Below are 144,179 nucleotides of genomic sequence, written 5' to 3'. Positions count from 1 at the left end.
AAAAATCCGGGCAACTTTGACTTTGTCACTTGCGGTAGCAATGCAGTCGGCAGTAATGTCGCGCTGCAATACAGCAGCAGTAATGCTGGCGTATTCTTAATACGAACAATACTAAAATATTATCTATTCCATGCTGCTAAAACGGCTCCATATTTGAGGAACTCTTATAAAGTACGCGAACGGTAAACTTGAGCAATGTTGGCACAGTATCTGCATACTTTTACCAACTTTCTATTGTTATTCGCAAATTCCTACTTCTATATTGACCTACTTATATGTTCTTATATAATTGCGCCTTTGATTTAGGTACCTACCTACATATTCATTGAGATATCTAATCATAAAGAACCGATGATATATGTAAGTATAATATATATTATTATAACGGCAAACTTAATCTAGAAATGCTATAAAACGATTCTGAAAGATTTTGTTGAATTTAGTCTTAACTATCAGAGCATACTTAGTTAATTTTTGAAATTTTTTCGAACGGCAATATTTCGTACGCCGTGACCACTTATGACAGACTGAGGTTTTGTCAGTAAATGTGACGTTTTGATTTAAAACAACTATAGTGACACATTCATAGACATAGTATATTTTATTATGTATACAAGTAGTTATAGACGCGCCACCGAGCGACCGGGGGTAAGAGAAGAATATTCATATAAAATTTGGGCAGCATAGGATTTTTTCTCTTTCACTTATAAATTTCGGTATTTCGCCATCGCCTATGATGCCACCCGGTCGGTGATAAGGACAAAGCATGGCACTATTTTCTCTTTCCTCTTATAGGAATCGCAATAAGACTATCTTTCTCTATCAAAGAGTGTCAGGCCCTTGGACACATTGTTTTTCTGGATTATTTTATAAAGAAAAACAGAAGTCGTAGATTTATAATAAAACCTATGGAAGTGTGTAAGGGCCTACCCTTAGATTATGCGGTCGTATTAAAAATACACGCTATATTATGTAAGTACCTTACTAAAACAAAACATTGCAACTTTTACTCTACCCTACTAATTCGCCCAACTCCCAATCGTCCCATAGAAAGCCCTAAAAACAAAATGTCGTACATTAGTCGACCAAGGGGCTGCGTCGAACGTACATTTTGATATCTAAATGATGTCATTTAGTTATTCGTGCGTGCATTTCGCTCGTACTTGCTCGTATTAAGGCGAGCGAGAGGCACGGGCGATTGATAATAAAATGACATCATTTTGATGTAATAATTAAGTTTGAATTGATCTCCAAGAAGGTACACCACATGATTTATGTGGTCAAGTGCTTGTACGGACAATTCTGTTGGCACCAATTCTTTGCGCGAAATGGATGGCGGTGTTTTTACACGCTTTTATTTGGCTTGTTTGCCTGTTTATTTATTTGTTTGTCTTTGACAAAGGAATAATGAGGTTAAGTATAGCCATCTATGAACGGACATTATACGGTTCATTGGCTTCATTCTAGTAATGATTAGTGTCTATCGAAAGCTGATTTTTTGCCGACACCATACCGAAAGTTTGGCTTTGACTCAGTTCCGGTCAAACCTAAAACCAAAACTTTTATAATAGTTTTGGTTTGCTGAAATTGTTGAAAAATAAATTCGGTGGTGTTTTTTTTGGCATAATTATGTTGTATAAAAAACCAGTTAAGTTCATGTGGGAACACGTTTATTTAAATTAAGAGAATTTCATAAGAAATTACTTATCTATAATTATTGGTGCAATAAAGAATTTACTTACTTACTTATCTTAAATATTGTGGCCAAGAAAGGGTTAAACTAAGCTTAATATGCTAGAAAGGTATGTGTGAAAAATGTTTTAAATAATAATCAAATTAATATACAAATGAGTGCATGTAACTATTTTAATATATTCCAATTTCCTAACGCGTTATCAAATAGTAACTTAAGCAAATGTATGCAGAAAGTTTGAGCAGGATGGCACAAGTTCCATCAAGTTACCTGCACATTTAATTACTTGATGAAACGCTGTTTGATTATATACGAGCTTGTGTCAGAAGAAGATTACACAATTGTGACGTTTTCAACCAAAAGGTACATTGTCGCTTGTCGATAAGATTGATTTCTAATTGAAGCTATATGGAAATAGCGCCTTACTGGCAAGCGATAATAAGAACCCTTTTGGTTGAAAGTGGCACAATTATTCGCTAAGCTCCATATAATTCAAAAATACTGAACCGTTTTACCCCACCACTAATAGAACCTCTGGTGTAGAAAAAATGAAAATGAAAAAAATGAAAATGAAAAATGATTTATTTGTGTATACAATATATATACAGTGGTACTACGTAAACGAAATTAATAACTAGCTTAAATCTAAAATAGGCCCTTGAGGCATTGTACCAAGGATGCTGGCGGCATTTCCCCGCTGTATCGCAATGCTGATACGTTGTGCGAGAAAGCCGCCAGCTCTTCGGTCACCAGTTACGTCAACCAGACGCTTCGCGATTTCTGCAAACAACCTTCGCGATTTCTGCAAACAACCTTCGCGATTTCTGCAAACAACCTTCGCGATTTCTGCAAATAAATCTATCTATCAACGTTGCCTTTTGTGTATCAAAAATGCAGCTTTTTACATAGTAGAATTACATTTTTAGGAGTATTCTATTGTTAGACAGCCTAGGAATAGTGTCCTGAGCCCTAAACTAGGTAAACCTGTCTTATAGGGATTTCAATCGATAGCGTGATGAACGTACATACGCGTACGTCCTACGCGTTGCGTTAAGTATCATTTTGTATGGGATTCTGAACAGCGCGCCAAGCGGGACGTTTTGGAAACTCAAAATCCCATCGCTATCGAATGAAATTTATACTACAGCTGATAAAGTAAGGATGAATACAAGTTGATTTTACTAATCACTTGACACCTGCACTTCTCACCTGCACTTGCTTTCGCAAAATGTAAACAAACCTTTTTAAGCAATAAGTTTTCCCGCTTGTAAACATGTGTTGGGTGTAAATACCTCTGTTTCTGCGTTGGAGGTTAACACATTCACTGCCTAAAACGATTGGAAATGAAGCGCTTCGCACTGAAAGTGTTATCAAATAAGCTTCATGCACCCAAGTTTTTATCTAGTCAATAGCAGACCATAATAACATCTTACCCAGTTTAACGATAAAACTATGTCATATTGTTAACTTATTTTATAGCTTCCACGTCTTTAAGACCACCACCACGGCAAGCTCGGCCGAATTTCACTTTTCCATACAAACGGAGTTTCGTTCTCATTTTAAAACTACTTGTTGAATTGTAATGAAACTTGGCACATACAATGACATGAGGTATATCTATGCCTGTAATTAGTTTATATAGCAAATAATCGCGATATAATCCGTTTTCATAGTTTTATTTCATGAGTAACTATAATATATAGCTCCAGTTTATAAAACAAACGAAATAGAGCAAAAACAAGTTTTGTATGAAAAACTTAAGTTCACTGTATTTTTTGAACTATGGTATCTGAAGCTACATAAATTAATTACAGGTATAGATATACCTTATCCTATTTTTCAGAGCAATCTAGTTAGTCGTTTTAAAATGAGAGCGAAACTATGTTTGTATGGAGAACCGAGCTTACTGGGGACTCTTATCTTCCCCCTCTTGCTTACCCCTCGGTTAGAGCCAGCCTGAAACTTCCTTTCTTAAAAACAGAACACTGCTAAAACATTTAAAACAAAGGAACGTCTAAGCCCCACCCTAATAAATGGTTCATTAAAAATATAAATGCGGATTAGGACACAAACCCCGACTTATCGCGCAATAAATCTATCCAAAATCTCAAGACAATTTGCTGGGAGCAATATTTGGTCGAGATTTTGGGCTATTTTTAGGATATTGTGGCTGTCTCGTTCTGAAAGATATCGTGTTAATTAAAATTAAAATATCCCATAAATTATTTCGTAAACGGCTGTTTGAGAGAGCCCGAGGCGGGGTTAGTCCTGCAGCTATGAGGACTGCTGGATTACGTTGTTTTAAGAGTTATGAATATGTGGGTTCTTATCTATGTGATCGTTAAATCAAACGCGAACTCCACAACGTGGGGTGCGCATGCAGTCTGAGTGATGCGCCACAATATTATAATATGAATTACATAAGGTTATGCGACATTCATGTGGCCATCATAAAATAAAATGACAGCTCAAGCTTAATTTTAATACCTTATCCTGAAATGTTAAAACCTCTACTACTTTCAACTTGTATGATAAGTCCTCGAATAAAATATCTAAATCGTTAACTTCTGTAATGTCCACAGTAAAGACGGCGGTTTTCCCAAAAGTTTTTGACTCTTTTTAATAAATTTTAACCATAAAATAATTCTGCTGGGCGAGAAACGGAAGAGAGATTAATTATTTGATGTTTTATCGCTGTGAAGTTTTCCTTAAATTTAAAATCTTACGAAAGATAGAAAGAAATGACATTGATTATGATTAATTATTTAAGTAAATAAAGTTAGTAAATATTATTTATTCGCCCAAAATAAATGTCCGGGTGCAATTTGTATTGTTTGTAATAAGGCGCCAGGCATTTGATGACGCCATTACTCGGAAAAGAAAAGTTATCTCTACCGTTTTAAAGGCTTAGTACTATGCCTAATAAAACATTAATAGTCGGCTCTGGTTACCAGGTCTGAACCATGTTTAATCCAGTACTGACATTGAAAAACAGATATCAAGTAACTTTGGGCACTTTTATATCAAGACTTATGGTCTATGTTGACCAAAATGGACTCATTTTAATACATATTTAGTCTGCTTAAAACGTTTCTTAGTAACATAAAAAAAAGATCCAAAAATTTCATTACCATATATAAAAAAACAGTTTCCGTTATTTTTTGCAACTCAATTGCAAGGCACCGCTTATTTGGATCGCTGTGCATTTGCAAATGAGTGCGTTCTCCAAAGTACATGCGAGTATTTCATTCTGTTGTCTTCTCTCCTACAGCGCTGCGCCCCCATCCCTAACCGTCTTCAGAATTAATTTTCTGTGTCGCCGCCTACCTTAATTGCTTGCTTTGCACTCGCGTCTCGTGGTTCTGAGTTACATTTGACGCCATCAGTTTACGTACTTTACGTACACAGTTACACACGTCGCACGTACAATGGGTGTAATCAGGCCATGACGTTTCAGCTGACACACATATCTGTGACCACAGTTGTTGCAACCCAGCTGCAATGTAGGATTTAAGGTAAAAATTATGAAATTGTATCCATTCATATCCTATTTTGTTTTTCCAAAATTAATAGTTTACCTTTCTTCCGCCAGTTTGGTGCATACTCAATTGCTCAGTCGTTACAAAAAGCATTGAGGTCGTCCCACCATCTTTTTTTTTGGTCTGCCTTGTCCCGTCTAACTTATACGGTGTCCATTCAGTAGGTAGCCAATTTGGTCTGTGTGTTTGGAGTTTTATTAACCTTGTACCAATTATCAATTTGCACTGAAAGTCAAAACTAAAACAACATACACGCCACGTATTATGCACCAAACGTCCTCGCAGGGAAAGATTTGGGTGCCCCACGAAAACCAGCGAATGTGTCAGTATAACCGGACCGTACATAATTTCATGAAAACAGGATTTATAGGTATAGTAAGCGATTTGTCACTATAAGCGGAGTCATTTTATCCGACTTTGTCACAAATAATTTTATATGAAAACCAAACTTCATACAGTAATTACGTCAAATAGTAAAGCGGTTGGTCAGAGTTGGTAATAGCCAAAATTACTTATACTAGATACAGAAATTTTTATATAAGCATTTTACGAAAAACCAAGGATGATCATGACCGAAAACAACTTTTGGATAACAAAAAAAACCCGAGGAAACTTTGGAAAACTATTAGAGACATAGCTCACCTCAATCAGGAGAGGCATACTCCCCATGAACTAGCCACCATCAAGCCTAACTTTTCTGACTCCCTTAATCACACCAATGAATTTTTCTCATCAGTGGGCAAAAACCTAGCAAATGTTATACTCTCTGATAAAAACACGAGTGAGATGACACTTGCGACTAAAGTAGCTTTAACCAAATCCCCTCTTAGATCTATTTTTTTAAATCCTACCGACGATACTGAAGTAGAGAAATTAATCATGTCCTTAAACCCAGATTGCGCGTCTGGCATTGATAAAATAAACACTCGTATCTTAAAAAATCTAAAAAACTATATCGTCAAACCACTCGTTCATATTTTTAACCTCAGCATTTCATCGGGTTCTTTTCCGGAGTGTTGGAAAGTAGCTGCAGTGGTTCCCGTTCATAAAGGAGGTGACAAGAGCTGCCCCGGGAATTATCGCCCTATTTCTCTTCTCAGCAGTCTATCTAAAATGCTGGAAAAGATTATTAATAATCAACTAATCAATTTCCTTGAATCAGAACACCTGCTCTCCCAAAGACAATATGGTTTTCGAAAAAACAGATCTTCTGAACAAGCCGCCACCTTACTAGTTAACCTTGTTTCTTCCTATCTTGACAGAGGAGAAACCTGCGTGGGAATTTTCCTAGATCTGGCTAAGGCATTTGATACTGTCTCAATACCGATATTGCTAAGGAAGCTTGAACTGTTAGGCATTCGCGGTATCGCATGGAACTGGTTCAAAAGCTACCTTACAAACCGGCAGCAGTGTGTAAGACTTGGCACTTTAGTCAGTGACTCAGCTCCGATAACCTTCGGTGTCCCGCAGGGAAGCATCCTCGGTCCCACTCTTTTTCTGATCTACCTCAATGACTTAATTTCTCTGCCCGTCAGTCAGGCAGAAATTATCTGCTACGCAGACGATACTGCTCTGCTGTTTCACGATGTGTCCTGGGAACGATGTTTTGCGGTAGCTGAGACAGGTTTGTCTGTGATTACCAAATGGCTCGCTAACAACCTGCTCTCACTTAATATTTCAAAAACAAAATACTTATGCTTTCATAAAACGGCTTCTTCTGCCCCCAGCTCCCGGCCAGATCTCAAGTTTTCTCGTGCCAATGCAGACGTCGATTCAGCCAGTCACTCGAGTAGAGTTTTCGGTGTTGTTAGTAATTGTACCACCATAAAGTATCTGGGCGTTACGCTTGATGAAAATCTTAATTTCAAAAAACACATCGAAATAATGTCTACTAGAGTCAGAAAGGTGATATTTATTATGAAGCTGCTACGAAATTCTGCTACGAGGGAATTGCTTAAGATTGTATACACTTCGATATGCGAATCCATCCTGTCTTACTGCATTGGCGTGTGGGGTGGCTCCACTAGCTCTGCACTACTGCCTCTCGAAAGGGCCCAAAGGTTTGTGCTCAAGGTCATGCTTGGGAAGCCTCGGTGGTTTTCAACGGTCACCCTTTATAAAGACGCGGATGTTCTTAGTGTGAGACAATTATTGATCCTACGAGTTGCAACTCACGTGCATCGAAAAACTATAAATTCCGAAGAATATCTTACCCTAATCCGTAATCGAATCTTCAAAGTTCCTACTCCCATCACAAAATCCGCATTCGCGAGGCGTTTGCCTAACTCCCTGCATCCTTATATTTACAATACAGTAGTAAAGGCCTGCAACATATCTAAAAAGTCTCCTCTTGTAGCAAAATTCGTAATTAAGAACTGGTTGAAAGGTCTTAACTATAGTCAAACTGAAATGCTGCTGAAGGTCGTCACCTAATCACTTACGTATGCTAACAATCTCTGTAGCCTTAATACATGCGCAACCCAACACACACTCACACACATACACACACACACACACACACACACACACACACACTTACACACACACACACACACACACAGAGAGACAAAGTTTTTCTTTAATTTTCTTTCTTTAAATTACTTAATTTCTTTAATTATTACTTCTATTAATGTCACCTAGTTTTTTACTTAACCTTTGGTTGTTTAATGCGAACCCGGCTACCACGTGACAGGCATTGCCTAGTGTGGGGCCACTGGATATTGTCGAATATTATTAAGGTTTTTTCTTTTAAATAAATATATTCTTATTCTTATTCTTATTCTTAGAGGTAAAATGCTTAAACATGGCAACAATTTAGTATGGATTTTTTTTAGTTCCGTTTTATTTAATTTTTACTATTTCATGTCGCACTATAACTTATTTATATAGGTAGTTATACTTTATATCATTAGTTTCCGTATGAGTTTTTCTTGGAATTTGCCTTTGTAAAAAAATGTGTATCAATTCAATATTAAAACTAAAATTTTTCGTTTGCCCTCTTAAATTGATTATCAAATTCTTAGTACCGGCTATATCCATTGCAAAATATTCATAGCTTTAATAGGACTAGTTTTTCGATCCAATTAGACAGGTAGGTATGCGGTTTTCCAGCCGTTGAGTTAGTTATACCAGTTGGAAAACTAAGGGCCAATTATCAGAGGTGCGGTTTTACTCCCTCGAGGTTTTGGCCCAAACAATTTTAAAACATTAGGGTCCTTAAGAGGACAGTTTTGTTATTATTCCCTTGCCCAGGTCTAGTAACATGCGACAGTGCTATATCATTTACTCCGATAAAAATAGACAGTGTGCGCATTTTAGGTATTGACAGCCTCTTAAAGCAATAATAATGACGATATTAAAAAACCTAAAACCCGAAGTCGGCAAATCCGCAGATTAGAGATTAATCTCAGCTAGCCTACCTTTTTCCGCTCCCGCGGGTGGAAAGTAATGAAACAGCACAATTCTAATCTCCCACACTTCCCAGGATAACGGAAATAAAGGATGGAATAAGATGTATGTTGCTGGTGAAACTGGAAATTTGGGATTTTGTAGATTTGACTAGTATGGTATGACAAAATGTACATAATGGACAAAAATAATCGCACATATATTTTTACCATGTTGGTGGCAAATGAGACCTCCTTATTACATATAAGCTACGGCCTGTGGATACCTACAACCCTAGTTATAATTATGCACCGTTTCCGAACTTCAAACCTTCAAGAAAGGAGCGTACTCCTATCTTAAAGGCCGGCAATGCACTTACAACCTGCCTGGTGTCCATGGGCGACGGTAATCGCTTACTATCAGGTGATTTGTCTGCGCATTTGCCTCCTATAAAAAATGCACTTAACCGATCCCTTAAAAGCATATAATTCAGGAATAAATATTAAATGCCCTAACAAGGATTCGAACCCGGGACCTTCTGCTTTGTAGGCTGTCACTACCAACTAGTACGTAGGTAGCCGTCAAGAAATACATAATTAATATGTTTTAAGCAATCCTAAATAAGTTTTTGGCAAAAATTTAATTTTTGGTACAAGCTTTTATCGCTGACTGTACTTTTATTTCCACAGGTAACTAATACTCATCGAGATTATTCTTAAAACCCCAAACACAGGTTTCATTATTTTATCACAGTTCCTATGGCCACCTCCTGTCTCCATCATCAGATCAGCTCGATGGTATCATTGCATTGTCACCCGACTTACATAATGTATGCACATTTTCAGCTTCATTGGAAGTCGTGTAGTGGGTCAAATTTAACTTACAAGATTTGACTCGTACATACATAGGTACATTGCAAGTTAATAATAGTAATAATAAATGGTTTCGATGCTCGCACGCACGGTTGGCAACGCAGTTCCAACAAGCCCTAGAGCTCGGTTCCCTCCCACCTTCCCTAACAACTGGTGTAACCTTCCTGCTCCACAAGTCCGGTAGTACCACGGAAGCGAAGAACTACAGACCCATCACGTGCTTGCCTACACTTTACAAGCTCCTTACATCCATTTTGAGAGCAAAAATTAACGCGCACATTGTCGCTAACAACATTTTGGCCTCCGCTCAAAATGGATGTAGGGTTGGGTCCCGTGGTACTAAAGAGCTCCTCCTCATAGACATGACCATATGCCAGCAAGTTCGGCGGAACAGGGGGGCCCTCTCGGCCGCCTGGATTGACTATAAGAAGGCCTATGATTCGGTGCCTCACTCATGGCTGAGAAGGATATTGGAGCTGTATAAACTTGATGCAGCTTTAATATCCTTCCTAAGTGCGTGTATGAGGCAGTGGATTACAGTCCTTCGTCAACCAGGAGGTGGAGATGACCGCCCTGGCCCGCAGGACTCTATAAGGATCGAGCGAGGAATATTTCAGGGTGACAGTCTGAGTCCCCTGTGGTTCTGCCTAGCTCTGAATCCCCTCAGCACCCTGCTGAAGGATTCAGGGTTAGGTTGCCAGCTTCGGAGAGAGGGTGAAGTCATTTCTCACCTACTGTACATGGATGACCTCAAGCTATTTGCGCCAAATAACCAAGACTTGATGGTGCTATTGAAAACCACAGAAGTTTTCAGTACCGCCATCAGAATGGAGTTTGGTGTCGATAAGTGTGCGGTTATGCATGTACAGCTGGGGGAGGTTGTAAATTCAACAAATTTACAACTTTCTGAGACAATGTCTTTCAGATCTATCTCTGAATCAGAAACCTATAAATACCTTGGTATGTCACAGTCGTTAGGTATTGAGGGCGAGGGTATTAGACGGTCGGTGAAGGAGCGCTTTTTCAGTCGGCTCACAAAAGTCCTTAACAGTCTTTTGTCAGGAGGCAACAAAGTGCGCGCCTTCAACGCCTGGGTAATGCCCTTACTCATATACTCCTTTGGCATACTAAGGTGGACTCAGACCGAGCTGGACGCCCTGGATCGGAGGGTCCGTCTAATGCTCACCACACACCGTATGCTACACCCACGCTCGTCAGTTATGAGATTGTACATCTCACGGAAGTGTGGAGGTCGAGGCTTCCTTAACGCCAAAGATCTCCACAACCGCGAGGTGTGCAATCTCAGGAATTATTTCCTTAACAACGAGTGTGGTGTGCATCGTGATGTGGTGGCAGTGGACAGGAACTTCACGCCGCTCTCCTTGGCAAACGAGAACTGGCACAAACCTGTGGTACAAAGTGCTGCGGGCCGCAGGGCGATATGGGAGAGTAAGGTGCTACACGGACGGTTCTACAAGGCCCTCATGGGACCTGATGTAGACCTGCTCGCGTCGGTGAACTGGTTACGATTCGGGGACCTCTTCGGAGAAACCGAGGGTTTTGCCTGTGCAATTGCGGACGAAGTTATGATGACGAACAACTATCGGAAATATATCCTGAAGGACGGTACGGTCGATATTTGTCGGGCATGCCGCCGTCCCGGAGAGTCACTCAGGCATATAATTTCCGGTTGTTCTCATCTTGCTAACGGCGAGTACTTGCACAGACATAATCTCGTAGCCAGGATTATTCACCAGCAGCTTGCTCTTCTATACGGCCTTGTGGACCGCGAAGTACCGTACTACAAGTATTTACCTGTGCCAGTTCTCGAGAATGGTCGTGCCACGCTCTATTGGGATCGATCTATCATCACTGACAGGACTATTGTAGCCAATAAGCCTGACATTGTGATAATGGATCGATCGCAGCGCCGGGCCGTGCTCGTCGACATCACCATCCCCCATGATGAGAATCTCGTGAAAGCCGAGAAGGACAAGTCCAGTAAGTACCTAGACTTGGCTCACGAGATAACCGCCATATGGGATGTTGATTCGACGATCATTGTCCCGATAGTCGTTTCAGCGAACGGTCTCATAGCGAAGAGTCTCGACCAACACCTTGAGAGACTCTCGCTAGGTGGTTGGATCAAGGGTCAGATGCAGAAGGCGGTGATCTTGGACACGGCGCGGATAGTCCGCCGGTTCCTCTCTCTGCGGCCCTGACCACGCTGCTGGCGGCACCCTAGGTTAGGTTTTTTATAATTTGTTTATATGTATTTTGTATTGTTTTGTAAGTGTTTTTATATTTTACTTTTATATGCATATTATAAAAAACCTAACATAAGAAAAATAATAAATAAAGAGAATAATAATAATAAATTTTATTAAGCCCGCAGGGCAGCTTGTGGCGAGCTGTTGGGGAGTAACGACCCCACGGACCCGAGTGCTCCCGAGAGTCGGTCAGGGTCTCCGTCTCCGGCGTGTCTTCGTTGGTCGGAGTGGACCCCAAGGGGACCCACAGGACTCTCAGCTCTGGCTTGCCTTCATTGGCTGTCCAGAGAGGAGTCGCTAGAGCTATATGCTCCAGGGGTGGAAGTGAAAGATGCATAAGACGCGAGTGGGCACAGTGGCTGTTAACACTCTTTTCCACTGTGTTTATAATAGCCCCTACGCCTGTTGGGACCGATTTACGGGTATCTATTTGTACCCGTGAATGGGTTCTAGCAGGTGTATTACATAACAGCAAACTTCTCCAAAGGGCCTCTACGTGTTGGATCTGTATCCCCACGCACGCCTATCAAAAGACCGGGATTTATAGGCCCGTGACATCCAAGGAGATACAAATAATAATTTAAAAAAATACAGCTTGTGAAATAGCAACTTTCCATGTTTATCAGTGACATTCTTCTTACACATACGCCTACAGTCTATTCAAGCCATCACATACTTACCAATACTGCCACTAAAACTTTACACCCTAGATAACAAAGTCGAATTTTGCCCACACTGCATACTTTCTTTTGATATCGGTTTATAAAATCGTTGGAAAAATGCCAATGTATGTCAATCATTCATCATTCGGATTTGTTAATACAAGGGGCGGTATACGCTCATAAACATGTGTACGCTTTACCACCTTATGTCAATGCAATAAGGCACAAATTTGTATATAATCTAATGATTGCAAAGTTCAGTAGATAATTATGGGTGATTCCATTTTTGGCTCTTAATCTTTTATTTTTACTTTTATTTTGGCATGAGGAAATTGTCGAACATTAATGATGTCTTTAGATTCTGGTTTCATTTATTTTATTTCTGTGAAATAGGAACAGAGCTGAATTTTAATAAAAGTAATTTTTGAAAATTAGAAAAAGGGTTTATTTATTTATTTATCAGTTACTTTATTAATTTTACTGAATAGGTAACACGTGTTTTAGGCAATTTTTTGGTAAGATAAGATATATTTATTTGCAAAAATGTAGTGGTAAACCTAGTTGGACAGTGGGTTAAGTGCGTACATTTTACTTAAAGAAGCATGCAAACTTTCCAGATTAACTAGGTACTATAACTAAGTATATATACAAAAAGTTATAGAACAATTAAGTATTGTTCTAATGCATGGTCTATTATAAACCATGCATTATTTATAATCATATAGTATCAGTTAACTTTACATCAGTTAGGACACATATATACTAATAATTAATTTCTATCTAAGATATACAATATATTATAATCATTCATCATCATCATATTCATCATATTTATTCAGTATAACAATAAACAACTGTGTTTGAATTTCTATTATAATTAACTTAACCTAATTAAAAATTTACATTAAATAGTTAAAATTAAATATTATACAATAATCCATGTTCATTATTTTATTATTCATCATCATTCATTATTTTCATTATTAATTGTTTATGATTCATATCCATTATTTACGAAATAAATAAAATCAATATTTCTAGTGTTTTGTTAGCCTAAACTAAATGGTAGCACATTCATTATATAGTCATCATCATATCAGCCGGAAGACGTCCACTGTTGGACATAGGCCTCCCCCAGGGATCTCCACAACGACCGGTATTGCGCTGCTCTCATCCATCGGCTTCCCCAGATCGTCGGACCATCTTGTCGTGGGTCTTTTCCTGCTGCGTTTTCCGGTTCATCATATTCATCATATTTATTCAGTATAACAATAAACAACTGTGTTTGAATTTCTATTATAATTAACTTAACCTAATTAAAAATTTACATTAAATAGTTAAAATTAAATATTATATAATAATCCATGTTCATTATTTTATTATTCATCATCATTCATTATTTTCATTATTAATTGTTTATGATTCATATCCATTATTTACGAAATAAATAAAATCAATATTTCTAGTGTTTTGTTAGCCTAAACTAAATGGTAGCACATTCATTATATAGTCATCATCATATCAGCCGGAAGACGTCCACTGTTGGACATAGGCCTCCCCCAGGGATCTCCACAACGACCGGTATTGCGCTGCTCTCATCCATCGGCTTCCCCAGATCGTCGGACCATCTTGTCGTGGGTCTTTTCCTGCTGCGTTTTCCGGTTCGCGGTCGCCACTCAAGAACCTTTCTGCCCCATCGGCCATCGGTTCTGCGAGCAATGTAACCAGCCCACTGCCACTTAAGTCTGGCAATTCTCTGAGATAAATGTCGACAACTTTGGTTCTCCTGCGGATCTCCTCATTTCTGATCTAATTTTATATAGTATTAACATGTAATACATTGAAATATAAAATTTAGCTGAAATGAAACACCAATTTTTCATTTCTAATTCTCTCAGAAAGAAAATTAACAATTCTCTGAATTAGACTATACTAGAATAGAAACAGGCTCCAACCAAGCTCTCGTTTAAGCGCATGTTACGCAAGCATTTTTTCGACAAGCTCACTGGTTAGTTGTCCATCGTAGGCATAGTATTATTTGCACTGGGTACATAAAATAAAGTAATATATATGTAAGTTTATTTAATTATAGTATGTATAGTATGTATATGTAAGTTTATTCTCGGTAGTGTGTATTATTTATCGCTATATTTTTTGTTTTAAGTTACCTATTCTGCTTTTTTTTGTTCAATGCCTGCACCTATCACTGTTTCTGTTTAGCCTGGTGGTTGACTGGTAGAGAATGCCTTTAGGCATTAAGTCCGCCATTTGTACTTTATTTGTTATATTGTGCAATAAAGTTTAAAATAAATAAAATAAAAAAACTATTTAATTTGTACTTTGTTGTGTTTTAATGTGCATAATCGCTTGGCGGTACCGAATCCAGTCTCTTATTTTAAAAGTACTTTGAATAAAATGCAAATATAACATGCAAGTAAAGTCGCAGATTACTCTATAAATAGTAGAAACACCAGTGCACTATTTATCAAAAGCTTGTAACTTGTAATACAAGCGGAACTCACTTTTTGACAGCTTTTGTTAGAAAGGGACTTCCACTTGTATTACAAGCTACAAGCTTTTGATAAACAGGGCACTGCAGTCGTATTATGGATGGTTTTATCCACGCGATAAAATAACTTTTAATTTTTAACAACGTAGGATTAAAAGTGACGTAGGATTTATCACGGTTTCACGTAGATAAGAACGACCACAGGGGGCCTAGCTAAGACAACCGGTTGATAGAATATGTCAATCGAAACAAACAATGTATGGAAATAGTCACGTGTCTAACATCTGACATTTTTAGGGTTCCGTACCCAAAGGGTAAAAACGGGACCCTATTACTAAGATGGAGAAAGGAGGTGGCCATAGGAACTCTCTGCATGATAAACCTACGAAACCTAATTGTGTTTGGGGTTTTAACAATTAGCCTCATGCATGAAGTTTATATTTGAACTAAATATGTTTTATTCGGATGTTTGTTACCGTTATATCATGTTACAAATGCATTTCCGTTTTTAAATTACCATTTAATTACTTAAAATTATAAATAAAAAGTACAAAAATTTGCCCGCGAAAAGCTAGTGAGCGAAACGCTCGAAACGACACGTGACGTCACGCGTTCGACAGATTGGTGTCATTAGTACCAAACGTCAGTTGGGCCGCCCAACGTGTGACGTCATCACGCTCTGTCGAATTCGCGCCAAAAATTATGAGCGTTTCAACCGCTCAAAAATTTTCAACATTTTAAATATTTTTTAATAAAATAATGTTAACGTTTACAAAAGTATTTTTATCATTTCCGGTGTTCCAACGATATAAATTATGAATCCAAAAATAAAAATAAATTCATGCATGGAGCTAATTGTCTCGATGACCTCGATGTAGACGATGACCTGTGGAAAGAAAAGTACAGTCAGCGATTAAAACTTATTCTAGTTCATGTGTAATCTGTGATAAATTTAAAATATTACATCAGCTCAGCGGCACTTGACATAAAGACAAGGCACCGCAATCAGATATGCAAATGGTTATTTTGAATAATTGCTGACAGTTTCTTTAAAAAAAGGTGTCAATTTTCATCTCAACGCTTTGTGATTAGAGGGTTACTTTTTAGGGTTCCGTACCCAAAGCGTAAAATCGGGACCCTATTACTAAGACTCCGCTGTCTGTCTGTCTGTCACCAGGCTGTATCTCACGAACACGTGATAAATTTTCACAGATGATGAATTTCTGTTGCCGCTATAACAAATACTAAAAACAGAATAAATTAAATATTTAAGTGGGGCTCCCATACAACAAACGTGATTTTTTTGCCGTTTTTTTGCATAATGGTACGGAACCCTTCGTGCGCGAGTTCAACTCGCACTTGGCCGGTTTTTAAAGAATGTTTCTAGGGGTTTAATCACAGAATAACTAATAGTACTACCGTACAGAAAATTAACTCTTTCACAAAAGTCAGATTTAGGTATAAAATTATACCTTTACTCGCCGCCTGCAAGCAAAACTGAAACTTATAACCGCGCACGAACCGTGAATCTTCTTTGCGCGCCGCAGTTTTATGACCGAGCTGTGAGTGTCGGCACGGGGTTGTCACTTGACAAGTTTTTGTACCTATACCTACTGATTTATTATGTTTAAGATAAATATGTAGGAATTACAAACGTTGATTCTGTAAACATAATTTTTTTATCCGGAGATAGTATGTCTGGTTCTCACGGAAGTAGGTATGCCACAGAAGTACTTATTCCTTTGAAAATATATCGGTCAATATAGTCCGGAATTAAAAAAAAAATTCTGCTTCCTCGTTCTTCCGCTTATTCAGACATTCGTAAACATAACAATATCTATAGATTTAGGTTTCGAAAGCATTATGTATTTTCAATTTTGCGCGAGTCGAGCGGCAGCCCATTGCCATACGCCTGCCCGGGAGGCGCGCCGGTCAAATGTGCCTAAACTGCGAAGTGACACCCCCCTGGTTTAATGTTCATTATTTTTCATATAAAACATCCTGCTTTCTTAGGCGGTAATTTCATGGTCATAATCATAATATCATATGCTTAACTTTAGTTTTAATTTTAAAATATGTATTACACGTTCTTGTACTATCTATGTACCAAAAACAGTATAACACTTAAGTGAATGTGAATGTATTGCTCAGTTGGTAGGACGATGGACTGGTATCCCAAATCAGCAAGTTTGAATCCCATCCGAGGCAGCACCAATTTTTTTTCAAATTTTTCCTAAACAAAGAAAGAACCTATTTGTGCCATTTTCAATCAAAAGGGTACTTATTGTCGGTTGTCATTAAGGCGCTATTTCCATACAGCTTCAATTTGAAATCAACCTTATTGACAAGCGACAATGTGGTACCTTTTGGTTGAAAATGTCACATTTTCATAATCTGATTCTAATTTGAACCACGTTCGCAAGCGTGTAGTTAGTTACATCAAAGGTTAATTTAACGCAAATACACTTACAGGTAAATAAAGTTACCTTCAACGACATTACAGACAACTAACTTGGGGCACAAACAATCGTGAGTTTGCGGATTAAGGCTGCTCGAGAATGAACGACTTTTAGTCGGACGCGGTAATTGTAGCTGTTTCGCCCTTAGAATACAGAAATAAGTGAGCGTATGTATGTCACTTTATTGCAGATAAACAAGTTTACACAAAATAGACATAACAGAGTAAAAGATGTATATGTTTAAGTACATCTCTTCCAGCAAACCTTTGAGAAAATGAGAAAGAAACAAATACTAAAAGGTGAAAGTCAACTAAAAATCAACATATAACAATATTAGAATTTCTTACATTTTTTTAGATGTATGGGTAAAAAGTTTTACTAATAAATTTTAAACTGGCTTAAAACTTAATAGGTAGGTACTTAAGTTACTTAGTAAGTTTCAAATTGCCCATTAACACCCGTAACACCAGAAAGGTTGTAAGCGCATTGTCGGCCTTTAAGATAGGAGTAAGCTCTTTTCTTTAAAGTTTGGAAGGTCATATCGGTCCGGAAATACTGCAGGCGACAGTTCATTCACTCATTGCAGCATCACTCATGGCAGTTCATTGGTTACTCCAGTTTGGCGCATTTAAAGTATATGTGTAACTGTGTAACTGTTTTATATGAATAAATGAATTAATAATAATAATAATTCCACAGTTTAGCTCTGCTGTGCGAGGCAGGAAATTTCTGGAGAAACGCACAGTTGAGGACTGCCAACCATCTAAGTGGTGAAGATGGAAATGTCGCGTAGTGCTATGGCGGAAAGAAGCGGCAGGTAATTATCCGAACAATTCCTCGCAGGACTCCCTGGTACATGCGATAAAAACAAAGCAGAGTGAGGCTATATCTCGAAAAAACTTTTGAATTTGGCATTTTTTTAATTTTTGAGCAGGTATTAAGTAGCTAAGATCAGGTATGGTCTATTAAACACACCTGGTTTTACCGTCAACGATTCCTTCGCAAAATCGTTCGTCTTCGCCCGCCCTAACCAAAGTTGCTTAGCAAGCTCATTAAGTTAACTCGATCAAATAAGTTCGTTACGTTTACACTGGTTGATTGCAATTTGTTGCGGGATTAAAGACCCGTTTACACTTACTTTTAATGACTTACAGGCAGGGACCGGCCTGCTATCCCTTACGGAGGTTTTGTAAGGGTTTTGCATGGCTTAACTCACCATACCCTTTGCCAGACGAAACCCTTTCATTTTGCTTTTAAAACCCTTATATAAAGCTAATCCATTTGAGTAATCGGTAGCCCAAATACCCTTACAAAACCCTTATCATCCGCTCACCAACACCTTGCATATCACTTATAAGGGTTAGTCTTATAAATGGCTTCCTTTTAGCATATAAGCGTGCTAATTTAAATCGTCTACCTTGTTCATAATGCACACATTACTTCGAATCCGAGCGATCGTCGGCGGCGGCGGTGGCGTTCTTTGATATAGATATATTATATACTAATCCTGTCTCCTTCACGCAAGGTTGAACTACGACATTATTAAAGGGAAAGCTTTATAAAAAGCGCTTAATGATAATGATGACCCTTATTTAAGGGCTAGCCTTATTTTTGGCTAAGCTTTTCGGCTTTATGAATGGGCTTGCAGTACAAACTGGAAAGTCTTTCAATGTGTTAGCCGTGTTTGAAGGACACCCATTGAAAGGCTTTTATCGCGGAAAGGGTTGTCCGGTCCCTGCTTACAGGTATTAATTTTAAGCAAATAAATTATATTTAGCGTGAATTAAGTTGTATTTATTTTACTAAGCCAAATTTACGCGGTAAACGCAGCGGTCAGTGCATTGTCATATTCAATACATTCCGTGAACGCATGCGTTCATCGCTTATCGCATAAAACAACCGCGCGCGTTAGCCCGACTGATTAGTATAGGTAGTTGACGTCAAAGTTTATATTTTTCACCTTATTACAAAGGAATAATGCGCAAAAGTGTAAACCTGTCTTTGGCGTTGACTGTACCTCCACCTTACAGAATACCACACAATCAAATACGCGAGAGAATTTCCATCTTCACGTGCCAACTAGTGCGTTTCTAAAAAACCGGCTCGAAGGGTTCCGTACCATACGCAAAAAAAGGCAAAAAAATTAGGTTTGTTGTCTATACAACCATACACCATGAAATTTTCACAAATGATGTATTTATGTTGCCGCTATTACAATAAATACCAAAACCAGATTAAAATAAATATTTGTGTGGCTCCCATACAACAAACGTGATTTTTTTTGCCGTTTTTTGGGTAATGGTACGGAACCCTTCGTGTGCGAATCCGACTCACACTTGGCCGTTTTTTTTTTCATCACCAGGCAAAATAATTGACCAGACACACAAAACCAGACAAAATAAAATAAGAAGTAAGAAGTAACTCCAAGTTTCGAATGACTTTTTATCTTTTCAATTACACCAGCCGGGCTAGCACATGATTGGCGCGAGAGTATCTCGCCGCGACATAGACTACCCGTCCCTCTTTAATTCATACAGGTAGTAAAAGACGGGTAGTCTATCTCGCGGCGAGATACTGTCGCGCCAATCATGTGCTCGGCCTACTGGCTGTGTAGCCAACATGCCATTCACGTCAATCGTTTACGCTCCGTAGCGAACGAAACGCAACTGTCTCTGTCACGGAAGAGTGATAGAAAGAGATGACTACGCTACGCTACGGAGCGTTAATGATTGGCACGTTGGCTAGGCACCTTGCTGTCGAAACTCTGATACCTTGGGAAATTTATTTCAACTTTTATAACTGTTCCTGATACTAAGCAGTGACGGTGACTTGGGGCCACGAGAATAGCGTAAAATAATATATTTATTGTCACTCCTTCATATCTAAAGATTGTGGGCATCTGTAGGCCGAGCACATGATTGACGCGACAGTATCTCCCCGCGAGATATACTACCCGTCTTTTACTAACTGTATGAATTAAAGGGGGACGGGTAGTCTATGTCGCGGCGAGATACTCTCGCGCCAATCATGTGCTAGCCCGGCTGGAGGCTTAGACAAGATGACAGTTGAACACTGACAAACGCAAAAGTAAAAGAGAACAATGCATAAAAATGTGTCGGGATGACGGATGTTACAAAAAGTCACTACATGACTACTTCCATACATTTATTTGAGGTTGCTTGTCGACCGCCATCTTGGTGATATCGTCGTGTTTTTTTTATTGTTTTTGCACATTAATGTTGTTTAAAGTGTAACAATGAGGAAGTGTGCGGATAATGAAGAGTTAATCTAGATACGAGTTTATCCACCGTTCTGGCGTCACCGCCAAGTAGCTCCACGTGGCCCTATAGTCCTGCTATCGCTTTACAAGAGCTCATAATATAACTACCGAACAACATTGCGCTCTATGAGCATTTGCACAATTCCTATTACCAAATCAAAATACGTCGTCATTGGCAAAATCCTTCCTGAACCTACAAGAGGGGAAAGCCACATTTTAATATAAAAAAAAACATTTATTTATATCACGTCTCTCTCAGGCTCATCGGGCGACGCGGAACTCGGCCTCCAGCCTTTGCAATACACACTACGCTTCACGTAAGCCATTGGACTAAAAACCCGGTTTCTCCCTACCAAAACCCTTTTCCGCTTTCCGCTCCTCTACTGGCCCCAAATATTCAATAGGCTCGTCTCCATCTCCGCAGGTTCTATCTCGCGATTTGCATTTTTATGAGTTCAGTACCTATCCGCGGCGGAGGCGATACTTGTCACCGATACGAATATCAAGTAAGTACGAAGCTGTCGAATTACCGGCAGATTCCACATTTTTAGGGTTCCGTACCCAAAGGGTAAAAACGGGACCCTATTACTAAGACTCCGCTGTCCGTCTATCCGTCTGTCTGTCATGCACCAGGCTGTATCTCATGAACCGTGATAGCTAGACAGTTGAAATTTTCACAGATGATGTATTTCTGTTGCAGCTATAACAACAAATACTAAAAAGTACGGAACCCTTGGTGGGCGAGTCCGACTCGCATTTGGCCGGTTTTTTTAAATAAGCTGTAAAAGTAGATACCCACTTTATGAATTAATTACACTCATGTAGTAAAACGAGTAAATGTAGGCATGTGTATATGTACCTATAATATACTAACACTCATGTAGTTAACTTAAGGTAAAGTATTTTTCAGAAATAAATTATCTTACCTTATCTTATCTCGCCTCTTGTGACACGGCAGCCATAACGCCTTCTCTTAATTAACACGCCCTCGGCTACTCTTAAACCTGCAACATGAGTTTTGAGACTTTTCAGACGCTTTCTTGTTCCTTAAGGATACTTGGAGACTTAATTGCTACCTGAGGTATAAAGATATAATATGATTTATTTATCTCACGATATAGAGTTGCACTTAAAATAACACATATGGTAAATTCTTAGGAATTTATATTGTAATTGTCTTTTTTTTTTACATTGTGAATACCTAATTGAATATGAAAAATAACTAATCAAAATTACATTCAAAATTATTAAATTACAATCGTATGTCAGCAGTCTAATGTTGCCATAGCCAGTAGGGTGAATATAATATACCTATATGGCATAAATATTACTAACTTGCTATAGTAAAACCGCGGTGCAGTAAGTTCAGCTAGCAGTTTTTGAAAAAACGTAGCGCTTTTTCGGCAAACAATACGGTTTCCAAAAAAATTATTAGCTATTTGGAGGCCTTTCTTTAGTAACTTCATCGATTCGAATCGAATCGAAAATTTGTAACAATTTTTACACAAAAGCTAAAAATATGAAAAATTGTCGTGCCCATGTGGTTATGATGTACTTAATATTATACGTATATGTAGTATCAAAAAGGATATAATATTATAGAGCAGTACTGTCATAGTAAATTTTGTAACCACAGTAAATTCACTGCTATCGACACTCTTTAAAACTAAAAATGAAGATTATAAAAATACGATAAAATGTATTTAAATATGGATAAATGATTTTTTTATTTGCATTAATTATTTTTATTATTTTGACCCATGTTCTTTCACTGATATTGATATACGTTAAAATTATTAAATAACAAACGAAACCGTCAACGCCCTCTATACGAGAGTAGGTCAAAGGTAAATAGCGCCATCTGATCGAGAATCAAATTTTCGTGATTTTCTAGGCACGTTTTTTCCTTAGACTGTATCCATCTATTACGGAGTTATATCTATCTATCTTTGGTAGTACGCAGTACGCACGGGCGAATTCAAAATATAATTTCTAAAACCATACCTATTGGTTTTGTCATAGATATGAGAGTATTTATTTTGGCATCTCATTTAATTTACATGGATAGCCATTATACCTAGTAATGTTTTCATTCTGCAGCTTAATTGAGTAACTTACGCTGGAACGGTCCGGGTCTGGGCCAAGGCGTCAGACACTTCGTGTTCTATAGAAAGTATCACGTGATCACCAATCATCCATCATAGAAAATGAAGTGTCACCCTATACTCACCCTTTTGTATGAGTAACAAAGAAGCTTTTGCTGGATTGGATGGCAAGCATCTATACCAGGATCACACAAGACCCAACGTGTCTGGTGTCTGTTGAACCGCTTCCGAACTGACGTGGGTAACTCCGCATACCACAGGAATAAATGGGGATGGTGTGAATCGGCGGCATGCGGATGTGGAGAACCGGAACAAACTATCCGTCACATGGTGCTGGAATGTCCTAACACCAAATTCGGTGGCAACTTGGAAGAGCTCAAGACCTTGAATGGGAAAGCCGTGGATTATTTTAAGGATTCTAGTTTTAAATTTTAATTTTATAATGCAGTGACATGTAGAGATATGCCATACGATAAATAAAATAAACAAGACCCAAAAAAGCCGGGCCGCAGGTGGAGTATCGCTGATACTTCCTAATATCGGATAAAGCTCAAGCATTAAATCTAGGGCCCCTAAAATTCTCCCTTAAGCCAGCTCGACAAAGTTACACGCACTTACCGAAACGGTTACGGTACGCGATAATTCCCAAACGAGTTTTCCCGTGACACTGGCCGACTTTAGTTTGGTGATTTATTTAATTACCGAGCGCTATAGGAGACCCTAGTGTGTCGCTTGATTGTGACGGTCTTAATGAGAAGCAGCGCCTTTCGACTCTCGTAAAGACTCGCATGCTCAGTTTTTTCGGTCACGTCTCAAGGAGGAACAATGACTCCGTCGAGCGTCTAGTGGTGCAGGGTATAGCAAACGGAACAAGACCGCGTAAAATACCACCTATGCGATGGACTGACCAATTCAAATCTGCCCTGAACTCATTTGCCAGAATGACCTCCAACCGCGGAAAATGACGAGAAATCGTACGGCAAGCAACAACATCTGTGCCTGATGTCAGCAGTTGACCACGACACTGCAAAGAGTACAACGACAAAGAAGAAGAATGAGAAGTTAGCACTACATACATCATCATCATCATTGGCCACATCATTATGACAGATGATTGTTGCAGCGACAGTTTATTAAGAAGAAGAGATCTGCGCCGTCGGAGATTGGAGGTGCGGCACATTTTTCCTGTGGCTGTAAAGTCCAATTGCAGCACGGCACTTCGTGCCACAAAGATCGCAGGTGAAACGCAAATTTGTTGCTGGTTCCTGTGAAGCCCGAAGTCTTTTCTGCTTTAAATCATCATCATGCTTCGCTATGCCGTCACGTAGAAGGTTCCGCTATCCCGCTCTTTTAACGGCTTTCGTTTCCCAGGTGTTTTGAGTCGATGCCAAAGGACAACATGTCCCGCTTGCAGGAATCCTTCAATCGCATCGGGCATCCGATTGGTCGTAGCACTTCAAAATAGGCTATTATTTAACGTTATTTAAATGCTTATCAAAATAACTAAAAAAAGGTAAGGTAAGGTCCTTTTTTGAATTAGCACGGCAGCATGTTCTTATTTAAAACTAGCGACCCGCCCCGGCTTCGCAAGGGTATAAACTTAAAAATTATACACCTAAACCTTCCTCAAGAATCACTCTTGATAGGTGAAAACCGCATGACAATAAGTTTAGTAGTTTTTGAGTTTATCGCGAATATACAGACCGACAGACGCGGCGGGCGAGTTTTGTTTTATAAGGTGTAGTAACCAGTAATGGTATCGTTTTAGTAATTTTATTTATTTCAACAGAAGTAAGAGCTTTCCCTTAAATCTTCATCCGTAGACCGTTAGCCGTAGCGAACGTAGAATTAAATAACGCTTGCTCTGATAATAATTTAAAACCTTAAACCTAATTCTAAAGAAGGTTATTTATTATATTATAAAGGTTTTTATACCCGGGGCATTTGCGGCAGAACGGCTCCTGGGAGCCTGGGGTCCGCTTGACAACTTATCTCGAGAATTGGCGTCGGCACTAGTTTTCACGAAAGCGACTGCCATCTGACCTTCCAACCCAAAGGGCATACTAGGCCTTATCGCGATTAGTCCGGTTTCCTCACGATGTTTTCTCATTGATACGAAATGATGATTGATGGGGTTTGAACCCGCTTCGTATTGAAAGTCGCACGCTCTTACCGCTAGGCCACCAGCGCTCTTGATGAGAGGTAGAGAAAATCGACAAAATTAATTATACATTATAAAACCACTAACAAGGATATCTTTTATCTGGGGAAATTCAAATAAAAGGTTGCTTAAAGCGCTATTGTAAATAACGTGAAAAACTTCTTTATCAGCTCCAAACAATTGGTTTAAATCTAAAACAAGGGCATTTGATGATATCTGTATCCTGACAAACGACTTTAAAACCTTCGGATAGATATATCACCGCCTAAGGCCTATCTGTAGATTTACGCCTCAACTTTAAAACGAGCAAAGTTCTTGACTTCAGTAAATTTTCAAAAAGCCAGGCGTCGTAAGCAATTTGGCACTTGGTAAATTTTACACTATGGAAGGTAGAGGTAAGGAAATGAATCTTCATGTATCGAAAAGTGACCGTAAAAAACAGTAAGTAGGCGGCGCCACCATACACTGAAGTACCAAGACCATACACCTAGTATTTTATATAGATGTGTACCCGTGCGACCGTGAGGGACAGAACATACGCAATGCGACAAAATTAAAAACACGTTTTAACATTCCTGACAACATACCAGAAACAACCTACGTAATTTGGTCGGGTTATTTGCTGCCTCTCCCCCATTTCATCTCTACATTATTATACCTCTATGGTTCATGTCATAGAGTCTCCTATATATTACAATACTCTGTGGTCTCAGAGCTCTCAGAGATTAGGAACTATTATTTAAAGCTGAAAGCGGTCACTTTTGCAACAATTCTGCCATAAGAGATTGGTATCCTTACTATACCATCCATATTTTATACAAAGACTTGCTTTCAAAAGCGAAATTTTGGTTTTATTTAAAGGTAAATTAGTAATTAGATGTTCAATAGGTTTTTACGTCAATAGGATATACATTTTAAGGGGCTTTGTACAATAGATAATACAATTTCAGACAAGTAATGCTAAGTAAATCTTATTTATGGGACCAGAAAAAATTAGGAGAGCAGAATCTTTGGGATATATTGTAGCCGGCTAACTACAGCGGTAGAAAATGAAAACTAGATTCTTAAGCGAGGCTTAGACTAGCAAGAACTTGCATGCAATTTTCATTACATTGCGGTATCTGATAAACATTTTGAATCCAGTTTACCTAAGTCAGCAATGTAACGTAAATTGCATGCAAGTCCTTTAAACCTCGCTTTAAAATAAAACAATATAATAGTAAAAATATGTACAATAAACTAAACTAATTTCTATCAGTACGCGAGTCATAACCAATAAAATATCGTCACTGGCCTTAACGTTTTCGAATTCCAATCTTCGTCGAGCCGAACGATGAATTCCGGCAGCGGGTGCTACTGCGGGCTACGCGGGCTCACCAGGCGCAAACAGATAAAAACTTCAGGAGCGAATATCCAGAAAATAAAAAGCTTCAATCATGCGTCTTCAGTTTTAAACCAAAAGAAAGGGCTACATTAGACGCAGCCCTCGTTAATACTGTTAACACAAATCATAAGCATTGAGTCACATTAAATAAATAAAATCAAACTTGTGCTATTTGCAACAAAATTCCAGCAGAAAATTGATAAGAAAAAACAAAAGACGGGCGAATGGCTTAGTTTTTTTTACAACCGGCCTGCACTATGCAGGTTTGCCATGTTACAATATAAAGAACGAAACAAGATCAAGATCTAAAAAAAATATCTTTCGAACAAAGGTTAGTCGCGGAATCATTCTGTCGGCCTACAGAAAATGAAAATGTTTTAATACTAATATATTAATACAATTGCAGGTATTATAAACATAACCATTATATCTAGTTTGCGTAGGTAACAACCACGTCGATAATTAGTACACGAAACTACACAAATTTATGATATAAGCACTTCAGGAATTTCATGAAGTAGTACTTCAAACCAACGGCGTGATTCGGGAAATTAATTAGAGATTCACTAGATATGAAATAGTAAATATATGTGACGTCGCACGGGTAAAGGTACCTTACGGCGGTTGGCGCTTACGCTATTATTAACGCCGCTCCAATTAATATTGGATGGCACATACGTCGCATAGCGCCGCAATAACATGCGGCGCTATGCGACGTAAGCGCCAGCCGCCATAGTTTAGTTTAGTTTATTTCTTTCATAATGATAAATTACAATATAAATTATTCTTACACTAATGTATATGAATTTATATTATGATCGTCAATTATTCAGCATGCAAACATGTAATTATAAAATGTCAACAATGATAAATCAAAAACAATACAAATTATGAAAAACTAACTAACAATTATAAAACGTATTGGAAAATTACGGTACCTAATAAAGGTACCTTTTGCCGTGGAACGTCATATATCTTTACTATTTCATATCTAGTGAATCTCAAATTAATTTCCCGAATCGCGCCGCAAGTTACATAATTAATATCGTAAGTCCTGGGCATAATTTAACAGATTACCTATAATAACAGATTACATGTATATGCCAGCATAAACCAATTAGGAAGGAATTAATTACTATTGATGTCTGCGCCGGTCAAAACAGTAAACGTAATTCCATTTACCACCGTAGATTATGACATGTTATCTTCATTATATTTATGTATTTACGTAATATCTTCAAACCTAATAATAATATTTAGTCGCACAATAATGACCAAATTAGGGGGCTTATTTAGGTGGATTTATTTTAACCACGTTTGATTAAATATTACAGACAGATGTATGTATTAAAAAATATATGATAAAACCACCAATCTATAACATTAAAAACACCGGCCGAGTGCGAGTCGGTCTTGCACACCGAGGGTTCCGTACTTTTTAGTTTTTGTTGTTATAGCGGCAACAGAAATACTCGGTGAAAATTTCAACTGTCTAGCTATCACGGTTCATGAGATACAGCCTGGTGACATAGACAGTCGGACAGCGGAGTCTTAGTAATAGGGACCCGTTTTTACCCTTTGGGTACGGAACCCTGAAAAAACTAAAAATAATATTCCAAATCGGTGTTGAGTCATAACGGAGTTCTGAGGTAACAAACATTTAAAAAAACTTACAAAAGAATTGAGAACCTTTATATGACCAAAGTTAGATTATAGAACAGTAATGACGCCGTTTGGCGTAAAGCGGAAATAAAAATAGGTCGAGTATCGGAGAGATTGCTAGTATTATATAATCTGTGGCCGTGGTATAACAGCCAGGCATCAGCATATACAGTGATTACAGTGTGTAAATCCAATACGGGCGAATATTTAAACGGTGGTTAGCATAGGACCTAAGAAGTATTTATATCGAGATAGATTTTGCTTAGAAATATAATGAAAATATTGACCATATAAAGTATTTCGGCCCGCAATGTAGAGCAACACACAAGTTACGAGATACGAGATTTTTAACTTTTTAACTTTTTTTTTTTAATTTTTTTAACGCATGTTGGCAGATACTATAAAAAGTTCGTATCTTGTGATGTCATGTCATGTTATGTCAGTACATTTGCAAAAAAATATTACGCGGTCATAATTAATTAAAAATGTAAATTATTTTTTCCCCGACCATGACATTAGATTTGAATTTAGTTTATTTGAAATTTTCATACTTTAATTAAGAATTCATTTTGAAATTACTGCAGTTTCCTAAAATACATGTACATTACTGAAATTGAAATTTGAAATTTTATATTTATCACATTTTATTTATTACTTATTTTTTTTTTATTTTAGACATGTTTCCTGTTAGTTAGTTAATATTAGTTATACATATTTAAATTTTTAAGTTTGTATTTTAATTTTATTTGTTTTATGTTTCAAAGCTTTTATGTGCCATGTTGCTTGAATTAAATTAATACAATACAACAATTAAGGTTGGTCCCATAGTAAAAGTTGCTCAGTATAATCCCAAAACCGGGAACGGGAATGCACTTATTTTTTAGCCATCCTGTATCACACAAAATGTATGTATCAATGTGTTGTGGTCTATAACTTACAGAGCCACTAGTTCTATCAGATCGGTATCCCATATGATACAATCTTAATTTTTCGAATTACTGATGACTGATGCGTGACTGGATATATCAATCCATTTCCTGATTAAAACGCGCTAAGTAATTATTCGGTCTAAAATATTGGTTACATTTACATCCACTGAGTCGTTTTTTGTGAGAATAATATATTCAACGCTTTGATTTAGTTTCAAGATAATTTTAATTAATATAGTCTGGCAACCCAATTTTGTCACTAGAAAAAGGCTCAAAAAATTGCCTACATTTTTCAAATTTGCTGCCTTTTCTATTAACGGGAATGGCTTGTCAAACAATATTAATTTAATCTAAATTTAATTTTAAGTATTTAGTTATTTCTGTATCAACTTTAATGCTTTACTTGCCTAATTATTTACTTTATTTATCTAATTGTTATTTTTGTTACTTGCCCAATAATGTTTACCAGTAGACCAGCGGTAAACCAAAAATTGGTTTTTATTAAATTAAAGTTTTTTCTTCTTTGATGTCATTGTACTTACCCGGCCTATCTGCAAATATGTCAGCATCCGGGACCTGTGTGGCTACCAGTTTGGCAGTGACATAAACGCTATAGATAACGTAACTTACTTTCTATGTATCTCGCTCGCACTCGCATATTTTTGCGAGCGAGGTGATTCGATATACGCGATATAATCCGTTTTCATAGTTTTATTTCATAAATATTTAAAAAAAAAACAATACAAAAGGTAATCACGGTCTATATCCCGGTCAATGTAAGTCTTGTCCCCTGAAAGTTCATATTTTCACCACGTCGCGCGCTGACGTCGCTAGTTTTTCCCCTACCGCCAACTAATACTTCCAAATGTGGGACTATTGTAGTAGTAATATTAGGTCAAGGGTCGTAAATAAATACGAGCATTTATTACTGCTGTAACACATAACCCTCTTGATAATAAATGTGGCTAATGGATTCTAATGGAGTTGGACAAACGCCAATCTGTTCAGATTAGCTTCGCTTCATAAACAAAAACAATAAAAATGGGTCATTTTCAATGCGAGTCCCATATAAAGTAACCTGTTCTGATTGTTACTGAGTCTATGAAAACATTGATGAGTAAGATATATAAATATTCAGTTGACGAGTTTATTAAGTCCTTTATTTAGACATTAAACGTTAGGAGAGTGAGTATTGCTGTGTTTTTAGAGGCGTAAATAATATTGACCAATTTTAGAAAGAACTTTTAAGTCACGCGAACTTATATAAGCCAAAGCTTAGCTTATGTTTATCACCTTACTAGCTTTTTCCCGCGACTTCGTCTGCGTGGACTTAGTAACAGCAGCTAAAGTAAGTATAGCGCCTGGATAAATTCTCATAGCAATTCAATTTGAGCATATCATGCACACAAATTAGCAGGCACTTCATTAATTATCTCAATTTCACCCCGCTTTTTACTTTCTTAAGGGATGATTTTCGGGATAAAAACTATCCTATGTCATTCTCAGGGATTCAACCTATCTCTATGTCAAATTTAATCTAAATCGATTCAGCGGTTTAAGCGTGAAGGGGGAACACACAGACAGACAGACAGACTTTCGGATTTATAATATTAGTATGGATAGTATGGATGGATAGTATGGATGTAATTCAACTATGTTCTTGCAATAAATTATAAAAAAAACATACAACTGAAGTTAGGCTCTCACTGCTCTCAGTTTAAAACAACATTCTGTAACAGCATGAAATTTGAGAGTATTCTATATTAATTGCTTTTAAACGCTTCTCACTGCGAGGTCAGGGTACCTTGACATTTGTCTGTTTGGCCCTATGGTTAACTGGTAGAGAATGCCATGAGGCATTAAGTTCGCCTTTTGTACTTTTTTTTGATGTGCAATAAAGTTTAAAATAAATAAATTTGACACGAACATTCAACTTGGACATTTACAAACGTTTTCTTGTTAGCAAATTGGCGAAGGCAGATTCTTAGTGCGCTCAGTGTCAGCGTAAACGTGATGGGTGTCTGAGGACGACCATGGTTTAATATTTTATAAATTTATATTAACTTTTATACGTTCTTTTTTCTTTTCTTTAGATGTGGGAGACGTGACCAAGCTTAAATGGAGTTGGGCGGGATATGTTGCCAGGCAGTGATGGCAGGTGGACCAAAATGTTGACAGATTGGTGGCCGCTTTCGGATGAAGCGCCTGGCGTCCGTTGGCTCGTTGGGTGGACGTTCGAAAAATCGCGGGGCACTTTTGGATGTGACCTAGCCCAGGACCGGAACACGCGTACACGAAGAGAGGCCTATGCTCAGCAGTGAGCGACTGAAGGCTAGAATGATGGTGGATGATGATGATTGACTTTTATACCACACCACCATTCTCACGGCAACCAAAATCTAAGTCACCCAAAAGCACCCCACTATCCACGTGGTCTTGTCTGTCCTACCCCTAGAGAGCAATTGCGAAATCGGTGGCGCGGAGGGAGAGCAGCCCTCGCCCGCTGTGACGGAGCGCGGGAACGACCGAGGCGAACCAAAATGCCACGGAAAATTACTACCGGCGCTGTTAATGACATAAGGTCTCTGTTAAAAATCGGCCAAGTGCGAGTCGGACTCGCGCACCGAGGGTTCCGTACTTTTTAGTATTTGTTGTTATAGCGGCAACAGAAATACATCATCTGTGAAAATTTCAACTGTCTAGCTATCACGGTTCATGAGATACAGCCTGGTGACAGACAGACAGACGGACAGACGGATAGACGGACAGACGGACAGACAGATAGCGGAGTATTAGTAATAGGGTCCCGCTTTTACCCTTTGGGTACGGAACCCTAAAAAGCACTTCTAATCAGCCAGGTAAAATTGAACCTTATGCAGTAGGTATACAGTAGAAATATTTTCAGGTCATTTCGAGTTTTATTTATTCGATCTATTTCCGATATGATACTGATCTGTGAGTGATCGGAAATTCATCGAATAACTAAAACTCGAATTGGCCTATTTGTCACACCCAGTCCACAATTTTTAATTTGACAGTCCCGTAAAATAAAATGTGACCTGCTAACCCTACCTGCCCTTTCGAGGCTTCAGTGAAGATTAAAGGTACAGTTCGCATGTAAATCTCCTGATGTATGGCCCTCGTCTGTTACATAAAGAACCTATCCGGGTTGACACGTGATAAATGGTCTATATACCAATTTGGGCAGGCGGAGGGTGATACGTATAACTGAGCGTTTTCAGAAAAAAAATATGAATACTTATAAACTTTTCACTCTTGGAGGCCTCGCGGCACTCGCGCGTTCATTTCGCTCGGACTTGTCTGCGCTAGTGAGACGCACGCGCTAATTCAGATATCGTTTTGATGTCAAGTGTATGTTCGAATTAGCCTGTTAGCGTTCCTTTTATTTCAGGAATAACTATCCCGGTAACCGCAGACAATATGGTGCGTGAAACGTAAAAAACATTAGGAACATCATCCTTTTCAAAAGGTCGACAACGCGATGCATAGATAGGCTTACCATCGGTGGGATGTGTGCTTGTTTGCCACCAACGTGGCATTGTTTTTTTTTTAGTTTTACCTTTTTTAGGGTTCCGTACCCACAGGGTAAAAACGGAACCCTATTACTAAGACTCCGCTGTCCGTCTGTCCGTATGTCCGTCCGTCTGTCCGTCTGTCTGTCACCAGGTTGTATCTCATGAACCGTGATAGCTAGACAGTTGAAATTTTCACAGATGATATATTTCTGTTGCCGCTATAACAACAAATACTAAAAACAGAATAATATAAATATTTAAATGGGGCTCCCATACAACAAACGTGATTTTTTTGCTGTTTTTTTCCGAAAGGGTACGGAACCCTTCGTGCGCGAGTCCGACTTGGCCGCTCCGCACTTGGCCGGTTTTTGTTTAAATACATTTAATTTTATTTTATTTTATTTTTCTTTATTGGGGAAAAAAACAGACATAGGAAGATAATATAAAACGAAGAGAATGGTTTTTACATTAATAGGTGCAACCTACATCCTGAGACAATTCCCACTAAGATTTATAAATCAAGAGTGTATAAGTGGCATTGTCATCGGATTGAGGTACTTATAACATGTGTGGTAGGTATAGTAGATAGGTACTAAACTAATAATGATACACTGACGATTATAGTAGTAATTACAGTGCTGACAAGATTCAATCACATAACATTTGAGAACTACACATTTATTATGATGAATGTAAGGCTAAGTTTGTATTGGGCCAAAATTATTTCGTTAATATGATGAAACAAAGTTTAAGGAAGTAGGTACATAATGCTTCATAACAGTAAGTTTACTTTACGTTTGAAATTTGCACGATTTTCGTTAAAAATGTCAACCGAGACCAGGTCGTTATTGTACATTTGACATATTCTGCGAAGCGGAGCACGGACTCCAGCGTTGTTCGATGCAGCAGGCAACGCGAACAGGGCTTTCGTTCGTGTTCTATAGGTAGGAGCACGGAAACCAATACAATCTAGCAGTTCTGGACAGTTATAATGACCCCTACATATGTTGAACAAGGCAACAGCGTCCTGGGCGTTACGTCTGCTAGTCAGAGTTTTGAGTTTGTAACGTTCGAGGAGCTTGTCGTATGACAATGGAGCATGGGTCATTCTATAATGAAGAGCTCTCAGGAATCGTTTTTGAACGGCTTCAATCGCGTTTTTGTAAATTTTGTAATGGGGGTTCCAAACTTGCGAGGCATATTCAAGGTAGGGGCGGACTAAGGAGTTATATAACAACAAGTAGGATGAGGATTTTTTTAGTGGTTTGGCTGCCCTAAGAACGAAACCTAACATTTGATATGCTTTGGTTGTAATTTTATGAACGTGTTGATCGAGAGTAAGTTTTTCATCTAACGTAACCCCTAGATCCTTAACATGATTAACTCCCTGGACAGGTTCTCCTCCTATGTTGTAATTTGTTAGTATTTTACATTTGTTTTTTGTAAAAGTTATATGTACGCACTTATCATAGGCTAGATACAGTTTGTTGGTTAGACAGTAGGCATGGAAGCGGTCCAGATCATCCTGGATAAGTTTGCAGTCGCTTTGGTCTTTCACAGCTTTGTAAATTTTCAAATCGTCTGCAAACAAAGCAAAGTTACAGTTCAAAAAGCACTCATTAATGTCGTTAATAAACAAGGAATACAGCAACGGCCCCAGTATAGATCCTTGGATTACCCCAGATGGCATCAGGGATGCTCGAGATTCGAAGCCGTTTATGGTTATTTTTTGTGTGCGATTATCCAGGTACGAAGCGAACCATCTTAGTAGGTTACCTTTGATGCCATTATACGCTAGCTTACGCAGTAGCAAGACATGGTCGACCTTGTCAAAAGCTTTACGAAAGTCTGTGTAGACCACGTCAACCTGAGTCCGCTTGTCCATAGAGGTAAAAAGAAAGTTCGTATATACAAGGAGGTTCGTTAATGTCGATTTTTGTTTCATAAAACCATGTTGTTGAGGTATAATGTTATTTTGTACCAGTGGATAGATTACATCGTGGATTAGGGATTCTAGCAGTTTGGGAATACATGATTGTATAGAAATAGGCCTGTAGTTGTTTATTTGAGATTTAGACCCGGATTTGTGAATAGGAGTAACATAGGATATTTTCCAGCATTCAGGAAATATTCCCTCTATTAGGCATTTATTGAACAAAATTACAAGTGGGAGTATTATTGCTGGGGATGTATGTTTGAGAAAATAGGGGCTAATTTTATCAGGACCTGGGCCTTTGTTGGCGTCCATTTGACGGAGCTTGCGCTTGATATCTGCGCCGCGTATGAGTATGCCGGGGATAATATTAGCATACGATGAACATGGAAGGTCGTCGAAATCGGATATATTATATTTACTTTTATTTTCGAATACTGAGCTAAAAAACGTCGAAAATAGTTCGCATACATCATTCGGGGTGCTGGCAGAGATATTGTTCAAAGACATGGTATGAGGGTAGTTTGATTTAGATTTTTTTAAGGATGAAATATATGCCCAAAAAGATTTAATGTTAGTCTTCATCGCGTTTTCAGTGTTATCGGTATAATTACGGAGGCACGTTATCATCATATTTTTGCAGCGTGTCCTTAACAGAGAGAATTCTCTATAATCCCTAAGGGACTGGTACGTCTTCCACTTTAGCCAAACCTTTTCCTTACGTTTGAGTGTTTTAATAAGTGCTTTTGAGAACCATTTGGGGTAAGCAAGATTTTTATTTTTACAGAGAGGGACATAACTATCAATTATTTTATTAATTATGTTATAAAATTTGGTAACAGCATCATTTGTTTGTAATGCATTTAATTCAGCCGACCAGTTTGTGTTATTTATTTCGTTAATGATTTTCGGGTAGTCAGCTTTGTAAAAATTATATTTTGGTACGTTCGTTAAGGACAGTGTGGGAGCAAGTGCCAGACTAATATTAAATTGAAAGGGTGGATGGTGCATATCCATATTGCTCAAAACTACATCTGGAGGGGAGAGGTTACAGTCCATATTTGAAAATAGCAGGTCTAGTGTTCTATTATTCTGGTTGGTCAGATAATTGTATTGTAGCAGGCCGAGGAGATTACTTGTATCAAGCAGATGTTTAGAGGCTTCACTAGGGGTAGACTGTAACTGGGCCCTAACCGAACCCTGGGCCGCAACCCATTTTAAATCAGGTAAATTATAGTCCCCTACTATGCAAATTTTACTGTTAGGCTCTAAGTCGCATATTCTTTCGAGATTTTTGAAGTGTTCAAAGTATATATCTTTATGTGACGCGGGAGGGATATAAACAACACATAAAATCAATCTAAAGTTAGCGGTAGGTATGACTAAAAAGAGATCCTCGGCGCCTTTTGATTCATAGTTCGCGTATCGGGTCGCCTGCATGGATTTCCGCACTCCAATAAGAACCCCACCACCGTCCTTTTTACGGTGGGTACAAAGGTCGCGGTCCCGCCGGTGAACAACGTAGTCACTACCTAGTACCTCGGCATCTAGTATGCCAGATTTTAACCATGTCTCAGTTAACAAAATTACATCATATGAAGAGTTTAATACGTTGAGTCGTAGGTCCACCAGCTTAGAACGCAATCCACCGCAATTTTGGTAGTAGAATGATATTGCATTTTTACCGTTTATTATATCTATATGTATATAATTTATAAATCAAAGCAATTTCTAATAATAAATGCGCGGTGGTTTTTGCGTAGCTGGGACCCTCGTAGTGACACAACAACATAAATGTGGTACGATAGGTATAATATGTTATTTGTGCTTGGTAAACATCAAAAGTATATTTGTACATATTTAAATAGCAATAAGCAATATTTAATTTTTTAAGTAACAGTTTTGTTATATACGAGTATAGTGCATTATTACAATATTTAGTGGTGGCCAGTGTGGTTATATTTATTATAAACTTAAATCTATCATAACTAACATTCATTCGGAGGCTTTTGGGCCAAACAACAAACACAGGTGAATGTAAATAGACGCGTCACAAACGATCTAGGTCTGATTCGGTTTTAATTGCAAGTATACGAGAATCATCGGTCTTACGCATAAGTATTGTTGCATTTTTAACCCAAATCCACCTGTAGTTTTTGTTTTTCCTTATTTCACGGGCCTTAGCGTATAGAATTTTGTTTTTTAAGGTTAAATGTTCGTTAATGTATATGGGAGATGCAGCCGCCACCGTCTCAGCTGCTGACGATGCATCGCTGCTGCAGCCGGCGGCCTCGAACAGTTGCCCGGCCGTCAGTCCACGGCGTACCCTTGCAGCGGCCACAAGGTCGTCACGCAGGCGGCGTGTGGTTAATTGAATTATAATATTCTTAGGCCGGTCCATATCTTTGTTGTGGGGGACACGGTGGACATCTTTGATGTGATTATGTGTTAGTGTTGTGCCCAAAACATTACCTAGGGCGACGGCGATGTGCATAAGGTTTTCGCTTTTTTTCTCCGGTACGTTTTGTAGTTCGATATTGCATAGCCTTGATTTTTGCTCCGTATCGTCGCAGTGTTTTTGTAGTGTGGAGACCTCATTGTGGAGTTGTTCGTTAGCGGCCCGCAGTCCTTGTAACTCGTTGGAGAAGGAGTCAACCTTGGACTCGACAGTCTTGATACGGCCATCCCACGAGTTAACTGTTAAGGTAAGTTCCGACAGTTTGCTATCAAAATCCGCCCGCAGTGCCGTCAGGTTAGCGTTTAGGGTGGCAAACTTACCGTCGAAATATTTCATGAGAGCGTCGGTGTCAATATTGACTATAGATGTAGGCGGCAGGTTTAGCTCGGGGTTTGTATCAGCCAGTGGCTTGTTGGTAACGACGGGACTAGCTGTTTTTTTTGCCGGTTGTTTACATGATCCGCACCTCCATTTCGGCTTATTCATAGGTAGTATTTTCTTGAAGTCTGTGTCGGATATGTTCACGCAATAGTAATGAAAGCAATATTGGCATGCTGAACATTTTAATAGCTCCTCTGTTTTTATAAGTAAGCTGCACTTTGAGCATTCCATCGTCATATTGGGGCGAAGGAAGGTAACGAAGCAAATATGGCGAGGTTATGTTTCGCCGGTCGGTTGGTTAGTCTTTAGCACTGTTTGCACTGTTTTTTTCTTATTAGATAACGAAAATGCCAATAATATGAATTTAATAAGGTTTTTTTTTATACGTTGCATCTTGTTGAAATTGATACGTCACGTTTGATTATAAACGTATTTTAGTTGTCATGTCATCATCATCATATATTTAAGAGTAAGTCTTGTCGGTGGAGCAATTTCCATGTTTGGCGGTCCTCTGCCTTCTCGTTGACAGCCTGATGACGACTGTGACGACACGACGGCACGACGTTGAGTTTTTCCTTTATTTTAGATTAGATTAGATTAAATTAATTTATTTATTTATTTTCGGTGGATGCGAGCGGCACAGGATCGGTCGGAGTGGCGAGCCTTGGGGAGGCCTATGTCCAGCAGTGGACGTCTATCGGCTGACATGATGATGATGATGATGAATTTATTTCTTATTGGGAATTACATGATATTTAACAAAGTCACAATGTATCTAAATAACATGAACTCACAAAAAGATCGTCAAATTGTAAAAAATAATAATTCAGTAAAATAATTACAAAAAATAAAAACAAACAAATCATAACAAAATAAAAAAATTAAAAGTCAAATAAAGTGAGATAAAATGTCAGAAAGTAATGATAGTTATACTAAACACAATGTCAAAAATTATCTCTTCATAGTATAAATAAGCGGTCAAAATATATATATTGCTAGGGAACCCTAGATAATATAATGTCAGAATTAATAATAGTATTGCAAAGTCAAATTAAAATAAAATTCTAATTAACAACTAAAACAATAAGAAATAAAAAAAAAACAACAATAGAACATAAAAATAACAATGTCAGATTAAATTATTATAGAAAAAATATTATACATTTTAATCGCGTTTCAAGTTTGTGTATTCTTTAACAGAATACAGCGATTTTGTTAGTAACATTTCTTTGAGTCGGCGTCCAAAAATATCATCAGAGGTTTCGTTTCTGAGACGATTCATTTGATGCATGTACGCTCTCCTTGGTCTTCCCTTCTTCCTCTTTGCTTCGACTTTCCTTTCTATGATGTTTTTGATAAATGTTTCGTTGACTCATGTGATCTAGTGGAAACCAAAATTATACACAAAATTGTTTCAAATAAATAGACATCTTGAGTTAAGGGGCCCACTGACTATCAGTCCGCCGGACGATATCGGCCTATCAGTTAGAACAAAAATTTGACAGTTCCGAACAACTGACAGGCCGATATCGTCCGGCGGACTGATAGTCAGTGGGCCCCTTTAGCTAAGTGAAAGGACAAAAAATGGGTTCTGGGTAAAACACAACTAAAAGAACAAAGAATATTCCTGAAAATGTACGGTTTCACATTTCACACCACAATTTGAATTTAATGTTTCAACATTTTGTGAAACAACTGACTTACGTATTTTTACCTGAGAGCACCCATAATATACTTTTGTGATAAACGCTCATTCTATTTTGAACCATATTTCAATAAAGCTAAGGTTTAATGCATTTAGATTAGCCTGATGCGTAGTTTGAATTTTTCTTTAAGGTGACAGGAGCTGCAGATGAATGTCACGGATTAAACGTGATAATCGCGACAGTAATGCGGTGGACATGTAGGTACATGGTCTGACGTAATAAATAACACAAATATGTGTAATTTAATAAAAAAACACAAAAGTATACATGATTTTTAATGCGTAGGTAATTCAGTTGCTTACATTGAAAATTTCTAGAAACGAAAACAAAACATAAATACTTATAAATTATTATTGTTAAATATTTATGTTTGCATATATTCCTTTTATTCTTACTAGCGACAACAATATTAAGGTCAATGTAAATATTACTTTTAAAATTAATTTATATCTTAAATTAGTGTAAAATAAATAATAGAACTTTACTGTAAATAAAAGTGACAACCATTCGGCAAAAAACACAACAGGAAAATAATGATGTAATCTGTATTGATGTGATATGATGATGTAATACTGATTATTTATTAAGTTAATTATTACAAAAAAATACTTAACTAATATTTAATTAACATTTGCTCGACTTTTAGTATATAATTATCCAGAAGCTACATTTTATTATGTAAATGTAACCATAAAAAAATAAAAATAAAAGTAGGTTATTAAAATGGCGACTTTTTATCCTACCTTACCTTTACCGTTCTTTCTACCTTTCTTCTATTCTAATAACTTTGTTTCTATTCTAATAACTTTCTTTCGTTTTACCTTTCTTCTATTCTAATAATATACCTTTATACAAATATTTAAATCCCGCACTCAATAAAATGTTTGATCTCCATACAAACTTTCAACCCCCTTTTCACCACCTTGGGGTTTTATTCTATACATTTTAATAGTGTGTAAAAAGCCATATTTTTGCATTTCCTAATCTAAAGCGTCATTTGTCCCCTTTTTAAAATAAAATTAAGTATATTTTAATTATACCCTACAATTTGAAGAATATTACATTATATATAATTATGCACTTAAAAACTTTTGTTATGTTTATAATGACCGTTATTTTCGACAAAACTTCGACACAATTAAGAGCACGGAAAACATACATTATGAACTACGCTTTCAGAAAGCAATCAAATATTGAAATACACATTCAAATTGAACACGCATTAAAATATTGTAAAATTTGTTAAAAATGATGAATTTTAAAATAAATACGTTACAATATTTACACTAGTGTGAGGGAGCAGAGGATAGAGCCTCACACTGGCGCAAACGTGCTCGAACCCGGTGGTAGTGTAACGATGCGTGTTACGCGTCTCAAAAATTGGGTTTCTATTGTTTCCCATTTAGTTTTAAGTCATGATGTAGTTATGTCCACATTTTCGTTAGTCATAATTTGGTTTTTCTCAGAAACGCGTAACTTTTCAGGATTGCCATAAAACAAACCTAACCTAACCTAAGCTATAGGATAACCTGAGGAAAATCCTGAAAAGTTAACGGTGCCAGAATTATGACTAATGATAATATGACAATTATTACATTATGACTTTCAATAATTATGTCAAACAAAGGGACCCCTCAAAAATTATATACCTACGAGCTTTAATTTTTTAGTCAATATTTTTATATTTAAAACTGAAGATACCTACACGAAGCAATAATTAAGTTAAATAATTATATAGTCGTTCGATTTGTAGCTGGCCCCGAACGGCTAATCCTTTGTCTATTGTTAAGTAAAACCGCGCGTGCCACTACCTACAAAAAAGGGTCGTATAATTCTAATTGGCACCTGAGCGCGGGCTAGTCCAACGCTCAAAATAACCAGTGTAGGTGCGCTCTGCGATAACGCGCCTTTGTTACGCATCTCGATGACACATTTTAGACTGGTTCTGTTGCGTTCGACTCGCCGGCACTCAGTAACCTTAGAGGGACCACACAAGCAATCGCAAAATATTATACTTACCTATCTACCTTACATGTCCCTAGCTACCTTATAATAATTATAAAGCGTGTGTTTAGAAATTAAAAATTAACATTCTTATTAAGTTAAAATAGTTTATTTCGTACGTACTACGGCATTTCAATCCTCTGGTCTTTATTTTAAAATAGTATTTAAATAATCGAACTTAAACTATCGTGAGACATATTTCAAAATATTTAGATCTGTACGGTTTCACTCACTACATGTCGCCAAAAGCGACTAAAAATAATAGTGAGTGAAACCGTACTGAAATAAGTATTTAAATTATAATACCAATGACTCTTATTATGTACCCACGTTTTCCTTTAAATCGTTTCTTATATATTTATTTATTTTACAATATGCACGATTATACATGTCATTCTTACATAGATTTCGGTAATTATGGTATTTACCCATTGTGTTATTTAATTATATATGTACATTCGAATTTATTCGTATATTACCGAAATCAGAATCTGGTTAAATTTACTTATCTTCTGAGAATTTAAACTACGTTAGAAGCTCATGTACCAGATTCTGATTTAACAATTTGTAACGGTTTTGACCTTATTTTGGTACGACATTGAAGATCTCTCAGGCTCATGTGCATGCGAAATGAACTGAAAGTCGTGTTTGAGATGCGCATCAATCACCAAGATGATCTTCAAGGTAGTATCAGCCAGTTCCAAAATAACAACGACCTTATGTCGTTGAATGAAATATAAGTTTTATGAATTTAATTTATGTGAAGCTGTTACTTAAACCGTTTAAATAATTATCTACTGTAAACTCTACGGCCTCACTGATTTTATTTTGATGAAAAAACAATACTTTTTTCAGTGCTTCTTAAGATTTTACTACATTTCATTTTTAATTTCAAACGTCTGAATTAATTCTTCGTACAGGGCTTGACATCCTCGTATGATTAGAGCCTTGTCTATCCAAACGCTCTTGAGCATCCAAATCCAACGCATCCTTCTTACAATAACTACAAAAAGCACACGCCAAAGTATTCTTAAAAGCACTCCTAAACTCCTTATTAAAATACGCATAAATAATAGGATTAAGCACCGAATTGAAATATCCAGTCCAGAACATTATAGGATTGATAACCTCCGGATATTTACAAGTGTCACATAAAGATGTTGAAACGTAGAATAGAAAGAATGGCAGCCAGCATATAATGAACGCTCCCATGATGATTCCTAAAGTCCTTGCTGCTTTATATTCCCTCTTCATATTCAAGATATTTTTGTCTTTAATGTCTCTTGAATGTCTTTGCATTAGTCTCGTATGTCCAGCAATAGCTTTCTCCTGTCTGTTGGCTTCTCTAAAGATAGCCACGTAAGTAAAGATCATGATCGTACAAGGGATCCAGAAGGAGACTGAGCTGGAGATGACAGCATAGGGCTTGTTGACGACCCAGTCGCAGGTCTTGGTGTTGTTTTCTCTGTATTGGGCGTGTTCGGCGGTGGTGTAGTAGCCAGTGAAGATAGGGGCGTAGGAGATGGTGACCGGGCTGAGCCAGGTCGCTGCTAACATGATGAAAGCCATCTGGAAGTAATGATTTTACTAAATGTAAACTAATGATAAAACTAAAAAGTACCATAAAACCACCCCACTATAGTTCAAAAGCTTTCAACTATGGTCCAAAATGATTTCGAATTTCTTCGTTCAGGTGTGGTTTTTAACATTTAAAACTTTCGCGTTTTGAACACATATTAAATCATACTTATAACCGGATCTATCGCGAATTTATTTTGTCACCTTTATTGCCGACGTTTCGACATAGGTTTCACTGGTCGTGGCCGCGGCTAATTGATGTCCCAGCAAAATGTCAAAATAGAGATTTGTGTATCGTATCGTATCCCCATCCTACTGATATCTATCCTAGTCTATATTATATAATCTACTAATCTTGGCCTGCAACCCCTCGTTTCCCGGCCTCTATTAGTAATGTACTATTAAATTGTTTACCTACATACATGTAAGCAATTATAATTAAAAAAAAAAAAAGCGCCTATGTGTGGTAACTGGTAACCGTAACTCTACGTAGACGCTTCAGGATGTTAACATCATATAAATCAAACAACAACATATTATATACGAAAGAAATCGTCATTTATTTTGCAAAAAGCATTTGATTACACGCACATTATTAGGTAACATACCTAATGGCTATACCCACCTTCATCAGTTTCTTAAACAAGTGAAATACTTAACATTGTTTTATTTCCCTCCAGCAATTACAAATACAATACTTAAAATCAATAATTTAATATCTGCATCTGCAACTAAGGGATTATGTACAACTAATAAATATTTAAATTCACCTTTGGATGATTAATATTATAAATATTCATTAGAGAGTCAATACCTCAATACATAATTATATTTTAAATATAAAGACAGTACACGATGACACCCAGCCATGCATGATCTAGTATATTATATTTTTACCGAGTGCACATATTCAAGCAGTTCTTTTATTTTAATAGTCTGTAATTATTGTAATTTATAATGAAATTACAATTATATTAATGTATGGGCTTCTGTGAGTTTTCGCCAAATATATTCCATCATACCTTAAAAAAAAATTCCAGCGTTTTTTGATAAACATCACTCGCTTCGTACTACAATGCCACAATTTTATTTATATTTTCATAAGCTGTTTTATGCTCATTTGAATGTCATCTTACCAAAAACATACTTTTTGAAACTCTTTTCTACTTGAGGTAGTCAAGAAAAGTTTCTACTCCAAGCACTGAAAGTTGTTTTTATATGGGAGGCATTTCTTGTCAAATTCACTAAAGTTAAAACACCTCAGAATTATCTCAATCTGAACACAATTAGAAAAAAAAATGTTAGGTATTGTGAAAAGAGAATGTAATAAGGTATAATTTGGTTTATATAATTAAAAATAATAAAATATTTTTAACTGGAAAATTTGGTAAAGACTGTGGAATATAGAATGCTCAAAGTCACAAACAACCTAACTTTATATTATGTTTCTAATTTTATTATGTAGTTTGATAACCACAGGGAAAAGTGCTGCTTGAAATAGTACATTTATTAAAAAGATTTACCACATCATGCGTGACCGGGTTTCATCGTGCACAGTCTTCATGATAAATATTACTTTATATGTGTTTGCTCCTAAGTAATAATACTACATATTACAAAACTGATAAACTATTTATCGAATTTTTAACATTCTAAGCTATCACAGTCCAAAATAGGATGTAACAGAAATACTTAATGAATATATGAATAACCATTATAACTAAATAAATAAAGCATCACGCTGCAGTCATAACTTAAACACACATTTATATTAAATTGGTTAGAAAAGTGACAGTTTAAATAAAATAAAAACCCGCCGCCGCGATAGCTAAAGACGCCGGTTCGAATCCGGCCTTCACCACTGGAGGGCTTCGTCACTTTTTCTTTAATATATGACATCTATTACAGTTTTTAATTTATATATAGTAGTGTGACTACTTTAAAAAACACAAATCAAAATATTTAATAAAATAATTTGATTTGTTCCCAAACTTGTTTAAAATAAAAAGGTTTAAAAAAGTCGCTTACTTCTCACGTATACATGCAGTCTACGCACGAGTTCCAAGGCTTTTCGGGCTGAGGGCGCCTCGGGACGGGGCGTGCACTGAGTGCGGGGCCAAGGAGGCTAATCCGAGAATTCCTCGAATTTCGTACGCGGACTACTTGTATGAAATAGAAAGACTACTTGTATGCAATACACAATAATTAATTGAATAATATATTTTTGTATCAAGTATCGATGTGAAACATTAATGTTTATATTTTATTTTTTAATGTTGATATCCATATAATATACGTATATGCTATTATTGTATTTAAAGTTATAATATTGCTGTCTTGTTAACATTTACCTATATCGTTAACCAGGCTAAAGGATTCAACTTATTTGTAGGAGAATTGTCTAATATTAAAAATGATAAGTAATGGTAATGGCATTTGACAGATATTTACACATTTAATTTCACATTTATGCATTGACTACAAAATACTTCAAGCTAACACATATTATATATTGTTTGAGTACATCAAGCTAGAAGATAAAGATAGAAATTATCAAGAAACATTGGACGGATATCAACCAAATTTTAATGTCAAACTAAAAATTTTTTTTTTACAATATGTTTAAAACATTACTCATATAGTTATGAATATTATCAAAAACTTTAGTCATAAATGTCATAACACAGCTTTAATAATAAAGCAACACGTCATTTAAAGTTACATAAAATATGAGAATGTTAAAATTTGTTAGTAATTTTGTAGAAAATAAAAAGTTCTTTAACAAAAATACGATTTCAGAGATATGATTATTTTGTTAGAACATAGTACATCTAAAGAAGTCACAACCATTTATTATTACTTTTTTTACATTTACAGCCATATGCGACATTTTTAATTTACTGTATGCGAGAACCAGTGACGCTTGGAAATTCTTAAAATGACATACCAAAAAGTTACAAGGTTTACTACTAAATAGTTCCTAACTACTATTATTTTGGGAATTTTCCTATAAATGTTTCCAATGCAATGATACTTCATTTTCTAAAATATACATTACGTTTGGGCGCAGCTCTACAATTGATGCTAAAATTTTGGCTAATAATTAATTTATTAAAAATTCGTTATGTACCTAATTTTAATTTCAGAATTCAATAATATAAGTTATTTGATTATATAAGTTTTGAGCCTTAATTACTTATTCAAAAGGAAGACACATTGAATTTACATTAGCGTTTTTAAGAGGGCAAATAAATGCATTAAGGTCGAATCAAACCAATGTCTGTTAATGTTTATTTTGCAGACAAAAGTCTTTCTTAAGTGTATTATTTAAAAAAACATTTTAGAAGAAAAGGCATTATTTGGAAAAAAACAAGATAAAATAACTTGTTTTTACAGACTGGTTATTTTTAATATTACAATAGGTAGATGTTTTACTAAAACTTTATTTTAAGAATTAGGTACTAACCCAAACTTTTGTTTTTCTGCCTTTGACATTTTGTTTTGTAAATTATCTAAATATTCAAAAACAAAACTGATATTTTGTAACACGGAAAAACAAATAAATCCTATTTAATGAAAATGAAGTTTAAAGGGAAGCCAAGATACAGAATATTTGCTATTAGTAAGTTAGTCATTTTATTATTTTAAAACCTACTAACTTTAAAACAGATTTATTTTGACACAACACTGACACACCAAATCTAACGGATTTGTTAAAAAGTTAATTATTGTAGCACATCGATAATTATTTTAAAAATCGTTTTTTTTTCTATTGAAGCGTTATTTGTCCCCATATCATTACCGTATCTTCCTATTAAAGTTAAAATAAAATAATTTTTATAACTAACGACTGTGTATATACTAATATCTACATCATTATTCCTATATCCTAAAATCTTACTTCTATTATTCACATTTCTGTTTTTACTATTTAAAATATTTATTAGCAACTTCAGGTTTAAGGAGAACATTTCACGAAAAAAGTAGATGCAAGCAATAAAATTAAACAAAAAAATTCGACACAATGGTTATTACCAAATCCAAACCAAAACCTGTGGTAAAAGATGATAAGTACAAAAACAGAACCATTCAACGACTCACTGAATTATTCAGTATTTTTAATTACTACTATAATAATTATAGTCTATCTAATATTCTACATAATTAACACAAATCAAAACTGACTAGTTTGGTTTCTTAACTCAAAATTTGGTTGTGTCTAAATTTTTATTACAGTAATAATTTATAATTTTAATTTTTTAAATATAATTTTAATTTGCTATTTTCCTAAGTATCGTATTTATATGAAACTTTATATTCCTATAATTAAATTGGTTCTAAATCTAACATTTAATTAAAATATTTCTATTGGTTTAATCTTAATTTATATTTACATTTTTACTTTGGCTTTCAATCAAATGAATTAGGCCTCTAAAATATCTATCAGCCTATTTCAACATCCACACTAAATTAATTTGTTTACATAAATATTAAAGTTAAAAATAAGTTAAATTAGCTGTACAGAGCTGGTCACACAGAGTCAGGTCTGTTTTTATTGTTTATTACACAACTCGTTAATTAAGGTGTCCACTTCTGAATGAACAATGAACGTCAATTAATTAAATTTAAATTCCAGTCAGTAATTACACGATCTGAAATTCCACTTCCGATATTGTTAGCCCTGATTAATTTAAATCATTGTTAGTTACAAATTAAATTAAACAATCTAAGGACAAGTAGAACCATAACAGACATACAGTTTACAAATTATGTACAATTACTTTGACTATTTCCCTACTTATCGTTAGTAAAATACTTTAAAGTTCTATACACATTTTCACTGAACTATCAGTCACGACTAATCTAAGTACTCTGGCCATTCGTTGACTACTAGGGTTACACACTTGACTCGTTAGAGTTTCTGGGTTTTCAAAGTGATGCCAGGTCGGATGCCCGTCTTGAAGCCGCAGGAACCCTCAGGTTTCCAGAACCACGCCGGTCTAACCTCTCCATGGCATCCAGATCCGATGCGTTCCTTTTACAAAAACTGCAGAACGCACACGCTAAAGTATTCTTAAAAGCATTTCTAAAGTCTCTGTTGAAATACGCGTAAATGATTGGATTTAACGCTGAATTAAAATAACCAGTCCAGAACATGATAACTGTCAGCACTTCTGGATATGTGCAGGTTGTACATAGTGCTGTAGTTATGTAGAATAAAAAGAATGGAAGCCAGCAGAGAATGAATGCTCCCATGATGATCCCTAACGTTCTTGCTGCTTTATGCTCTCTTTTCATCTTTAGTATATTCCTATCTTTGGTTGGTGTGTTTGCATTTATGTGCAAAGCACCATTTTTATCTCCGACTTCTCTTGAATGTCTGTGCATAAGCATAGCGTTGCCAGCTCTTGCATGCAGCATTTTCTCCTGTCTGTTCGCTTCCTTGAATATTGCTAGATACGTGAAGATCATGATCGTGCAAGGTATCCAGAAGGATATCGAGCTGGATATCACGGCGTATGGCTTATTGACTACCCAGTCACATTTATGGGCGTTCTGTGGAAGCTCTCGCTCGTCTAAGTGTTTTTTCGTTGTGTACCACCCCATAAATATTGGGGCGTAGGATATTGTGACTGGACTTAGCCATGTAGCTGCTAACATGACGAATGCCATCTGAAAGCAAAAAGTGTTTTGAACTTTCTTGTTCTTTTTTCTATACCCTTTACAGCATCCAGCTTTATTTTCCTTACTCCGCATGCATTACTTGATGATACCACAAATAATAAATTTCATGCACTATTTTTACCGCAAAGCAAACAAGTCAATGTTTTTTTTTTACCATGCACCATTAATAACACCCCGCATGCCTTCAAAAAGCAACTAACCGCAACCAAATCAAAGAAATAAAGTAATAATATTAACGCGTATGAACATGTTCAATAACGATTTCAATATAATAACATAATATTTTAGTTCCGACACCACTCATTTTACTTTGTTTCGTTAAATTTTAATACGAAGATAAACTCAACCCAGAGGGATAGAGTCGAGTATATAATTTTCAGCTAGCAAGATTCTAGCCCAGTAAATCATAACTAAGATACAATCTGTGGCCAGAAAGCGGCGGAGCAAAGCACAAATCATTATTGCTGTCTAGGTAATGGCATTGGAATTAGACCAGTGAATTTTGTACAAATTGGGTCAACGGCGTACTTGTCCTTTTGCCAAGTGCATTCGCTTTCAAATTACTTTGGTAAAGGATAGTACTTACAGTGTGAAAAATCTCATTACTATTTTGAAACCTACAACTACAATTATATCTCAACTTTAGCTCTAATCTCCCAACTGTTGTTTTCATGTTCTCGAATATTACACATTTAGTCTAGAATTAACTTCTCTTTAAGGCAAAATAATTTCTAATATTCTAAAACTTGTTTAGAACTAAATTTAAAAGATTTTATCATGCAAATTCTATAGACAGATAAAATAATGATAATGAGCGTTACAGCAAACCAAAACATCACCACCAATAATACTAATAATCAATCAAATACCTTTTTAGTCATCTTGATTGGATATTTCAAAGGCTTCACAATGGCGTAGTATCTATCAACTGATATGCAGCAGAGGTGCAATATCGAGGTGGATGTGAAGTAGACGTCCGAAGAGTTCCATAGATCGCAGATGACGGAACCGAACCGCCATTCATCGTAGAACTGTACGCTGAAGTTGAATGGCATTACCACCATGGCTACTAGGATGTCAGCGAAGGCCAGCGATACTACGAAGTAGTTTGTGATGACGCGTAGTTTTCTGTAAAGAAAATAGTTTTTAAACTTAAAAATGAGACGATTAATATGATTAATGGACACAAAATGCCTTGGTCATTTTATCTTTCGTATATGACATCTATTTGAGTTTATAATTGATAAAGGTGTTTCTGTTTGAAAAAATACACATTAAAATATTTTCATACAATAATTAAATTTGTTTCCTAATATAGTAATAGTAAAGAAGTCTCATGCTAGCAACGTAATATATTGATAGTATCAATGACAGTGCTGGTAATGAAGGTGACAAACAAATATAAATTATTAGTGATACCGATTGAAACGATAATGATATTGTTAAAGACTCACCTATGTCTCATAACAGAGACGATGACAAGCAGGTTGCCAAGCACCGCCATGATGACGATGAGCAACAGCACGCTGACGCGGAGCTTGAAGAACACGCCGGAATCGCCGCCGGCGTCGGTGACATTGTTGGCGCTAGCATTGGCGCTAACGTTTTGGAAGATTTCATTTGCCATCAGTCGTCTGAAAATTTTACTGTAGTTAGGAAGAGTATTCGAAATTAAATACCCAGTAATTGACTTGTTATTATTACTAGCGGCGATTTTGCTCCCACTAAAAATAAGGTAAATCAGAATGTACTGGCAAATGCTGACTTTTAAACCATTTAAACTTAGGCTACTTGTTATTTAATTTATTATAACTAATGGACTATTAAGTTCCACTATGAATAAATGCATTAGGTAATTCTTCAAAATTAAATAGTGTTCGAGTAAAGTTTCATTTGATTGAAACAAAGTATAAGTACTTACACAAAAAAATTAATATTCATTTATTAAAAAAATGTTTTGGAATATTAATTGTTATTTGAATATTTTTTTGCATACGGTTTTTACTTAATTTTACTTGAATTGCAAATTTTTTTGTAAAATACTCGATACCAGTTTATACCAAATCCATTTGTAGCATAAGTAACATACCCTCTAGCCATTCACATGTCAAAACTTGCCAAGACTTGAATGAAATTTCGATGTGTCAAAATAAAGTTTTAAATTAGCATGGAATGGGAACCCTTTTTATAAACCAGTGGGTGACTAGAGGTTAAAGTTCATGTTTATCCACCATTATATTCTAGTATATTTTATATTGATTTTTAGTATCCACAGTTCCACACTTAAGTTCCCTCTGTCGAATAATACAATAAAAGAGCGCACCTTAACAATATCCCGCAGTCGAAAGATGCCCCCATTATTCACCTTTATTACCTACCTTTTATATCGCTCGTTTTATTTTCGCTCCTAAAATTTCTTCCAAAACTGCGTTGGAACTCCTTTTTTGCATCGTTACTTGCTCTTAAACAATCCTTTTCAATTCTCGTACCATCTTCAGGTGTCTTTTTTTCTTCACTGTCTCAGTTCTAATGTTCTCATAAAACTTCTTAACATACATGTTTACTTATGCCAGTTTTATATTTCTGTTGAATCTTTACATTGAGCCGCAGCGCGTGGCTATGTTCCTCCATTTTCAAGGCATTTTCTGTAACAAGGAAAAATGCGAAATAAGGACAAAACGTCGTGATAAATATATATTTTCTCAAAAATGGACGGCAAAGTCGACGTTGCCGGTAAAAAAGTAGGTCGCGAAGTGCGTAGTTTATGTTCAGTCAAAAAATTAAAAAGTTAAAAACATTGCAGTCTCGATTTCGGGACTGCAATGTTGCATACAAATTCCATTATTTGTAGAGTTCCAAACTTTTTAAAAGTTAAAGTGGCCATATCAAATGAAGGCATAGGTCCATTAAACAGCCAAACAGATGATCAGTACTTATTATTATAATGTTGGTACCGCGACTATTTAGGTGTCTCAAATAGGTTGACGTATTTTCAGCAGAAAAAAACACTTCCATTTTTAATTAAAAAAATAAAACGGCGGCAAAGCAAATCTTTTTACTTTTTTCTGTGAAAAAATATACATAAGAACGTTGCTTCTGTAAAATATTTCTATTATATTTGCATTTATTGCGCCATTTTTGAGAAAAGCACTATATATGACTCGGCTGGAAGGCTACTTGCTGGCTTCGGATTCAATTAAACGGACTCCCAAGGTCGTCCGTTTAAAACGAATCCTCAGCCAGCAAGTAGCTACTTCCAAACCTCGACAATAATGTACTATTACAATTCTGAAAGTAATATTGCATACGGCACTGACTGCGGTAATAGCTTCAGTGCCAAATGGAAACGAGGTTTTTTCGAATGACGAGAATATTTTTCTAAAACATATGACGAATTACGTTCATAACGACGCGTCATTAACTTCGTCAGTCACTTTTAAACTTTTTAATCAAGTTTGTCTTCATTCCTAAATTTTAAACTAAATTTACACAATAGCGAAGGCGTTTTAAAGCGTTTTTCGTTGCCGTTGGACCTAGTTTATTTTAGCCATTAGTACTAAGTGTTTGTTTTTTGTTAGACTAAGTAAACACTTTCTGTACAAGTGCGCAAAAAAGCTACTCAAGTCTGCTTCCATTCAAAGAAATAACTTTACAAGAATACAAAGGAAAATATATTTAAAATATCTTTTTAGTATATTTCAGCATAACTAAAGCTAAAGAGAATACTTTGTCGACAAATGAATCATAATATGTGAAAATAAAAAAAAATTATTTCAGACAGGGCCCATACAATTTTGTTAGTCAATTTTAAAAAGTAATTATTAATTTATGTGTACCTATTACAACTAAAAAATAAAAATAATAAACACAACATAGACAGCATTGTTTGACAACATGCATCACATGGACGTCCACCGGGCCAACATACTCGTAGGGTTGTCCCAACGGTTAGCAAACTATTGATATTATACGCTGTTTGGCCCCGTGACTTTGGAATCGCCGTTAACCCCACCAAATGCCAAGCTATTGTTTTGGGAAGCCCTCGCCTGCTTTCGTCAACTGATCTTTCTCTCGTTGCGCCTATCCTATTCGAAAGCACCGTCATTCCCCAGTCAGCGCATGTTAAAAATCTGGGCTTAATTATCGACAGTGGTTTGACATGGGAGCCGCATGTGTCTGACGTCAGTCGCAGGGTGACCAATACATTGCGGGCGCTTTATATACATAAAAACTTTTTACCGGCAAGCACTAAATTTTTACTTGTTCAGTCCCTAATATTGCCAATCATTGACTTCGCTGATGTGTGTGGCACTAACATTACACAAGCCTCGCTGTCCAAACTTGATCGTCTCCTTAACAATTGCATCAGATTCATCTTTAACCTCCGCAAATATGACCATGATTGTCTCTGCTTTTCGCCGTAAACTCCATTGGCTCCCAATTCGTGAACGCCGGTCATTGCGAATTTTATGTACTCTGTATTCAATTTTGTTTGACCCAGCTGCACCCAATTATCTCAGATCTAAATTTGAGTTTATAACAGCCCGTCCTGGTTGTGTTCTTCGTGCTTCTCGTACTCTGAAGTTGGCCATCCTCCCTCATCGGACTGGATTCTTGTCCAACTCATTCACCTGCCAAGCAGTTCGGCTGTGGAATGCTCTCCCTCTGCCTATCAGACAAGCTCAGAGCAAGCTTACATTCAAAAGCAAGTTGCGTAAGCATTTATTTGAGAACATTCGCGACTAAATGTCTACGTGATGTCTCACACTAGGTACATAATTATTAAATATATGTATGTTTATTTATATATATATTAAATTTGTATATATGTAGGTATATTATTATTTTCTTTATGGATATTTGTGTAAATATTGTATCATAGTAGTCTGACTTGGATCTTTTTCATATTTACTCTTTACAATCCTGCACCAAACTAACTGTCTCTGTTTAGCCCAATGGTTGACTGGTAGAGAATGCTTCAAGGCGTTAAGTCCGCCATTTGTACTCTTTTTGTGTAAATTTGTGCAATAAAGTTTAAATAAATAAATAAATATTATTATAATTGAAATACGTGCATGTTAACCGAAGACTATTTATTGTGTGACAGAATGACATGACAGCGATTCATATCAAAAACATATTTGGAACATCACAGTTCCATATTTAAACAAACACTGTAGATGGCACTGCTGGATATTAAAAACTACACCCCCACTATATCTAAGCATAGCCATCAGCATTAAAAAAACAGCTTTAAAAAGAACTAAACATACCTACTACTTAGGCACAAGTCCTAACTTCTCAAGAAATCTAAAGTGCTTGACAAACCCTAGACTCTTTGTTAATAAGTCAGCTGGCATCTCAGCTGTTGCTAAGTATTTTGCTTCTACCACACCTTTAGCAATTATATCCCTACTAAAGTGGTAACGTATGTCAACGTGTTTCGACCTATTGTGAAACACAGGGTTGGCCAATAACTTCAGGGCACTTTGGTTGTCATTATAAATTGTAATTAATGACATCTTATTTGTAATTTCATGGTACAATGACCTTAAGTACATAGCTTCTTTAATACATTCAGAAATACTAATATATTCTGATTCACAACTGCTCAAGGACACGCTATTCTGTTTCTTACTGCACCATGAAACTACACTACCAGACAAAGTGAAACAAAATCCTGAATAGGACCTCCTATCAAGAACATTACTGCCCCAGTCAGCATCAACAAACCCGGTAAGCTTTGAATCAGACTCACTACTATACCTGAGGCAATAGTGTTTTGTTTTCTTGAGATAACGCAAAACACGTTTGGCATGAGCCCAGTGTTCTCTACCATGACAGTTATTAAACTGGCTCAGATACCCTACACTAAACGCAATGTCAGGCCGCGTCAAAACCGCTAGATACATGAGACTACCAATGAGTTGTTGATAAGGTAATTCAGTATCACAGCTCTCACCTTTATCTAAGTTCAATCTTTCCTCCATAGGAGTTTGAGCAGTGTTACAGTCTGTCATATTGAACTTATGCAACAACTTGTCAACATAATCCTCCTGATCTAAAGTTATTACATTATTTTCTTTATCAACACACACATTCATACCTAAACACTGTTTGACCTGACCAAGATCTTTTAATTTAAAATGTGAAGACAGTACCTGTTTCAAACTTTTGGTTTCCTCTTCATTATTAGAAAACACAAAGAAATCGTCAACATATAGAGCTACTACAGTCAAACCATTATCATTTTTCACATATAAGCAAGGTTCAAGTTTAGACCTAGTATAACCATACTCGGTTAAGCAATCATCTACCCTCCTGTACCACGCCCTTGAGGATTGTTTAAGACCATATATGGCTCGCTTCAACTTAAGCACCTGCCCTTTACCTTCAGATGAAGGAAAGCCTTCTGGCTTCTCCATATAAATATCCTCCTCAAGATAGCCGTTCAGGAAAGCAGTAGTCACATCTAAATGAGAAATATCTAAATTTAATTGCACAGATAAAGCAAATAAAAGTCTGAGAGTTGTATGCCTTACCACTGGCGCGAAGGTTTCCTCATAGTCCACTCCGTACTTCTGAGTATAGCCCTTGGCTACTAACCTGGCTCGGAACCGCACATTGCCCTCACTATCGTACTTCTTCTTAAGTACCCACTTGCACTTTACGACACTAGAGTCTTTTGGAACGCTGACAAGCTCCCAGGCCTGGTTTTCTTCAAAACTTTTTAACTCTTCTGCCATAGCCTGTCTCCATTGCTCTTTCTCTGGTCCGCGCAAAGCCTCTGATAGTGAAAGACCACTGGCATCATCCATCTTACTAGCATCTGAACATAGATTTGAAATGCCATACCTTTCAGGCGGTTTTCTTTGTTCAGCTGTTCTTAGAATTGGTCCGATCCTCTCAGGAGCAGGAACATTCTCAGGAGCTGAAACATTCTCAGTTGTGGTATCTGGATCCTCATACTCACTATCGGTCAAAGTTCTGCATGTATCTGGACTCTCATCCCCCACTGAACTTTGACAGCCTATATCAGCTTTCTGTATATTCTGTTCTTGAACTTCAATTTGACAATATTTCTCTGATTTTTCAATAATCTTTACATCTCTTGCTGTGAAAAAAGTTTTCTTTTCAGGATCCCTTTGACCCCTTCTGGGTAACCCATTAGGATAGCTTCCTTAGACTTTTTCTGCCATTTCAACCTTTTCTCTTTGGGAATGTGGACCATGACAGTACTGCCGAAGATTCTTAGGTGACTTAGGTCTGGCTTGGTCCCTGTCCACATTTCAAAAGGAGTTTTGTTGTTCAATCCCGAAGCGATTGTCCTGTTCCTTAGGTAAACTGCACAACTACATGCTTCTGCCCAGAATTTTGTGGGAAGCTCAGCATCAAACAATAAGCATCTAGCCTTCTCACACACAACACGATTCTGGCGTTCGCACAACCCGTTTTGTTCAGGCGAATAAGGGTTTATCCGTTGATGCAGTATCCCATTTACCTTCAGGAACTCGCTGAACTTCTTGCTGCAAAATTCAAGACCATTATCACTCCTTATAATCTTGATCTTTTTGTCAAGTTCATTTTCAACTTTGGCTTTAAATTCTATGAAACAATCCAGAGCTTGACTTTTCTCTTTCAAAAAATATATAAATGCCATACGACTATAGTCATCCACAAATAGCAAATAATAACGTGATCCTCCAAGAGATGTCACTTCCATTGGACCAGCTATATCCATATGAATAACATTCAGTATATCATCACTTCTATTGCAATTGTTAGGAAATGGCAGTCTGCATTGTTTGCCTTCACAACATACCTTGCATTTACTGATGTCAATCTTGTCGCCAATACTGAAACCTTCCACTGCATCCTTCATTTTCGCCATGTATGAGCCATTAACATGTGCGAGACGACGATGCCAGGTCTCAGCAGACACTGCCATAGCAACGTTGGACGTATTTTCTGGCATATTCAATTTGTAAACGCCGTTTGTTAAAGCAGCCGTAGCAACAAGCTGTCCACTTCTGTTGTAAATCTTACAACCTGTTTTAGTGAAGTCTACTTTATTACCTTTCTTTATCAGTTGGCTTACCGATAACAGGTTCGTAGTTAAACTCGGTACACATAAAACATCTTCAACGGTTATGTCGAATTCACTGTCGGGAGTCACAGTCACAATCTGTACGTTTCCGGAGCACAACACTGGCAAACATGCCTTATTTGCTACAACTATCTCGCTAGTAGCCGGCTCGTACGATGCATTCATAACCCAACTTTCATTCGCCGTAAAATGGGTACTAGCGCCGCTATCGATGTAATAATCATTTTTCTTGAAATCGGCACTTAAAAACACAGCACTGAATGCATTCGACTGTTTTCGTGTACAATTTTTTTTCGATATTTGGGCACTGGTTTCGATAATGTCCGAATTCCTTGCATCGAAAACATTTGACATTGACATTTCTGACTTTTGTCATTTCGCCGCCATTCTGTTTACCACAGACAATCTTTGTTTTATTCTTCTTGTTATGTTGGTAACTTGACGTACTCGCGAACGCATTCTCAGTCTCGTTCCCATTCGTTGTCAAATTTGAATTTTTCTCTTCCATGTCTAAAAGCTTTGTTTTGATGGCGTCTGTCGTGATAGAAATGCCGGAATGCTCTATTGCCATGATCATCGGGGAATATTTCTCAGGCAAACCTGCTAACAATAGCGAGCCGATCCATTCATCACTTATTGCAAAACCCGTACCACTTAATTTTTGACCATTTGCAACCATTTTCGTTACGTATTCTGACATCGAAGTCGAATTTTCGAGTCTTATGGAAATCAAATTTCGTAACAACGTAATTTTTCTCTCGAAACCGGAGTCGTCAAATAAGCTTTTGAGTTTAGTCCACAATTCAACCGTAGTTGTGACGCCTTTTACATGGACATACAAGGAAGGATCGATTGTCAAAATCAATTTCGCACGGGCTTTTTCGTCATCGGCAACTTCTGTACCCGTAGTTTCTGGCTTACGCGTAATAAACTTCTGCGTGCCGTCTAGGATAAGAAAATTCTCTGCCGCGAAAACCCATTCACAATAGTTCTCTCGGCCACGTAACTTGGGCACATTCGCCACATAGTTTGGTGACGACATCTTCGGATTTCTGTCACAGATCGCACTCACAATATATCACACACGATACACTATAAACTAGCAATCTAATACTTGACTAAACCCCCCGTATTTATCAATCTAAAAAGCCCATAACCTATAATTGAAATACGTGCATGTTAACCGAAGACTATTTATTGTGTGACAGAATGACATGACAGCGATTCATATCAAAAACATATTTGGAACATCACAGTTCCATATTTAAACAAACACTGTAGATGGCACTGCTGGATATTAAAAACTACAATTATGAAGCGGTTAGTAATACTATTGATATTTTTCATTAGCTTTGTGGAGCTAATACTCGTATTCAGAAGCTCTAATTAGATACAAAAACTTGTAATATACTGTTTTATCATATTTTAATAAAAAAAATTTTTATAAATTTTGATACGAATTTGAAGATTGGTGTTTGTGATATGAAGTAAAAGTCGTGCATGAAAGGCGCGCCAGTCACCAAGTCAATCGTCCTGCGGCCGTAGCACGGTCGCATTTTTATCACCTGTCACCATGCCTGTCACGTTCTAACAAATTTTATATTAAAGGAAAAAATGGAAAAAGTTACACTTTCGGCAGGATTTGAACCCGCAACCTCCGCAATCCGTGCGTTGCTCTTAACCAATTGAGCTACGGAAGCCTACCAGAATCTTGCAAATCTTTCCATTCCTTCCCTTATGTATACACGCCTTTGGGGTGGCGCTCGCAGACGTATCTGCATGTTAAAAAATTGACGTTCTAACAAGTTAGTGCGAAAGTGACAGGAATAGTGACAGGCGATAAAAATGGAACCATGCTGCCACCGCAGGTCCTATCAAACCCCATTCAAAACCGTAACAAGTTTATCTGAATCCGACTCCAGTTAATACGTATACTTATTAAAAGTCAAGCAACTTAAATCAATAAGCTTAATTGAAAGCGTTTAAATGAAAATGAAAAATACCAGAACTTAATAACGGTACAAATAAACTCGGTAATGACCAGTCTGACGCAGAAACATTCCAATTAGGAGACATTTTGACGGCGCTATTTCAATTTTAGAATCGTGAAAAAGGAAAAATGTCGAGTGTTCATTTGAATTTTTCCTTTGGCATCTGGATATTACCTACTCTTCAAAATGTTTTATTCTCGTAACAAAGCTCTGAATTGAGCCGTTTGTACTTGAAATCGTAAATTTTCTTTTATTAATAACTTTCAAAAGTGTCTGATTAAAATGATTCACTTTTTTATAAATATCATCTTTTCTAATTTAAATTTTGAAATTGGATCAGTATTTAACTGTAACTTTTCTACAAATAATTGTGAATTATATTTATTTATTTAAAAGCTTTATTGCACAGAAAAAAATATACAGTGACAAAAGGCGGACTAAATGCTACAAGGACTTCTCTACCAGTCAGTCAAAATTTTATCATGAAAAGTCAGAGAAAAATATTTGACAAAATAGAGAAAAAGATACTTCAACCATTCTAACAATAATAATAAATCGTCGTGTCGTGGTTAGTGTTAAGGGGCCCACTGACTATCAGTCCGCCGGACTGTTGTTCGGAACTCAAATTTTTGTTCTAACTGAGAGGCCGATATCGTACGGCGGACTGATAGTCAATGGGCCCCTTTAGATCTAGAGACTTAGAAGAATAAATTAATAATGGGAGAATCATTAACGTCTGTTTATGATTATCCCATTATTAATTTATTTAAATATCGTCGCTAAATAATGATTCTACACACTGTATATGTATGTATTTAGTTTAGTATAGCTTAATGAAGTTATATTAATCAACGGACCCTTGACCGGAATTAGGGCACTTAGTTAACGCTAATTAATTAGTATATAATCTGTTATAATTGCTATTTAGCGACCTAGCTTTTAGGCAATAAAAATACTTACGCTACTAAAATAAAATATATAAAATATATTTTAAAACTTGCCGTACGAATATTTTTTTTAACTTTTCCATAAAATTAATTATTTAGGGCACAAAATAAAACTAGGTAATTAATTAAAACTACTGAAATGTAGGTACTACTGTACTGGAAAGGATTACTATATTTAAATTATAAACTAAAATACGGACTTGGTGACATTTTTTAGTGTATAATATCTATTTCAGTTTATAATTATAGTGGCTTTTGAAATTCGCTCCTGATGGTAACCCTTGTCCCGCCTTGCGTGTGGAAATTAAATTTGCACGCCGCTTGTTTTCACGCGACTGAAAGAACGAGATTTATATCCATTATAAAAAGGGAGGCTGAATTTAAATTTGTGACCTCCTATTTTAAACATGCAACGTGTTGGAGAAATTCAGGAATATAAGGCATTAACACCTTGTGTGAAGGTAATTTTGACACATTCCGTATTAGGTATTTTTGTGATTACAATTTAAATTGACAAATACAATTTTTATTTATGTTTAATAATTTTAAAATGTAAACTAAGTATGTCATGTTATTTTAACTTTCCGGGGGGGGCGTCGTGGTAGAATGTTCGCGATCCCAGGACGCTCCCCCGAACGGCATATTGTGGCAAACGCCGGTGTGGGTTTAATGGGTAGGCTCTTTCCCCTCTTTTCTCAATGGAAAGAGCCGGGAGGTGAGAGTCCCACATACCCCCCCATAATAGGCCCACCTCAGCTCAGGGGGACGATGCGTAACAGCATTTCCACACCGAAAAAAAAAAGAAGTTATTTTAACTTTAATTTTATTTAAGTTAACTATAATTATTAAGAATCGATATTATATACACGGTGTAACATGAGGAAACCGAATAATTTTAACGGCATATTCCTGATCATATTTAAACACTAAAATGTCCTATAAACTTTTCTGTAATTCTCCTAGTTTCAGAGTTAATACCAATTTAAAAAAAAAAAACAAGTTTTTATTGTTACATAGTGCAAAACGCATTTTTGATGGCGATGTTGCCAATATGGGACGTAGTCTAAGTATCCTTATTGACAGATGTCAAAAAGTGACAAGTCGTAACACTGTAAAAACTAGGTTTTACGAAAAAAAAAGTTAGTCAATTTTAAGTGACAAGTTTACCAATATCATTTACTTTTTATGTACAATTACATTTGAAAAATCTAAAAAAAAAAAAAACAAAAAAAAAAATTTTTTCGCGAATTTGACCTTAACTTATTACATTTTTTCCTTCTTTTGGCCTCAGAAAAGAATGGTTAAAATCTTTCGGTTTCCTCGTGAACACCTGGTATATAATGTAATTGTGTGTGTCTTTTTGAAATGTATTTTACGCTTGAAAAGGTAGATCTTGGTACTAGAGTAGCAATTTAAACTTAATATGTAACCCATTGTCCACACACATTAATAAAATTTATATTTTTCAAATCAAAAAAAAAAAACGTAAGCTACGTACGCGTAAAAAATAAATGATTATGATTATTATGATTATGTACGTTATAGGTCCGCAACGCACTTTCAAACCCTGCCAATGCATCACAGCTCAAGCACTAAGTAGTAAAGAAAATAATAAAAAGTTTCCTATCTTAGAACTAAAGTAGGTCCTTAATGCAAGAAGAGACTAGGTACCTACTTGCTAATAAACTGAGATAATAAATAAACATAAGAAATGACATCAAATCGTTAACTATTAACGAAAGAATTAGGCTTAACACTAGAAAATCTTTAGGTCTACCTGTCGACCTCACCTAAATTCACCTCGTATGATTCTGTCAGTTCCAGTATCTAGATGTACATAATTATTACTACATACATAAGCTCCAAGAAAATTGGCTGAGGTGGTTTGGTCATATCAAAAGAAGGCCGCCTGAATACATAGGCAACAGAGCCCTTAGCTTTGCCTTTGCGGACCCCGTCACAGTACTAGGAGTATGATGATGAAGATGGTAAATGTGTGTGTGTATTTTTATGCGTGCGCCATTAGGTCTATGCTCAGCAATGAGCGACAGGAGGCGAAAAATTATGATGATGATTATAATATACTTAGTCTGGTTCTGCTCAAAAGCTAGCATTTGAATCATTGTTTGATATTAATTATGCCTCTCTATATGTTAGTATTTAAAATATACATGACTATTTTTACTACTTTTATTTTCAGTAATAATCCTCGCACAAAAATTGTAGTCTTTTCATACATTTCCAAATATTAATGTCTCCATATACTATTGAAGTTCCGATTAGGTAGCATTTTCAATAGAAATTTTGAATTTTGAACTTGAGAATTTTAAAATTCGATTTTTTTTTTGCAAGTAGACCTCAAGGATTCTTTCACAAACCTTCTGGATTCTTTCACAAACCTTCTGGTCTAGGCCCCCTGACTAGGTTTCGAATTATCAGTATGCAAAAAAATAACACTGTCGCTTCCATCTCCTCTATTTAGAAACCTATCCATGCGAGCCGGACGTATTCTAATGCGCAATTTCCTCTTTATTTCGTCCAATCAGAACTTTTGAATGAAACCGAGGATAAATAGGGCGTAATAAGTGCATTGCGATTCAGTTCACTGTGAGTTTTAAACTGTATTCGAACTTAGGGAAGTCTTTTATTCGGTTTTCCTGTTAATTTAAAACTTCTTGGATCCTGGGCTTCACGTAATTGTTGATGCAACGGTAATCAATAAAGTATTAGAGAACACGAGAGTGAGAGCAAAATTGATATAGAAAAAGAGACCAATTCTGTTGTTGATTTATTACATTGTTCCTATACGTATGTATAACCAATTTGATGAAGATAATAAAACCGATTTTATTCTTCATTTGAATATTTGGTACCCTGCATACTATAGCAGTAAAACTTTAATATAAAATAGCTAGTTACTAGCCGAGGCAACCGACATGCAAAATTTTAAACAAAAGAATATTTTCCGAGTACTTGAGACAAAAGGTAAAAACCTGCGCGGTGGCCAAATCTTCCGTCGCAAGTTTGAAGTGCATCCTTCTAATTAGATTGAATATTAGATTTTGCAGGAAATTTCCTGGATATTCAGATATACTTAGCAACATCGTCTTTCGTTTCTCGTAACTCGCACATCTTCATTGTAACCTAATTCCTTATACTCGCTAACAAGCGAAGTTCTCATTACTTGCGGTTTCCTGCATTAGCGACTGTCAAAGGTGCTCGACGAGCTTTCAGCTTGAAAGCCTTTTGAGAGCTTTTTGCATAGACGTGGTAAAGATGAATAGAACAGGTAGGTAATTGTGGGGATCATGCTAATGCGTTTGATTGTGTAGATCATGGTTATTTTAAAATTAGAATGCTTTTACAATTGAATACGTCTTACATAGCATGTGCCTTGTCAAAGTCATAGTTTAGTGATAGATTATAAATTAATGGAGCTATACCCGTACCATGAGTCACTGACAGTGTCAAAACTGACATATACGCTAACGTCTACGTATTTTACTTTATTATACATCTCGCTCGCAGTAATATGCGAGTATGAGTATGAGTATGAACGAGATGCATAGAAAGTAAGTTACGTTCTCGATAGTGCTCATGTCAGTACCAAACTGGTGGTAGCCACACTTATAAGAAACTACTCAAGTGAAACGATTGTAAAACAAAGATTTCCTCAGGGTTCTATATTAGGCCCATTAATATTTTTGTTCTGTAATAATAGCTCAATTACAAGTTAATTTGTCATTCCTGTATTACGGAGTGTCAAAAGTAAAATTCGATGAGCTTTTATCAAAAAACCTTGTGAAAGAGCTTTTAACATAGGTAAAGTAACTTGCCAAGAGCAATAATTAAAATTAGATAAAATATATCTTTATTTCAGACCCATAATTATATGTTTAGTTACATTCCCTTAGGAGTTATTAAAAATGTAATTAAAAATAGTTACCTACAATCAGTATTTTTAATTACATTTTTTACATACCTAATACCTACTTGACATAGGTCAAATTAGATCTGACCAGATCCATCCAATGCCACATTTCAATGATGTAAATCAATAACTAAACATGTATTTATTAAATTCCTATTTATGATATAATAGTATAGAATTAGCAATATGTACAGATTTCAATACAGCTTGGCTAACCCCTGAGGCATATTAAGAAACGTTAAATAAGATAATAACTTGGTTCTTGTGTCAGTAAGTAGTGCTCACTCGGCGTATTATAATTTTTATTTTAGAATATAAATTCGATCTTGATTAGATATGGATCGAATCATCGTTCAAAAAATGCCACTTTTAACATTGACCGAAGTGACAGATCCGATCCATATCGAATACAGATCGATTTCATAACCTGTAATTAAAATTAGAATACGCCTCACACAACTTTGGGAACAAATCAAATCATTTTATTAAATATTCACCACTGGAGGGCTTTGTCACTTTTTCTTTAATATATGAAGTCTATTTCAGATTATATTTTTTTAGGGTTCCGTACCCAAAGGGTAAAAACGGGACCCTATTACTAAGACTTCGCTGTCCCTCCGTCCGTCTGTCACCAGGCTGTATCTCATGAACCGTGATAGCTAGACAGTTAAAATTTTCATAGATGATGTATTTCTGTTGCCGCTATCGCTATAACAACAAATACTAAAAGTAACATAAGAAAATAATAATAAGTGGGATTCTCATACAACAAACGTGATTTTTTTGCCGTTTTTTGCGTAATGGTACGGAACGCGAGTCCGACTCGCACTTGGCCGGTTTTTTAGAATATGCCTATTATTCTCTGTTACATATCATATTTTGCGTATCAGAATATTCCGCCGACTATTAATTAATGGAACATGTTGTACAGCAATAAGTCGTAATTTAGCCAATTTGTGGCGAAACGCGATAGATGCATGAGTTTAATTGGTCCACTAGTAGGTATTATGTGTAGTGTTTACTAAACACATTATTTATGTGTATAGTGTTAACTTTTGATGCAATCATAATAATCATCATAATCAGAGAGACTCTCGCTAGGTGGTTGGATCAAGGGTCAGATGCAAAAGGCGCCGATCTTGGACACGGCGCGGATAGTCCGCCGGTTCCTCTCTATGCGGCCCCGACCACCGGCAGCTTGGGCCTGACCCCGCTGCTGGCGGCACACTAGGTTAGGTTTTTTATAATATGTTTATTTATAAGTATTTTGTATTGTTTTTGTACGTGTTTTTTTGTATTTTATTTTTATATCCATATTATAAAATAACCTAACTTAAGTTTAAGTAAAAAATAAAAGAATCATAATCATAATAATCATTTATTCATTTCTCGAATGCGGTAATAAAGATGTAATAAAACAATTCCTGATCAGCACATCCTGCCTGAATAGGCATAAAAATAATAAGTATCACCTATAACTATGACTAGATTATTATGACCTATCATGCAGTTTGCATGCTTAATTTAACGGTAAAATACTACAACTAATAGTTGCAACTAATAGTTGCAGTATTTTACCGTTAAATTAAAACGTTAAAACGTGCATATTTTAACGAAAAAGTTGCAGTATTTTTCATCTTTGTGTTTGTTTTCCAGTTTTTTTTTACCAGTTTATTCATAAGTAGGTACTTAATATTAGAAATAAAGATAATATTGTATTATGTGTAATAACACTGATATATTTAGTATTGTAAATGAGAATGTAGCCTACTTTACATAATATACGCGTGCCACGCTGTCCATAATTAGATTCCTTGCGATTGGTCCAGCTAGTGATGTACCTACGGTGGGAATGAAGTATAGGAATGGGACCAGTATTCTTTAAGCGAGGGATCATTGAAGACCCTTCCTTGGAATACACTGATTTAAAATTCGACGATAATTACTCATTATTTATGAAAACGGGACTTTGCGTATAATTAAGGTTCAACATTCCCCTCCCTATTGTGCAAAACGTTAGGGTAATTCGAAAAACTCGTGCGGTTAGATGTTGAATGTCAACTTTAGTAAGTCTTTCTTAGACCACAAATCCAAATACAAAAAATACAAATACAAATGTTTATTTTATTTTATTTTATTTTTATTTTATTTATTGGGGAAAAAAACAGATACAGGCCAGTGACAATACACAGATAAGATTATAAAATGATAGGTTTAGCATGCATCCTAACACAATTCCCACTAGGAGTTCAGGCATTAATTTTAAGACAGCGTTGTAATCGGAACTTAAACAGATATCCCTACTAAAACTAAAACTACACAACTAAAACTAAACAATAACGATAATTACTCGTAACACAACTTAAGCAGCTAATCTTATATAAACACAAAAATAATTATTACACAAATTACAGTAAATAAATAGTACACAAGAAATGAAGCTACAATATGGGTAATTAAAATTATAGGAGCAAGCTGACTTTGCGCTTGAAGTTAGATCGCGTATTATTAAATATGTCAATTTCATAGAATAACAACACGGGAACAATGCCTTCCTCGAAAAGTCGGAGGTATGTAATTTTAAAACTTAATTATATGCGATGCGATTAAGTAAGTCCCTTCCGTGGAATTCTCCCTCTTCACCATTAAATTCATTACACTCTTGACGTTTATGGACTTTATGTTGCGAGTGTTATGTTTCACTACTATACTAGACACCATTTTAGACAAGTTGTTTTTATGTGATAGTCAGCAAATGAACAGACGAGCCGCCAGATGGGATGCAGTCACCGTCGTACACGGACATAATCAACATCAGAGGAGCCAAGAGGAAATAAAGTTTTCGGTGTTTGATGACGTACATTAAGTATTATCTTATAGCAAAACTAAAAGAAGACATTTCGTTTTAGTTTCTTTGGAAGTTCGTTCCTCCTATACTTAGTATGATTTACATTATGAAACATAATTATTAAATCATACGTTACAATGTTGACATGAATATTGAAAAACGTAGGTACGTAATATTCCCAAAAGTGCTGATATTTAACGAATAGGAATACTCATATTTTTATTAGTTGTATCACTGATTTACAGAAAATCAAACTTTTAGTAACAATCAGTTCCATCAGACATATGTCTGATGGAAATATGTATATATATTCATATTAAAACGAGTTACTCACGTATTACAAGTTAAAGCTCGTTATAGAATGAAATACATTGAGCAATCTTCGACTAAGTACCTGAGTGACCCGTTTTATAATATTTAGTTAAAATTCCCAAATATTTGTTAGAGTTGGGAACAGTACCTAGGTACATCACTAGCGTGGCACCTCGGTTTCTGGCAATTTAGTCGTATTGTTCACTATACGTAGTATGTAGCACGTATACACTGAGCAATGAATATTGGCAAGGATCTATCAATAACTTTGTTATGGTTACAGCTCAAAAGGCTTCTGTTACAATGCGAGGTAGTCTTAAAGTAAGCTCATAAAGTATCGTAAAGTCGGGTTGCTTCGATCCAATAGAGGGTAAAATGTGGCCCACATGAATAGTATCCAGAAAAATTCGGGATTTTTATTGACGTCCGCACTTTTGTCAGCATATTCAATTTTTAGGGTTCCGTACCCAAAGGGTAAAAACGGGACCCTATTACTAAGACTCCGTCTGTCCGTCTGTCTGTCTGTCACCAGGCTGTATCTCATGAACCGTGATAGCTAGACAGTTGAAATTTTCACAGATGATGTATTTCTGTTGTCGCTATAACAACAAATACTAAAAACAGAATAATATAAATATTTAAATGGGGCTTTTTTGCTGTTTTTTTCGTAATGGTACGGAACCCTTCGTGCGCGAGTCCGACTCGCACTTGGCCAGTGTTTTCATATGGAAACCCTATTTAGGAGATTAAGTATTGTTAATATATTGGTACCAGGTGACTAGGTGAGGCTAGGGCAACATCAAAATTATTTGTGAGTTATAGATAACTTTTACTTATAAAATCCTTAGTACTTACCTAATAATCTAGCTTGCAAAATATAATATTATTAGGCACATCATAAAAAAAGATTATTAAGAATAAGCAAAAGTATTTTTCTTATTTTCGCAAACACAGAATGGTAGTAAGATACATTCTGACACAGAGCAAAATAAAATGCCACGTTGCTTTACTCGAGCAAATTAATGATGATAATACCTAAGATTGTATAAAATACAACTCGTACCAGAGACACGCATATTTAGACAGCCAATGTTCATTTAAAGAGTTTTAAGATGGTTCGATTTCCATACAAAAAACAATTGCGTTTTATTAAGTAATTTTACACACTATTACTGCATAAATATTTGCGCATCTATCTAACGAATATTCGCTTTGTACAGAAATCACGCAAAAAAAACGTTTTTTTTTTATCGATGTAACAGAAATAACGTTTTCCCCTCACTAGCTCGGAAAGTTGTCGTTTATCCTTCAATACAAGCGGGGAAAAACGCGTTTTATCCACTAGTGGGGAAAGTAATTTGACCTTGGATGGAGCGTGTTTAAGTAGCTTGACAGATAACAAAACGTATAACGCTTATGATAATGGTTCGTTCGATATTAATTATCATCAAATAAATGGTTTGAGAATCTAATAAAAAATACCAAATTTAGCTTTATTTAATGATTTTAAGTCATAAACCTTAAAATTCCATAAGAAACGTTTGTTTTTTTATAATGATGTTAAATATAATTCTGAACGCACAAGTTGAGTCGACGCAATTTCAAAACGTATCGTTGACATTTCATACATCAGAAATGTCAACATTGTCAACAATTTTTTTACTTAAAACCTTTTCTCACCGACTCGCGTAAAAATACACAACTTCCAGTTTTCTGTTATAATATCGTAAAGAAATGAGTAATTCCAGTGATGAAGATGATCTAACGCCTGTGGATGTTGCACTTTCCTCGCTATAGTGAGGTGAAAAGTTTTGTGTTACACACGGGCGCAAATGTATTTTACTTCTCGTGTGTTGAAACACTCGCGGGTAAAATACAACTTTGCACCCTTGTATAACAAATAACTATTTACGTGATTTCTGTATAAAACAAAGTTTTACTATCAATTTAGCGCAAACGAATATTCAAAAGTAGATAGATGCGCACATATTTATGTAGTAATAGTGTGTATTAATAACTTAATAAAACGCAATTGCTTTTTGTGTGGAAAGCGAACCACCTCAAGGTGCATCCACACTGCAGTTAACTTTTGTGGAGCAACACTGGGCAACGGTAAGGAAAGTAATTAGGTAATTTTATTTTATTTTATAAGACACATCAACTGAACAGTACATAAACAAAGCAAGTAAATTTACATAAGTACAGTAGACAAGTATAATATTTATGCACCAATAACAGGTATGCAACAACATTCAAACAGTTCGAGGCTTTTACAATTTACACTACTTTACTAACTATAACTATACATTAACAGATAGTAAGTTACCTAATGTTGCCGTGGTGTTGTTCCACAAAAGTTAACAGCGGTGATGCTGTCTTTGAATTTTAAACAATAAGCGATTTTTGTGACACTCGGGGGGCGATTCGAACTTTTTAATCTAGACTTATATTGACCAGGATATAGACCGTGATTACCTTTTGTATTATTTGTGAGCTCCCGATATTTCGACGCAGTTACATGAATCATGTTCACGGGTGACGGGTGAATAATACAAAAGGTAATCACGGTCTACATCCCGGTCAATATAAGTCTAGTGAAACTAACCGTGAATCATTCAAAACTCTTTTTAATCTAGTTTGAAACTACTATGGTTACAATTTCTCAGCTGTCAACAGTGATTGTTCAATCAGAAATGTATACAGTTTCAATTCGTATGAAAATTATAATGATCGAATTATCCTGTGTTATGACACTAAAGCATTCTTGCTACCCAACAGGAAAAATATCACGGTCTACGAGCTGTGAATGAAAAAGGCGATGTTACTACTATAACTAGTATAGGTTTCAATTAATACTGACACTCATTATTTTTTATCAGCTGTCTTTCAGTCTGCAAAAAATAACTGATACAAAAAATCTTGGCAATACTGTATAGTAATATAATATAATATTATTACATAAATAACCTAGGATGAGAATTTCAGACTTAATGTTACATGTCTATATTGTATAACATACTAGCTTTTGCCCGCGACTTCGTCTGCGTGAAGTTAGTAATTTGGGTACCTTAATTATTAAACAAATCTGCTTTTTAATACATCCTTTTTTCACCCCCAAATTGGTCCACACTATACATTTCCACCCCATTTTTACACCCTTAAGGGATGATTTCGGGGATAAAATTATTCTATATCCGTTACCACAGCTCAAACTATCCCCATACCAAGTTTCATCTAAATCGGTTCAGCGGTTATTGATTCCCCATACAAATTTCCACCCCCCTTTTTACCCCCTTGAGGGGTGAGTTCTGGGATAAAAAGTATCCTATATCCTTCCCCGGGACTTAAACTATCTGTATACCAAATTTCAACTAAATCGGTTCAGCGGTTTAAGCGTGAAGAGGTAACACACAGACAGACAGACAGACTTACGCATTTATAATATTAGTATGGATGGATGTGTAATTTTTGATAATTATTTGGTAGGTACCTATGCTATCTATAATCTAACTAATGTAATATCTCTATACCGTTTAACAGTCAGTAAGAACGAACATAAATTAAGCATCGCACTGATTGAATGATGAATTTGTATTATATTAATTAAGAAAAATGTAATATAAAAACTAGGTACTTTTAGTACTAAAACTCAGCTACGAAAATCACCGCGGCACTCTTTACCAACCGCTTGAGATAAGTAAACCCTAACCTAATACTACAATTTGATTGGTTTACTGAAATGATGTTTTAAGCAAAATACATTAACACTAAACTTTGGATCTCGATAATAGCCAATGAAATAAGTAAAACCTCCTCAATTGGAGCTCCGCAAAAACAATACATTATGCAATAAATTGTTATCTCCCGCAGAAAAAAACCATATCCGGATCGTATAACAAACCCCCATCAAACCAAGTGCGACCTTAATAAAAATATTATATTCTATCCACGGTCCGTTTTGCTCGACCTTACTATCAAGGACTGAGTTAGTGATGGGATATGTCCGGGATTTGAGATTCAAGGGTATATGGGGCATTTTCTATGAAAAGGGGCCTTATTGTCGATGGCGCTTACGCCGCACAGCGTCGCGCGGCATTATATTTATATCGGAGCATCGTTTATAATGGCGTAAGCGCCATCGACAATAAGGTCCCTTTTTATAGAAAATACCACATATTAACACATTCATTGCCAGCCCGAGCTACGCTCTACGAGCGTAGCCGATAACACGGGACAAACCGTTCGTAGCGAAAAGCGCCTACGAACAGAGAACCCCCGGGGGAGTCACTGGCACTGAATGTGTTAAAATATAAAGAAATATTGCGACATAGAAACGCAACACAAATTATTATACTTATATAATTATTTAATGTTTTATTTAATTTTGTATAATTATTTTGAAACATACTTTTCCGAGTTTTGACGACTATTGCACGTAATGTTTCGATCCATTTCGAGACTTTCGGGGATCAATCAACTGACGGAACACACATTCTATTGGATATCCTATGTATACCATATTAGTACTAGTAGTAGTAGTAGTAAATCACTTTATTGTACAAAACAAAAATTGTTAACATGAAATTCATATAAATTTAGGTACAAAGGCGAGCTTATCCCTATAAGGGATTTCTTCCAGCTAACCTTAGAGTAAATGAGTGGAAAATTAGAATTAGATAGATAGACAAACTTACAGAACGTACAATAATATTTAAAAAGGAAAACTACAATATTAACGTCTACGAATAACTAAAATACATCAATTGCATTATGCAATAAAATAAATATGTACTAGCATACATAAATATATAGTACTAAATAAATATTAAATATATATATAATATATAAATAAAATATATATATATTAGCACTCAACCAAATCACAGTTCGTGGGAAAGCCAAAGCTTTTTCAGATTAACTTTGAGTGATGCTACAGACCGGGACCGTTTGAGCGACAGGGGCAACTCGTTCCACAACTTCACCGCGCGCACTGTGAATGAATTTGCGTACGTTCGAGACTTATTCGAAGGGATAGCAAGCGTAAGATTAGCACTAGAACGTAAGCGGTGATCACTTCCTTCAGCCTTCCTTCAGCATATTATATAAGCGACTAGGCAGAAGGTCGTCATATTTAAATGTATTTCGTACCCTATTAGTATAATTTAGACATAGTTTAGTTTACACTGTAAATCTACTTCTTATAATTTGACAGATTTATTACTAAGAACGTAAGTGCTTTACAGTTCTAAGAATTTCCGGGATCACGGGAATATCTAGAATCCCGCGTTACATCACTAGCCGGAATCTCAATGTGAGGGAAGCTCGGCAAACAATATATGGGTTGATTTCTGCCCTACTGTTCCCATTCCTTACTGATTGGAGGCGAGTCTCCGCTCGCCCTTGGTGCATAAATTGGTCTTAAGGTGCAGTCGGTTCAGCCAGCAGTTTAAAAAAAATCGAGGCGATTTTTAGGGTTCCGTAGTCAACTAGTTCCTATAGTTTCGCCATGTCTGTCTGTCTGTCCGTCCGCGGCTTTGTTCCGTGATCGTTAGTGCTAGAAAGCTGCAATTTGGTATGGCGCCCATGGCGACAGAACAGTAAAATAAAAATATTTTTATTAGGGTACACAAAATGTTTTTTTATTTATTTATATATTTTGCTTCATTCCAATGGTGTGGGGTATTGTTGAATAGGTCTTTCAAAATGAATAAGGGTCTCCAACAACCATTTTGATAAAGTGAATATTTTCGGAAATAATCACTCCGAAAGAAAAAAAATGCGTCCCCCTTTCTAACTTTTGAACCATGGGTCCAAAAGATCGGTCTACTCTATCATAATACTCTTGTCATAAAACACGAAGAGCAATCTTGAGGCCTTTCTAGTAACTTCATCGATTCGAAACCAGAGGTCCTAGCCAAGCAATCTTTAACGCCGTAGCGAACAAAGAGGTATCTTCATCACTGTTCCACATAAGTGCGACAGAGCAGAGAGACATTATCGTTTCGTTGGCTACGGCGCAATCGATTGGCAGTTTGTCTAGGCTCTCTGGTAGAACTCGCTCGATAAAAAAACACGAACAAAAGTGTAAAACGCACCATAAAAAATTTGAGGATTTGAAGTTCTCGATACACTGGCGCCTGTAAACTCGTCTCGAACGCTCGACCAATGGGATAAATGGGATTAAAGAACGTGCAGCCAATGGGAGAAGAGCTTTGTGGGAATGGTGATGAAATGGCGGTAGCCATTATAACGGCCGCCCGTCACACCGATTCTTGTTTCTGGTCGTTGTTTTTGCGTCATTGAATTGGTTGTAATTTTCAGAAATAGCTAAGCGGGCGAAGTGATCAAAATTAACTGAATAATATATTGTTAAGAGGAAGCTAACACGAATTTGTAGTTTTTATATTAAATTTTGAACATTAATCAAAGGTAAATTGCATGAAAAAAATCACTCGGAAACTAGACTATTATATTTTTTATTACTACTACTATTATTATTATTATTATTTATTTGTCCTTTCCACGTCTCGGACTTTTGGGAGGAGTGCGTGGGGCCGAACCAACAACATCGCAGCGCAATACTGAATTCCGCCAACTTGCTCCGGTCCGCCAACCCAAACTTCTGACGATACTCCTCGGTACGGAGTGAAACATCCATAATTTTAGCATATATTTAATAAAGGCATGGCTTTACGCCCCTTCTTACATACAAACACAAACAAACATAATAACTGAACATGTTCTTAAATTCTTTAACTTACACAACATGTCGAAAGCACTGGAAACCAACCTGCAAATAAGAGAAAACAAGGTTAGGTACATTTAAAAACAACAGCAACATTTATTCCAAAAGCTAAAATAGAAACAGAAAACTGAGACCACTAAAAACGAACATGGTAATATCATAAACTATTCATTCAATAAATACAGCAATGCTTTGTGATGGCCATTCGATAAAAAATATAGGTAGCCTGTTTCCACGGAATGAGCGTCTGAGCGTAATATTACTTTCCCATTCCTTTTACGCTTGTTAAGCTGTGAGAGTAAATGAACAAAACAGAGTAGCAATTCGAGCTAACGCTGCGTCTTACCATAGAGTAACTTATACTAAAGGGGTAGTCATAGTAAATTTTGTAACCCCAGTAAATTCACTGCCATCTGTCGACACACTTTAAAACTAAAAATGAAGATTTATAAAAATACGATAAAATGTATTTAAATATGGATAAATGATTTTTCTTATTTGCATTAATTATTTTTATGATTTTGACCCATGTTCTTTCACTGATATGCGTTAAAATTGCTAAATAACAAACGAAACCGTCAACGCCATCTATACGACAGTAGGCCAAAGCTAGTAGCGCCCTCTGAACGAGAATCAAATTTTCTTGATTTTCGAGGCACGTTTTTTCCTTAGACTGTATCCATCTATTACGGAGTTATATCTATCTTTGGTCTTACGTAGGCGAACACTCGAGAAGGGGAAGCGAAGCGGCGCGGCGCGGCGCGGCGGGCCCAAGGCGTTCGCGTTCGCAACGAGATCGCCCACGTAGGACACTCCTATAGGTATCAAAAGGATTGATTCACGACGCTCAGCGCCGTGCCGCGCCTCTTCGCGTTCGCGTGTTGTTCGCCTACGTAGTACGCTGCGTAAGTTTAAGCTTTCGGCCTCCTAGCCCAGTTGGTATTAGAATCCCTGTGAGACCATTTATTTGTGTTTGTCACGAATCTTCGTTCCTGACTTATTGTTCGCCTAGTACCCATAGTACAAGTATTGCTCTGTTTGGGGCTCGATCTTTGTAAGAGTGTCCCTAAATATCTAATTTACATCCTATTTTTTCTGCGTAGCTAGTATTAGTCTCAACTGCACACACATCGAGCATGAAACTTAGGTACCTTACTTCCTTTGATACAGAAGGAAAGTCGTTATTTATAACCTAATTAAACTTAAGGTGGTAATGGCACACAGTGGCATTGACAATAATTTGAAAAACTGTAACTGACTGAATAGGTATGAACCTATTGAAATTACATAGGTATATGGTGATTAAATTTTGGTGATTTATTATTTTAGTGACCAATCCTATCAATAAGGTCACGTACGTGTATTTAGTTTGGAGATAGATAAACACTATTATAATAGTTATTTACGATACAGGTGGAAAAGAGGAAATTCGAAACGAGTGGCGAATGTGGCGATAAATTAAAACACGACCGCAGGGAGTGTTTTAAATCGACACGAGTTGAGAATTAACTATTCGCACCTGTATCGTACAATGATTTACAGTACATATGGCCCTTGAAATTTTCGACATATCCACAAAAAGTGCTCTTTTACGCACTAGTGCGAGAAAGTAGCAAAATTTAAATATGTACCTGCATACTCTGTTACGTTTCTTTTCTCATGTGATAAAACCTAGAATTTTGCTCACTATTTTATACGCTCCGGAATTTCCAGCTAGTATTTAAAAGGAAAAGTTTTATTTACGTGCTAGAATATACGGAAAATGTAATGTTTCCTACATTTTACCTACGGTCGTTTTAAGCCTTTTGGCGTATGATTTTGCAACATAAATATAAATAGATACTCGTAACGTAGCACTGCTTTTAGTAATGAGATTTTTTTTATTCAAAATTATTTCGTTATAATGTACTAGAAGACCTTCTGGGGTCCCTTTGTTTGACATAATTATTGAAAGTCATAATGTAATGATTGTCATATCATCATTAGTCATAATTCTGAAACCGTTAACTTTTCAGGATTTTCCTCGGGCTCTCCTATAGATAGGTTAGGTTAGGTTAGGTTTGTTTAATGGCAATCCTGAAAAGTTCCGCGTTTCTGAGAAAAACCAAATTATAACTAATGATAATATGACAATCATTACATTATGACTTTCAATAATTATGCCAAACAATAGAGACCCAGATCTTCTTCTACCGTGCCTTATCTCTTGATTTGTGGTCAGAATGCCTATATGTGTTGCCTCTCTATCGCACTTGTAAATTCGTACGTAAGTAGGACAGGAAGGCAACACGTCGAACGTTGTTCGCGGTAGGCTGCCAGCTTTCCTCGTTTTACGTCGTCAAGACAGTCGTTCTTTGGTTCTGCTCGTCCAGTTGAGCCCGTACTAGACCACAATGATATTTTCGTCCCGTCGATTTACATGACCGTTTTTAGGGTTCTGTACCCAACCACGAACGTGGCGCGGTGGACGATACGACCCAGCACACTCTGGAAGAGTGTAATAATAGCAGGGCCGTGGAGAGAGCTGCCCTCAGGGTGGCAACAGGGGTGGTGGACCTCTCGCTGCACTGCATCATAGCGGCGATGCTGGGCAGCGAGAGGAATTTTAAAGCCGTTACTGACGCGCTGCCTCTCCGTCGCAGACGGCGGGATTTAAGGCGAAGAGAGTATGGTCGCCTCGATCCCTAGTGGGGCCAGCGGGTACGGGACCCGCATTGCACGGCTCCAACGTCGTCGGAGGGGGGGGGAGCGGATCAAGCGTTTCAGATCCCCTCCATTGCGTGGGTGTCCTGGCACCAAGACGGGGCTGCCGGGGGGCGCCATGGTAGAGTAAAGTGTACTCGATCCCATGGCGCTCTCGCAAACGGCAAAGAGGGTGAAACGCCGGAGTGGGTTTAGTGGGTAGGGCCAATAAGTTCTCCCTCCCCTCTCGCCAGCTGATAGGGGACTGGAGCGGCGAGTCCCACACACCCCCCCATCAATGGCCTTCCCGCGGCCGAGGGGACGGTGCGTAAATGCAAAACAAAAAAAAAAACAAGGTTCCGTACCCAAACGGTAAAAACAGGACCCTATTACTAAGACTCCTCTGTGCGTCTGTCCGTCTGTCCATTTGTCTGTCTGTCCGTCTGGCCGTCGGTTGCCTCGGCCCAGACCCGGGCCATTCTAGCGTGTATCTCACTTATTTCAGTTGAACTCGTTAAGCAATGAGAATATTTGGCCTACTGCGCTATTGTTATGAGAAAAACTCGCCCGATCGCCTCGGTTCTATTATACGGCAATCGCTTTGTTTTCGTGTCGTTTCTCGGTAATAAATGGAGTAGGGTATCACTTAAAGTAAGAAATATATATGTATCATTACATCTGTTCTGAATAGGGGTCCCTTTGTTTGACATACCTAATTATTGAAAGTCATAATGTAATTATTGTCAGATTATCATTAGTAATAATTCTTATCAGCGGGAATAAATAGTAGATTGTTAAAGAAGAGTGAAATGCACTCAGAAATTATGCCTTTCACCCGAGTTAAACACTCTACTTTTCATTTCGAATACGAGGAAAGTAAAATGCATGTTTTTTTAAAACATGACTAAGTATTTTTATAGTAGTAGTAGTTATAGTATTTCTTGAGGGTACTTTCAATTAACAATTCAGAAAAAAGTATTGTTATTTATGGAATGGAGAGTCAAATATCAGAATTGTGTAACAAATCCATTTAAACTCAAATTTCAATTGCTTATAGGAAAAAAAATTAAAAAAAATCGTACTTCGAACGTAAAATGCTCTAGTGCAGACACGTATCATTTTCTGCACACCTTTCAGAACAACAATGACCCTCTTTCAGAGCATTTTTTTTTATAAAAAAAAATAGAAATGAAAATTAATTAACATACATTCTCTATGATTATACTGTGCCTGTACTTTCTGGTCGTAAACCAATTTCTTATACAAGTTAATCTATCCCATTTACAAAAGTAATCTTCGCCGAATTCATAAAGTTTCAAATACAGCAATTAATGAACTTCTCCCTTTTCAACGCTATGGTAATGGATTAAAAAGTTAAGAAAGGCCCAATTTGAAGGCGCACTCCGTGAGATTTCACGCAAATTGTCCTTCGAGGCCTTTTTACTTAACTTTTTAGTTACAAAGATTCGTTTTTTATGTCCTTTTGTCCTCTGAATTATGAGGTCCTTGGAATTAAATGAGCGGTAAGAAATTATATAGAGCTGTGCTTTGTGTAAAAAATCACGAACTTTGTTGAAAAATATAGCTAATAGTTACACCTTTTTAGATATATGCGATGAACTTAAAGAAGTTCTCGAAAAAAAATATATGTTATTTTGGGATGTGATTCCAAATTGTTTTGTTTCTATTTTTACAATGCATGTGCTCGAAAAGTGCGTTTTCTACGGAGCTATATCATGCGGAAAGTACTACTTTTTTTTTTACAGTACATATATGGTGCTACTTTCTCGCACTAGAGAGCACTTTTCCGCACTAGTGCTTTTTGTTTTAATTTTTTTAATAATTAAACTTATTTGCCATGATATGTTTTTTTATTTACTCGCACGATGCATAGTAAAACATTGTATGATACACGTGCGTAAAGATGATTTCCGCACTTGTTGCATAAATAGCTATTAAACATCACATTAATTTATAGAAATGTGGGAACAGACCTGGGTGATCTAGCCTAATATATATACACATTGAGCTAGGTCACATGTTTTATTTCTTTTTTATTAGGTATTAGTTTTAATTTTAGGTAACTTTTTATTGTAAGTTTAGTGTTAATTATGCCTTTTGTAATATATAAGGTTTAAGAACTGTGGGTTAACAGTGTGAGCGATGGTATGTGTTGGGAATAACATCCTATTTAGCGTGACATTTGCGGAATAAAATTGATTTTTTGAAACAATTTCCTTATTAAGTAAACCGAACTCGTTTATTGCTTTCTTAGCGCTGGCGGTAATGAAGTATTTTTGACGCTCAAGGGTGAAATCGTTTCCTCATACATGTCCTTACATGTTCCTTTTTATATGAAGGATATTCAATTATTGGGCCGCTTTTGCCAAATTAGGCCACAGAACCCTTAAAGTTTCGTCATGTCCGTTTGTCTGTCCGTATGTAACAGCCATTTTTTTATTTTAAGTTAAACACAACACTTTTTAAAACGGGACTCTATTACTAAAACTCCGCTGTCCGTCCGTCAGTCCGTCTGTCTGTTCGTCTGTCAACAGGCGTCTGTCATATCATGAACCGTGGTTTCTGTTGCCGCTATCACAACAAATACTAAAAACAGAATAATAGTTATTTACGATACAAGTGCGGAAAAGAGAAAATTCGAAACGAGTGGCGATAAATTAAAACACGACCGCAGGGAGTGTTTTAAATCGACACGAGTTGCGAATTACCTTTTCGCACGTGTATCGTACAACGTTTTACAGTACATATGGCCCTTTAAACTTTCGACATATGGACGAAAAGTGCTCTTTACGCACTAGTGCGAGAAAGTAGCACCATATGTACTGTAAAATAAATATTTAAGTGGGGCTCCCATACCAACAAACGTGATTTTTATGCCGTTTTTTGCCTAATGGTACGGAACCCTTCGTGCGCGAGTCTGACTCGCCCTTGTTCTTTACTTGTATTTTTTTTTTAATTTCTACTAAGATTTTTTTCAGAATCACGAGCTCTTTCGATCCTAATGGGAATAAAAAGGTCTCAAATTTTGTATGTGAAACTTTAACTTGCTTTAATTTCTTTTTATCACTTCCAATTTCTACCAACGAGTTACCAGCATAGATATATGCTATTTGAATGCTCATTTCTTTCATCTTATGGCGGCGGCTCAGTACGTGTGACTAAACTCATCTTTTCCCTTAAAGGATTCCAAAACACCCGTTGATTGCACAATAGGTATCTCCAAATCAGATAACTAAAGGTACAAAAAACGGCCAGAAGCGACTCGAATCACATTCCCAAGGTTCCACCACCTTCCTGCTTCGCACAGCTAAACTGTGGAACGAACATATTAAACATATTAATAACGGGTCACTCACGTATTTTAAGTCACGTATTTTTCGACTTAAAATACGTGAGTGACCCGTTATTAATATGTTTAATATGTTTGTGTCTCACGGAAGTTTTGTTATTAAAATTGTGGAACGAACTGTCGCCTGCTGTATTCCCGGAGCGATACGACCTTTAAGAAAAGAGCGTACTCCTATTTTAAAAAAAGACAACGCACTTGCGACCCTCTGGTATCCATGGGCGACAGTGATTGCCTAGCATCAGAGGGTCTACCGCGAACGTTCGACGTGTTGCCTCCCTGTCACACTTACGTACGAATATAGAAGTGCGACAGAAAGGCAACACGTCGAACGTGGTTCGCGGTAGGCCCTAAGGCAATTCGTCTGCTCGTTTGCCTCCCATAACTTAAAAAAAAACTTACTAGTGCTGTCCCGGGATAAATGAAATAAATATATGAAATGAATTAAATAAATGAAGTGAATTGGTCCGCTTGACGATCTCATCCCAGGAATTGGCGTGGGAACTAGTTTTCCGAAGGTTCCAAATTAAAAACGTTTTTAATAATTATATTTTATAATTTTAATAACAAAACTTCCGTAAGACCTTTGTCTCAACATGTCTTTACGTATTAAATACATACATACATACATATAATCACGCCTATTTCCCGGAGGGGTAGGCAGAGACCACGGATTTCCACTTGCTACGATCCTGACATACCTCTTTCGCTTCCTTCACTTTCATAACATTCCTCATACACGCTCGCCGGTTTAGGGTGCTCTTGACCTGGCCTTTCTTCAGGATTTCCCCGATCTGATATATTATAATATTATAATAATCTGATATATTATAATATATTAAATATATTAAGAAAGGGTCACTCACGTATTTTAAGTCGAAAAACGCAAGACATGTTCGATCCATTACCGCCAACGCAAGCTCCTGATGACATTCGGTACGGAGTGAAACATGTAGTTTATGGACTTAAAATACGTGAGTGACCCGTGCTTAATGAAAATGAAAAATTGAAAAATGAAAAATTAATGTATTTTATAATCGTAACATTTATGGTTTATGCTTATAGAACCCTAAAAACCTGCGGAAAACCCCCTCTATTCTATATTCCGAATGTGTCGCGACTTCATCGATAATCAGATCCAAGCCATTATGCTCAGTTGATTGTATAGGCCTGAATGCTTATTCTGGTAGATAAATAGGTCGAGGGTATGTATATATATAAATATATATGACAGTATCAACCTTTGCACTACTGTTATGTAGTGAGTAAAACGTAAAAATCTGTTTGTACAGTCGCCATCAGATATATCGGAGCAGCCAAGGCGCTCACAAATATCTGAACACGCCTCTATTGCCAAGGCGCTAGAGTGCGTGTTCAGATATTTGTAAGCACCTTGGCTGCTCCAATATATCTGATGGCAACTGTAAATTGTAAGTTGTAACGTAGAATTAAAGGTTTTATTTGTTCAAGTATACTGTCAAGTATTTGTTTAAGTGTATGTGTGACTGTTTGGTCAGGTGTACCTAATGGGATCGATTTTTAGGGCTATTACTAAGACTCCGCTGTCTGTCTGTCTGTCTGACTGTGTCCGTCTGTCACCAGGCTGTATCTACATGAACTGTTGCCGCTATAACAACAAATACCTACTAAAAACAGAATAAAATAAATATTTAATTGGGGCTCCCAACCAACAAACGTGATTTTTTTGCCGTTTTTTGCGTAACGGCACGGAACCCTTCGTGCGCGAGTCCGACTCGCACTAAGCCGGTTTTTTTTACTATTCTACCTCGATTACTCGAAGACCTCTGGACACTTTTGTAAAAATAAATTTTCTTAAGTAGGTTTCCAGAACAAGATTTAGCATTTCTCTTTTTTTAAACTTAAAAGGGGTATTTCTACTCAGCAAGGGCTATTGACTTAAAACAAAGAAAAAAAGTGCCTTTAGTTTTTCATAAAAATTTTGGGTGTCAGTTTTGTGATGGTCCATACAAAATGCATCGGAAATTGCGTCACAAAACCGTAATTTTTTTCGGACAATTTTTTAAATTAAAAAAGAAGTAAATGATACACTTTTGTCTGTAAATGCTTTTATACGATTTTGCACACTGCTTCTGATTCTAAAATGTAGATAAGATTATAAACAGATATTCCCGCTGATTGTGAACTTAATGTTCCAGCATGGCGGCCGGAAGCGGATGTTCCTTACGCTATCGCCATTTTGTCGCTACGTGCGAAGCGTGTGCATACGTGATGCTGGTTGAAGAGTTTTTCATTGTTAAATCTTGTCTGTTTGTTTCAAACTTGGATAGCAAAAAATTAAATTCTAGACTAGAATTTACTATTAGCCTTGTGTAGTCCGAGAAACTCAGTTTTAAATACTGGTATTTTTGTTTTGGTGTTAGTTGTGGAGAAATTTTAATCCACTTGGATAATGTCGTTGTAGTTTAAATGTACAATTTTTTTTTTTATTGGTTCAGCTATGAAGCCCTGTAGGGCAATGCAATATAACTTAAATCTAACTTAATTACTATGGCTTAAAGCTATCCCTAATACATTGCTTATAATGACCATGCATCATATTATATTATATTATATTATATACATTTTTCAAACGGTTACAAATATTTTTAACTTGCGATATCAAAACTACTATACTATACATGTTTTGTCACAAAGAAATGCAAATATTTAAAATGTCATATGTATTGCATGCTCAAATTACTTATACCTACTCTATTACAAATGTATATCATTGAGATATTCTTGAATAGTATAATATGCCTTAGAGGCTAAAAAGGCATACAATGCAGTTTTAAATTCTTTAATGTTTTCTAGTTTTAGGATGTTTAATGGTAACTTATTAAATATTCGGGGCGTCATACCAATTATGCTTTTAGACACAAAGGCGGTTCTGGATGACTTATAATTATTTTTTTCCTGATGACGCAGGCTATTGTATTTTGTAAATTTATTCATATTACATTTGACATAGGTTGCTATTTCATACACATATAAACAAGGGACTGTCAGTATTTTTAATTCTATAAAATGAGGTTTACATGAATCCATGGTTGTAATACCGCATACTGATCGTAGACATTTCTTTTGACTCATAAAAACCGCTTCACGATCAGTGGCATTTCCCCAAAACATTATTCCATACCTTAAAGTAGCCGTTACATGTGCATGATAGACTGTCAGTACAGCTGATTGATTAACTACTTTCCTTAAATTATACAATGCATAACTAAATTGATTAAGTTTTGTACATATAATGTCAATTTGATTTTTCCATGTCAGACTACTATCTAAGCTTAAACCTAAAAATTTTGTAGAGTCAGTTTCATTAATTATTTGGTCTTGGTAAGTAACAACTAGATTAGGTGTATTTTTGGTCCGCAAATTAAAGTTCATAAAATTAGTTTTTTCAAGATTTACATGTAGGTTATTCTTATTAAGCCAATCAATAATACTATGTAGGGCTTGATTGATATTGTCCTGATGGACCTGCATGTCTGTCTCCGTAAATATAATTGTGCTATCATCGGCAAACAATACCATTGGGTGGTTAACGGCTTTAGGCAGGTCATTAATGTATGCAAGAAATAGGAGTGGACCTAAAACACTGCCTTGTGGTACGCCGTAGCTTATTTCTTTAAAGGTAGATACATACACGACTTCCTTTTTGGTCTTTGGACATATCCTATCGATTTGGGTGCATTGTTTACGTCCACTTAAATATGATTTAATAAGTTCATAGACATTGCCCCGTACTCCGTATTTGTATAGCTTTGACAAAAGTATTTGGTGGTCAACAAAGTCAAAAGCTTTGGACATGTCCATGTACAGAGCGCAAACAGGTATCCTTTAATCAACTTGAGCCAAAACTGTTTCTAGTAGATTATAAATAGCCATATTTATGGATTTATTTTTCCTGAACCCTTTTTGTTCTGGCGCAAATAGATCATTTTTTTCAAAGTATTGATATAAACTACTGAAAATTACTTTTTCTATTATTTTAGAAAATATTGGTAGTAGGGCCACTGGTCTATAATTACCTACATTTTCTCTTGCACCCTTTTTGAATAATGGACGAACAACTGCTATTTTTAATCTTTCGGGAAATGTACCTTGTTCAATGCATAAGTTTATGATATAGCTTAAAGGTGAGGCAATGCCAAATACAGCTTTTTTCACGACTTTTGTGGCTATCCCGTCGTAACCTGTACTATTAGAATTTTTTAGAGAGGTAATAATTAAATGAATGTCATAAGGATTGGTTGGACGCATAAATAATGAATTTCTCGAATTATATGTCAATGTGGAATTATTATTGTTCAAATTGAAAGATTTGGAATTTATTTGATCAATGAAATAATTATTAAATACTTGCGCAATTTGGCTTGCATCGCTGATCATATTATCCCCACTTTTTATTTGTGTTATACAGCAATTAGGGTATCGTGTTTTGTTCTTGTTTACAATATGCCAAGTTGCTTTAGATTTATTTGTGGAGTTTTCAATGAAATAGTTATTTTGAGATTTTTTGGTTAAATTTATTATTTTCTTAAGCCTTTTGGAGTACCCTTTGAAATAATTACGATCCGATTGGTTTGGATTTAATCGGCATTTCCATAATAATTCACGCTTTCTCTTACAGCAGTTTCGTATACCTTTAGTTATCCATTTAGGTTTACTTATAGATAAACATTTTATACGCTTGTAAGGGAAACAGAGGTTATAAAAGAGTTCAAAAAGCTCTGAAAAGTTATTAAAAGCTTCTTCAGCAGTGTTCGCCATGTATACGCTATTATAATTTATACTACTTAAACATTCGACAAATTTATTTATATTCTGGGCACTCAAGTCTCTTCTAGTAATGTACCAATGCGATAGAAGTGAGGTTTTCCTAATAGGACACTTAAATATCTGACCTGTATGATCCGATAGAGCCATTTCTATTACCGTTGCTTTACCATTTCTTACATTATGGACGATGTTATCAATGCAGGTATTGCTCTGCAATCGCGTTGGTTCCGTTATTCCTAATTTGAGATTATAGCTACTAAGTAAATTTTTAAACTCGATTGAATGTTTGGTTCGTTTTAAGGTGTCTATATTAAAATCGCCACAAATGATAATTTTCTTCTGACTGTAACATATATTACATATATTAATATAACAATAATTGATATATATCTATTTATAGTAAGTACATTTTATACAACACAACAATAAATTACTCCTACTTTAAACTAAACCACCATAGAAACTAATTAAAATACTACTAATAATGTCACATTTCAAACATCAAACATCAACATCAAACATCAAACATTTATTCAGCAAATAGGCCACAGGGGCACTTTTACATATCAAAATAAAAATAAATGTTGTATTTAAAGAAGAAAATTTTATGTTTAAACTATTTGTAGTGTCTGTCTAATCTTTATGACAAGAGGTCTTAAACTATACTACCTACTCTTGTAAAAGTTAAATTGTAAAGACATATTCGAGGTAACCTTAAAATCACCTTATTCGATCAAAGGAACCATCCCTTCAATTCGATTGCGCGCAGTGATTCCTAAAATTGAGGAATTCCTGACGTTCTGACGTTCTGTCGCTGGCTTTATAATATCACCGTAGCATTATTCGCAGAGCGTGATGAACGTCAAAACGGGGAGAAGGGTGTGACGAACGTGAGCAGGCTGTGACACCGTCGGTACTTGAAAATAATAGTAGTTTATGTGACTGCTAGATAATGAAAGACGTTTAAATACGAGCGTGGAGTAAATTACATTTTCACAGATTAGAAATTCAACAGTATCTCTTTGTGCTAGCCGTAATTTGCAGTTTTTGAACGCATCATAGAAGGTTTATGATAATGAGTGTAGCTAAAAAGGTTTTTTTCATCCTTTAACCAAAGTACAACCATTTACAACCAGTCAATCTTCGAGCAAGAATAAATGAGCGGTCTGCGCGTAAATATCCGAGTTAGTTGCAATTAGCTACGATTTCTACGAGGCGTTATTGTCAGTTTACTGTAACTCTGGATACCACTGTGTCATAATCATCATCATCATATCAGCCGAAAGACGTCCACTGCTGGACATAGGCCTACCCCAGGGATCTCCACGACGACCGGTCTTGCGCCGCTCTCATCCATCGGCTCCCCACGACCTTAACCAGATCGTCGGACCATCTTTTGTGGGTCTTTTCCTGCTGCATTTTCCGGTTCGCGGTCGCCACTCAAGAACCCTTCTGCCCCATCGGCCATCGGTTCTGCAAGCAATGTGGCCCACTGCCACTTAAGTCAACTTTGGTTCTCCTGCGGATCTCCTTATTTCTGATTCGATCACGAAGGGAAATTCGGAGCATAGCTGGTTCCATTGCCCTTTGAGTGACCCTGAGCCTTCTTATGAGGCCCAACCACCAACCCTAACCTAATCAACTTGACATTATTCGCGGAGCGTGAAACGTCAAAACGGGAGGGTCTCCTGACGAAACTCGGTAGGCCACGTCAAAACGGGAGGGTCTCCTAACGAAACTCAGTAGGCCGTATTAACACCATCACGTCATTTATTTAATCATTCATTTACTGGTAAATTTATTTCTGTCTATTGTAAGTTTTTTATTTTTTGTTTGATTTTTTTAATTACCTGCCGTGATTGTTTCACCTGATGGTCTCATTGGAAGATCAGCGCTGGTATCATTTCGTTTCACTTTCTCATACTCATTTATTGATAATATTATTACATATTACACGTCACGTCATGCAATCAACTTGCCATTATTTGTGTGGCGTGAAGCGTCAAAACGGGAGGTTCGCGTGACAAAACACGGTAGGCCGTATTTACACCGTCAGCATGACTAAAAAAATCAATAATATTAAGTATATAAATAAAAAAAAAACAGGCAAGCACCCATATAAAAATAGAGGTGCAAAAAAAATAGGGCTAAATGTAATCAACATCCCATTATTTGTGGAGCGCGAAGCGTCAAAACGAGAGGGTCGCGTGACGAAACTCGGTAGCCCGACCGTAAGTTACACCGTCACATGACTAACTAACGGTTAGATTAAAAGTTTCTTTCATTTTTATGTTTATGCTAAAAACTGATCAAGATTTTAAACGAACGCATGGTACCTCCTAGTATCATATGTTAAATACTAGCTTCTGCCCGCGTCTTCGTCTGCGTAGAATTAGTATTTCCGTATACTCCTCAATTCGGGCAGGCTGAAAACCAGCGCTGAAACCACGCAGTAAAGGCGCCCCTTCCAGCACATTACTCGTAACTGAGACTGTCCTATTTGTCACGTAGATATGTAATCTGAACTTATTTATACATAAATTGTCTAGTTTAAGTATAGCATAGCATAAGTGTGTAAAAATAATTATTAAAAAAAACCCTTGTTGTGGCAATAAATTATTTATCTGTCTATCTATCTATCAAACTATCTATACTACTTGCAGTATACTGCACCCCTCTTTTCACCCACTTAAGAGATGATTTCAGTGATAATAATAAAAACTATCCTATGTGAGGAAGGCCTCAGGACTCAAATTATCTCCAAACCATTTCTATCTATAAATCGGTTCAAAGGTTTAAGAAGACAGACAGACAGAGTTACTTTCACATTTTAATATTATAATTAAGTAGGGAATAAACAAGGTTTTTAATTTAAAAAAATACAAATCAATAATTTCTGTCACTCAGGAGCTTAAAGCGATTTGTGACCAATACGTTCAAAACTAATCTTCAACAGTTGTTACTGCACGCTGCGTTCTATGCGGTGAAATTGTAGCCAGCTGCCGTATTGTAATGGCATTTCGAATTAATTGTTGTATTCTGTTCTCATATCAACACAGTTTGCGCGTTCAATTTATACTTCAGTTTGGTGTTACCTAATTGCTAAACAGTCACGCGTGTACTATGTTCATGTTTGCTTTATTTAACGCTAACGTATTCGTGTGTGGGGCTGATTTCATATTTGATGTTTGTGAAGTTTATACAATTTGTAGGAAATACCACCCTGCAGAATACAAGCACTGTAGGTAAGTTTTGCATTTGTTATTACTTGAATGGATATTTGCGCTATAATACTATTGTATCCTCGTACCTAATTTGAAACATTCATAATGGAGCAAAATCGCGTACCTATAAGATACAAAACCATCCGCAATTAAAAGACAAAAGACAGATCTGATATATCTCAATCAAGGGAAGATTGTTTTTTATTCAGGCACTACACCAAATAATACCTACTGTCCTTCTATATACCATACCTAGGACTTACGGACAGAGTCAGAATCCCTAGTATTTTCATTCGATAGCGTAACGTGCGTTCGCGTTTGCGTTATGTCTATTTAATTTTTGTATGGGATTTTGAACAGCGCGCCAAGCAGGGCGTTTTGGAAACTCAAAAATCCCATACAAAATGACACTTAAAACAAATGCGTACGTCACGTCACGCTATCGAATGAAACACAAGGGGTAATGATATACGCGACGAAACTTTTGTAGTAGAAGATGACGAAAAAAAAACTCAAAAATCTTACGTACAACTAACTACATATTTTCTTCTGCCAAACCACACAATGGTTTGTTGGGAAACGAGGCTCCTTTGTGTGTAAAAAACTGCTATATAGAATATTAGTAATACGATCCTAATAAAGTCACAAAGTAGACTTCCATACTTAATTATCCCACCGGTAAAAGTATTAACTAATAAACAACTGACGAGAAAACATTCCGAAACTTACCATCCGACATCCCATACCAAATTAATACCGGGCTAATAAACTTGCTTAAAGAAAAACTTCATCCAATAATATATAGGAAAAATATAAATAATAAGACACAAACAAACACGAGGAACCAGTCACAGTATAAAGACAAAACAGTAATACATTATATTTCTAGATTCACAATGGTCTTAGATGCAACGACTATTCGTGGTGAAAATGTGGCCTTGATGACTCTTTAAAATTTAAAAACTTCAACTTTGTTTCTGAATCTTCATTAATTTCTTCTTTTTCTTTTTGCCCTTATCCCACGTTATGTGGGGTCGGCACAACATGGTTTCTCTTCCATTCTCCTCTATCTTTCGTCACCTCAGCACTCACTCCTTTCTTTCTCATATCCTCTTTCACACAATCCATCCATCGTTTTTTGGGTCTACCATTCGCTATCCGTCCATCAACATTCACCCCTAACATTATTTTGCCTATATTTGCATTCATCCCGACGACCGGTATGGCCTAGTGGGTGAATGGTTTACCCTGCCTGTGAAGCCGATGGTCCTGGGTTCGAATCCCGGTAAGGGCATTTATTTCTGTGATGAGCACAGATATTTGTTCCTGAGTCATGGATGTTTTCTATGTATTTAAGTATTTATATATTATATATATCGTTGTCTGAGTACCCATAACACAAGCCTCCTTGGGCTTACCGTGGGACTTAGTCAATCTGTGTAAGAATGTCCTATAATATTTATTTATTTATATTTATTTATCCCTCCTCATCACATGCCCATACCACGCTAACCTACTACTACTTCCCATGCCATATATTATAGCCGAACTATTACACTGATGATAATGTGAAATCAATATTAAGTTAAGATTATGAAAGGTCGAGTAGTTTTTTTGATAACATTAAAAGGACCGCCCTAAATTGATTTGGCGTCGTTCCAAGAAAAGGTTCTATTTATGATGAGGTGGGAGGAGGTGCCCACTGCCCAGAACCGCAGTCACTGGAAGAATAATTATGATTCGAGCCTTACATTTTTAACAAAAAAAGAAGGCCCTTCAGTCAGCGGGTATTGTCACAGTATGTTTTTGCGAACAGTACGCGGGAAATTTTCAGATAGACTACTCTTTGCTTATCTACTCTGTTTTATTTTGGCCGGTTCGATAGGCCTATTGGCCCATAAAATAAGTTGTATCTCAGTCAGTTTTGACTATCGATACGTTTTATTGGAAATGTGATGTGTATATCTACGATATACTTTCTGCAATAGCTTTTTGGTGCTGCCAAGTTTTGGTAAAAGCTAATTACTTAAGTACAAGATAATTATTTGCCTGGATCTTCAATAATGTCAAAAATCTAAAACTTTAAGATATGGCCGTATTGCTGACACTATACGTTATAACTTACACGACGAATTTTCCCCGCTGTATAATTGTGTTTCAATTGTTTTTATGAATGTAAACTATATTATTATCACAATTTTATCACTCTTTATAAAATTGTGATAATAATATAGTTTACATTCATAAGTTACCTACATTTACATCATGATATTAGCGGTCTATTTTAAAACGGCAAAATATATTAACAAACCTACCACAATATTATACTTATTTTAAAATTAAAATTAAATTTCGAATTTTGAAGCTAATTTTTGCAAGGTACATATAAAGCCCGGTTCACATTTGTCTGTCGTGTTGTGTTGTGTCGTGAGGTCGCGACGCATATCGGTTTCATACATTTAATATGATTTCGTGCACATTTGTCTGACGCAGCGTGCATCAGACACAACCATATTAAATGTCATCATCATCTTCCTCGCGTTATCCCGGCATTTTGCCACGGCTCATGGGAGCCTCGGGTCCGCTTGACAACTAATCCTAAAAATTGGCGTAGGCACTAGTTTTTACGAAAGCGATTGCCATCTGACCTTCCAACCCAGAGGGGAAAACTAGGCCTTGTTAGGATTAGTCCGGTTTCCTCACGATGTTTTCCTTCACCGAAAAGCGACTGGTATAAATATCAAATGATATTCCGTACATAAGTTCCGAAAAACTCATTGGTACGAGCCGGGGGTTTGAACCCGCGACCTCCGGATTGAAAGTCGCACGCTCTTACCGCTAGGCCACCAGCGCTTAATTAAATTAAATGTATGAAACCGATATGCGTCACGACACAACACGTCACGTCAGACAAATGTGAAGCGGGCTTAATAGGTACATTTTACGATACCACTTACGCTGGTCTGTCACGCTTACACGCTAAACCAATAGGAATAACAGTAACCTACATTCCGTGATGAATTGCGGGTTGACGGGCCGAGATTGAGGTACCTACACTGTATAAATGTTTCATTGATGAAAACGCCGAGATGCATGCCTGCCATCAAAAGAGCTCATCTGTCATATGATTTAAGCAACATTTGAATACCAGTGGTCGGCGTTCAGCCGGGCTATGATGCTTTGTCACCATTTCATTTATCATTGTATAAGTGAAAAGACGGCATATCTGATAAGTGATTAAATTGGGTATAAAGTCGCGAGGATAACGTATAAGTGACAAATGATAGCGATGAGGTTTTGAAAAATGAATTTTAAGCTCGATGACTTAAGGTGTATTTTAAAGAATAGATTGTTAAATCACATTCTACCACTTATCCATGTACAAATGACATAGATAGTTATAAATTATCCATGGTTTGAGCTTTTGAAAAATCAATTCTAAACAAGTTTACTTAAAGTGTATTTTAATGAATATTTGGCTAAATGACATCCTATCACTTATCTATGTACATGTGATATTGATAGTTAAAAATTATCCATGGTGTAAGCTTTTGAAAAATAAACTCTAATTGAGTTTATTTAAGGCGTTTATTAAAGTAAAACTTTTATACCGTCGCCTCAAATTTAACCGTCTTTAGCATGTCGCATTACAGCAGTAGTAAAATTCTACTTTAATCATATAATATATATGTAAAAATGTTCTTTTAAAATGGAAATATGCAATGTAAGAATTTTGTGCTACGGTTTGAAATTGTGTTACGATTACGACCCTATCGAATTCATTGTTTACCGATGTCCCCGAAGGCGCCTGTAAAAAAGTAGGCCTACCCATTGGAGTGCCGGCTTTCGCCTGCCGTAAGGCCCCTTTCGTTTCGACGCCCCGTCTGAGGCCTAGCGCTCCGGCTCCGACCAAGTCCCCGCTGCCGCCGCTAGTCGCGACGGTGCACCGTGCACCACACATCGAGAGAGTATCGACTCTGCAGTATCGTGCCAGACGTTAATTGTGAATTGTTTAGTTATACGTAATTATATACTGTGGTTTGTGTTTGTTATTTGATGTAAGTTTCTCATTTACTATGTTACTATTTTATGGTGTTAGATGCAATGAGTTCTCTGTCTGAGTCGTCGTGCCCCTTACTGTCTTGACTCGTCGCGAGTGTTCATATCCCGAGGTCTTAAGTCGCATATTACTCGTAAACACAAAGATGTTCCCCACCTTATGCCTCCGCAACCCGCCGGCGAGGCCTCTGTTCGCTTTAATATCACACCACCAGCTCCAGCTTCACAAACACATAGCTGTAGCCTGGACCAACTTGTTTCATTAAGGGTCAGTGCGAGTTTTTCCCCACATTCAAAATGGGGCGAGGAGTATCGCCGCTAGTAACTGATGTAGTATCATTGATAATTGCATTACAATTAATGGATTGAACGAATGGTTCGCCCTCCTATCTTTTTCCTACAGAGCCCTACGAACGCCTGTATCAGAAGAAGCAGGATTTCTTACCGCCATGCCATTTTAAATGCGTCTATCTTTTTCAAACATGCATGAATTAGGTATTTTATTTAGTAACTAGCTTTTCCATGTGACTCTGATCCTATTAGCAGATGCTTTTAGGGGTAAAAGCTATCCTATATGTTCATCTTATGAATGATACTTTTTGTTCCGCCATGTAAACAGTAATCTTCATTTAAGAGTCCCGGGCAAGCTCGGCCGAATTTCACCTTCCCATACAAGCGGAGTTTCGTTCTCATTTTAAAACTACGTGTTGGATTTTAATGAAACCTTGCATATACGATAACATGAGGTATATCTAGGTCTGTAATTAGTTTATATAGCTCTCGTAAACGTAAACGAAATAGAGCAAAAACAAGTTTTCTATAAAAAACTTATATTCGCTGTATTTTTTTTACTATGGTATCTGAAGCTACATAAACTAATTACAGCCGGGCTAGCACATGTTTGGCGCGAGAGTATCTCGTCACGACATAAAATACCCGACCCCCTTTAATTCATACAGAAAGACGGGTAGTCTATCTCGCGGCGAGATACTGTCGCGTCAATCATTAGGTAAGGGAAATTAGCTAAAATTACGGCATAATTAATGGAAGACTTTTTTAAATTGGGATATGTACGTTATGGACCGAAGTTATTTTTCATCAACCCTCCCCATCCCTCCCCCCTCTGCGTCACCCCCCCCACCGGGCCCGGGCCCGTAACCCGGTTTTTCTCAATTTTTAAGGAAACCGTTCAAGATACAGAAAAAGTGTGTAGGAACGAAGTGATCCTTAATAAATTTGCTAATAATCTCTTATACACACCACAGTGCTATCACTTATAGTTTTTGTGCAATCTGTCACCAAAGATGCAAATTTTTTAGCATTTAACGTTTTTTTCTTTTTTAAGATAACTTTTCTCAAAAAATACTCACGATATCGCCCAATTTTGTTTTATTTAAGTAAATAGTTAATATGTTCTTTAAAACGAAGTATTATTTATTATTAAACTACTTCATTTGACGATTTTATGCCATTTTGAAAATACATCCTCGTCAAACATATTCAAAGTCAGCGAATATCCTTATTAACCACTTGTCTGTATGAAACGGACCCTAACCGAAATTCATACCTAAAGCACAACCCGAGGGTGAACCCACGATTTTCGACCACCACATACATATGAAAAGTAATGAGCGAAAGAGACATAGATAGTTGGATTTTGCTGTTAGGACACTCTTTACGAATGGGAAACGTAAACATTTCAAAAGTTCCCTACGTGTGTCCAATGTACCGTGGTTCCGTGGTTACTTTTTAGGTTTCCGTACCCAAAGTGTAAAAACGGGACTCTATTACTAAGAATCTACTGTCCGTCTGTCTGTCACCAGGCTGTATCTCATAAACCATGATGACAACACGTGCGCTTGTTTTTTAAGAAATTCAGCACCTGAATAGATATTCAGGTCAATTTGGTATAAATTCAGATATTCTTTGTCAAATAAACTGGTCGGAATGTCTATCCTACCTATTCATAAACTTTGTCTTAAACTGAAACTGAAAAGTCCAGACTCAAGGTTTGTCAGAGAGCAATGGAACGCAGCATGCTGGATGTTCGTAGAACCGACCAACCGAGCATATTACATATAAACACCGCACTGCGATCCAAAACCGGTATTGTGGATGTGGGCATGAAGGTCGCAAAGCTATAAGTGGGCTAAATGGGGCTGGGCAGGGCACGTTGGCCGAATTAACGAACTAGCCACATACTGGATCCCACAGGATGGACCTCGAAGCAGAGGAAGACCAAAATAGAGATGACAGGACACTTATTTAGAAAAGAAGTGGGAGTGTGCATTGGACAATTTGGATAGGACTAAATAGCGGTGAGAGGGAAGGCCTTTGCCGAGCAGTGGAACACTCTTATATATGTATAGGCTAGTAAAAAAACACACAAAATAGGTGACATAGACAATAAAACAATTCCGATTGGTCTAAATTAATTCCGTGACCATAAGTGCTGAATATCTGAAAAAAAGGCATAGAGCATGTCGGGCCATGCTCATTGTAGGGCTCCGTAGTTACCCGTCCGTCACAATAGGCTGCCTTGAATGGAGCCTATTAGTAAGTAACAACATAACATAACAGGCAAAAGGGAGTAGGTGCATACCTTCGCAACGCTTTGTACATAGGTACGTCTTTTTACTAAGAAGGGAAGTTTTAGCGATAAGTCAAAAACGACTTTTCATTGAATGTCTTTCTACAGCTCTACATTCACGATTTTTTTTTTGTTTTGAACCCATGGTTCAAATGATACATAAGTCTAGATATTTAACTCCAAAAACTGGTATATTTCACAATTTATATTCCAAAAGTCTTTTTCGCTGATCTTAGCAGAACAAACGAAAGATGTACTATCCTCACAAAAAGACCTTAAACCAAACTTCACGGTAGAATATGATGGAACTTGCATTAATTCTAACTTAAGATCACATCAATGTACCATATTCTGACAAATAAATACTTTTCATTTCATTTCATTTCAAATACCCTTCTAGTATTCAAGTCCATGTGTTTCCACTTATCGTGCCCAGTGAGCACTACGATAAATTAATCAAAGGCTAGCCGTCAAAAATCGACTATATGTCTAATTATCCAACAATCGTAGCCATTTACCGGCTATTGCTGTCAAAGTGGACAAAAGTGTATAAAAATGTATAAATCTGGACAAGTGTCATATATATCATTTAACTTATCCACTTATCATCAAATTTTAAGGTGGAAATTTAGACAAATGACATATTATCCAACGACCATGTTATGCAGTATATCATTTACCGGCTATCGTTGTCAAAAGTGGATAAGACATCAAAACTGGATAAAATGTCAGTTTTATCATCATTTATACAGCTATATCATTTATACAGTCGAGCATCATAGCCCGGCTGGCCACAAATGAGTTTCTCTGAACTTCATACTCTATAATATTGTGAAATGCTGACTTACCATGTAATGATCATGTCAAATTATGGTTAATAAATATACTAAATTAACTAATAAACTTATTTTTAACGGCCTCTGTAGGTTGCGTCTCCCTAAGGCGTGTAAATAAAAATAGGAGATAATGGAAAGATTCTCACGCTTTTGGTATGCTTCAGTAGCTCAGTTGGATAAGAGCGATCGGGTCGGTGTTGCGAAAGGTCGCAAGTTCGAATCTTTCCCGAAGCGCTGAATTTTTCCATTATTCCTTTTATATAAAAAAATATTATTTATTAATTTTTACAAAACATATACTTCCTAACCGTTTCAGTACCTTTTTTTTCGTTAGAAAAAAATACCGTTTCAGTACCTACAAAATCAACTGCTCAATCAACAACTTATTATTGTATCAAATCTACTGCGGATGGTGTACCGAGACAAACCTTACTGGTTTAACGGTACTTTTGTAATTAAGTTGTATATTATGTGTATTTACCTGAATAAATAAAATAAAATAAACTGTAAAATTCGAACTGTGGCGAATTCTTAACCAACAAGCTTAATATCCTCTTGAATGGCCCAGAGAACTGAAGCAGTTAATATAGGTCCACTTTTCTACAATTTACTGGTACAATGGATATAAAAAAACTTGCCAAAGTTGGCAATATGTTTTATAGCGCAGTGGGAGCATTTTTCGATACCGGATAGAGAGGAGATGCGAGAGAGTTTTTATGATAAGTCTATAGTCACCATTTTTAAGATAATTGCTTATTCCCAGCTACAGTCAAATAATTCATAAACACGCATTCATAAGAAAGGGATAAAATATAAATACCTAATTCAGTATAATCGTCCTAGCGTCATCTCGATATTTTTACCATGGTCCGCTTAAAGAGCCTGGGGTCCGTTCGGCCGCTAAATAAATAATATCTTTGCTTTATTTTATTTTTTACGAATACTATTGCTATCTGCCTTTAAACCGAAAGAAGAAACTATTAGGCCTCACTAGGATCTAGTCCGGCTTTTTCACTGTCAATTTCCGCGATAAATTGAGTGACAGATTAACGTTTTTATCACGACAACAATGCGGCAACGCCATTTATCAAGAAAATTTACCATAACTGTTATGTATTGGGACACGTAAGTCAAACACAAGTTCGAGACAAAGACTGATTTATTCATATCTGAGAATACCCACATAATATCGATTCATACTATACCGACAATTCCCTTTTTTTTTTTTTTTTTTTTTTTGAAAAAAAAATTACAAGAAAATTTTAATCTTAACACAAAATAACATATTTGCCTACGGTACATGCATAACTGAAGTTATATTTTATATTTGTTTACATTCACTTGATAATGACCTAATAATAGGAACCAAGTTTTATTATTTTAAGATTACAATTAATTTTTTGCCAAACTTGCTTATTCACTAAGTTTAATTACAAATACAAAGCTTTGTGAAAAGAATAAGTAAAGTTGGTACCTATAATATAGTGAATAAAATTATACATACCTATATATGTTACATTTATAGGATTTATTAAAATGCAATGATAAAATTATGTAATTTCACCTAAAATGATTTTAGGTACAGTTCATTTCATAATAACTTGATAATTTATAAGGAATAAAATTGAAGTGTATTGCATTTGCGAATCTAATCTTTCAATAAGTACAAATTCATAGACACAATTTTCTAAATACATTTCATGCCTAAAGTTTTAATTAACATTAACATGCATTGACTTACTACTAATACACTCACGAAGAATCGAAGCCCCACCGATCAGGTCTAATCACCACCCTGCCGGAAGAAGTAACATAAGGGTCAGGTCTTACTGGTAGCGATCGTGTATTAATGGCATTATTCACAGTGGGAGCATTCGGGACGGCGATATCATCGTAAAGGTAACTAGAGGAATAGTTACTATCGTAGCCTAAATTTTCAGAATGGTCAATAATTAAATGTCGACGGTTCCTAATTATAACACCTCCTCCATCAATCTGTACCGAGTAAGATCGTATACCTACCAAACTTTTGACTCGCGCGCTGACCCAACGTTTATCCGCGCACCTTTACCCGCTGCCCGACTGACAGCGTAGCCATATCCTTAGCGCCTTTATCATAGATTTTTTTCTGTGTTTGTTGACGCTTATTGATTTCGTTACGAACATTGGTAGGTATTTTTGGTTTAAGTAAACGCGGAGCACAAGGCACTATACTTCGTAATTTCCTACTGTTAAGCAGTTCCGACGGAGATGCTAATGTATTACTAATGGGCGTGTTTAGGTATTCTAACAAGGCTAGTCTAAAATCCGTTTGCGCTAAATTAGTTTTCTTTAACATATTTTTAACTGTCTGTATAGCCCTTTCGGATTGGCCGTTGGACTGGGGATACCTCGGTGAAGAAGTCACGTGACTAAAATGCCAATCGCGGGCAAAACGCTCAAATGTTAATGAACCGAACTCCGGACCATTGTCAGAAACAACAATGTCGGGTATGCCATGACGGCTAAAGATTGTTTTTAAATTATCTACTACCTCATCTGACGTAAGATTATTTAATTTACTGACCTCAATATATTTGCTATAATAATCGACCACCAGTACATATTTGTCGTTACCAAAGTGAAAGCAATCCGTGCCTACTTTAGACCAAGCACGGTTAGGTATGTCATGTGAAATCATTGTTTCTTTTCTGTTCTCATTTTTATAGTTTAAGCAAACTGCACACTTCGTGATGTAATCTTCTAGCTGACTGTTGATGTTCGGCCAGAACACAGTTTCGCGCACTCGTAACTTGCACTTTTCGAGTCCTAAATGACCTAAATGCACTCTCTTAAGTATCTCACTACGCATTGCCTTTGGAACTACGACACGGTTACCTCTCCACACAATGTCGTACGAAACTGACAACTCATCTTTATAACACCAATATGGTTTAACACAGTCATCACAATTATTTTTGTTGTTTGGCCATCCTTCTTTAATATATTTTATTATACATTTTAATTCATTGTCGCACTGAGTATGTCTTTGCAGCTGTAAAAAGTGTGTGTCTGTGAGCGGGTTACAGGAGAGTACAGCGCACACTTGCGCTTGCGTGCTGAAGTCGGCGGTTTCGGCGGCAGGCTCGGTACCTGCGCTCGCGGGTTCTACGGCTCGCGATAACGTATCCGCTATATACAAAAACCGGCCGGGTTTATATACCAATTTAAATGTGTACAATTGTAATCGTAGTAACATTCTTTGGAGTCTCGCGGGAGCATCTGCAATTGGTTTGCTTATTATATTTACCAGTGGCTTGTGATCCGTTTCAATTGTCACATCATGTTTGCCATATATATAAGAATAATATTTCTCACACGCATACACGCATGCCAATAATTCCTTTTCTATTTGCGCGTAATTTTGCTCCGCCTTTGTCAACGACCTTGACGCATAGCTTACGGGAAGATTATTTTGAAGAAGACAAGCTCCAAGTCCATTTTTACTAGAGTCTACCGATATAACTACGGGTTTACTCACATCAAAGTACTGTAACACCGGTACCTCTGTCAGACATTTCTTGATCTGATCAAAAGCCTGCTGATGAGAGCTGTCCCAATGCCACTCAATATCTTTTTTCAATAATTGCCTTAAATGATGCGTTCGTTCAGACATATTTTTTACAAATTTTCCTACGTAATTCACGAGGCCTAAGAAACGTTCTAGATCTTTGTGATTTTCGGGTTTCGGCATATTTTTTATCGCTGACGTGTGCGACTCATCTGGGTAAATACCATTTTGAGTAATTTTATGTCCAAGGTATTTAATTTCAGACAATGCAAATTTACACTTATTTAAATTCAATTTTAGATTTATCTGCCTACACCTATCTAGTACCTTTCTAAGCCGTGTATCGTGTTCCTCCCTGGTGCGCCCGAATATCAACAAATCATCTATAAACAAACAGATTCCACATCCTAAATCATCAAAACATTCAAAAAGCTTTTTATGAAATACTTCAGACGCTGACGTGATACCATACGGTAGCCTTAGGAACTTATACCTACCAAAGGCTGTATTAAATGTGCATAAGTTGGTACTTTCCTGACTAAGTTTTAACTGCCAAAACCCATTTTTTGCATCTAGTGTACTAAAGAATCTTGCACCTGTCAAGTTGGCTGTTATCTCATCTATTGTAGGTAATCTATAGTGTTCCCGCTTGATCGTTTTGTTTAAATCTTTCGGATCCAGACAAATGCGCAAGTCCCCATTAGGCTTCCTAACCACGGTCATACTGTTTACCCAATCAGTTGGGCCTTCAACTTTCGCAATAATTTGTTGTTTCTCCATGTCGTCTAATTTAAGCTTTATTTGTTCTCTAAGGGCTACAGGCAATTTCCGCGGTGCATGTACTACAGGACGTACACTGTCGTCTATCGCTATCCTGTACTCACCCGGCATACAACCTATACCTTCAAACACGTCCGCGTATTCTTCTAAAAATATTGTTTTAAAGTCTTTGTGCGAGTCTGCTGAAAGTATTAACTTTACAACATTCAACTCCTGGCAAGAATCGCGACCTAAAATCGGAGGTGAATCTGTATCGGCTATTATAAATTTTAAAATATAATCATTATTCCTGTGCCTCAACTTTAAGTTGCATCTACCTAATACTTTGATCTCGCCGCCAGAATACCCACGCAACCTAGCTAGCGTAGGCAAAATATCTTGTTTTTTATAGCCTATTTTTTCAAAGTAACTGTACGGCAATACATTTGTGTCTGCACCTGTATCAATTTTTAGCGATATTTTGATATTATTTATGCTTACTGTTACTGACCAATCACTACTATTATTATTATTGAAATAGTAAATTACCTGATCGGTGTCTTCGGCGCTTAATTCATACACGCGACAAACACGCGAAAAGTGGTTTAACCGATTGCACCGCAAGCACCTTTTTCCATAAGCTGGACATCTCTGATTATCATGGGACACTCCACACATCTCACAGGCAGCGCGCATTCCATAATTGATTCCGTTATCCCGTTGATCATATGGTCGCCGAACAGCTGATCCGGCGGCGGCGGGGCGAGCGGCAGACGGGGGGCGCGCGAGCGGTGGTCGAGCGAAGCGCCCGCCTCGCCAGCCACCCCGACCTCGACCTCTGCTAGCCGCTCCTCCACGTCGATATAGAAAATGTACATCTGCAACTTCCTCCTGTGCACCTATGTAATACGCGTGTTGTTCTGTCGACTCCTTTTTTATAACGCCTGCTTGCACGCGTGACATCTGTGCTATATTACAGATATCAATCGCTTTCTGAAGCGTTAAAGTTGGTTCCCGAAGGAGCCGTTCCCTTATTGTAGTGTCTTTAATGCCACAAATTAACCTGTCTCGTACTAAATCGTCGCACAAGTCCTTGAACTCACATTTGTTAGCTAATTTTTTCAGTTCAAACGAGTATTGTTCTATTGATTCTCCATCTTTCTGATCGCGTGTAAAAAATGAATGTCTTTGTACAGTGATATTTTTCCTCAACAAGAAGAAAGAGTCAAACTTGCTAAGTAAACTGTTTAAATCTGCAAACGTGTCACTAAATTGTTCATACACTTCACGTCCTTGCTCACCAATTACATGTAATAAAGTGTTTATTTGCACTTTTGCGTCCTTTTTCCCTAGCTCACACGCGACGGAATAAATTTCAAATGATTTTTTCCACTTCTCCCAGTCTTTTGAAACATTTCCAGACGTTACATTCTGTTCATTGTTCAAAAAAGTAAATGGCGGCGGTGGAGGCAACAACGATTCCATTTTTCAACGATAACACACTATCTACGCCCGGCGTAAACTCGCGACAGTCGCGACACATAAACAAATCACTTTTAAGTCCGAATCGCAATTAGTATCCCGATACTACTAATTCGTTTACTAAGTTTTATTTAGAAATCCTGCGGCTGCGCCATGTTATGTATTGGGACACGTAAGTCAAACACAAGTTCGAGACAAAGACTGATTTATTCATATCTGAGAATACCCACATAATATCGATTCATACTATACCGACAATAACATCTCCCGTTTCCCGTTGCCGCAACACTGCACCAGCAACGGTGCTCACTCTGCAGTCACTATCCGAATGTAACCCATGTCACCCGCATGAACAGTCGCCCACGGTATTCCCGGTACGACCTTCAAACCTTCAAGAAAAGAGCGTATCTTAAAAGCCGTAGCAGACTACCGCCCGGACCGCGACCTTGGTGCGGTCAAAATGTCTCTTTCTCGCTCTTACTTACAACGGCGACCACCTTACACACTATCGATACGTGCGCCGCACCGCATCAAGATCGAGGTGCGATGCGGTAGTCTGTTACGGCTTTAAAAGTCGGCAACGCGCTTGAAAGTCTTGAATCCCCTCTGGTGTTGCAGGTGTCCATGGGCGACGGTAATTGTGGCGTTCCATGCCTAAAGGGTCCTTATGCTTCATGTGCAATAAGGACCTTTTTATCGGAATTTCTGTTGGAAAACCACAATTTGCTTACCATCGGGCGATGAGTCTGCTCGTTTGCGTTCGGGCGTTTTCTATATCATAAAAAACGTATGTGACAAAAGAAAGCCATATGAACTCTCTCAATTTATCTCATCTAAAACTCACTGACTTTCCCTCGAATGAGTTAAAGTTAGATTTTCTTTTTTGTTTGCGTCGTAAAATATTTTCTGCTTAACTTTTATCTTTTCGGTATAGAAAATACAAGTGGTTCGGCGTAGAAACAATATTCGCGATAAGTTTGCCTGTGACCTCTGAAGGTGATGAAACGTTTTTGAAGTCTTACATACATATTATTTTATAGCCTATTTCTCGGAGTGGTAGGCAGAGACCACTGATTTCCACTTGCTACGATCCTGACATATCTCTTTCGCTTCCTTCACTGTCATAACATTCCTCATACACGCTCGCCGGTTTAGGGTGCTCTTGACCTGGCCTTTCTTCAGGATTTCCCCGATCTGATCAGAGAAAGTCCGCCAAGGTCTACCCCTTCCACGTACAAGTCTCTATGCATTGTAAATATATTGTTTTAGCCCCGTATTGTGAATAATAATAAGTAAAAAACTTTGAAAGTTTAAATCAGTATATTGTTTAAAGTAGAATAAGTAAATGTATGTATATACCGTCTCTCTATTACACATTGGATAATTAAGAAGGATTTTGACAAGAATATAATTTATTGATTCAATTTTAATATAATGAATTTTTTTTGTGTAATTTTCGAATTAAAAATGATTAAGGCAAAGTTGGGGACGGGTGGCCAAGATACGTTATTTTAGACATTTCTTTTCTTTTAAACCTATTTTTACGCAACTCGTTTTTTTTTGTGAATTCAATGGAAATCGGTTTATTTTTTTCAATTATTATTCATATTAGGTATACTTGGGCGAAGGTGGGCATCGAAAGCGAAGTTAGGATTCCCTAACTTAAGAGCTTGTTCATATAATTGCGCATAACTATGCAAAAAATAAAACAGGTGCAAACACTATAAGCTTAGAATACCTACAAGTTATGCAATTTTTCACGTCCCTAGCCGTCCTATTATAAACCCCTACCCTAATAACCCGGCAAAAATAGCCACCCCTAAAATAAACTCCCGAATAAGATATTAAGCGGCCGAACTTTTTTAATTTGGATCTCGGCCAGTGCCCATCGATTGGGTGACCTTGAGGCTTCTGAGGTTAATGTTTTTTAGGGTTCCGTACCCAAAGGGTAAAAACGAGACCCTATTACTATTACTAAGACTCCACTGTGCGTCTATCCGTCTGTCCGTCTGTCCGTCTGTCTGTCTGTCTGTCCGTCTGTCTGTCACCAGGGGTGATAGTACTGATGCACACGACTTGTTTGTAATGCAGAAAAGGTGTATACGTATATTGCTAAAAAAATATAACAGAGAAAGTTGTCAGCCTTATTTTTCTGAGCATGGTATACTTACATTACCATGCATCTATATTTTTGAACTAGCCATGTTTGTGAGGAAAAATATGCACTTATTCCAAAAACAGCAAAATGAAAGGTTAAAAACAAACTTTAATTACCTGCACCAAAACTAGAACTATTCCGAAACAGCCCCCTATACGCCGCCGCAAAAAATTATAACAATCTTCCAAACTACATTAGGTCAGAGGAAGAGACGAAACGTTTGCAAAAAAGTTGAAGGCATTTCTTATTAATAAAAACTATTATGCAGTTGACGATTTTTTAAATGATTCCGATATTTGTACCAACTAATGTTAGTGTGTAAATATTTATATTTTTTATTAATTTAATATTTATATTAGCACTAGTCCTAGTTTTAAGTTTTAACTGCCATACCCGTTCCGGGTCCATGAGATACTTTTTACATGTTTTTAACATCTTGTAGTTACCATGGTGCAATAAAGAAAGAAATAAGAAATAAGGCTGTATCTCATGAACCGTGATAGCTAGACAGTTGAAATTTTCACAGATGATGTATTTCTGTTGCCGCTATAACAACAAATACTAAAAAGTACGGAACCCTCGGTGGGCGAGTCCGACTCGCACTTGGCCGGTTTTTTTAAATATTTTTTATTAGCCTAATATAGGCTGTCTTTCCACTGAGGCGGAAATGAGAGGAGACGTGCGGGAATCATTCTTATAATCTAGCGGATCGGACAATAGAACGGAGGATCCAGAGGGCCTAACGCGAACCACGTTCGACGTGTTGCCTCCCTGTTACACTTACGTACGAATTTACAAGTGCAACAGAGGCATAACCACCAATTGCATTGGTTGTAATCAAACGGAGCGGAATGCTCATGACTGATTCCCCAAATCTCCGCTCCGCTTCGCCTCAGTGGACAAGCAGCCTAAATGAGCCCTAAGGCATTAGGAGATTATAGTATATGATAACACACTTAACCTCCATAATTCAGAAACAAATATTCGTGAGTAACACAAATAATGCCCTAACCGGGATTAGAACCCGGGACGGGGCCTCGCACAAGGCTGAGGCCAGTTCAAATTCAACATTTGTTAAGAATTTGATATACGAGCTTGAAGATCGCTCACGCTGATTAGTGCATGTAACATGAAGTGAAAGTCGTGCGTAAGACGCGCCAAAGAGGATATAATTAGATAGAGCGGTACTGTCGTAGTAGATTTTGTAACCACACTAAATTCACTGCCATCTATCGACACACTTTAAAACTAAAAATGAAGATTTATAAAAATACGATAAAATGTATTTAAATATGGATAAATGATTTTTTTTATTTGCATTAATTATTTTTATGATTTTGACCCATGTTATTTCACTGATATGCGTTAAAATTGTTAAATAACAAACGAAACCGTCAACGCCATCTATACGACAGTAGGCCAAAGCTAGCAGCGCCCTCTGATCGAGAATCAAATTTTCTTGATTTTCGAGGCACGTTTTTTCCTTAGACTGTATCCATCTATTACGGAGTTATATCTATCTTTGGACGCGCCAATCAACAAGACGATCAACAAGGTCGTATCAAAACCAGTTTCAAACCATAACAAATTGTTAAATTGGAATCGAATCACTGAATGCTGCTCGTAATGTATAACACTATGATATATTTTATCCCGTCCAGAATGAACTCTTCCAACCAGACGAATTTTCTACAAATGTAACGAAAAAAAATCAGCAGGTTAAGTAACATACAGAAAGTTCCAGAACAACCACGTCACAGGGACACCGGAGGTAGGTCAACTGAAGAGGAACCCAACCAGCGTTTTTTTTTTCATTTCACTCCGCTCAGTCGAACATGACCAGTCAAAGTTGTATGGTTTTCGAGATGCTGGTAGCAAAGATAGACATAACTCCGTAATAGATGGATACAGACTAAGGAAAAAACGTGCCTCGAAAATCACGAAAATTTGATTCTCGATCAGATGGCGCCACTAGTTTTGGCCTACTCTCGTATAGAGGGCGTTGACTGTTTCGTTTGTTGTTTATAATTTTAACGCATACCAGTGAAATAACATGGGTCAAAATCATATAAAAATAATTAATGCAAATAAAAAAAACATTTATCCATATTTAAATACATTTTAACGTATTTTTATAAATCTTCATTTTTAGTTTTAAAGTATGTCGATAGATGGCAGTGAATTTACAGTGGTTACAAAATTTACCATGACAGTACCTCTCTATCTTATTATGTCCTCATTGCTGGTAGGTACTAAAAATGTTAAAACAAAGGGAAAAATTCTCATTTTTTTTTCCGGTAATAACTCGAAAACCGTGCAACTTTTATTGGGGTCATGTTAGGCTGGTTATGTTCCTCTTGAGTTGACCTACCTTCGGTGTCACTATGACGTGGTACTTCTGGGACATCCTGTACATGCGTAGGCAAGTAATTAGGTAGGTACCTACAAAAGTTATGCTCTACAAAGTTAGCAAAACTATTCGTCTACCTTTTCCTAATTGCCGAACCCTAAAGTTATCAAAAAGCCATTATTTGGTAGTTTCGGCACGAAAGAGATATAAACGGACGAAAGTTGCGAAAAACTCTTTTGTGGGCTACATTTCATTGTGTACACTGGTGGCCACTGAAATGTATGCAACCTAAATGTAATAAACTTTTCCCGAGGGGCTACAGTATGGGGTTCTTCAAAAAAGGAGTGTACAGGTTTTTAAAGGGTCGGCAACGCGCGTGTAATATCTCCGGTGTTGCAGGCGTCCATAGGCTACGGTAACTGCTTACCATCAGGCGGGCCGTATGCTTGATTGCCACCGACGTGGTATAAAAAAAAAACTACAAGTTACATTAAATTTTGATTATCTCAATTATTCTCGATGTACTAATTTTACAATTGAAAACAAAAAAAGTTTAAATTAAGAAGATTTTTCATCATCATAATTATACTTCGTAATCTCATCACGCTGACAAGACGATCGGGTAGATTATTCAATACGTATCACATAGAGATTTAAACATTTATTAAAGTATGAATCTTCTCAAATGATTTTTACGCCTAAGACCCTAATCTGTTAATCAAAAAACATTGTTTCTTTTATGCGAGCGGTGGGACCACGCGGGTGACAAAGCAACAATTTAAAAAAAAAAAAATTTTTTAACAAGTAACAACCTATGTGTAATCGGAGAGAGCTTACTTATACCATTTCTTTAGTCCTTGATTCGCATTTATAATATGATAAGTGAGCGATAATTAATTACAGCGGTATTCCGTGCTGAGTAGTTCTAATTTTAAAAAGGATTATTAAGTTAAGATTCATAACGCGATTTAAATACCCTAAATCGAATAATTTTCCGAAATTTTTCAGTTAAATGCCTACAATCAGAAAAAGTTTAACTTGCATCGTGGTTTCATAAAACCACATAATTACTTTTTTCATAGACTGAATGACGGTGACGGAATGCGGATCGAAAAATTTAAGGAAAATTTTGGGACCTATTTTCTTTTATTAGGATCGAAAGAACTTATGATTCTGAGTAGAAATCCATACTTAATAATAATATTATAAATTTGAAATTGTGTCTGTCTGTCTGTATGTAACCTCTTCACGCTTAAACCGCTTAACCGATTTAGTTGTCCCGGGGAAGGACATAGGGTAGTGTTTATCCCAGAAATCATCCTTTAAGGGGGTGGAAATTTGTACAGGAAATCGATAAAAAGCAGATTAGATAAAAAATAAGCTACCCAAATTACTAACTCCATGCAGACGAAGTCGCGGGCAAAAGCTAGTAACTTATAATCTCCCAAGTTTGAAAACAAAAGTGTAGTGTAGTAAATAAAATTGCCCTGGTAGAATTTAAATATTAATTGGGTTGATATCTTTATTTAACACAAAAAATACAATACTTAAAAAATACCTTCTTCTTCTCTGCATAGCCTTATCCCTTATCCCATTTCACTTGGGGTCGGCTCTCCTCGTCCTTATTCGCCAGACACGTCGGTTCTGGGTCGTCGTGTCATTTACTTGGGCTTTCTTCAGGTCACTGTTGATAACGGATGTCCAAGTCAGGGGGGTCTGCCGCACTTCTTCGGGCCGGTACTGGTACATATGTTACTTAAAAAATACCTAAGAACTAAAAACAATATATATAAAAAAACCCTTAACTATAAATAAAACTAAAATATAATATTAATTTGCTATCCACTGCAGCAACATTTATCTGCCTAGAGAAGGCTTTACAAAAGCCACTGCCATTTCAGTGGCACGATTGCTTGTGGCAGGTTTCCATTTTTAAACGACTTTTTAATGGGAAAACCTATTTAGGCAGGTAATTTTGGGATTAATAGCTTTTATAAATAACACTGTTCAAGTATTCATAGATATTTAAATGTACCTTTTTATTTTATGCGGTAAAACTTCTAAACTAGGTCGGAGCTTCGAACTTTGGCATGTACAAATGAGTTTTTTGGGATTTATGGACTATCATTTCTACTAATCATTTTCGGTAAATAAAGAAAAAAATCTCAAGAAAACCTGCATATTTAAATACTAACGCGAAAAGTAGGTAAGCGTGTGTGTGAAGCTTAATATAGCTAGAGTTATAGAGGTAGACCAAGATAAGTCTGCAACGATTTTGATAGCACACGCAGTGCAAGCTGTACAAGTGTTGTTTTCAATGTCAAACTTCTATGAAATTATGACGTACATATAAATTATGCTATAAAACTATACCACTTAAAACAAAAATTTGACAGTTCCGAACAACTGACAGGCCGATATCGTCCGGCGGACTGGTAATGGGTGGGCCATGGGCCCCTTTACAGTGTATCGGATTCACATGGTACTGTAGTCGAGAACATCCGGATATACGTAAGCATTTTTGTCTGAGCAGGAACGTCGATTTTCGCTTCGCTCGGGTAATAAATGTATTTATATTCTTAAGTACTCAGCTTTTATATGACTAATCCCAATAGCACTAGTTTACCCTCTGGGTTGGAAGGTCAGATATTAGTCATGTTTAGTTTTTAATACCAAATTATTCGGAACGCATCCTTAAATTGTTTCGTTATGCCATTTTTGTCATCTCTTTCATTCTCACTTTTTATCCTATATATATTTCTCGTTTGGGGCATGCGCATAACACAAAACAAAAGGAACAAAATTTTGAATTTGATCAAAGAAGAAAGAAAATGTCAGAGCTCTGTGCGGTCGGATTTTTATTGTGATTTGGTGAATTTTATGGTTTAAGTACTTTAACGAAAGTCATTGGATGTGAAGATAGTGAAAGTGAAGTTACACTTAAAGTGGAGTTTAACTAGAGCCACGAAGACCTGCACAAGCGCCACGGGGGTGAGTGTAGGGATATATCTATATACAATACGTCTTTTTATTTTATCCTTGCATCGAGAAACGGGTGCAAATTCTTCCGAGCTGCTGACCAGACAGAATCGGCGCAATAACAAAAGAGTCAAAATCCAGGTCAACCGGGTGACTGGAAGGCTTAGAAACCAAGTCACTTTCGTAAAAACTAATGTCTATGCCAATTCTTGGGATCAAGCGGACCCCAGGCACCCATGAGTCCAAAATGGGACAACGCGAGGATGATAAAGTACTCAGCTTATGAAGCCAGCTTTTGTCGCTGACTGTACAGTCGCCATCAGATATATCGCAGCGGCCAAGGTGCTCACAAATATCTGAATACGCCTCTATTGTCAAGGCGTTAAAGTGCGTGTTCAGATATTGTGACCACCTCGGCCGCTCCGATATATCTGATGGCGACTGTACATAAATCCGCCGTGACCTCTGGTTGAGCTGCAGCGATCCATCATCGAGATTATAACGACCCATATCACAGAAAAAGACCAGTGATATGCTCAGGAAGATATATGGTGAGCCAGATGTATTTCATTGTTAAATGCTCAGCTGTTCGGAATGTTAACATAGCTTTGGAAATTCGTTTGCTAATGATTTTATTGCAATCGTAAATTGTTTCGCCTTTTACATTACTTTACATACCTACACAAGTCTTAATTAGTTAATTATGTTTTATCCCTTTCTTACAAATACGTATGTAAGTCAAAAATGATAAAGATTTGTAGCGCGCTTATGAATAACTCCATATTCTCAGTGTTCCGTGCAAAACTTTGTTTTGACAAACGGAACACTAAAGGATGACTCACGTTAGACCGGGCCGTGACCGGGCCGGAGCTACCGGCGCTTCGTTTCCTATGGAAAACATCACGTGATCACCTGTCATGTCATAGAAAAATAAGCGCCGGAAGCTCCGGCCCGGTCTAACGTGAGTCATCCTTTATGGGATCACTTCGATCTTGCAAATCAATTAAATGAGTTTTTTTTCCTTATAATACTGTTCCAGTAGTTGTTTTAGAATTTAGTTGTCCAACGTAAAACATGGGCTACTTAAAACTTTTTTTCTCGTTTTCAGTGCTGATATTTTTTTTACAGTGCGTGTAATCTTTACGCGCGATTAAAGTAAAACTTGTTTGACGATGACGTTTATCGCTATGTTGGCACTTTGACGTGTGTCCTATTGTGCGTGTGTCACTACTGAGCGTTACTTCCGTCAGAAAAATTCTGAGTTACCCTCTAGTCGCGTCTAAAGAAGTTTTACTTCAAAAGTTAAGATAAGGAAGTATTTTTCATAGCATTCCTTTCAAAGTTTAGATTACATTCGGATGGTAACTGCAGCAGCATTTAGGGATGACTCACGCTAGACCGGGCCGGGGCCGGGCCGAAGCTTCTGGCGCTTCGTTTTGAAAAGCACAACGTGATCACCGATCAGCCGTCATAAAAAAAAAACCGGCCAAGTGCAAGTCGGACTCGCACACCGACGGTTCCGTACTTTTTAGTATTTGTTGTTATAGCGGCAACAGAAATACATCATCTGTGAAAATTTCAACTGTCTAGCTATCACGGTTCATGAGATACAGGCTGGTGACAGACAGACGGACAGCGGAGTCTTAGTAATAGGGTCCCGTTTTTACCCTTTGGGTACGGAACCCTAAAAATGGCCCGGTCTAGTGTTAGTCATCCTTAATAAAGCAGTTATGCAGCGCGACATTTTAGAAAATTTGACAGTTGTGTCAGTAAGTCAGCAGGAACGTCGCACTGCAATTTTGCAAATAGGTATTTCTGTTTTTATTTAATAATGAATTTACTTATTAAATATATTAATAACGGGTCACTCACGTGTTTTAAGTCGAAAACGCTCGACATGTTTCACTCCGTACCGAGGAGCGTCATCAGGAGCTTGAGCTCGGTACGGAGTGAAACATGTCGAGCGTTTTCAACTTAAAACACGTGAGTGACCCGTTATTAATATATTTAATATGTCTATGTCTCACGGAAGTTTTGTGATGAATTTACTTATTTGAAATCGCGAAGCGTCTGGTTGACGTAACTGGTGACAGAAGAGCTGGCGGCTTCCTCGCACAACGTATCTGCATTGCGATACAGCGAGGAAATGCCGCCAGCATCCTTGGTACAATGCTTCAAGGGCCTATTTTAGATTTAGTTATTAATTTCGTTTACGTAGTACCACTGTATATATCTTGTATGTAAATAAATGGATTTTCTTTTAATCAAGTATATATTTAATAATTTTAACCGTGAAAAAGGAGAGTAAGTTCAGAAATAAGTTTTAAGAATAAGGTAAATACCTACGTATCTTACCTTGTGTTAAATTTAAAAGTCAATAACGCTGAACAATCGCCATCAGATATATCGGAGCGGCCGACACGCTCAAAAAATCTAAACACGCATTCTAGTGCCTTGACAATAGAGGCGTGTTCAGATATTTGTGAGCACCTTGGCCGCTCCGATATATCTGATGGCGGCTGGACAATGGCAGCCCACATTTACTTTACCATTGTGAAAACGCCACCTCAAATAATAAGATCCATTGCAATGTTACTTTTTTTTAATATTCTCTCAATCTCAGAACCAATGACACAGATACACTTCCTATTATAAGCCATTATACTTCTTAAAGTAATACGCATATGTCTCAGAATGGCGTGAACAATATCGGGAACTTAGGGCTTTTTAGGTTTAGTACAAAAGTATCAAGTCTGATATAAATTGCACCACCTCACGATAGCAGTGGCACAGAAAACATGCTTCAGAGAACTTTGGCGTTAGACAAAATAAAAATACCTACTGTCCCATTGTGCAACGGTGTGATTTACAAAAAGAATAAATAACAGAAAGACCTTTTTTTTTTATACCACGTCGGTGGCAATCAAGCATACGGCCCGCCTGATAGTAAGCAGTTACCGTTGCCTATGGACGCCTGCAACACCGGAGATATTACACGCGCGTTGCCGACCCTAACACTCCTCTTCCTCGTTGAGCTCTGGCAACCTTACTCACCGGCAGGAACACAACACTATGAGTCTTGGTGAGGGTCTAGTGTTATTAGGCTGCGGTTTTCTGTAAGGTGGAGGTACTTCCCCAGTTGGGCTCTGCTCTAGATCTGGAATGACATCCGCTGTCCTGTGCCCTACCACATAAAGCGAGATGTCATTCACAGTGCCCATACCTCTCTTTTGGACGTAGTTTAAGGACATATCCGGGTCCGGACGCAGTTTGAGGACATACCCGGGTCCATTATCGGGATAAGTTCGCATTTGTACCTAAATTATGAATTTATGAATGTAACTTTTGTGAATATGCTCTACTAGTCTTCGAAGTAGGTAAAATATAGTTATTTGTTTTACAAGGGGGCAAAGTTGTTGTGCTATTATTGGTACCCGAGCAAGCGAAAGATTCCAAAATTAAACCAAGAGCGTAGCGAGTGGTCCGAAAAATGGAATTTTGAGCGTTGCGAGGGTTTCAAGGCAAGAGGGTTGAACAAATTTTGCCACCGAGTGAAAAACAATACTTTTCACCATACCAACACAAGGAAAATACTACTTAACTGTAAAATATCAAACAAAATCAAAGCAAATCGATTCAACATGAATGGTATTACTTATCATTTGAAATCATCATTTAAAAGTCAATTCTACCAGCCAATATAAAGAAACAACTCAAAATATGCATTTGATTACTTTGCCCCACATGTGGATAAAATGCAACTTTCTCGTCGGTTTTTAAACAATCAAGAGAGCCTTTGCCAGCTGGTTTGGTGAAAATATATAATACCTACTAGTTAAAAAAAGAAGAGTTTCTGCTACTCCTGTTCTCTGCGACAGGTCACGGGTCGGGCTATAGGTAATTTAAAATGTGTCGCAATGTCCAATGCGGCAATGCGGGATCGTTTTTGAGCACAATACGATAGGATAGTGAAGTGTTGTGTGACTTGTGTGTTTGCCAATTTATGGACTGTCAATATCGTCGGCTATGATAGTAAATGGGCCCACCCATTGCCAGTCCGCCGCGCCGGACGATATCGGCCTGCCAGTTGTTCGGAACCGCCAAATTTTTGTTTTAACTTAGAGGCCGATATCGTCCGGCGGACTGGTAATGGGTGCCCCTTAAGAAGCATTTTTAACAAAAAAATCAATCATTTCCATACGATATAATTATGATCATTTTAGTCATGAACATTTATGTATCAATTTATGATTGCGACACATTCAAATGTCCAACGACGAAAATGGGGACTACGTTTGTGTTGAGAAGCGGTGACGTCGTGATGTCAGGAGTGAAACATGTCGAACGATTTTAGGGTTCCATACCCAAAGGGTAAAAACGGGACCCTATTACTGAGACTCCTCTGTCCGTCTGTCCGTCTGTCTGTCACCAGGCTATATCTCATGAACCGTGATAGCTAGACAGTTGAAATTTTCACAGATGATGTATTTCTGTTGCCGCTACAACAATAAATACTAAAAAGTACGGAACCCTCGGTGGGCGAGTCCGACTCGCACTTGTCCGGTTTTTCGACTTCACACACGTAAGTGACCCGTTTTAATATATCTATTTAATAAGGGTAAACAGGTAGAAGTATATAGGAGCAAATACCTAGGGAATCCATGCACACTAAAGGAGGCAACTAGCAACCTGAAGACCTTGCTAGGTTTCGTAGAGGAGCTGGGGTGGTTAGAGTAGCGCTACCTCGTTTCACGCAAAATAGGCACATTGGATGTCGAGTTGCGGAAAATGCCCAGCAAAACTAACTAACTAACTAACTAGCCCGCGCAGCATGGTTTCCCCTATCACTAAGTCCGTCACTTTCGCACTCACATACTTGTTAGAACGTGACAGGCATGGTAATAAGCGTACCGTGCTAACTCTAGGGGTCCCGAGTTTGTAAGGCTTTTTGCCAGGCTCCCATGAGCCGTGGCAAAAAGCCGGGACAACGCGAGGGAGATGATGATGATGATTTTGTAAATAAAGCACATCACTAGTTCGGCCAGAAAGAACGTTGTTACTGACTTCTATTATTTATGTTGCAGGTGTGTTTCCGATCCGTTTGCTAGCGGCGAAATAAAAATGGAACTACTTTTTCCGGACAGGAAATAAAACCTTGGTCCAGAGTCGAATCTACAAATTTTATCTTCTTACTCTGCCGTGTCAGACGCGCGAAATATTATGAGCGCTCATACAACGATTTCATCTAACTTTAAGTTAACATAGTTACGCGCAACCACCAAATGTATGAAACAGTGGTTACGCCAAACTATGTTTATGCGTTTATTTCAAAAACTATGTACTTTTACAAAAAAAAAGTAAAGAAATATTATTCTTCATGTCTAGTGAAACACAAAACACATATTAAAAATGACTTAACTCAAAAAACTCACGAAATATATGAGTTTATTAGTTTTCACGCTCACCAAAAACTTTAAAGTCGATTTACTCAAAACTGTGTTTTTTGAGATAGCAGAGATACGTCTGACACGGCAGTACTGTTTGGAGAGGACGGGATGACCAACCTTCGACACTTGATGACCTGCCGACTCCAGTTTTGAGTTTCTTCTTTTCGGCACATCCACACTTTATTGAGTTCACAATTCACAGGGCATGATGTCCATGGAGTACTTTTTCACATGATTTTGAGTTTATTTAGATGAGCCAATTTTTAGGCTCGCGCGCGGTGATAGGTTTAGGTGGCACTGGCGGTTGAATGCGGGGAGTGGGGGGATAGGAATGTATGTTGCCAGGTATAAATATATAATAGGTGCGTTCGAGTGGTGTGTTTGAGATAATAAAAATAAACTTAAAATTAATTGGAAAAATGTATGAAATATTCACAATGGCGTTGCCAACTGTTTCCTATTAGTTTTACTATTAGAAGTAAAAATTTACTTCGTGACTGATCACAGCAATAAATGTAATATATGAGAGCCGCAAAAGACGGATGTCTGCTACAGTTGCTTACTGTTGCGACATTACTGTAGCAGTGTTGATGTAACGGAATAAACAGATTTTTATTGAATAAATAAAAAACAATAACAAAACTTATAAACTATTATTAAAATTAACCTATAAACCTAAAAACAAATTAAAACTAACAAAAATAAATTAAACTACGAACTAAACAAACTAAACTAAAACTACCTAAAAAGTCCTATAAATAAAAAATTGGCCCCAGGTCTGTGCCGTCCGGTAGGGTGCCCAGAAGGCTGGTGGCGTTGCCGCGCTGAACGGCAACGCCGATGCGTTGGGCGAGGTATGCTCCAGCCTTCCGGTCACCCGTTGCGTCTATTAGCCGCTTGGCCAACTCCTTATATTGACCTTGACCCCACGGCCCAAGCGTCTCCACACCAAACGGCTCAAACATGCAGCCGGTGTCAGATAAACAGATTAAATAAAAAAATGTGTTCGCCGTATCTGTCAATTTATGTCGTTATGATTATGTCGTTTAATCCATCACTCATTTTTATGTTGTGATTATGTCGTTTAATCCATCACTCATTTTTATGTTGTGATTATGTCGTTTAATCCATCACTCATTTTTATGTTGTGATTATGTCGTTTAATCCATCACTCATTTTTATGTTGTGATTATGTCGTTTAATCCATCACTCATTTTTATGTTGTGTTTATGTCGTTTAATCCATCACTCATTTTTACACGGGAATTGACAGACAGTACTAACGTGGTAGCTGGGTGTTGGTGTGCCAAGGCCAAAATTTTCTTGGGCGAATTGGGGCAGCGTTTGAGGGAGAGAGGTCATGACCCTCGTTCCGGGTCATTCCTGATGCAGAGGCTGTCTGTCGCGGTCCAGCGTGGCAACGCGGCGAGCGTGATGGACACCTTTGCGTCTGGACGGGCGCGGGACGAGTGGTTTGACTAGGTTCTAGGTGTGTCTTTTTTTTAGTTTAGTTTTAATTTAGTTTAGTTTATAGTTAATTTTAGGGTAATTTATTATTATGTACAATGTCGATGTATTGTTGTGACTTGGTTTTAGTTTAGTTTACTTTTTAGTTAATTTTAATGTAAATTGAATTTAAACTGTTGTGAGACATACTAATATTAAATCATTCATGAGAAACCGGACGCAACGTGTCCACTAGACTGTTAGAACACATACGGAGTGTTAAGAAGATGGAATGCAGCAACTCCGCAGTGGCAGAGCACGCTCTAGATACAGGCGCGTCGCACTATCTTCGGTTTGACAAGGCGAGATTACTGGTACGAGAAAAATGCTACGTACCACGTAAAATACGTGAAGCGATCGAGATTGGGCGGCGCCCTAATTTCAATCGGGATAGCGGCTGGGCTGTGCCGCCAGCATGGAAGCCTGTGATTCCTCAGCAGAATGCCGGTGAGTGTTGTGACAGTGTAGTGGACATAGTGAGTTCGTGCTGTGTGGCGCTACAAGTGTTAGGTGACCCAAACCCAAACACACCACTGTGCCCGCCTACAACGATAGCGCAAGACCTGCCCCAACCGGTTTTCTCGGCGCGCGCGCGGCAGCGGCAGTACGCAACACACGGTCGTCGTGAACGCTGCTCGCACTATTAGTGCTTGAGAAAGATAGATAGATAGATAGCGTTTATTCGTGGCAAAAAAGAGGAAAACACGTACATAGGAAACACAACATAAATAATATAAGCCACGAAATGGTCCCGACTCAGCATGGTGCTAGCCTGGCTGGGCTAGCGCTGATCTTCCGTCGGGGCCATGAACTAGTGCAGTTCTAAGAATACTAACACAGTATAAAACAAATAATAAAAGACACGTCAAGATTAATTAAAACAAACAAGATGCAAAAATAAAAATAAACAACAATTCGTTAAATAATAAAAATGAGAGCGAGTGGCGGTTGCGGAAGGGACAAAAAAGGCAGTAAGTACATACTTAATACACTTATGTAAATATAATAATCTATATTGAATCTAAATGTAGCTTGTCTCAAGTTTGAGGCATTCCTCGTTAAATTGATGTTTAAGCATAAACTTTTTTAAAGTTGTTTTAAAACTATGAATGCTTTGCAGGTTTCTGATAGGAGGTGGGATGTTGTTCCAACACCTAGTGGCTGCGTAACGAAAACTGCCTCTGAAGGCTAAAGGAGACCTAGGCTCTCCGAAACATGTCGCGCGAGTGACTAAAACAAGTGAGTCTAAACCGTAAAACGATTTAATATTAATGTAAATTGATGTATGTTTAAAGACTTTGGTTTCTTCTTTTGACAATATACGTGGTAGTTATGTTTAGTAATGTTGCAAAAGTAATGCAGCTGCAGATGACATCCGAATTTCACCTCTATTCTCACTGTTCAATAGAGGTTAAATTAGGATGTCGCAGAAAGAAAATTTCTTAATTGTACATACTTTAAGAAATACCTATAGTGTTTTATTATTGTTTAAAATGTATTCCACAACAGTTATAGAGTCGTTTGTTAGTACGAGTCGAAACATGACAAAAATACATAAATAACTAAAATAGAAAATATAAGAAATAAATATAAATTTGATACACGCAAAGTTATCATTTTATGATCAATACAATTTGAGATAAATCGTCATCTCAATTAGAAACCTACTATTTGTAATTTCAGTCACAGTAATTAACTGTTACTCAAAATAAATTCCCTGGACAATTAAAATTCACGATGAAACTTCAAATTTCCCATTCGAATACACAAACGGCATAATAAATAATAACTAAACTCCCGCCTAAACAATTAATAATCCGTGTTGACAGGGATACGTTCCCTCAGGGAAAACAGCGTTTTCGGACCACTCTATATAATTTTAACAACCTCCTTTCTCCAAAACATGTCATTGAAAAATCTACTTTATTGTGTGTGTGTAAAGTTGTAACTTGAATCGCTGTAATACACGTATAAAAGGATGTTGTTAGCTTAAAACATTTGAAATTACGTCTGTAATTCACGTCTGAACATTATTAAATTTATTGTTTATGTAAAAATGGGCTTTAATATGAAATTTCGTTTAGGAAATTCACGTTGACGTACTAACAGGGTATGTCTCTCAGGAAAGGAAAAGCAAACAAGTAACTGTCAAAAAATAGTTATTTGTTATACAAGGGTGCAAAGTTGTATTTTACCCGCGAGTGTAGAATTGAAACACGAGCAAGCGAAAGGATTCTATAGGTGAACCACGAGCGAAGCGAGTGGTTCTAATATAGAATCCTGAGCGTAGCGAGTGTTTCAACACACGAGAAGTAAAATACATTTGCGCCCGTGTATAACACAAAACTTTTCACCTCACTATAGCGAGGAAAGTGCAACATCCACAGGCGTTAGATCATCTTCATCACTGGAATCACTCATTTCTTTACGATATTATAACAGAAAACTCTGCAAGTTGTGTATTTTTACGCGAGTCGGTGAGAAAAGGTTTTAAGTAAAAAATTTGTTGACAATGTTGACATTTCTGATGTATGAAATGTCAACGATGCGTTTTGAAATTGCATCGACTCAACTTGTGCGTTCAGAATTATATTTAACATCATTATAAAAAAACAAACGTTTCTTATGGAATTTTAAGGTTTAAGACTTAAAATCATTAAATAAAGCTAAATTTGGTATTTTTTATTAGATTCTCAAACCATTTATTAAATGATATTTAATATCGAACGAACCATTATCATGAGCGTTTTACGTTTTGTTATCTGTCAAGCTACTTAAACACGCTCCATCCAAGGTCAAATTACTTTCCCCACTAGTGGATAAAACGCGTTTTTCCCCGCTTGTATTGAAGGATAAACAACAACTTTCCGAGCTAGTGAGGGGAAAATTTTTTTGTGACACGCTTTTATTGCTGACTGTACTTCTTTTCGTTGCATGTCTATCGAGTACTTCTTGAGACCTTTATAATGAGCCTAAATTTGATGTGTTTGTGTTTTTCCATCGAGGAGTTCCTTTGGCTACCTACCGGATGCATCATCAGAACACCTCCATGTTAGCATATTATTGCATTATCACCGGAAAACGACAGTACTCCAAATTTCAACTGAATTTAGTTACAAGATTTGAAGCACTATAATTATATATATACATAGGTAGGTATATACGCAGTGAAGTTAAATAAAAGTGTGTAAAAAAGCATCAATTATACAGCAATAAAAGTATTTAACCATCTACCAGATGAAATTAAAGAGTCTAAAGACCAGAAAGTATTCTCCAAGAATGGCTACGAGGCCTTTTTGCAGTCTCGATGAGTATTTTGGTAAATTGTAAATGACTAATTAGTGCTTTTGACATTTTATTTAATATGATTATGTAGTTATCGAATTTAAACTATCATGAGACATATTAACTTAACTGACTTAGCGGTTTCACTCACGTATTTTTAGTCACTCGCGCGACATGTTTCGGAGAGCCTAGGTCTCCATTTTCAAACACTAACACTGCATGAGTGAGTAGCGGTAGCCAGGCTCTCCGAAACATGTCGCGCGAGTGACTAAAAATACGTGAGTGAAACCGCTAAGTTAGTTATGATTATATAGTTATTAAATAGCTTTATTTTATTATTAGTTCATCTATTTTGAGTGTATAATTAATTTATCTTTAATTTTGTAAAATCTAAGTATCAATATTATTAAATGTGACATCTTTACGAGTACGTTAGCTAGGACATTGATCAGGCTTTTTGTCAATTTATGTTACTCTGAATTTCATTTTGAATGTTATGCATGATTTAGGCTAAGTTATTTTATTGTAATAGCTATTTATGCAACAAGTGCGGAAAGTGTAAGATTTCCGACGAGTGGAATTTTATTCACGAGCGAGCAAAGCGAGCGAGTTTAATAATTAAACTTATTTGACATATCATGGCAAATAAATTTAATTATTAAAAAATTTAAAACAAAAAGCACTAGTGCGGAAAAGTGCTCTTTTCCGCACTAGTGCGAGAAAGTAGCACCATTTGTACTGTAAAAAAAAATTGAAAACAAAAAGCACTAGTGCGGAAAAGTAGTACTTTCCGCATGATATGGCTCCGTAGAAAACGCACTTTTCGGGCACATGCATTGTAAACAATTTTGCATGATACTTGTATTTTAAGAAAGCAAATAAAGAACTGAAAGGAAACGGAAATGTCTCTATCACTTTCCATATAAGTGCGGCAGAGAGACATTAGTGTTTCGTTTGCTACAAAGTAAACGATTGGTATCCATTCTTATCAAGGCCCCCAGTTAGCTGTCATTTGTGGTATTTTCTATAAAAAGGGACCTTATTATCGATGGCGCTTACGCCATTATAAACGATGTTCCGATGTAAATACAATGCCGCGCGACGCTGTGCGGCGTAAGTGCCATCGACAATAAGGTCCCTTTTCATAGAAAATGCCCTCACACTAATACATTGTACGGTCAAGTCAAAGCGAAATGAACGTTCGGTCGGCTACGATTAAGTTTGTTTAACAAAACGAATTGTCTTCGAATTACTATTTATTTATTACTATTACCGTAAGGACGGGGTAGTTTAGCCTTAGCCCCTTACAAGTTTACTTCGTCCGCCCATGAAAACCCATTTATTGAATTAATAAATTCTTAAAAACGACAGTAAACGCTTACACAAAAACAGAATAGAATAAAAGAGACATGTTTATTTGCCAGAATGCGTTACAATTAGGTCACCACATAATACATAATGTCGTTTTGTGTTAATGTTGTTTTGTGTTTTGTTGATTGTGTCATCACATAATGTCGTTTTTAAGAATGTATCAATTCAATAAAATAGGTTTTAATGGGTGTGCAAAGCTATGGAGGGCTAAAGGACCCTTAGGTACTTCTTGGAATATAAAATGTCACTTCTATATAGAGCCCTTTATTCAAGTTAAAAAGTTGATGTTACGATACCATCGAATTTCAAAAGTGTTTTGCACTGCTGAGGATAAAATGCTATTTTCCCCACTATTTGTAAAGAATGAAGAGAGCCTTTCTGAACTATTGTGATGAAATAAATTCTTGTTGTAAACAGAACTTATTATAAAAGTTACCCAGCCAGAAACACATAATTATACGCTCCATTTCTTGAGCTAAATATGGCATATCGATTGACAGACATATGTAGAATCTCACGCGTTCTATGACAGTATTTTTTCTTTTTGCACGAATGCCTTTTGCTGCTAATTAATTATTATTGAATGTCCTTTAAGGATTCATTCAATAGCTAAATTAATAATAATATAATTATTAGTATATGGAATAACGCCAGAATAGTTATTTACGATACAAGTGCGGAAAAGAGGAAATTCGAAACGAGTGGCGATAAATTAAAACACGACCGCAGGGAGTGTTTTAAATCGACACGAGTTGCGAATTACCTTTTCGCACGTGTATCGTACAACGTTTTACAGTACATATGGCCCTTTAAACTTTCGACATTTATGCACGAAAAGTGCTCATTCCCGCACTAGTGCGATAAAGTAGCACCATATGTACTGTAAAATACCTACATTTTTCCTTTAAGTTTTCAGGTAAATGAAGGCAAATTTCGCTTTACCTACCTATATTATATAAAAGACGAGTATATACCTTTATATTGAGGTATTTACGATATACTCTAAGAACAAATTAAATTATTTTCTATAAAAATATTTTAATTTGTGGTTTTTCAAGTACAAGCCTTCGGGAATAGTCATATACTTGGAAATTTCGACCCATGCCACCGTGGCCGGATAGCCGAGCGGTTCAGGCACTTGTCCGGTAAACGGGGTACGCTGGTTCGATTCCAGCTCTGGACACTGGAGGCTTTGGTCATTTTTTCCTTCGTATATGATATTTATTTCAATTTACGATATCTTTAATTAATCTACAAAATGTATAACCACCCTTACAATTTATAGTTTTTGATTTATTATTTTTGTATGTGGGAGGTTTTGCACATTCTAATTTTGATAGAGGTAAATAAATATATATTTTACCTCAGTCAGCCGTTGACTACAAACGGGTTCCACACATCAGGATATATTTTTAACCGACTTCAATTTTATAGAAGGAGGAGGTTCTGTATTCGGTTGTGGCTATTTTTATTTTTTTTTATATTCATTAAACACGATTTAATACGTTTCCATATTTAATGAATAACTATTGCGGTAACTGAAGACAACATATATGAATTTGTTAGTTTGTCTACTCTAAAGGCATCGCCACACTGCACTGTAATGTCACACTAGGCGTGCAAACTTAGCAACAATATATCGCGTCAAAATATCTGCCGTATTAAATTTCTACTTATAATATAACTTTATGAGCATATTAAGTACAAAATTTTGCGCGAATCGTTGTGCACCAAATTAATAATTATTACTGCAGTGAAACCAAAAGCCATATTTTAATAGTTTCATGGAAAACAACGAGCTGTGGTATCTTTTAAAACACTTAATTAACGTTGATCCAATGTTTAATTTAATTAAAATATGCACGGTCAGGCCTCATTCTCTAATGTTCATTCGGCGTATCATAATGAAGCTGAAAACGTATTGGTTCTGTATGTTTGCTAGCTCTCAGTGTTGACCGAAACGTTAATGCAATTAACCATTAACCAGTACAAATTGTGTTAGGATGCATGCTAAACCTATCATTTTATAATCTTATCTGTGTATTGTCACTGGCCTGTATCTGTTTTTTTTTTCCCAATAAAAAAAACAAAAAAAAAATTGAACAGTCAATTGTAACCGTCCGTTACGGTTTACGGTTCAATTTGTACTCGTTAATTGTTAATTGCAATAAACGTGCGGCCAACACTACAGGCTCTACTCGTAGAACTTGATTGAGTAGTGTTATGTACAGTAGGGTGGAACGGGGACAATTGAAACACATGATTGACACAAGCCAAATTTCTCGAAAACGCCGCGTCCATGCCGCGGCCTAAGCCCTATCATAATATAAAATTATACCACTATACTATCCGCAAAAATAAGTGGCGAGTCTGGTCATAAAGTATTCTCTTTCACTCTTGGTTGGTTTTAACAAGGGTAAAGGAGATATTATTATGATTATTTATAATCTCAGTCACCAGTTAGTTTTGCGGCAAGTATAGGTCAGACGATGTCAGACTAGGAAAGACAAAATGACTTTAAAATGAATGAATATTTTATATTTATATTGGATTAAGAAATAATGATTCGTTTCCGAATGCAGTCGCAGAACGTTAGGGGTTAACATGATTTATAACGCATATATATTACTAGTAGCTATATGTGAAAATTGGCTTAATAAACTTCAAACCTGAGTTGCTAACACGTCTATGTTTTAAATCAATTTTTAGGACACATTCTCTTTTTCTTCTTCTTCCTATACTTATCCCTTCATTTGGGGTCGGCTCTCCTCGTCCTTAGGTGCCAGGATCGCCTGTCCTGGGTTGTTTGCGTTTCAAGCTGAGCCCGTTCCAGGTCTTTGGATACGGTTGCCAACACGTAGCTAGGGGGCGCCCTCCGCCTTTTCTCTTTTCCGGGATTGCTAAAGCCTTTTTAACTGGGTACTCTTCATCCCTTCTCATCACGTGCCCGAACCAGCGCATTCGCCTCTCTACCATCTTATTACCTATGGGTGCGACTTTGAAGGAATCCGATCCAGCCTCGTAATTTTTAGAACACATTATTAAAGAATAGGTCGTATATTGCTTTTTCGGTGAAATATTATAAGAGCTTCCATATATTGGAAAGTTAGACCAAGAAAAGCCTGCAGAGATTTTGACAGCACACGCAGTGCCAGTGTTATTTATGCGTCATAATTTCATAGAAGTTTAAGATATTAAATATATTAATAACGGGTCACTCACGTGTTTTAAGTCTACTTAAAACACGTGAGTGACTCGTTATTAATATATTTAATATGTCTGTGTCTCACTAATATGTATGTGTTTTGTTAGAAGTTTAACGTTTAAAATAACACCTGCTTAGCGTGTGCTGTCAAAATCTCTGCCGACTTTTCTTGGTTAGACTCTAGCTACAATATTATTGTCAAAAATAGAGCCAGGTACATCTGATTAAAGTTATCTAAATGATCAAACCATATTATAGGTAACACCGTGTACATACCGTAAATAAATAAAATCGTGTAATTGATATTCCATAATTTATAATAGAATAGAATAGAAATCATTTATTCAGACAACACATAAATACAACACATATATAGCAAATACAAGACAAAGATAAACAAAACAGTAGAAATAGAGATGTGAAGCCGAAATGGTCTCCACTCAGCAATGCAGCTGGCACGACTAAATATATGATATGATATGATATTTAATTATTTCATAATATAATAATAATAATGAATTTAATATATACTTTCAAATTGCACTCCTACGTAAAATTCAATATACGAAATAAATGAAAATTATCAAACCAACTATATACCTTACAATTGAATAATCAATTCCAAAGTACTTTCCTGACAAATTCAGTCCTGTAAAAAAATATTAACTCAGGCATATTTCGATACCGACTTTAAATATTCTCAGTAAAAGTAAAAATATTGTAACATCGTCGAAAAGTCTGCAAAAGACTTTGAAGGCACCAATTAATTTATCACAAATACTACTCTTTCCACTGAGATTTTTACTAAAAATTTTACCTTTATTTTATAAAAGGAATGCTAACTTTTGCAACGCGCTTTTTTAAACTTTTTCACTCGGTAGGTATTGGGCGGGGACTAGTGAAAAATAAAGACAATCTCTCCATTAATACGTGCGCTTATCTTTGCTGTATATCGCGTCGTATGTAGTACCTAGGAGAGGTAACGAGGACATTTCTGCTCCTTTTAAATCCAGTTCACACCATACCCTTCAATGAAGGTGACGCGAGATAATTACGTGTTACGTGTAACAAAAGATGTTAGTTACAGGTAACTAACATCTTTTGTAATGCACATGACATGTAATGTTGAGTAAATATGAAATATGAAATAATATGATCATGATACTTATTAAATTAAATATTTGTTTAATTCAGGCCTGGGGCCTATAAAAAAATTGTTTCTAACAATGCCTTAGTCTATATTAGTATACAAAAAGTAAAAACAATTAAATTATTATTAATGAAAAAAATTCAAATAAATAATACAAAATAATAATAATGTTCTAAAATAATCAAAGATGTAAATCAAAATTAATAATTCAAAAAATAATTTAGAAAAAAAATACACAAGATACACAAAAAAATTAACACGAGAGCACAAATGGAGGCAAATAACTTATTTGCCTCCATTTGTGCTCTCGTTTTCGGGGATCTCATGCTTCGCAAATTTTGAAGCCAAGTTAGTAACTTACATAGTTATCTACTTACAAACATTGCGAGTTAAATAAAATAGACTTCTGCTATTGACAGTCATTATAATATCCTTGTCTTTGCTATCGGGGAAGGCGGCGGTATAAAATCGGAATAAATTAGAGTAAAAAGAATCGATGTGTGGGGGCGCTGTTTATGCAAAAGTTAGGAATCGTGAAGTAGAGCATTGGGGATCTAAAAAAAATCTTCGACGAATAGCTTTAAGAAGCACTAACTTTGTTACTTTCTGTTGTTTCTTTAAGTTTTGTTTATTTTTATTTGTGGTGTGTTTGCTGTTGGGCAAGCCAGAGCTTGTTTGAGTTTGTTATTTTTGAAACCTGTATAGTTATCTATTTTTCAAACATTCCTGGAAATATTGTCATTACGTTCGTAATAAAAGGCTGCGAAACACTATTACGCGAATGCGAGGCGCGCCAGTAATGGATTTTCATACATTTCTTTAGTTGAGTTCTTGCTTTTTGTCGCTTTGACAATTTATGCGCTTGCTGAAATTTTTTTCCAATGTCAGTCTATTATTGTCTTCGTTAAATTATTTGCATCAAAGAAAAACATCGGCAAGAAATGAGGGCCAAAATTGCTAATTTTCTCTACTGTCAAATTGCCATTGAATACCTATATTAAAATGGGTCACTCACGTTTTTTAATCGAAATTGCTCAATATGATGTTAAAAATATCTGAGTCTCATGGCAGTTTTGTTATTAAAACGCTCTACACCTGCTTTTGTTGTAAGTAGGTATCTACTTCTAGCTCAATAATTGAAAATAACTATAAAAAATATTATTTAGGAACTAGGTACCAAGTCAATTCTAATTCTTTAATGTCAAAATCATCACATGTCAAATGTGGAACAATATACCCAAATAATAATTATGTACCCAAATCGCAAACAGAAAAAAGCAAACCACGCACTTCCCTTAACATTTTACATCCTTGCCTTTCCGGCCCATTTAACCCGTACCGCCCCTTTTCTCAGCACATTTCTTTTGCCTACCTTTGTTCCAACGAATTCGTACGTTGACACTCTTTTCTAATCGAGTGAAGCTTACACGGTTGATGATTTTTATGAAATACAAAAGGGCATGTTAGTTATATTACGCTGCGTCTTTAGGCGAACACTCGCGAACGCAGAAGCGAAGCGGCGCGGCGCGGCGCGGCGGGCCCAAGGCGTTCGCGTTCGCAACGAGATGGCCCACATAGGACACTTCTATAGATATCAAAGGATTGATTCACCCCGCGCCGCTTCGCGTTCGCGAGTTGTTCGTCTACGTAGTACGCTGCGTTAGAGGAAATGGCAGTTTGCCGCTCTAGAGCTCTTCATCCTAACTAGCACCAGGCGTGGCTCACTCCGCGATTTCGTCGCGTCGCTACAAGTACATGCGGCCCACACCAATTTTGGTGTCTAACCATACTAGTTCCCGCGCACCGCTACGGATCGGACGCCTGCTCGCGCTTGCGCCACCTAGCGCGTCATATCTGTCGTAATATAATCGTTTTGTTGGAGAGCGAATCTTCTGTACCTATTTATTTATTTAAGTGCCCAAAATGCGCTCGAGTATTTAGCAAGAAGATAGGGTACGTGAGCCACCTAAGGGCACACCAGAGAGCGGATCAGCTACACGCTAATAACGCGAATTAGAAATTGCCTACTCCAGAGCACACAGTCTCTGTGGCCGAAATCGGTCAGGACAGCATCATCATTGCACAAAGATATACAATTATGCATGTGTATCTATTATTTAGCTAGCACACCCTGTAGCTATTTATTCAATAATCTAGTGTAAGCCTAACTCAAACTCGCGCGTTCCAATCTAAAAACTCACTCGAACATGCAAAGCTGAATCAAATGGATTGATCCCCGTGTACTATTTCAAAACATCGTATGTCCTTAACATGTTCTACATCAATCTACTTTTTTGTGTTGTGGCTGTACTGTCTAACGCGTTCAGTATTAAAGTGACGTAAGTACTTTAAAAATGTTTAACGGCTAATTCCTTTTAGATCCAGATTTGTGAGCCAATGCACTGAATGGATTTATCAAGGTACTGATCTGTTATGTATAGAACGTTAGAACGCGGCTTTTAGATACTACCTGAGTAGTGAGTATCCCTTTGTCCCATTTCCTAATTAAATTTGATAACGAGCTACGAAATAGAAACAAAAATCCCTTTTGTAATCAGTTATTATATGGTCGTGTGTAAGGTATACTATCACCCGTATATATCGCGAAATCTGCTGTTACATGGAAAACATTGACATATGATTCATAGCCGATTTTGTTCTAAGCCTAAAAGAAGTTTAGTATAATCATAGAGTAACTTATACTAGAGCGGTACTGTCATAGTAAATTTTGTAACCCCAGTAAATTCACTGCCATATGTCGACACACTTTAAAACTAAAAATTATGATTTATAAAAATACGATAAAATGTATTTAAATATAGATAAATATATTTTTTTTAAATTCATTAATTATTTTTATGATTTTGACCCATGTTCTTTCACTGATATGCGTTAAAATTGTTAAATAACAAACGAAACAGTCAACGCCATCTATACGAAAGTGGGCCAAAACTAGTGGCGCCCTCTGAACGAGAATCAAATTTTCTTGATTTTCGAGGCACGTTTTTTCCTTAGACTGTAAACATCTATTACGGAGTTATATCTATCTTTGGTATAATTTAAATCTATTCACCCGTTAGGGTATGGTCAGACATAATAATGTAACACCGAAACAAAGCGACGCAACAGAAAATTGCCCTAAATGATTTTTAGCTTTTCAAATTGTTATTATTGTATGTATTTATTTATTTAAACTTTATTGCACAGTAAAAAATATACAGGGACAAAAGGCGGACTTAATGCTGCACGGCATTATTTATTAGTCAACCAAGTCAAGGTCAATGTATATACGTTTTTAAGGTTTTATTATTAAATACATATATTGAAAATGGGTCACTCACGTATTTTAAGTCGAGCGTTTTTCGACTTCAAATACGTGAGTGACCCGTTTTAAATATATTTAATGTTTGTGTCTCACGGAAGTTTTATTAACAAAATGTATAATTAAGAAATAAAACTATGAAAACCCGGTGTCACCCGTTGACCACGAACGCTGTAAAGAGTTCGAAACGTCGGGATGTATTATAAATTCAATATACGCGATATAATCCGTTTTCATAGTTTTATTTCATGAGTATCTATCGCGGTAACCGAAGACAATATTATGTATAATTAAGGTTTAATTCTATTTAAATTCATAACAAAATCCGACATAACAACTCTGGATATTTAACAAAACGCTGCTTTCTTTTCTCTTAAACCTTTTAGTAGCAGCAGAACGCTAGGTTAGTTTTGCTGTTAAGCCTTTTTGCTTTTGTGTCGTTGTAAAGGTGTCATGACGTGACGCAATGCAGTGTTCTGAGCCACGCGATTCCATTTGATCCACTTTATTACCTGTTGGTTTTGTCTTGTTCGTCTTCTGTAAAATTTGTACCTAGGTTTACCTAGCGACGGATACTTAATATACAGTAACTGGCAGGAAGTTACACTTCTAAGCGCCTCTTGCACAATTTCACTAACCCAGGGTTAAGCGATTATACCATTAGCCCAGTGTCAAATTGTACTGGTAACCATGGTAACTCCAAGAACCGGTTAACCCCGGGGTTAGTGGAATATGGTTATTAATCATTACCTTTTTTCCAAATATGTCGGCAATCTGAAACCAATGCAAAGAAATCCCATAAAATCACCTTTATCACCAAACATTTAAGGTTCAAATTGCCCTGCAATAATAATAAAATAGCTAAAGTTACCTTTAACCAAGCCGTTTTGCATGAAACCCACGTAAAAGCTATTTGCAGTGAATTTCGAATGGATTTTGCATCATAAATGTGCTTACGGTTCTGATAGATACGTCGTAAATACAGTTCTAAATGAATATAGGATTTTGGGGCTAGGTAAATATACTGTAAAACTACTCAAATATTGAATTACAAATCTTCCTACACTCACATATGACTGTATTCAAACGGGTCACTTACGGTCAGTCAACGCCTCATTTTTAACCGACTTCCAAATCTCAAAAGGAGGTTATCAATTCGGTTTTGTTTTTTTAAATCTTTTATACTCCATATCTCCGTCATTTCTGGACCGATCATGAAAATTCTTTTTTCAGTTGTTAGTATATACACACCTATAAATAAAACAGAATTAAATAACTAACCTATAAAACTTAAAAACTAAATCTAAAAATAAATAAAACTAACTAAGTGTAAAAACTATTCCCCTGCGCCATGGTGCCGTAGATGCTGGCAGCATTTCCTCGCTGTATTGCAATGCTTATTCTTTGTACGAGGAAGCTGCCAGCTTTACGTGACTTCTGCTATTCTTTAAGACAATTCATTAAATAGTGTAGACGCGTTCGGACTCACGGGGCAAGGGTCTGGACGCCAAAAGGTACGAAATCGTATTGGGGGCCGAGACCCCTACATTTGGTAATTTATTTACATGTACCTACAATTAATCATTGAACATTACATTTTTTTACGTACCTACAAGATTAAATCAATACATAATGTCACATCATAATGTCATAATGTAACATGTTGAGCTATTCGACTTAATAATACGTGAGTGACCCGTTTTAAAATAATTCAATTCATAATGATTTAATTTTTTTTTTTATGCTACAATAAAAAATGGTTTTAAAATGCTACAATTTACACCTAACGAAACAAAACCTTCAATTATATAATATTTAAAAAAACTACAATTAATCCAAATAAAGCTTAACCTACACTAAGTATAATATAATAATAAAATTAATAAACATTGTATGTAATTGAAAGAAAGGTCTACCTACTTAATTAAGCTAGCCGTATAACTTTAATTGCATTGGTACCTTTATCGACGGAAAGGTTAATAAAATATTCTGGTATTTGAAAAATATAAAAACCGTAATCTAATCCAATGATACCTTTCTGTCGCGATTTTAGTAAAAACATTTATATTGTAAAAATCTATCGAGTTCTGCATTTTCATTTTAAACTAACTGTAGGTATTCGATTCAATTTCAATCTACCGAGTTTTGTAACGTTTGGTAAAAAAAGGATACACAAAATTCCAAAAATGTGCAATATATTTGAATGCAAGCGGAGAAAACTATAAACAAACCTTACTAAAACGATGTAAAAAAACAGGCCAAGTGCGAGTCGGACTGGCGCACGAAGGGTTCCGCAACAATTACGCAAAAAACGGAAAAAAATCACGTTTGTTGTGTGTACTTCAATATTTATTTTATTGTAGCTATCACGGTTTTGAGATACAGCCTGGTGACACAGACGGACAGACGGATAGACGGACTCACGGACAGTGGAGTCTTAGTAATAGGGTCCCGTTTGTACCCTTTGGGAAGGGACCCTAATAAAAGGATCACGCTGGCAGCCGCTAAAATTTTTGCCAATTTTTTTCGATTTTGATATAAATTGGGGGATAGTTATAGTTCTGTGTTCTGTACCATATAAGAGTAAACTTATTGAGGTTTGATTGATTAAATTGATGATACAGGGGAAGAAGTCAAATTGTCATACTATTAATAGACAGATTACCTATTTTCAAAAAAATTATGCATGTAGACATAAGACATTTTAGATTTATACTATATTCATTAATAGATAAGATATATTACACAAACAGTCCTAACACTTTCTATGTCATAAAACGTATACGTTATGAACATAATTATACTGAGTTTCCCACGCTATGTAAACAGCAATTACAATTAAAGAATAAAGCAGTTTCTTAACTTCCATCTTTTTGTCACATCAAATACATCACTAGATACAAAATTAATAAAAGTACACCCATTATGTTAAATATTTAAAATTAACGTTCAGCTGGGGTTCAGTCAGTTGTGGTATTTTTTTTAGTCTCCTGCAATAATTCACTGGATGAATATAGGTATAGGTCATACTGAGCATCTTTTACTATGGAATCAACCCCGAAATCGCAAAAAAAAATTGGCTGTTTTATACATTTTGGCTGGTCTGATGTTGATATTTCGTATAGGAGTCCATTTTTTTTCGCGATTTCGGGGTTGGTCCCATAATAAAAGTTGCTCATTATGGCCTATATATTCACCTTTTTGAATTTTTTGAATTCGGAAAGCAGATTTGATAAATACTTATGAAAGAAGACATGTTGCAAAGCTAGCTAGGAAAAAACAATTATTTTTAATTGTTTTACCTTCATAGTTGGTACTTATGGTAAAGGATAAAACACGAAACTTATTTTATAACATAGAACACACTGGTTTTAAAATTTGAATGAGAGGTTTATGAATTTAAATTTTGCATTTTATGACCCAATATTATAACAGTATTAGTAGAAGCATGCTTCATATTTTAACTATTATTTTATTGTTATTAATAAATATGCTGTTGATTAATTTCATATAATTTAAGATAAAAAAAAAACTAGAAAGTCTTCCATCTAACATTATTTCTAAAAGTCGTTTTTCTAGATTGCTTGGTTACAGTACTGTCATTGTTTACATTTCTGCACTGTGAAGGAAATCTGGCTTAGCTGGCACTACCAGTGGCGAAAGTAGCGTGAGGACGGATATTTAGGGCAATTATATCATGATAGATGAATTTGTGTAGATACCATAATGTATCGTCAATATAAAAGGGTCAATATAATAAGTATAACGTAAAAGTACTTACAGTTGAGTACACAAACATATTTACAAGCCAACGTCCAAAATAGTATTTTGTGCAACAGGTACATAATAAGGGCTCTTAAAATTCAAGGGCCGATGTTACAAAACGAGACGAACTCAGGAACCAATATTAGTAGTGAACACACAAATAAACGCCTTTACCAGGATTCGAACCCGGGACCTCCTGCTCCGTAGGTAGGGTCTCTACCGACTAGGCTAAGGCCGTTAAGGTTAAAAATGAACTTGAATTTAAAAATAATTAATAACGACCTTGTCATTTTAATGAAAAGTCAGATATATTCAAATTATTTAATATCGGGTCACTTACGTAATTCGAGTCGACAAATGTGAGTGACCCGTTATAAAATAAAATTATATGTTCGAGTCTCCTGGGTGTTTTAATCAAATGAAATCAAACAACTAGTGTTGTTTGATTTTGAATTTTTTATAAGGTGTCAATCTAAAATTTATCGAAAATTACATTTAACGTGTACTAACGATTATATTATATAATTTTATTGTTTATATTTTTTCTATAACATTTTAAAGTTATAAAGTATATTTTAAAGTTTTAAAGTTATTGAAACATGACAGAAGAATGTTATTGATAAAATGGAAAAATCACTTATTACTTTTTGTATTTGCTCAATAGTAAACGCGTTTAGGAAATCGGATCCAATTTATAAACTCGGGCTATAATACATCGGAGATTGTGTTACATGTAAATAAATACTTTAGTAACTATTATAATATAATAACTATAAGATTCCAAGCCGTATTTATTCATCAAGGAGGAGTTTTGGCCGAAGAGTGTAAAGTTCCGGCGCTTCCGCGGCTGGCCCCATGACACTGCGGGGTTGCGAACTGCTTTTTAGTGATTGTATTTTTATGTCTGTATAAATTTAGATATTGTTTACTTGAATAAAGGAATGTTTTATAATAATATGTATGCTAGTTTTAAGGTATGTATCAATGTTCCAATAGTTGCCTGAAAAAAAATATATTTCATTTCATTTTATTGCAACTTTTCAATAAAATATTGTAATATGGAGTGTATAAAAAACGATCGTATGACAACTGCACCTGCATTACTGTCGCGATTGCTGGCGTTGTATCTGTCAATTTCCTTGAGGATTGACGTTTTCCGCCTCATTACTGACGTGATTATGATGTTCATATCGTCACTCATTATATCAAGAAATCGCAAGATACAGCGGCGGCAACAACGACCGCAACAGTAATACAGCTGACGCAGTTGACATTCAAATGTTACCTTAAAGATTTAACTGGCTCGCTGTCAAAGCCGTTACATTTAATATGATAGTAATTAGTTTGTACTTCCATATAAATGGATAACACAAAACCACTGATTACCTGTTCCCGGTTAAAACAGATATCACACGTCGCACTCAATGTATGTCCGGCAAAGCCACGCATAAAACAAAAGCAACTCGATATTGCTTTGTTTTTCCACGGCGAAATTTTGGCGTGTCCGAGCGGTGCTGTAAAAACGTACATAATTGAATAAAAGTCGAACTCAATGCCTACATGCCTCAACAGTATTATTTTTAACCGTAGGTTAAGCTGCAATTTTATCCTCGCAAAGCCCATTTTTTTAGTACGTCAAAATACATAGGCCAATTGAAATGTGCACTGACATCAGAATGATATTTGTATTTAGTTGTAGACTTTAGTGCGTCTAGCCCGCGCCAATACATATACGAACAAGTACGAGCTAAATGCACTATAACTGTCATTCTGATATCAGTTACGTTCGAATTGGCCTGTAAGTCAATTTTGTATAACCTAGACTCATAATGACAGAGACGTGCGTTTTTGGACCAAGCCAAACAGAAAATCAACGTAGTGACGTATCAGGAGCTCAAAACAGTGGCAGAAAGAAGAACGGAGTGGCGGTTACTCCACCGACAAAAGTCAGGCTCTTAAGAGTTATGATGAGACTCATAATACTCTCTAGTCTTCAATCTAACTAATTGCGCCACTCTTAACATTAATTCTTGTTTAAAAACGCTCGCTAAAAAGGGTTACTTTTTAAACTTTTAAGTTAACGATATCTTCTCCACTCAAGTTAAGGTTTTTTACTAAGCTATTAACCTTAAAAATTTCCCAAGTTTTAACAAGTTTTCAAGCAATTTTAGAAGAATGAAATGTTCAAGAGGTTTGTACATCGGCTTAACGGGGCTTTAATAATGTATCTAAAGAAAGGATTACCTACATTTTAAGCGTATTAATTTATTTTTGTTAAATAAATACTAAAATATGTGTTAAGACCCTTTGTCACATAATTTTCTAGAAAACTAAGTAAGTAAAACACTGTTCGTAGCAAAAGACACAAAGCTCTTTATTTTTTGTAACTAAATGGCTACTAAAAGGGAGTTTCTTTAGTAACTAAGTACTTATTCTTCTTTCCGAGCATTTTTCTTTTCAGTTTAGGTCAGAATAGGTTATGTTCTCTGGGTAGGTACATATGGCTGGATGGATGGTTCGGTACTTCTAACTGTTTACAGATATACAGATAAAATTGTTGTGTTGCATGTACGATTGTACGAGTAATTCGGATAATCTATTATACGATTTAAAAGATTATTTACTCGTATAGTTACACAGCTCACAGCTAGCTATTTATAAGTACACGGTAACAAAAAATGGATATAATAAATTAAACATATTAAAAACGAGTCACTCACGTTTTTAAGGCGAAAATAGGTTAATATACTACGAGTACTTGTACTCTTTATCTCGTTTCGTGTGTGTGTCATATGTGACTGTGTATGTCGACTTAAATTGTGAGTGACCTGTTTAATAAGTATAATATTTCTTACGTAAGTTTTTTTTTTCAATCAAGATTTTGAAAATAAATACAAGTCAGCGTAATATCACATTAGGTATTTTGCAATAAAAAAATAAAGCATGCAAGACAAAATTCTAGAGAACCGAGGACCAAACATTTTTAAACATGTCGCTCAATAAAAAAATCCTTACTTCCAGTTTCTTGTCAAAGCTAAAATGACAAGCTGTTAGAATGCGTACCGACAGGTAATGTGTCATGTTTATAACGAGCCTGTCCGACCGTCGTCGAGAAACAATCTCCGGCGAGTGAAAAATGTCAGCTCTGTGAACTGTCGAATTGTAGAAATATGTAGGAAGATTTCTTTGAGAAAATATTGTTACCTTATGTAGGGCAAAGTCGACGAATTTGTATAATATTTCACTTAAACGTGAATAATTCGTGTTAAAAACATTACAAAAGTTACTAAAAGAGTATAATCATGTCATGTCATGATTATACTCTTTTAGTAACTTTTGTAATGTTTTTAACACGAATTATAATAGTAGTAAGTCTTCTATCCTTGTTTTGTTTAATTAATTAACAATTTGAATTAATGAACATTACATTTGTAACAGACTTATGTATATTTATTACCTTATCGCACTTGAATTTTATTTTTTATTTTTCTTTAGACACCGTCAAAATATACATTAATCTGTTCCTTGATGTTTTTTTCCTCATATTACCTTATCTTAAATCACCAAAAAACTAACTCTACTCTTGACTTTGAGCATTGCGTACCTATTGATTTCATATCATTGAAATATCAAGAATTTTACATGATTATACCTACAATTGTAAATTCATCTCAACCTAACCTTGATATCATGAATTTTCAGAAAACTTTGTAACAACATGCCAATCCCACTTACAAATAGGTAATACCTATTAAAATAAAGCCATTTGATACTATCAAATGGATTTATTTTGACGATTCCACTGAGGGAAAGGAATACAATTACCCAAACAGCTTCGATGAATGACAAATGATAGCCAATCCCGGAAAATGCGGGCAGCTTACCCTTTTGTTTCGGAATTGTGAGGTTCCATTCATTTTTATTTACTCTATTATTACAAGTACTTATCGGCGTACAAAGCGGATAAAGTCCAGTAAAAAATGTATCTATTGTGTCTATTCGACGAGTTTTAATGAGGTTATTGGACAACACTGGAAAATTTTAAATAAAAGCGAAATATAAAAGAAATTATTGACAAAGCGCTACATAACTCATCGATGATATTGTTATTTCTAGACAGACGAAGCCTAACTGTAATGAGATACGATACGGTGTTATATAATTATAAGAAACTCCAGTGAAATTTAGACTCATTAAGTATTTAAATAAATTAAACTAGGTCACTCACATCGCATAATAACTCGTGAGTGACCTGATAAATATATTCAGATTTTTTTGCCTTGTTTAGTTTGGTATAGAAATCTCTAATAAAACCATTTTGATAGTCATAAGCATAAGTAAGACATTTTGGAAAAAAAATCTAGATTTTTGTCTTCTCTTTTCCGTTTAGAAGAATATTTAGAATCAACTTCAGAAGCTTTCTTTAATACATGTGGCTTAAAGAACATAGTGTAATTTTCCATTGACAGACGGTTCTCTTAGTCATTTTTAGGGTTCCGTACCCAAAGGGTAAAAATGGGACCCTATTACTAAGACTCATCTGTCCGTCTGTCCCTCTGTCTGTCACCAGGCTGTATGTGTATCTCATCAACCGTGATAGCTAGACAGTTGAAATTTTCACAGATGATGTATTTCTATTGCCGCTATAACAACAAATACTAAAAAGTACGGAACGCTCGGTGGACGAATCCGACTCGGTTTTTTCAAGAATTTGAAAGGAATTTATTTTTATACACTGCCTATATTCGAATCTAAATTCATGAAGCTGAAAAATTTCAAAACCATTTTCATATTAAATTTTCCTTAAGTATGATGTAAGACTGCACTGAAATAGAAGGAAGAGTGCACAAACTATAGCGAAAATCGATCTACCAACACGCAATATGCAATATCAACTGCCAAGCCGTTTTGTACTCTATCACGGTTGTATAGAGTCAAATTTGCAAGTGTAGTTCATTCAGAGCACCTGCGTTTCAATATCAAGAGATGGCGAAGTGAAATTATTCATTTCAGGAAATTATAGTGTGTTGCCAAGTGTCATTTGACTCATTTGAATAGGGTTGTTTCAAATAGATAAATTAGTTCATACATTTTAATTTACACGAAAATACACTGGAAAACATGACCAAACATTTTTTTTTTTTTTTTTATGATGAATAGGCAGGCGTTTGACCACGATCCCACCTGATGGTAAGTGATGATGTGGTCGAGCACGCTTACCTATGAGATACCTATTAACTCTTGCCTTGAAGAGCTCCAAATTGTACTCATGCGGAAACACAGACTCGGGCAGGGCGTTCCACTCCTTGGCAGTTCGCATAAGAAATGTGGAAGCAAAACGCTTCGTGCGTATTTTTGGAATTCCTATCTTTTTGCGCTCGCACCTATTTTAATTTGAATGTCAGAATGATATTTTGAATCATCTTGTTTATTTTAGTATGATATCAGTTAGATGTCCTTCTGATATCAGTGTACGTTCGAATTGGCCTGATAACTCATAAAAGAGATACAGGCAAAACCGTTATTAGCAGAGGTCGGACAAATCATCGCAAAACCATCAAAAATCATTTATATCTCAAAATAGGAGAAGATTTATTTAACTCGTAATATGTACAGTATTTTTGAATAAATTTTCGAGATTATACTCAAAACTGCAGTTCAAAATTGTTAATTTTTTTTTATCCTGTTCCATACCATATTTATTTTTGCGATAATTTGTCCGAACTCTGGTTATTATAATTACCTATACGTACTATAAGATGAATACTAAGGAGAAAATGTGTCTCGGAAATCAAGAAAATTTGATTCTCGCACAAATGGCGGTACTTCCAATACCAACCTTTGGCCTATTCTCGGCTATATGGCGTTGACGGTTTCGTTTATTTAACAATTTTAACACATACCAGTGAAAGAACATGGGTCAAAATCATATAAAAATAATAAATACAAATAAAAAAAATCATTTATCCATATATATATATATATATATACATTTTATTAACCAAAACTTCCGTGAGACACAGACATATTAAATATATTAATAACGGGTCACGTATTTTAAGTCTAAAAACGCTCGACATGTTTCACTACGCACCGAGGACTTAAAATACGTGAGTGACCCGCTATTAATATGTTTAATATATATATATACATTTTTGATATTTTTAGATTTAGTTTTAATCGTGTGTCGATAGATGGCAGTAAATTTACTGTGAGTACAAAATTTACTATGACAGTAGATACCCCTCTATCCTCTATTCTATTCTCTTTGATATCACTAATACTTGTGCGGACAGTCTGAGCGAAATGAACGCGCGAGTGACAGCTAACTGATCTGATTCTAATATCATTTGAATATCGGTTTGATGTCAGTGCACATTCGAATTGGCCTGATGGATTCATATTGACATCACAAAAGAGGTTCTTATACTAACTAAAAAATCCCTTAAAGGGATAAATTCGCCTTTGTACTGCCTATCTTGTGACATATTTATATCCTGTGACATAGATATATTAAAGATAAAAACAATGTGTTTTGTATAATAAAGAGTATAATACATGCTAACAAAAAGCAGATCATTTTGACGTTTAATTGTAGTTATATTTGAATACCTGTTTCGAATCGTACATTTAAAGTTAAAAAGGGAGATTTGCAAACTCAGAATTAAAATTCCTATCCAAATCGGCTCCTTTAATTAACTAGTTCCCATCCTTATCTCAACCCACATGTGTGACAGAGACGGATGTTATCAAGTCGAGTTAAGAGCCCTCAAACGAGAGCTCTTCTGCAGAGATTGGTTCGGGATGAAGAGCGCTTCGGCAAAGGGTGTTCCCACTTATGATGGTATTGCTTACATGTCTAGGTCTTATACGGGGTGATAGGATTGAAATTTAACTAACGTGGGCTTATTTATTGCACAAAGATGTAAAATTATGTATAAGTAAAAGGCGTACTAGGAATTTAATTTCAGTACCATTTCGTACCTTGTCACAGTGAAAATAGTATAAGGTCCCTAGCGATTTTTATATTGATTGTCGCTGTGACAAAGTAAGAAATGGTACTGAAATTTAATTATTTAATTGTACCTAGGACGTCCAGAATCTTGCCTTATCAAACGTTACAGACACTTGATTGTAACGGCTTTGGACAGAGAAGCATGTCGGTCTTTGGTGTCGAAGTCGTAGCGCCATAGCAGTATATAGTGAGCAGGACTAATCCTGCACACTCAGTAACTGTTCACTGATCGATCACCGTCGTATTTAGTTGAAACATACCACATTTTTTCTTATTTTTCAACTTTTAGGTAAGGACAAATTTAATTCTTCACAAGCATGGTTACCCTACAACACCTAATTAATAAACATAAAACCTCTTCAACCGCAATGACAGCATTTTGATTATGAAGAAAATCTGTCAAACTTGAGTGAGATACGAGTTTTCAAAAGTAACCAGACTGTGATGACAGTGATGACACTCAATTTGACACAGAATATCGGTAGTTTAGTACTTTCTAATTGTAGGGCGACCATGCATGTTGTAAATAAATTATTAACTTTTTTTTTTCAATACGACTAAAACATTTACGTTAATCACACTAATACTGATACGAAACAGTTGCTTATAAGTTACTGACTGTGTAGGCTTAATCCTGCTCACGTCTCCTGAATCACCCTATATAAGTAATCTATTTTAAGTAGAAGTCTTATTTCAGAAGTCACCCTGTATTTAATAAAGGATTTACTAAGATGTCTAAGAGATATTATCAGTCTGAACAACGCTCTTGATATATTTGTTTTGTTTCAACCTAAAGATGTCTCAAGGGGTTGTGTTATTACAAATAAAATAAAAACGAATAAAAGGACTGGCAGGATTGCGTTGTAGCTAAAAACTTCAGTGAGGTTAAAATATATGAAAATATAAATTTTATCGGGTCGTTTATGGAATTTTCTTCAACATGTTTCGATCGGTTACAAGCATACACGACAGGAAATTAGCTCCATGCATGAATTTATTTTTATTTTTGGATTCATAATTTATATCGTTGGAACACCGGAAATGATAAAAATATTTTTGTAAACCTTAACATTATTTTATTTAAAAATATTTAAAATGTTGAAAATTTTTGAGCGGTTGAAACGCTCATAATTTTTTGCGCGAATTCGACAGAGCGTGATGACGTCACACGTTGGGCGGCCCAACTGACGTTTGCTACTAATGACACTAATCTGTCGAACGCGTGACGTCACGTGGCGTTTCGAGCGTTTCGCTCACTAGCTTTTCGCGGGCAAATTTTTGTACTTTTTATTTATAATTTTAAGTAATTAAATGGTAATTTAAAAACGGAAATGCATTTGTAACATGATATAACGGTAACAAACATCCGAATAAAACATATTTCGTTCAAATATAAACTTCATGCATGAGGCTAATTGCCCGTTATAAATTTTAGTAGTTTAATAGAACTACCTTTGATATTAATTTATTCCATTAAACACATTAAAATCAGCGCCCGTATTGAGCGTTGAACTTTCAATGTTAACGGATAAAACTTTTTCACGAATACAAATTGCATTTTCGAGCTGTGTAGATGAAAACTTATTTTTGTACTGAATTATCTTAAATGTAGTAGGTATACTTAATATTCAATTTTATAGTTACCCATTATTATACTAGATGTCGCTGTTCCATTCGCTACTTCGCGCTATAAAGATTTTTCTATAGCTCCTTATAAGGTAAATTTGGTTTTCGAATAAATGAGTTAATTTTAGGTTAAAGAGAAATAGGGCCGGATCTCGTCCGACCGAATCTGACAACTATGTAAAAAAAAGAGTATTAAGTTGTCATTGTCAAGTGAAGTGTGTCAATGTAAATAGTAAGTGTAATTCAGTAGTAAATAAACACAAGATTCCTACAAAAACGTGTCAAAATTCTCACCACATCCACTCACGTCGCGTCCCCACTGCATAACCAACTCTTGACCCAAATTTTCCTCAAACTATCCCATTTCGTTTTCGCCAAAACTCATTATATGTTACTCAGCGTCCTTAGCATTCCTCATGCCTTGTGATTGTGACGTCTGTGACTCATGAAAAAAGTCTTAAGCGCCAAGATATTTCAATCAACTTATACCCTTTTTTAATTGTGTTTAAAAAGGCATATGAGACGGTATTTTTCAATGGAGTTACGTGATTTTGATGAAACTTAAAATGAAGGTGTTGTTTGAAATGCTTACCAAGCAAGAGCGAGTTACAGGCTTGGTTAAGTATAAAAAGTGTTAGACTTCTAATATCTATTGCAATTAATCTTTTCTAGAAAGTGTTTGTGTTTGTTTGGGAGAATGGAAAATATAAGCTGGAAGGAGAGGAAAACGAATGCAGAAGTATTGGATTTGGTAGGTGAGAAGCGATCTCTGCTGAGAATGATTCAAAACAGAAGGGGAAACATGCTGGGGCACCTGATACGGCACGATACTTACATAAAGTCTATAATAGAAGGAAGAATAGAAAAAAGGAGAGGCAGAGGAAGACCGAGACGTGCGTTTACGGACCAAGCCAAAGAGAAGATCAACGTAATGACGTATCAGGAGCTCAAAACAGCGGCGGAAAGAAGAACGGAGTGGCAGTTACTCCACCGACAAGAGCCAGGCTCTTAAGAGTTATGATGATGAGAAAGTGTTTACAAATAAATCCAACAACAATGCACAAGATCAAAACTCAAATTTCGAAATCATGGCTATAAGTTTAAGAAACAAAAATGACAATACTTGCGTCTCTACCAATATTTAAAATATCATAACGAGTCTTTCACTGAACTTAGACCCAATACTTATTGTTCGACATGTTTGGATCCTTTATGACATCATTATTACCAACGAGAGCAACACAAAAAGACATACGGCGCGATTCGGGAAATGAATTCACTATATATGAAATAGTAAAGATATGTGACGTCCCACGGGTAAACGTACCTTATGGCGGTTGGCGCTTACGATATTATTAACGCCGCTCCAATTAATATTGGATGGCGCTTACGTCGCACAGCATCGTAAGCACCAGCCGCCATAAGGTACCTTTTGTCGTGAAATGTCACATATCTTTACTATTTCATATCTAGGGAATCTCTAATTCATTTCTCAAATCGCGCCGATAGTCGAAAAAGACATTACCTATTTCGTGAGTGACCCGATACAAACATATATATGCGTGAGTGGCCCAATACAAAATATATGTGGATGAGTAACCCGTGTTATTATTAAATTAAGTATTTTTTTAAACGCGAATTAACCATGTGTAGGTCACATTATAATGGTTTTCTCCTCTTTAGCCATTGAGAATACAACGCCCGGCGTGACAAATTATTCCCAGGACAGCGTTTTATAATAAATTTTAATGTTTTCACTCAAATTATACAAGCTTTATGTGTAATCATGGTAAAGTTAAGTGATTTAAGTGGGGTTTTACACTCACACCTTTGTTTATGTTGGCTTTAAAAGTTTCAAAGTAGTCGTCATCTTCCTTATTTCCTTTAAACGTGGCTTTTTTTATACACGGTGGCTAAAAAATAAGGGCATTACCGTTGCTAGGGAGGTTTTCGGATTATACTGAGCAACTTTTATTATGGGACCAACCCCGTAATCGCGAAAAAAAATTTAACTGTCATACATTTTGGCTGGTCTATAGTTCACTTATTTGTCAAAGATGACATTTAAAATAAGGTTGGCAACAATGTATTTCATACAATATTTTTAAGTGGTCATTACACGAAGTATCGAAAAGTGCCAAAAAGATACTGCGTGTCATGCGTTTTTGGGGAACAGACTAAAGACTTGTCTTGACAACTATAAGGTACGGTTTTAAAGATGTGTGCACGGCCCTTTATATGAGAAATAAAAGTACGGGAGTAGAAAAAAGTCTTTTCGCAACCACACATCATTAAAATGTAAATGGAATACGAAACACCAACGAAATTAAGAATGAACCCATGTGGAATAGATGTAAATTAAAATCCTTTACTGAAGACGCGTAATAATGTTTGTGGCAGATAAAGACGAGTGAATAATAAGGATAGCTGATCTACAAACATTTTGTTCCACCTCAATTAAGAGAGTGCAATTTTACTATTATATATCTGCGATTAATATAGGTCCTTACATCAATTGCGTAATTTTTTTTTTAGAAATGTTAACCTTTTTGACGGTGCCAACACAAAAACTGTTATCCAGACGAAACGGTACCGAAGTGTCAAAACTGAAATTAAACATTATGCATATGCATGTAGGTCTATGTAGCTCTGTGATCTATGACTGATTAATCGGTCTTAAGGCGTTGAATCTACTGTAACGTAGTAACGTTACGTAACCTAGGTTACATTTATAAAAATTAAATTAAAGTATAAAATAACTAATTTCCTAATAAACAATAATACCTTAATAATAAAACACTTACCTATATACACTAAAATGAAATACATTAATATCATATATATATATATATATATATATATATTATGAAGTCCCAACTTGTTTCCTCTTTTCTGCAACGCACTGTACTTGCGCGACATTCCTTTGTCCTTCGAAGTAACCGGCTGTTGGCGTTCCCCGCCCCGCGCCCTGCTCCCCGCGTCAGCCCACTCGCCAGAGCGCTGCGAGCCAGAGAGATCTAGCTTTCGACGCCGGCGCACGTTCGCTTTGCCTCCGTGCAACGCGACCCTAAACGTAGCCGGCGAAATTAATTTCTTACGGAAAATAAGTTCCGTAGTTCAGTACTAATTATTCGTTTTAGTGTTAAAAATCCCCATTGGGTAAGTGTTGAACATTTCTTATGCTAATCCTAAGCAGGTAGATTTAAATAATGTTTCTAACGGCTTATTTCACTATGCAATTCCTTTGTGTGATTTTTCTTGCCACGTAATTCTAAACTTAACTACTCATAGCATTACTTTTACTTCTTGTTAAAATGCTTAATTGTGTTTCCTTTTTTTTATTAGTTCTTAAGATTATTTAGTTTCCAGTAATTTTTAAATTCAAAATTTGACCGTTAGATTTTAAAATCAGTTTTTGTCTTATAACTTGTTTTCTTGGAAATTAGCTTCAGTGCAAAGTGTAAACTCCGTCTGACTGTACCATTCCGCACATCACCAACCTTTCACCATCATCATCACGCAGTACTTGTTTCCTGCTTATGCTTTATGCCTTGTCGGGTACAGTCAGCGGAGATTTATTAAGAACCTTTGTGCACACGATGGAAATAAATTCCAGGGAACGTAGTTACGGCTGAAAGGTAGCCAGCAGACCAGTTCCGGTTCTTGAGCGGCCGATGCTGACGTCCCTCAGCGCGCCCGTCTCCCTCCCGCAGTGACTCCAGCAGCATCAGGGGAGTACTTGCGTGGTGGACCATAGCTCGGAGCGAAATCAGTGCCGGCAAAGAACTTACCCAACCCTACGACGTGTAATCGTATGCTTGCGGCGGAAGAATAAATTTAAGTTCAGTAATTAACTCGTTAATTTATTTCTCTCCGCCTACCCGTAGCATTGGCGCCTTACCGTGGTTTTTTTAATAGGGCCTGATTTCGCTCTGAGTTATCTCCTACGGTTTGTGTGTTTGTGTGGTGTTTTGGTATTTTTTTTAATTTTTGTAAACGTTTCTTCTTTTCTTATTTTTGGTTGCCAGCAACTACAGTGTAGGGAGTTAGTTATAGAGTAAAGCTTAAATTGCAATCTCATTGTTATTTAACGCATTGTACAGTTGGTTGCATTTTGTTAAATTTATTGTATTTTTTTTTTGTTTTTCCTTAGTTCTTCAATTGTAAGCATTATTATTTGTGTTTTATTTAGTACAGTCAGCCATATAAAATTGTGTTATTTTTAGTTAAATTAAATTTGTAATTTTGGTTTCTTTTGCACATTTACGCTCCGTACGCTTTAGTTGCATTTAAACGCTTTTCTTTTTCTTATTTCTGTGTTGTTTTTTTTTTCCTTTTTTCTTCTTTCACACTCTTTTTGTAAAGTGCTTTTTAAGAGAAACAACCAAAAACGTACGTAAATCTTAACTACTATTGTAACAGACGGAGTGTTTTGTTGTTTTTTGGAATTTGTTCAACATTTACCCAAAAAAAAAAAAAAAAAGCATTTTTTTTCTCACATATAAAAAAAAAATGGCTTTCCCTATTAAATTCATGTCGCTTCAAAAAACTGAACTAGAGTACGAAGTA

At 36.5% G+C, this 144,179-nt stretch overlaps 3 protein-coding genes across 4 annotated transcripts in view; 1 reads left to right on the top strand and 2 right to left on the bottom strand.

Moving 5' to 3' along the window:
- Nucleotides 1-41,807: 41,807 nt before the first annotated feature.
- On the bottom strand, nt 41,808-127,984 carry LOC134750683 (octopamine receptor beta-2R-like). 2 transcript variants are annotated; one of them, XM_063685919.1, is made up of 5 exons: nt 127,955-127,984; nt 50,572-50,838; nt 49,648-49,827; nt 49,063-49,321; nt 41,808-42,499 (listed from the first exon to the last, which is right to left on the bottom strand). In XM_063685919.1, the coding sequence occupies exons 3-5, from the start codon at nt 49,818-49,820 to the stop codon at nt 41,822-41,824; spliced, it is 1,110 nt and encodes a 369-aa protein (XP_063541989.1). In that variant the 5' UTR covers nt 49,821-49,827; nt 50,572-50,838; nt 127,955-127,984; the 3' UTR covers nt 41,808-41,821. The 2 variants fall into 2 exon arrangements, with proteins under 2 accessions (XP_063541989.1, XP_063541988.1); XM_063685918.1 differs by lacking the exons at nt 41,808-42,499; nt 127,955-127,984 and adding an exon at nt 46,776-48,181.
- Nucleotides 99,556-100,618, bottom strand: LOC134750761 (uncharacterized). The gene is made up of 2 exons (XM_063686003.1): nt 99,850-100,618; nt 99,556-99,788 (listed from the first exon to the last, which is right to left on the bottom strand). The coding sequence occupies exons 1-2, from the start codon at nt 100,433-100,435 to the stop codon at nt 99,556-99,558; spliced, it is 819 nt and encodes a 272-aa protein (XP_063542073.1). The 5' UTR covers nt 100,436-100,618.
- Nucleotides 127,985-144,122: 16,138 nt separating the features above from the next.
- Nucleotides 144,123-144,179, top strand: part of LOC134750795 (uncharacterized) — a 1,395-nt gene continuing 1,338 nt past the window's right edge. The window contains exon 1 of the mRNA XM_063686038.1: nt 144,123-144,179. This exon is cut by the window's right edge and continues 1,338 nt beyond it. Within this exon, the coding sequence (XP_063542108.1) occupies nt 144,123-144,179 (57 nt within the window).

This window comes from Cydia strobilella, chromosome 20 (genome assembly GCF_947568885.1).
Source record: "Cydia strobilella chromosome 20, ilCydStro3.1, whole genome shotgun sequence".
Taxonomy (NCBI): domain Eukaryota; kingdom Metazoa; phylum Arthropoda; class Insecta; order Lepidoptera; family Tortricidae; genus Cydia; species Cydia strobilella.
The sequence above is the reverse complement of the archived record's forward strand: the minus strand, read 5'-3'. Positions and strand labels throughout refer to the sequence as shown.

Coding starts and splice junctions, on each gene's coding strand:
- LOC134750683 (XM_063685918.1), bottom strand. CDS start 49,820: ATGGCAAATGAAATCTTCCAAAACGTTAGCGCCAATGCTAGCGCCAAC. Junction 49,322..49,647: donor GTCTCTGTTATGAGACATAG/GTGAGTCTTTAA, acceptor TTTTCTTTACAG/AAAACTACGCGTCATCACAA. Junction 48,182..49,062: donor CAATCAAGATGACTAAAAAG/GTATTTGATTGA, acceptor TTTTGCTTTCAG/ATGGCATTCGTCATGTTAGC.
- LOC134750761 (XM_063686003.1), bottom strand. CDS start 100,435: ATGGAATCGTTGTTGCCTCCACCGCCGCCATTTACTTTTTTGAACAAT. Junction 99,789..99,849: donor ACAACACGCGTATTACATAG/GTGCACAGGAGG, acceptor AGCGGCTAGCAG/AGGTCGAGGTCGGGGTGGCT.